The following is a 119,888-nucleotide window of genomic DNA, read 5'->3' on the forward strand; positions in this document are numbered from 1 at the left end:
CAGATGCCTCGTGGGGTTTCTTCGCTGTTTATCTTAGCGAGGTCCCCTGTGTCTTGCATGTTCTCTGGGCATCATCTTAGGCTGAGTTTGAGTGTCTAAAAGGGGTCACTTGACTTGTTGTCTGTCGCTTTGAAGGTCCCCAAGGAACAACCCAGGAGTCATAGGGCCTTCAGTTCAACCCCCCTCACTTCAGCACCCTGGGGACCCGAAAGCAGCACCTCTAGGGGCAGGGGAGGGGGTGGGGTGTGCTCGGGAAGCCCTTTGGCCTCAGTTTCCCCTTTTTAAAATGGAGTGAATGTTGATTGTGAGCAATTTGAATTTGTTTGAAGAATATTGAGCATTTACCATGTGCCTGACCCTGTGCTTAGCACTTTATAACCAGAAAGGGGCAAAGCTAGAATTCTACCCTGCATCTGAAAGCCTCCAGGGCCTTCTACCTATTACCCTAGACCCTGCTACCCCCTATGGTACCCCAACCGGCCCACTCCCCTAAATGACTGGCAGAATATCCAAGAGACATGAAAAGAGATGCCAGACCCCTCCAAATATCTCTTTTCTGTATTTTTATGAAAAGTATTTCTTGCCAAAAGTCTACTTTTTTAATGTTTGTGAAAATGATATTATCATCAATGACAAATTCATTGTCTTAGGCATTTATTTGTCTCCCAATCATAATGATAACGTTGAATTACTTTGGAAGAAATCTCACTCACTTTGGGTTTATTTTCTTTCTTAGTTCACATAGCCAGAGTGTTCCTGTGGCTTGCTTTAATTTTCTGTGCATGTGTGTTTGGGGATTTACTAAGACAGGCAGCAGGACTACCATCTCTCATGGGGATGGCATGATCTGCTTTTCTACTGGCCTCTCTGGGTTCCCTAATAGCCCAGACATTCCAACTTCATGCCTCCGTGTACAGGAAACCCTCTGCCTGGAAAGCTCTTCCCTCCAACTCTGAACTGCACACGGGCTTCAGGGCCCACATTAAATTCCCCCTTCCCTGTGAAGGCTTCCATGGCGGGCCCTCCAAGGAGACGACCCCTCTGTCTTCTGAATGCTCCGCCCACGGAGCACACCCAACCTCCCGCTATCACTGTGAGGCTCAGGGCTGCCTCTCCACCAGACCCTGACTATCCTTCTCTGTCTCCTCTTCAGCCTCCGCCCAGGGCCTGGCACATAGTAGGCCCCCAGAGAGACATCTGTTGACACACACAGGTGATGCCCGAGACTCATCTTCTTCACCATCAATCATGTCTCCTATTCCCTGCTCGGCTCCTTGCTCCTTCTCAATTTTAGTTCACTCTTCACTTGATATCACATATTTTGGTAATCTATTTAGCTGACATAACAAAGCACTCTAAGATTCTGTGGCTCAAAATAGCAGCCTCTGTGTTTGCCTGTGACTGGCATCTGGGCCGGGCTCAGCTGGGCAGGTCTGCTGGTCTTGCCAGTGATTGCTCATGAGGCTGCATTCAGTTGGCGAATTGGCTGGGACACCTGGGATTCTCTGTGTCTCCAGTTAGTCATGGAGCCACGGCCTTTGCACGCGGCCCCTCTGTGTGTTCTCTGCAGCAGGGTAGCCAGAGTTTTTATGTGGCACCACGGGTCTCCAGGAGGCAAAAGCAAAAACCCCAGTCCTTAAGATTTAGGTCCCAACTGGCACAGTGTCATCTCCCCCATGTTATGTTGGCAAGAAAGTCACGGACGCAGCCCAAATTCAAGGGCAGAGGATATCAAAACATCATGAATACCAGGAGACATGGTTCATTGGGGCCACCAGTGTCACAGACCACCATGCCACACAGCAGGGCTATCTGACTCTGTGTCAGTGCCCCTCCCATGAGCGGAGCTCCTTGAGGACAGGGCTGTGTCCCCAGAGCCAGCACTGTGTCCAACACAGAGTGAGGACTTAGAGGAGAAGAAAGACACAAAAGTTCCCAAATAGAGGCCTGGCGATCTCGGCTCTGGACCAATTTTACCATGGCATGACCTTGGGCTAGTCCCTGCTCCTCTCTGGACCTCGTCTCCCCCTCTATACCACGAGAGGCTAAATAGACCTTCCAGATCTTTCAGAAGCAACTGGCACTGTGTTCCACCAGATCCAGTGCTGACCACAGAGCCACGCCCCAGTCAGGCTCCACCCCTCGCTGTTCCCTGAATAGACCACTCACAGGCATCTTCCCCTTCTCACACGCTACTCTCTCTGCTGGGACTGCCACATTCTTTTCCCACTCGTCCTTTTAGGACATGAGGTATACTTTTTTTAACCTTGTTTGCGGAGGTTGAGTTTTAACCACTTCCTCAGCTTGATACACATTCATCATCCATCATTCCATGCATTGCCCTTCTCTTGTTTTCATTTCCCCCTCATCCCTAACCCCCAGTCCTCCCCAATCCCCAACACGGTCACTCCTCCAATGTACCTGAAGCACGTTATATGTTATCTATTCTTGTAAAACATCCATCCGTTCCTCTGGCAACTCGGGCCCATGCTCCGTCCCCTTCGTTTTCACCAACACCACTCAGCAGATGTCCTTGTACCGCCCTCCTGAGACACCTGCCAGCGAGTCCCTCTGAGGTATATATTGGCACTAAGGTACATACCTAGGATTGGGGCTGATGGATCACTGTGGCCAAGAAACAGGAACTGCTTGAGTATTTAAAACAGAGGGCCTTGAATGCAGGGAAACGTTACTTAGAGAATGAAAGGGCTGAGAAGCTACTTGGTGATGTGGAGGTGGTCAGAAACTAGCAGCAGTGGTCAACTGCTACCCTTGCTGGCAGGGCGTAGCGGGGAGGCGGGCAGAGAGAGGAAGGGTTACCTGTAAGGCTGAAATCATAATTGACCTGTCCCGCCAGAACTGAGCCCCTGGGGTGGGGCAGCTGCCCCTTGGAGATGCCCCCTGAGGCTGAGAGGGAGGAAAAGAAATGCGCTGGCTCCCCACTTCCTCTCACCCTCCAACTTCCTGCTAGTGCCTCTCAGCAGAGGTCAGCTGACAAGAGGCTTGGGGAACACACCCTGACAGTCCCAGACCCCCGTGACACAGGGCAGAGCAGGAGAGGCACAAGGAGTGGATCTCAGGGCACAGCGGCCTGTAGCTAGCCCCTCAGCTGGCACATGCCACCTCACCCAATCTGCCAGACCGCTTTCCAGAGGGCTGTGCCGGTTTAACGTGGCCCATGTGTTGCCAACACTTGGCATGATCCAACTTTCTAATTTTTTTGACTGATAGGTATAAAATTGACTCTTGCGTTTTTCTCAGTTACTGGTGAAGCTGAGCGTTTCTTCGTAGATTGGTCACCATTCAAGTTTCTGGGAAGACAGAGAGATTCCACGGTGCAGAGAGATGAAGCCAGTTCCCAGATTTAAACAGCTAGGATTTCTACACTCCTGCCTTTAGCTGGACCGGAAACACGGAGCTATTTGGCGTGGGCACCTGGGCTCTTTCCATCTGGTGTTTCTCAAGTTCTTTCAGACTGAGACACTAACTCCCGAGACGTGCGAAAGACCCCATTTTCCTGTCCTGGAAACGAGGTTGGAAAGAAAACGCCGATGGTTCTGTCCAGGTCTTCCCACAGCTCAAGCGCTCTCACAGCCCTGGCAGGCCCAGGGCTCCCCGGACCTGCTGCCAAGGCTTGAGGGCTCCCTTGAGATAGCAACAAAGTGGTTTCTACAGCTCTGAGCACATGGAAAAGGGATGGGAGGACCCTGCCTACCCGGGGGGACCGAAGGTGAATGACAGCCCCTAGGAGAGGCAGCGTCCCATCAACACAACGGGACCCAGAGACAGCCTGGGTCTTCCCCCCAGAGCAGGGCTTCCCCTTAGCCCTGTGGGGCCAGGAGAGTTCTCCAGGTCTCCACCGCCCCACCGCACTCCCAGAAGGCGAACCTGCCTGCAACCCAGTGGGTGGAAACAGGACCCCGGAGCCTGAGGGCAGAGTCTGGTGTCCAAGGGTGTGGTGGGCCAGCTGAGGTAAACTCCCATGGGTGGGTGCTGTCATTGCTACCCTTGGGTGCCACCTGACAGCTCAGGCTAAGGGTCCTGGAGCTGTGACTGGAAACAATGGTCTCAAATCCCCCCTTCACTTGACACTGAACAGAGACTGTTTTCCTCTAAGCGGCATTCACAGGAAACTCGTGGGACCCAGCCCGCACGAAGCTGAAGAGCCAGTGCTGATGCTTCTCTACTCGGGTGTGTGTCGGCTGTCACATAGGCATGTGTCAACAAGGCATCAGGGTGACTCTAGGAGCAGTGGATGTCCTTTTCTTTCTTAGAAAATGGCTATCAAGTCACAAACTGTGAGAGCTAGGTCACATCAAACCTGCCTTATGGTGCACGTGAGGAAAAGCGCTCAGAGAGGGCAAGCCAAGCTGCACAGCCCCGGGCAGCCACTCTGGGCCTGCAACCCCAGCGGTGCTCCCTGCTCAGATGATTTCTGGCAGCCCTCGCAATGCAAGTCCCCATCCCCAGGAGACCGCTGCTGGATCTGAGGGCAGCGGGAGGCCAGGATATTCCTCCTGATTTTGAAAACTCAAAGGCATAGCCTTTGTTTTTACAATGTCACCTTGCTTCGTTTGGGCTCATGGAGTTTACAGAAATCTTGTTTCTCGTATGGAAACAACAAAGAAATGATGGCTTTCTGTGTCAAATCCCTGGGAGCTGCAGGACTTGAGAAAGATTCTGCTTCTCTACTCGCAGAGCCCAGAGGGAACCAAAGGAGTCCCAAGCCTGATGTTTCCCGGGGAGCAACACTACGATGCCGGAACAAATATCAAAGGAAGACGTGATTGGTGAAGAGGCGACACAGTGACTTCAGAGTTGGGAGATTTAGGTGCAAGTTTCAGTTTTTTCACTGATCTGCTGTGTGACCTTGAGCAGGCACTGTCCCATTCTGGATCCATTTTATCACCCATAATTAGGACGAAAGATGGCGAGGCACTCTCTAAATGCCCTTCCCATGTCAACTCTGACCGAGGTCCCAGGCCTCCCTCGTACTGTGCCTGGATGCCACCTCCAGCCATCCCTCTCTGCCTGAGAGGGGGTCTCTCCGCCATGGTTTTCCTTCCATTTAAACTCAGACCATTTACTAAGTGACTTGTCCACATTTCTCTGGAAGCGGCAGCTGGTGGATATGGAGTACGTGAGGTGCTTTGTCCAGGTTAGACCAGAGAAATCAAGGGAAAGGCAATCTCCAGATTGCTCGGGGCTGACATTGCTGCTACAAGATGATGTGAATTCTGCTGTTTACAGAAATAAGTCCAGTGTGAGTCGAGGCTTTTTGATGTTTAAAACCAGATGGTATTTCCTGCCTTGATTAGCCTCAGAGCTTTGGTTCCCATGACAACCCCGAAGTTCCACCTACTGCAACTTCCCTGTTCTCTGAGCTCCTTCCTCTTCCATCATTTTGCCAAGGCCCCCGGAGAATAAACGCACTAACCAGCATGTGCACAGCACTTTACAGTTTACAACACGCTCCAGCATTGATTACCTCCCTTATTCCTCACCACGGCCTTGCCAAACAGCACTTGCTATTCCCTCCATTTTTCAGATGGGAAAACCAAAGCCTCGGAGGTGAGGCGATCTCCCCTCTCGGCCTTCAGTGCTGTCGGCAGGACGCAAACCCAGGTTTTGTGATGCTGGACCTCACGAGGGGCCCACTACACTGAGATGATTACGGATGCCCTGCTCTGTAGGCCGTCTACTTGCTTACGATTCCCAAGTGGTCAATTCTATACCTGTACTGGGTCTGGACCACGGTGTGGCATCTTAAGGTGAGTTGCCTCTGTGTGCCTTACTTTCATCATCCGTGTCATGGGTAGTGACGATGGTGCCTCCAGATGGGCGACACAACTAAATGAGCACACGTGTAAAACCACAGCGAGTGCTCACTGCATTGCAAGGGAGAAGTCAGAAGCCTGGGTGGGCCATATTGTCTGTCTCGGTCTGTTCCTCCCTCTGTGTGAGAGCATCATGGGACTCAGGTGCATGTTGTGAGTGATGAGATGAATGCTGGGAATGTCCCAGGAGAGCACCCTCGCTCACAATGCAGCATGCACACACGTCCCCTGGCGACATCGGGAAGACGCAGATTCTGGCTCAGTAAGATGGGCATGTTGGCACTTCTTACAGGCATCCAGGGAACGCCACGCTGCTGGTCCGTGGACGACGCTCTGAGTACCCAGACTGTGGACGGGAAAGCATCACTCGAGTGTTATCAACCATCAGTCTTGACGAGTGCCATGCCCACGGGCGCCCAGGTACAAGCTCAGTCAAAAGCTGAAGAAACTCGGAAGGCTCACTGGCGATGTTGACAGGAGCCTATTTGAAGGGTTTTTCCAGGTGGTAGATTTCTGTCAGGAGAAGGAATCCTTAGGCACCCTGTTCTGAGCTCCGGGCATCCTGGACCCCGAGCCCTGGTGAAAGTAAACCTGATGTCGGGGTTCTCAACACAGGATGTAAAAACACCAATGTGTAACATCAGAGTGCACTCACTGATAGTGACTTCTGCAATTCTTTAAAAATAAAAATAAACGTTTTAGGTTGAAAACTGTGGCTGTGACCCAGGAATGCTAAGTGGTCTATCATATGTCCAAGTGCGTGATAGGAAGTGGATCAAAGCAGAGCTACTACACGGTCTGAAGAGCACAGCCTGCACCTTGTGCTTCTTCCCTTGCTCTCCGTCCTTCCTTCGTATGGTGTGGGCTGTAAACTGACTTGTGTGTGTTAAGTTCATGGCTACGCCATAAGCAGATATTTCCCACTCACTCTTGCGATTCATTTGGCTGGGTCATCCCTGCCCTGGTCTCAGGTCCGCAACCCAGCTCCTCGGACTGCTACCAGCTCAGGTTCGTTAATGAAGCTGTGCACCTGGCAGAGCACAAGGTTCCCTCCAGGGAGGCAGGTGACAGAGAGCTCATGTGGCTCTGACCCCCAAGGAATAGGGAGAGCAAATGAGCTATTAAAAGCAGCTATGCCCTGTGCGTACCTACTCTGGTCAAGCAGTGTGCTGAGCACTTGACTTGCTCTCTTAGCAAACGCTCAGACTACCGTGTGTGTGGGAGGGGGACCGTCATCTCCCCAGCAGGGTCAGAGCTCCTGGAAGGCAGGGGCTCCACTTTACTCCCTGGTGCATCCCTAGTGCCTACCACAGCGGCCCACCAGCACCTACTGCATGAGTGCATGGGCTCCTCTGATGAGGAGGAAACTGAGGTGTGTTTACCTGAGGAAGAATCACCACCACTCCCGAGAGCCTGTGGCTCCAGGTGGCCCAATCGACATTCCCCCAGAGGATTCCATGTGACTCAGACTCTTGACCACTGCTGACTGTGAGGAGTTAGTAAAAGCGGCTTGCCATGAGGCCACCTCGCTGACGAGGCCAAACTACAGAAGCTGCAGCCACGCTGATGTGCAGCCTCCAGTTCTAGATCCTTCTTTATGGGCAGAATCCCCCTTCACACACTCGAAGGCCCTGCTCACAGCCGGGGCTCCCAGGGAACATGCTGAATGGAGATCAGCCTGCAGCCTGCAGTGTAGTCATGGAGCCGGGACCAGGTGGCCTGCCTCACCCACGAAGTGCTTTCTGGGAGGAGATCTGAAGACACACAGGCCTGAAACCCTCCTGAGATGCAGGGGACAGAAAGGTGTGTGTACCACCTGAGTGTGCAAGAGTGCAAGGAAGACGGTGGGGGGGGGTAGGTTTCATCCTTCCCACTGGAGGACAGGGAACAGGCTGACACAGGGGTGGAAGACTAGCCAGGTCGGGAGCTCCCCTTTTCTTTCTTCTTCTTGTAAAGCTCTGATAGAATATGTGTTATATATATTCTATACATAATGTATGTTATACTAAACGTGCTGTTTGAACTATTTTAAAGTGTGCAATTCAGTGGCATTAAGTATATCCACAATGTTGTACAACCATCACCATTAACTAGTTCTAGAACTTTCCTTCGCCCAAAAAAGAAATGTACCCATTAAGCAATGGCTCCCCACTTCCCCACCACTGGGCTTTCTGTCTTCGTATTTGCCTATTCTGTACATTTCAGATCAATGGAGTCATGTAATGTGTGGGCCTTTGTGTCTGGCTTCTTTCCTTTACCATGATGTTCTCAAAGTTCATCCATGTGATAGCATGGATCAGAACTTCATTCCTTTTTGTGTCTGAATAACATTGTGGGTACATACCACATCCTTTTTATCCATTCATCTGTTAATGGTCATCTAAACTGTTTCTACCTTTTTTTAAAAGATTTATTTATTTCTTTTAGAGAGATGGGGAAGGGAGGGAGAAAGAGAGGGAGCAAAACATCAATGTGTGGTTGTCTCTAGCACACCCCATACTGGGGACTTGGCCTGCCACCCAGGCATGTGCCCTGACTGGGAATCAAACCAGCGATGGTTTGGTTTGCAGGTCTGCACTCAGTCCACTGAACTACACCAGCCAGGGCTTCTACGTTTTGTTTTTTTTTTTAAATAGTTGTAGGATTTCCATTCAGCTCAAAGTTTCTGCCTTTTCACTACTGTCAATAGTGCTGCTATGAATATTTGAATACAAATTTTCATTTGACTACCCATTTTTAATTCTTTTGGGCACATATCTAGGAGCAGAATTGCTGGGCTAGATGGTGATTCCATTTAACTTATTGAGGAACCACACCCCCTTCCTTTTATAGATGTTCACAGACTCTCAGGACTCGAAGGGACTTCGAGAGTGACTTTGAACAGTGTTTCTCAGACTTTTGGATTTCACACACCAGTAAACTAAGACTGCCTTCATCACCACCCCCCCCCCCCCCCACAAAAGTAGTAGTAGCGACTTCTGTCAAGATCAAGGTCAACCCTGTAAAATGAGTATGTTTAGTGTCAGGTAAATGCATTGCCTTATACTTGTTTTTTCGTATCACCTCCACCTTTGGGTCATTTGGGAAGCACTTACCTGGTCCAGTCCTTACCCGAAGTCTGACTTCCCCTTCTCCAGCTGCCCCGGGCTTGACCAGCCTCTGGGTTGCTCCCCTTTCCAGGTAACCCTGGTTCCCAGGGTCTCCCCAGTATTCCTGCTGCACCCTCTGGGGCTCCACAGGCCTCAGCCTCATTTCCCCTTCTTCAGAACTATGACCCACCCACCCTTGTTCCCCAAATGTTCTACAAGGATGAGCGCACCAAAGTGAAATCCTGATGCCAGGGGAGGTAGACGTGAGGCATTCCTCCAATTTGTAAAGATTCTCAGAAGAAATCTCCCAGCTATTTATAGTATGAGTGCCTCTCCCCATCGAAAACAAAAAACTGTGAACAAGCTATACAGACTAACAAGGCATTGTTTTTTTGTTGTTGTTATTGGCTGAGCTTACACCCGTTCAACATTTCTCTGCGTGCCGGGTAGGAGCAAGACAGCATGGAGATGTGGACTCTTCAACGAGACCTGCATTCAAACTGACTGTCCCTTGTTAATAAGGTGACCTTGGTGAGGTTCACTGATATCTGGGTACCGCCATCACCAAATTGGTAGAAAGAGGACTTTAAAACTTCAAAGGGTTATTATGAAGGAGGCAAGGCCACTTCTAGAAGCACCCGGCACACCAGGGGTGCTTGCTCCAGAACAATGATCACTGGGAGGAATCTGAGGAGGGTTTTATACCTTCCACGGGCAAAATCAAAGTGAGAAGATTCATCATTATTTAATATACACTGGGCAAACAGAAAATCCTTCAAGGAATCAATTCCCTGTTTGGAAATTATAATAAAATAGTATGAAAGTGTGGTGGTAAGGAACATGGAACCCACCCTGCAGAACTGAAATGAAATGGCATCCTGGTCTCTTACCAAAGGATACTGTGGCCCTGCCGAGGCCTTAGGGTGAGGCCAAACCCTCCCCTAGGCACCTGAAGGGTGCAGCCGGACTCCCTGGAGAGGACAGCCATGCTGGGTCTGTGAGCCCTGAGGAGGCGGCTCTGACGGGAACTGGGAACCCGGGAGGGATCTTCCACTGATGGGAGCTGGTTCACCCCACCAGGCAAGATCCTGTGGAGGGAGCCCTGGGTGGTGGGGAGGTGGGGTCTCTGCTTTGGAAGGAAGTCGAAGACAAGTTCCACAGGGCTTTCTGCTCTCTCCCACTACTGGTGACTGCGTTTATTTCCCCTCTGTCATCCTCAAGCTTTGGTGACTCACTGCCTACAAAGACTGGCTTCTCAGCTGAGCAGATGAAATGTAAGGCAGGGTCTAATCCCCTATTAGGCCGAGTATTAGAGGAGAGGAGCCCCCTCAGGCCATCAGGGAGCCTGGCAAGCCCTCCAGAACTATTCAAGGAGAACCCCACCCCAGGGGCGGGGACTTGCAGTCTATCCCCTGGGGAACAGATTCACTATCCCTGGCTAGTCCTGAAGAATTCGGTACTGACTTTATCAGGAACAGCATCAGCATTCGCATGTTTTACAGGACCTGTTTCTTAACAATACATGGTTACTTGCTTGAAATGGACAAGGACAGATGGGCATGGATGGTGCTGCACAACACCTTGAGTCTGGGCTGCCGAATTCCCAGAATGGGACCTCAGTCTGCAGGAGGTACCTTCTTGGCACCTGAGGTCAGTGTGGATGTTGCAGTTGTCCAGCCTTGGCCGGGCCTGCACGGCAGTGTCTCAGGCAGCTCTGAGGCAAGGGCAAACTAGAAGGCTTTGCTGCTTCCTCTGTACCTGCTGCACCAGCTCCTGCAACTGGCTGGAAAGCCTTCCTGCTTCTTCCTGTCCACTTCGCTGGGAGTGCCAGTGACACAGATACCCAGTCAGGCACAGCTGGAGGGCAGCCATCCACTGCCAATCCTGGCATTCTCAGGGCCTTGATGCCAGCAAAGCCATCTAAGCTGCCACTCCCTCTGGCTGGAGGCTGCTGCTTCTGGCCTCACCCACCAGCCATGGTTATATTGGAGCAGGTGAGAGAGGGGATTCCTTAATAGGCAACCTCTATAGAGATTTCTCATATCTGCACAATCCCACACAGTGTGAAAGGGCTTTCTCACCTTTACCTGATCCTTGGCGCCTTGGGGAGGGGGGTGCTATCCCCAAGATAAACCAAGGCTCCACGAGTGAAACATTCCTGCTCTTACCCCATAAAGAGTGGCTGAGCCAACCCCCTCTGCTAGGGCCGACTCTACAATCAGTGCCTTTCCAGGGCTACACGGGGCTTTTATGCATTTCAAAGAATCAGAAATTGGAAAAACAGGTATCTAACTTACCCCCGATGATATTTAGCCCACAAATATGATCTGCCACCTGCCTTCAAACACACTGTCCCCCATCCAGGGGGCCTTGTCTCTTCCCTCCCTGCCTGCTCTAGTCTCTCTCTCTCAGACTGGCTCCAGCTCTGTCCTCTTCTGTCCGGGCTGCCACTGACAGCAGCGTCCAAGCCGCAGACCTAGCACACACCCTTACGACAAGACTCTTCACATGGCACTGCAATGCGTCATTGATGTGCCTGTCTCCTCTGAGTTGCTCTGGGTTCCCTGAGGGCAGCGATGAATTTTTTCATCTCTGGACTCCAAGTACCAGCATGGACAGGCATAGGGTAGATGCTCAGTAAACGTTCACTGAATAAAAAAGTAAACATTTTCCTTGCACAACTAGCCAGCTTCCACATAATGGGCTGGCATTAAACCAAAAAGGTGGGAGCCTTGCCCTGGCCATTGGGAAGCAGGGCTTGAACACCCAGCACGCAGCAGGCAGGACACTGCCCAGCCGCTGGGAAACGGTGCCTTCTCCCCTGCAGGATGGAGAGCCCTCTGAGCAGGGGCCCAGCCATCTCCAAGTCAGGGGCCCCTTAGCCTTAATGTCTCACTGCCAAGTAGGCCGCCTCTGCAGACAGCTGCTGGGGAGAGAGGGGGCCATTACCAAAGACAATGAGGCCCTTGGATACACCCTCGGCCCACTGCTAGGAGCTGGGGAGCTTCGTGGCTGCCACTGTCCTAGACAAAGCAGGGTCTCCATGCCTGTGCCCAAGGCATCCGTCTTGCAAGGGCACCATGAAGGCGCATGCTGTGATCAGATGTGTGGGAAATGGCACAAGCTACCTGGCCCCTTCATGAGGCCCAACAAACATTTCTGTACTCAAGGTTCTGAAATGCCCTATACAGCAGGTTGTATAATTGAGCTGTGACCCAGTGTCTGCCAAACTTGTCTGATCAGAGCCTCACCCCATTTTCACATATATACCCTTTTTTAAAAATGAAAAGCCTATTAACATCCTGTGAAACTAGTCACAAGGCTAGACAGCTGTGACATCCACACTGATCTGTGTTCCTGAGAAGGTACCTCCTGCAGGCTGGGGGCCCATCCTGGGAAGATTCTGCAGCCCAGGCTGAACACACTTGGGGCAAAGCGGTGAAGGCCATCCATCAAGGGAAATACTGGGTGAGGGGGTGAACTGCTTCCTGGGGGAAGGAATCCATGGGGTGGGAAGGGTCGTCAGAAAAGTGGTCATGGCCCAGAGTGGGTGCCAGGGATCTCTTACCAACCAGCATACAGACTTCCTGGGAGAAAAGGCCTTAGAACCACTTGAGTCCAGGTAAAAATACAAGGGAAGCATCCGTCTGCGCCTTAGTTTTCCCATCTGCAAAATGGGAATAATCAGCCCTTCTGTGGGGTCATTAGGTGAGGTCGTGCAGGTGTGCACTCGTGGAAGGCAGATTCCCAGCACAGCTCTTGCATATGGTGGGTGTTCGATCAAACTTACCTGAGTAGAAGCTGCACTAATAATGGGCTTATGAAAAGAACAGACAACAGTGAAAAGCTGGCACAGAACCTCAAGGCACATAACTCAGAGGCCGTGTATTTCATGGGCAAACAGCTCGAGGCCTGTCCATAAACCCTGGAGATATGAGTACGTTAAGTCAGCAAGGATCCCCGGTACTTCTAGCTCCAGAAGCCCGTGCGAGTCCTCAGAAGATGCACAGGCTCGGCAGCCCTCCAGTCCAGTTCTAAGCCGGTCTGCTCCAGCCAGTGTGTAATTGGCTTGCAGCTTCACCCCGCCAGGCCCGCTTCCCCAACGTGCAGGACGGGGTTAAACCATGTCCGCCCTCAGAGCGGCAGTGAGGGCAGATGAGGCTGAGGTCAAGCTGCTGCACGCACTGGTAGGTGCCCAATGGCGGTGTCTCCTTAGAGAAGGCTGGGACATGAGGGACAATTATAAAGATGTCTGTCAGTGGTGGCTAAAAATGAAACCTTTCCTCTCCAGTCGTGTGGAAAGTTGGCTTCAGCAGGTGGGAGGATGAAGAAAGAGGGACACCCACTGAACTGACAGGCAGAGGGAGAACACGGTCGGGCTCTGGACGAAGCAGTAATGACCGCCTCTAGAAGCCAGCAGAGCAGAAATGGGTGTTCACATCTGGGGGTGGGAGAGATGAGAGACTCCCCCACCCCCACCCCCAGGGAGCCAGCATGCGGCCTGCAGAGCTCACGGTAAAAATCAGAATTCTGTGAAGGCTGCCATCTGTTGGGTATATTCTGCAGACCACGTACATAGGCACTCCGGCTCTGAGCTCCAATTAAGAGGCGAAGTAACCCACCCCTGGCTACCCAGCTGGCCACCCGCAGGGCTGGATCTGAACTCTGAGCCTTAGTCCAAGGCACAGGCTCTTCACCCCCGCCCCCCCGCCCCGTGCTGCCTGTACGGTCGGGGTCAGATCATCCCTTCACCTTGCCTGCTGAGGTCCTCAGGGGTGGGGACTGGCTGTGGCTCATCTCTGTCCTCCCAGCACCAAGACAGCAGTGCAGCGAGCATTGGCCGAGCAAATCACTCACTTGAAAACACCCCAGAAAGCTCTGGGTTTAAAAGTCGGAGGCCTTCTCATGTAATAGAACATGGCAGAAAACTACATGAACCGATGCCCTTCTGAGGAACAGAGCATTAACCGAGTCTAGAAAAAAAATTCCCAATCCTCTGCTGCTTTGCCTAGAAAACGTGAGCACCGAAGTCCTTCCGCAATGTGATATACTGGGGTCTTCTGCTCCCACTGGAAGTGCAGAAAGCCCTAGCGCGATCTGGGAGGAGCGGCGTAGAGTGTGGGTGTGTCGCCTTGTCCGACCACGGGCCAGGAAACTGACAGCCAGAAAGAAGGGATCCTGCAAGATCACACAGGGAGCCTCCTCCCCCTTTTCCTACACAGAGGGCTGCCTCTGCAGTGAAGGAGAGTGCACCCGACACACACGTCCTGTTGCGTGTTGTGTGCAGTAGGCACGTGACGGGCCAAGGCAGAGGGATACACAAAGCAGTGATCCCAGTGGCCGGACAGGTTAGTTCTATGTAAGGGAGTCATGAAAAGGCTTTGCTTGATAGGTGACTCAGACTACGAGGGACAAGCTAGAAGTTTTAAGGGAAGACGTGCAGAAAATATGCACTTCCCCACCGAAGGACAGAGCTGTTGCTGTGAGGCCACTACCTGGGCAAAGACTACATCTTCCAGTGTCCTTTGTACCAGGGGTGGCCACGTGACTGCCGGTGACTGCGAGCCGGAGGAGCCGTGGGCTGTGAGCATTCAGGAGCAAGGCAGTAAGAAGCGGCTGTGCCTTCTTCGCCATCCTCATCCCCTTCTGGCAGCCAGAAGCAAAAACTCTGAAGCCCTTGGGAATGGCAGAGCCACAGATAAAAGGAGCGGGGCCCCTGAATCACTGGATGAAACCACATGCTAAGCAAGCGGCAGCCGTACCGGACTTTATGTGAGATGAAGTGTCTAGTGTGTTGGAGTTTGTTACAGCCATGAGCATCACCACCACTACAGCGGAGAAGGGGAGATGGGTGTTCCAGGCAGAGGGAACAACATGACTGAGGCACAGCGGCGTGACAGAGCACGGTGTGTCTTGGGGGACGGCAAAGAGCTGAGGGCGGCTGGCGCACTGGCTGTGTGGAGGCAGCACCGAGATCCAGAAAGCTCACGCTGGTGACCACAGGAAAGAGGATCATGTACAGGGATTATTTCCAGGGGCCCTGGTGTTGCTGGCACTGCTCTCAAAGGAGGAATGGAAGTTGTGAATGGTTTCCTGTAAAATTTGTCTCTCCCGTCCCTGTGGAGGAAATTGAAAACAGACACAGAAAGCCTTGTTAAATCTTTTAACCATTAATTCAATTGACACAGTGTTGTCAATGCTCAACTCACACTTGAAAAGCCCATGGGCGTCTTGGGGGAAATGAATTACCTAATTGACAGAGTACCACGTTTAATAAAAACACTCTGAGTCAGCTTCTTCCCCAGCACCCACAATCACAGCCTGCCAGAGACAAGAGGGCCCGAGATACAGGCGTCCAACCCCTGTGACGAGGGTGGACAGCGGAGCCCAGGAAGCAGGACTGACAGGCCCGAGGGTCACACAGCATGGAACGGGGGTGTCCTCCCCTGCTCTGTGCTGTGCCTCCGTCCAGCCCTCGGATTTCCAGGAACTCAGTGGGAGCCAAACTTCCTGCTGCGACAGTGTGAGAGTTCGAACAGTCTCACTCGTCCCTGCCCAGAAGATGTCAGATTCCTCCTCACAGTGATTCACTTCTCGCCCTATCCCTGCGAGATCTCCCCCTCCTGTCCCCTCGCACACACGTTTTGAGATAGAAAGAGGGGGGATGTGAATGTTTCTTTAAGCCTAGAGAGCATCTTCACGGAATAACTGCCCAAGAGGCAGCAATACACAGAGGTTAAGACTACAGACTCAATCAAACAGCCTGAGTTCAAATCCCGTGTCTCCATTTACTAGCTGAGTGACCTTGAGCAGAGAGCCTTGGTTTCCTCACTTATAAGACGGGGACAAGGACAGCACCTCGGACAGTTGCTGCTGACACAGGGCCCTGTGTTAGCAGCAGCAGGCCTACCGTCCCTGTCCTCAGAAGGCAGCAGCACGGCTTACACGTGGATTTTTAAAAGCAACAAACAAATGTGGCCAAAATGTAAAGCACATTAAAAATGCATAATCTCTGGCAGATTATTCTCTGCGAAGAATAAAAAGGAAGAAACACCCATGGACCTGGACGTCAAACTTTCTCTTGCTTCATTTCATGAACTCCCCACACGCTGAGGGGCCCCTCTGAGGACCCCAGGGCTGAAGTGGCCTCCCAGGCTCCTGAGGGGGCAGTGAGAGCCCCCCTTCGGTTGGTTCTGGGGATCAACGCAAACCTGGCACTGTGGGCAGGAGACAGAGAAGCGACTGTGGGCTCAGAGGTCCATGAGTCCCCATTCCACCACTCACTAGTGGAGGCATCCCAGGCATGACCCCCTGCTGCCGAGCATCCACACCTGGAAGATGGGAAGAATGCCACATGCTGGGGCTGTGACGAGGTTCGCCCGGAGATAATGAATGGGCCGACACTGTGCGAACTGCAGAGGGCAAAAACATAACCAGGAGGGGCGATGGCGCCGCCGTCGTTAACCACTACCTTGGCCGTAATTGCCTGAGAAATGAGGTCAGGGCGAGCCAGGGTTCCAGCAGTCTCTGCCTCTGAACCTTGGGAGGGAGCCGTGGATGATGAAAACCACAGTCGCTCCTGCATCCACTCTGACTCCAGACGATAATGATAATTGCCCTTTAAAAACCCCTGAGTTTCAAAGGACTGGCCTGGTAATTCTCAAAAGGAAAAGGCAAATGGTCACCGAAAGTAGAAAAAAGTGTTTAGTTTATCTAGTAGTTAAAGAAATGCAAAGTAAAACAAGGCACATTTTTTTTTAGCCTATCAAATTAATGACACAATTTAAAAAAAAATACCCAACTCTCATACCCACAGCTGGTGGGGATGTTCACTGGCTCTTTCTGGGAAGTAACTCAAGGAAAGGGACCATGTAGCTTGAATCAGATGCTTTGGCCCTGCAATTCCACTTTTACACGTCTCTTCTGAGCAGGCGATTAGAAGGCCTTACACACAAAGTTGCCCATGGCAATGCTATTTAAAGTTCGGGTATCTACATATCCAGTAAGTAGGAATTAAAAAAAAGTAATTTTAGTACATCCATACAAATGTATTATATTAAAAAGAGCTCTTAATGACATGGATAAGTACATATATTTAGTATTAAATGAAGAAAGTAGAATGTAAAATTATAGATCCAAGTGTATCTCAGCCACGTAAAGAACAACATTTGGCCCTGGCCCGTGTGGGTCAGTGGGTTGGAGCATCGTCCAGTAAACGGAAAGGCCGCGGGCTAGATTCCCAGTCAGAGCACACACCTAGGTTGCGGGTTCGGTCCCCAGTCAGGGTGCACATGAAAAGTAACCAATGTTTCTCACATCGATGTTTCTCTCCTCTCTCTCTCTCCCTTGCCCTCTCTCTAAAATCAATGAGCACGTCCTCAGGAGAGGATTAAAATGAAAAAACATTTAGCACAAAACACTGCAGAGTGACCTTCCCAAATGTGAACCTCTTATTGGCCTCTGGGTGGACGGACTGTGATTTCTTTAAAAAACATCTTTTTCATACAGTGCAAATTTAGTAAAAAGAGGATGCCTGCTTTGATAACCACAACAAAGTGGGAATGAAGAAAGTAATCAACGGCTTAGGACCCACCAGAGGTGAACCCCGGGCCTTCGAGTCCGGGCGCCATTCCCCCACACGGGCTGTCGGGCTGTCGGAAATGGACAAGCCCGCCCGCAGACCCACGTACATGTCACAGCGCGAACACCAGAGGGGCTTCCCCACCAGGCACACAGCCTGCAGCTGAGGGTCCACCGTGCTCTGCTGATTTTTTGTTAAGGCTGGGCCAGTTTTTAGTTAACACTCATTTTTTAAAATTTAGGCTAACATGTTTAAAGGGGTTTTTTTGACTCCATAAGAAATATATTTATATCACAATCCTATTACATGTAAATATATACAACGGAAACAAATTTTACCCTTCCTACCTGCAAAGCATGTTGATAATTCCTACTCTAGTCTGTTTTTAAAAATGCTGCTTAAGAACCACTGAATTGGTTCCACGAGGCTCCGGTGTGCCATGGGCCGCAGCTGGAAAGAGGCCTGCGGTCAAGGAGAGCTGGGCCTCCCTTCTCACAGGTCCTGGTCTGGGTGGACAAATGCACACAGGACACCTGAGCCACATGGGTGTTCTCTCGGCCAAGGCCGGGTTGCAGAGGAACGAGTATGGGTGTTACAAGGGGAAGCTCGTGCCTTGTAGCAATCAAGAAATAGGCAGGAGCCCCTAAAGTCGGGATCGGGCAGGTCCAACCCAGAAGAGCTGAGACCCAGGGCATCCGAAAGGCTCCTGGGAGCCCCGCTTGGCATGAGGACCTCTTAGCTCTTTCTAAGAACCAGGATAGAGCTGCAGTGGTAACCTGGGAGAGCGATGATAACCTGCCTTTGGAGTATTAAACTGGCACTATGATATACAGTCCTCACTTCCACGACTTTGTCTGCTTCTAATCACCCTGGAATCAGAGGGTCTTTCTTTCTCCAACAATTAGTTCAGACCCACTCCTTCCCTGCACACCTGCCTCCGTGTGGAATCACCTGACTTTGCACCGTGGGTGCCGCCTGCAGGAAGGATGTGGGTGGGATTCAGTGGTTCCCATGGCCCAATATGTCAGAAGCGCCTGGCTCTCTGTGCTGGAAGCTGGTCAGTGAGGGACCCCAAGGAAGACCACTGTTATGGGCTGAATGTTTGGGGCCTCCCCTAAAATCCACATGCAGAAACCCTGCCTCGATGTGATGGTGTCTGGGGAGTAATTATGCTTCCATGAGGCCATGAGGGGCAGGCCCCCGTGATGGGGTCTGTGCTGCTATAGGAAGAGACAGGGGAGAGTGTGCTCTTCTCCTGTCTCCACCACGTGAGGATGCACCACCATGTGCAGATGTACCACCAGGTGAGGGTGCAGTCTGCAGCTGGGAAGGGGACCCACACCCTGCTGGCACCCTGAGCTTGGGCCTCCAGCCTCCACACTCTGAGAAATGGATTTCTGTTGTTGACAAGCCACCAGTCTGTGGTGCTCTGTTAGGGAGCCCAGAGTGACCGAGACGACCACTAACAGCTGTCATTTCTGCATCTCTAGATGGGCCCCTGCTTAGTGCAGGATACAGGCTGTTACAGAAATAGAGCAGGGGGCTGATTTTGAGAGAACGTGAACGAAAGGCTCCAGTCCGCACAGACTTCAAAAAAAAGTGTTCTCCTTTGGAGCGGACTTACAATGTCACATCGTCCCTCTGATGATGCCGTGAAGCTCCTAAGGTTTTCAAACCATCCCTGTCTGTCCTCCTTATGTGACCACAGGCCAAGGAGGCCACGGCCCGGAGGGCAGAGGGCAGGTCTGGAAGCATCAGAGGTTACCATCCACCATGCCCAGGCCAGGCTCTGGGGCACCCAGCTCCTCCCCCTCCTCCCAAAGTGCTTCCACCATCCTCACTGGCTCTACATTTGGAACTTTTTCTGTCCTTCTCCCTTAACTGGCCTAAGCATGGCTTCCCCCCACCCCCATCCTCTCCCTGGCTCATGTATCCGGCCTCTGAAGACCAGAGGAGGAGGGTCCTTAAGCTCCTGGTCCACAGGGTAACTGAGCCGAATGTATGCAAAGTGGCTCATGAATGATAAAGTGGCACCTGAATATTTCTTTGCTGCTGGCGCTACAAGCCTGTTTGGCAGTTCTGTGCGTACCTGGCACTACACAGAAAGAACAAATCACGCTCGCTGACACAACGTCGTGTGGTGGAACAGAGCCTGAGGAGCCTCGGGAAGCTTTCTTTCCCGAGAAGGGAAAGGAAAGAGGCAGCGATGTCCACGACCGTGGTATTTACAACGGTAAAATCCCAGGCGAGGCGCTACAGTTCAACGAGTGGGGAGCTGTGAGGCCAAGTGGGAAGAGCCACGGAGAGGCAAGTAGCACACACCGTTGTCCGAGGGAGGGACAGGAAACCCCGCCCGCCCTGGGGGAGATGCAGAGGGCAAAGGACAGTGAGTAGCCTGTGTGATGTGGCTAAGATGTGACTCAATGACTGTTTGCAAAGTGGATGCGATGCTCTTCATGTTTTTTTTTGTTTGCTTGTTTGTGTGTTGCACAGGTGTGGGTGGGGGACATTGCTAATCTTTAGCTTTAAAGCCAATAAAATAGAAATTTCTCATTAGGCAAAAAGGCAGGACGCCAATAATACCAACGCTGACTGATGGGTCTCTGTGCACCAGGGGCTCTGCTTAGCATTTTCATCCTGGTGGCAGTGCCACCGCCCCCACCTTCTGGATGGGGAGAGCCTGACTTGCCCAGGGAAATGCAGGGAGTGCGTGGAGGTGCCATGACTCAACCGGCAGGCCCACCCGACCCCAGGGCGCGTCTTTCCCAGCATCTCTGCTTCCCCTGCGCTCTGGAGCCGATCCCAGCCCCGCGGGCTGGAATGACTGGAGGGAATCTTTTAGTGGAATCTGACTTTATGGGAAGAGAGATTTGGAAGACGAACAGGCCACACTGGGAGGCAGCGAGAAGCGTGCACGTGGGGCCAGCCTCTGCCAGCTATGCCAGAGATAAAATTAGACCCCTGAAGGCCCTTTAATCTCTGAGCTGTTTGAAACAGGGAAACAGAGAGAGAGTGAGAGAGAGAGAGAGAGAGAGAGAGAGAGAGAGAGAGAGAGAGCGATACCTTGCCTGCGTTCAGTTCGGAAATCGCTGCCAGAATCTGCTGCCTGGACCCGTCTGTCTTAATCCCCAGCTCCTTTAAGTCGCCATCGGTGAGGGTGAGGAACGCCTCCATGTCTACCTGGGAAGGAAGAGGGGGGATTCGCCGCCGGCTGCTTGGTGCCGGAGCTCTCTTTCCCAACCACAGCAGAAACAGCATGATTATGAGCTATTAGTACTTATTAGCAGTGAAATTAATTACGACTCACTATTTCCAATTCCTGACTGAACGCTGAAAGTTGAGTGGAAAATATCAGTGAGAACTAACTCTCCTGAGCGCTAGCCCTGGGATTTCCAGGAGAGCATACTTTGGAAAGAACCTGGAAAAGAACAAGTAAAAAAAAGCCCCCGAGGCAGTAATCTGGGCAGCTAAGGTGGTAAAAACACCCGAGTCCCGCTATGAGGAAGTACGTTCCAGTTTTGCGGGACTTTGAACAATGCTGGCTACTGCACAGAAAATGTGGGCGTATGGAGATACTCACCACGTTTCCCCCCCGAGGACAAGAGGGACGCAGACTGTGGAAAGACAGAGTGAGAAAATGAGCCAGCAGAAGCAACAGGGAAAGAAGCGCTGCGGAGAATGGAGGTGGAGAAGAGCTCAGAGCAAGGGCGTCCCAAAGCCGCACAACCCCTGGTTTCCACTGGAGAAATCCTAACGTTCCTGTCCTCCCTGCCCATGCCTCAGCTCCAGGAGAAACAGCTTCCACCCCAGCTTTCCTTCTCTTTTTTAACAGGCACTTGACTTTCCTGGGTTAAAAAAAAATCTTGACCCAGCTTTGCGGCACCGGGACAGGGTCCGCTCCCCCAGCCCATCCCGAGCTCTCTGTGAGATGCCAGAGTCTCCCTCCTCTCTGACAACCAGCTCCTCTGGGACTTTCCAGCGCACCAGGTGCTGAGGGGCTGAGCGAGAGAGTGGTGTGGCTTTGGCTGAAACCAACTGGCCCCCGGCCCTGCAGGACACTCCCATCTCCCCACCACCCCACACCTGTGGCAGGGAACCCACGTCCAGTCCCCACGGCCAGCTCTTCGGAAGGATGGTATATAGCAAACAAGAGGAGACAGCCACCACAAACAGGAAAGGTTTTCTTGGTGAGAAGAATCACTGCTCTGCTTTACAGCTCCAGAGAGGCAGGTGGACAGGCTGGGTGGGGCAGAAAAGCAAACCGAGGAAGAAAGCCACAGCAGGCCAGTCTGTGTTTCTTGAAGCAGAATTCAAGCTCCTCGATTACATCTCAAGCTTGTTGGGGGGCAGTGACTGGTCCTCGAGATTGCGACTGCACGTGCCACGGTTTCAGGTGCTACTAAACCGGGCACCAGAGTGTCCTTGACCAGTGATTACACCCTGGTGGCTTGTGGGCCGAAGAGAAATTTTATTCGGCCAAAACGGGAAATTTTTTAACAGCGCACTAAGTATAATTTACCTGCCCTACAATTCTCCCATTTAAAGAGTGCGACTCAAAGACTTTTGGGGCAGAGTTGTGTAACTGTCTCCACGCTCAATTTCACAGCATTTCCATCCCTGTTAGAAATCCCTCCCCACTCTCCTCGCCCCGCCCCGCATCCCCTGGCCACCACTGATCTTTCTGTCTGTACTGTCTGCCTGTGCTGGACATTTCACGTAAACGGAACTGTGGGCGTGTGGCCTTTTGTGACCAGCTCCTGTCACTCGGCACCACACTTCCAGGGTTCACCCGTGTCGGGACACATGGCAGAGCTTCATTCCTTTCTGAGGACCACGTTCTACTCCATCGGGGAGAGAGGGCACATTCTGTTTATCCGTCATCAATTAACAGGCACTGGGTTGTCTCCACTTTTTGGTGACTACGAACAGATGCTGCTGTGGACTCGTGTATACAAGTTTTCGTGTGGAGCCACGTTTTCATCTCTCGTGGGTGTATACCTAGGGGTGGGCTTGCTGGGTCTTACGGTTCCTCTTATGTTTAATGTTTTGAGAAACTGCTAAACTGCAAAACAGCACTATTTTAAATCTGTGATTGTGAGAGCTTTTAAGTAAATAGGAATTCTCTCAGATTAACACAGACTCTGCATCCAGACACTTAGCACAGAGTCACTGGGATCTGCAAACCTGAGACCCTGTCGGTCAGTCCCTGTGGACAAGCCAGTGGAGGACAGACGCACGCTCAGAGAGACAGAGCCATGCTCGATGTTATAAAATTCTATTATAGTGCAACAAGCCGTGAGGGCCCCAGAATTTCACTGTAACTAAACAGTGAAATTGGACTGAACTAAACGTGCTGAACACGGATTCTAGTCCCTCAGCCGTCACAGTGAAAACGACCAGTCGCGGCTGGCAGAAGGAAAACAAGCAGAAGCGATGAGGAAAGACATTCTTCAGACAACTTTTTAACCAACGAGGTTTAAACTGAGATTCAAAAAGAACATCCTTACCTCTTGCTCCTCAAAAATGGGCTGATATTTCTCAAGTGACAATTTCTTAAGGATTCCAGTCAGTTCGTCTTCAGGAGAGAAAGACGTGAAAAACAAAACACAACACCATTTTAGAATCTGATGAAATGTATCAAAAGAGTGGCCTTCCGACTTTCAGAAAGCACAGAAAGCAGATGTAAGCTGCACCCCTGGGGGTGGGGCTGGAGGCCCCAGCCCCCGCCAAGGGCAGGCCAGGGGCACTGGCCGAAGCCCCTAATGAGGCTGTGATGAGAGAAGACAGGGGTGTTCATGGCCAGGCCAGCTCTCCAACGGCTGCAGCCACCAAGGTCCTGGAGTCCCAGCTGCTGGGACTGGAACTCTGCCTCCTGTCCAAGACCCGTTTGTAATGATGAGGTGTTGGCTGCTGGTCTCTGCACCTGCAGTAAATGCATTTAATGCCAGCGAACCCTCAGCTGGTCAGGGAAAGAACTTAGAACGGGCAGGTGGGCTTGAGCCCAGAGTCGGAGTTTGGATCGAGTGTGCGGAGGCTGTGAGCTTCCGGAAGGAAGATCAAGTCTCAGCGGGGCAGAGGGGCAGGTGCCAGAGGAAAACAGAGTATTCTGGGTATCAAGGTATCAGAGTAGGCAGCATGAAGAAAGGAAGCAAGACCAGGACCTGAGGGTTTAAAGAAACATTTATTCACACATTCGATAAGCATCTACCAGACTGGGCACTGGGGACTCAACAGAGACCAAAACAGACCACGAGCAGGCTGACGAGGAAGAACAGAGCAGTGTGGGCGAGGCTGACATGGGACGGGAGGATGCTGCTTCACAGGGGGTGGTCAGGGAGGGCTTCTTGTGTGAGGCATCGCTGGAGCACTAGGTGAGGAAGCAGGATGTGTAGATACGAAGGCGAAGAGCACCAGGCCTCGGGAACAGTAAGTGCAAAGGTCTCGGGACAGTGGGTACAGTTCACAGAAGAGGGGTCTGGAGGTTAGAAGGCCTGAGTCACTCAACGGTGGCCACCAGTGTGCCCACGATATGCTGGGCATGCCAGCGTGGAAAGGTTCCTGCTGGGAGGAGCTCAGTGTGGCGGGGAAGACACAACAAAGAGGTGACAGCTGATACACATCACTCGCCACCAGGCACCTGTACATGGATGAGCCCTTCGCTCTCTACAACAGCCCCCTGAGGTGGACCCTATTACTGTCCCCATTTACCGATGAGAAACTGAGGCACAGAAAGATCAGGTGCCGTATTGTGTGTGGGTCACACTGCTGGCCTGCGGCACGGCAGGGATGCAAACCCAAGGTCTAGCTACCAGGCCTGCACCCCACACCCCACTCGGCCACTGCTCCCACTGGTGGTGAGTGAAGGGCACAAGCAAGGGGACCTGGGACTGAGATCCAGCCAGAGGGACTGGGGAGCTCTTCAGAGAAGAGCGGCTACTGAGCGAGGACGTGTGAGATGAACCAAGTCACAGCCGAGACACAACCCAGCGTTGTTTCAAGATGCCAAACCTTCACTCTCACTGCTCCCCAGGCATGCAGTCTCGCCCCACAGCAGCGTGCTGGCAAATGGTTAACCACGGGGCTCGGGGGGAGTGCACTCATGTATGTAGGTACACGAGTTTACTGCAGATTTTACTGATGTAAAGAATGTGCAGCACAGAGTGTACATGTCGTAACAAACTAGACAAAACTCCTCACTATAAATCCATATAGCGAATGTTTCCATTGCATTTCAGGCATCCCACGGAATTCCTGCACTGATTTTTGCCCTACTCTTGCACCAATGGCCCAGGAGGGCAGTTCCAGTGTGAAGGCTGGCTGTTCCTTTCATGTGAACTTGGAGGATGGAAGGAAACAATGAAGACGTATGTTCTAACGCCACTCGAGCAACTTCGCTGAATTAGATAACGGTTCTCAAATCCTAGGAGAACATTTTCTCAGTTGTTCATGCTGTTCACAATGTAACAGCACCAGACATGACACTTTCAGGTCTAACCCGCATGACTGACATTGTCTCCAACACTGCCTAGATTACATCCAGATGATCCACAGAACAATAAATCAAGCCCTGACTGGTGGTGGTTGCTGATTTCCACAGTTGAAAATACCCCCATCACGGCCGACCAAGGTACTGCTCCTGAAAGTAGAACTGGACAGAGATGCCCAGGAGTGACCGTGGTCATGTGCTGTTCCCACCACACAGACGAGAGATGTAAATAATCTCAAGAGCATAGATATTTGTGAATGCACAAAAAAAAACCCCAGCACATAGTTGAGTTTTAAATACCACACACCCTTACACTTAATATAATTTAATATTACATTCATATGATTTGTTTTTGTTTTTCCTTTTTTGTCTCCTTTCACATACATTTTGTTGTTGTAATTTTACTTTTTAAAGCTGTGTTTAGTCACCAGCTGGTACATCCCCTATACATTTAATGCTCAGCTCAGGGCCACCAGGGCCTCGTCTCTCCCCAGCCCCGGGGGCCTGGCCAAGGGCCTGCTCCTGGGAGGCCCGCCCGGCGCTCCGCGCTCAGCTGACCACGTCTTGCGTTGCAGTCATTTCACGTGATTCTGTCGAATGCATCTGACTCCCCAGCCTGACTGTGAGCTTTCCTACCACCCAGCACAGGTCGTGGGACCCAGTGGCTGCCCCAGAAGCCCTCCTGGGACAAACGTGAGGCTGAGGTGGCGACTTTGTCACAGGCCGCACTGCTTCCAACGGGAGCCCACAGAGAGAGGGATGCAGGTTGGAGGATGGGCGGGGCATCATCACGGGGGGCCACACATTTCCCACAAGAACAGAAAAAGTATCTGTTCGAGGCTGGAGCTCGGCCACTCTTCTGTGACAATCTAATGCCCCACGGGTCCTCCTCTTCTTTCACCCCACCAAGGGGTCTGCAAACTTTTTAAATGATGGATGAGAGGAGCAGGCATGGACCATGCACAGAACTATGCACCGTCTCAACTCTCTTCTGGAAAAGGTGAGGCACAAGCACCTAACAGAGCCTTCAGGCATTTTGACTCCCGGAAGCCGCAAGCTGGGAGAATTCATGAGTGGGGGGCCGGGGGGGGCTTAAAGACTCCACAGAGAAAACACGGCTAGTGAGGAACGGGGTTGCTAGTGAATCTCTGAAGCTTTCATAAATGATTACACCACATACCACAAAACAGTACAGCAGCCCCCATGTAACTCGAATGCCAATGGCAGCACGCATGTATCAACTGAGGATTCCAACTCCTCCCACGCTGGGCAGAACCCGCTCCGCATGCCCTCCCAGCAGCTGCGGCAAGGCGCCTGCAAACGCTGGTGAGGGCCACATGCACAGTGACATTCCCTGTGCTTCCTCTCTGATTTATACTCCTGGACTGCCCTGCCTGGGCCCCACCTCTCATGGAGGCTCCGCCCCCTCTCTCCCCCATCCCTACTCCCAGGGGCCACCAGAGGATGGTTTTAAGACATGACTTTCTTCTTTTCATCTCCCTTCACCTTTCCTGGGGCCTCACTGCGAGGCCTCCACTTGGCCCTGCCATCCTCTCCGTCTCCCTTTCCTCAGTGTCCCCCAGGAGAGGCCTGTCACTCACACCCAGGTTCTGAAGTCCTGCTGGGTGCAGCGGACACCTGCTGCTTGTGCTTGCCCAGCACCCAGTCTCCTCTTCCTCTCTGAAGAGAGCACTTCAGTTTCCCTCTGAGAAGCCACTTCCCTCTCACTTCCAATCCACACTGTGTGGGCTAGGCAGACCCCAATCCTGGCTCCAAAGATAGACATGTGACCTGGGCCTGGCCAATCAGCACACTCCACCCCCATGGACACAGAGAGAGTTCAGTATTGGCAAATGACTGAAGTTGTTATAAATCAGCAAAGGCAGGCCAGTGACCTCTACCCCTGGGATTTTGCTGGACCTACTGAGCGTTCAGCTCTCCCTCTGCTGGGGTTAAGTCAGTAGGAAGAAGCAGTAAGTTTAACACTGGCGGGGCACATCTCTGCCACCACCCCGAGGCAGCCCACCTGAGATACGGACAGAAACACTCCCGAAGCACCTGGACCCAGACGAAGCACAGCCTAGACATGTCCACCATGTGAACCAGCAAACGATCTGCGTTTTGTTTTGGTTTAAACCAGTGTGACTTCTAGCTGAGGAGGCATAGATAGATACACTTTGCTCCCTCATACAACCAAAAGCAGGAAAACAACAAATTTAAAAACAAAAACCAACTAGAACTGCCAGAAAATCAAACTGTAGGGAAGTCTAACAACCAAGGAGTTAAAGAAGGAACATTCACCCAGACTGGCAGGAGGGGCAGAGGCGGGCAGCTGGGGCAGAGAAGACTCTTGGCGAGGTGGCGGCTGGGGGAGCCGAAGGCCCCACATTCAAGTGCAGATAAACCGGAAGGAACAACTGGGGAGCGAGACAGACTGAGCAACCCAAGGTTCCAGCACGGGAAAATAAAGCCTCTAAACCTCTGACTGTAAGAACCTGTGGGGGTAGCAGCAATGGCAGGAAAAACTCCCAGCCTCACAGGAGAGTTCATTGGAGAGACCCACAGGGTCCTGGAATGTACACAAACCCACTCACTCAGGAATCAGCACCAGAAGGGCCCAGTGTGCTTGTGGGTAGTGGGGGAAGTGACTGAAACTGGCAGAGAGTGGAGTAAATGTGTTCCCTCTCCGACCCCTCCCCCACATACAGCACCACAATGCAGTGATGTGAGTTGCCCCGTCCTGGCAAATACCTAAGGCTCTGCCCCTTACTATGTAACAGATGTGCCAAGACAAAGAAATATGGCCCAAATCTTTGAAAGAACAGATGGAAGCTCCAAAAATAGAACTAAGTGATGAAGAGATAGCCAACTTATCGATGCATAGTTCAAAACACTGGTAATCAGAAAGTTCACAGAAATGGTTGAGTATGGTCGCAAAACAGAGGCAAAAGTGAAGGCTATGCAAAGTGAAATGAAGAGAAATGTACAGGGAACCAACAGTGAAGGGAAGGAAATAGGGACTCAAATCAGGAATTTGGAGCAGAAGGAAGAAATAAACATTTAACCAGAACAGAATGAAGAAACAAGAATTCAAAAAAATGAGGAAAGGCTTAGAAACCTCCAGGACAACTTTAAACATTCCAACATCTGAATCATAGGGGTGCCAGAAGGAGAAGAGGGAGAGCAAGAAATTGAAAACTTATTTGAAAAAATAATGAAGGAGAGCTTCCCCAATCTGGCAAAGGAAACAGACTTCCAGGAAATCCAGGAAGCTCAGAGAGTCCCAAAGAAGTTGGATCCAACGAAGTACCCACCAAGGCACATCATAATTACATTAGCCAAGATTAAAGATAAGGAGAGAATCTTAAAAAGCACCAGCAAGAGAAAAGGAGAAAGTTACCTACAAAGGTGTTTCCATCAGACTGTCAGCTGATTTCTCAAAAGAAACCTTACAGACAAAGGGCTGGAAAGAAGTATTTGAAGTCATGAAAGGCAAGGACCTACTTCCAAGATGACTCTATCCAGCAAAGCTATCATTTAGAATGGAAGGGCAGATAAAGTGCTTCCCAGATAAGGTCAAGTTAAAGGAGTTTATCAGCACCAAGCTCTTATTATATGAAATGTTAAAGGGACTTATCTAAGAAAAAGATAATCAAAACTGTGAACAGTAAAATGATAACAAACTCACAACTATTAACAACTGAACCTAAAAAAAAAAACAAAAACAAAAATAAACTAAGCAAACAACTAGAACAGGAAAAGAATCACAGAAATGGAGCTCATATGGAGGGCTATCAGCAGGCAGGGGGAGGGGGAAAATGGGGGAAAAGGTACAGGGAATAAGAAACATAAATGGTTGGTACAGAATAGACTGGGGGAGGTTAAGAATAGTATAGGAAATGGAGAAGCCAAAGAACTTACATGTACGACCCATGACCATAAACTAAGGCAGGGGAATGCTGGTGGGATGGGGGGGAGGGTACAGGGCAGGGGTGAATAAAGTGGAGAAAAAAATGGGACAACTGTAATAGCATAATCAATAAAATACATTAAAAAAACAAACAAGTTTCAGTGAAGATTCCATCACTTGCAACTGAATGGATCCTGATTTACACGAGGTTCAGGAGGAGGTGCTTAACTGCCATTGAGGAAACACTCCCACAGGTGTGTGTTTGTGGGTATAAACGAAATTGACCTACATCCAACAGCTCACCACATATTAATCACAGTGAAGACGACAGTACAAGGTGGCATCAGGGAAGGGGAGGGGCCAGTGTTGTTGTTTGTTTGTAACAGATAAACAAGACCCAGGATGGTTATAGCAATTAAAGGCACCTGCCAGGTCACCGTGGCGAAGAGGAAAGGGTGGGGTTTCCAGACCTCAGGGGACTCACCCTCGTCAGTGATGGTGCCACTGCTGGAGCCCCCACTGCTCTTGGACTGCCGGTGGGAGGAGGAGGAGGACACCGAGGACTCCGCGGCGTGGCCTTTGGGTGAAGGGGAGGGTGTGAGGGTGGGGGAGGTGCTTTTGGAGGTAGTGGATGTTCCAGAAGGAGGCCTTTTGCTTGTCTCCAGTTTCTGCACAAAAGAGTAAGACAATACACAGCTAGCGCCTGGAAGGTGGAAGTGGTTAAAGCAGACACCCACAACAGGGAACCCTCAACAAGACATCGAACCAGAGGTATGAAATTCTGTTTTAAAAACACACACATGCAAGGCAGAAACAGCTTTATCGGAACAGTTACAGGAGAACCCTCCCCTGGAGCGCAGCAGGGGGTGGGATGGAAACAGCCCACAAAGTCAGGGACTGTGGGCACTAGTCCTGCCCCTGCCAGCACCGTGTCCCTGGCCAAGTCCCCTTACCTCTCAGTTACCCCAGCTTGGAGATGGGAGTGTGGCTCATTATACACCACGTCCCTTTCTGCTCTGGACGTTCCTTCGCCCAAACCAGCTGCTTCCAACCTCTCACCAACGGACACATTTCCTCTTGCGGGGGGGGGGGGGGGGGACTTAATTTTTTTATTTGGAAATACTCTTAGATGTATGGAAGAATGAAAAAGAACAGAGAGTGCTGGTGTATCCCTCAGCCAGCTTTTCCTGATGTTAGTGCATCTTACAGAACCAGAGTACAATGTCCAAAACCGAGAAATTAGCATTGGGACATCCTGTTAGCTAAACTACAGATTGGACTCGGAACTCACTGCTTGTTCCGCTAACACCCCGATTCCGGTTCAGGATCCAGTCCAGGTTCCAGGTGACACCAACTCGTGGTGCCCTCCTCCAATCTGTGCTGGCTCCACAGCCCTGCCTTGTTTCTCATCACCTTAGTGTTTCTGTTCTGAAGAGTCCTGGTCAGGCGTTTGTAGACTGTCCCTCAGATCGGGTTTCTCTCATGTTTTCTCATAACTAGATTTGCTTAGGGTCTTGGGGTCAAGGACCACAGAGGTGAGGCATGGTTTTCTGTCCCTCATCCCAGGAGGCACAAAGACCAGTGTCCTGTCACCGATGTTAACCTTCATCACGCAGGTGAGGTAGTGTCTGTCGGGTGACGTTACTGTTTTTCCCGTTATAATAAAGAAATATTTGGGGGAAGATATTTTGAGCTACATATCTTGTTTTTCCTTAAAGTTTAACCCACTAATTTTTTTTGGTGGCTGTTGTATGGAGCAATTACCAGTGAGATGTTCCAACGGTGATTTGCTATTTCCCTTATTCTTTCCACCTTTACTATCTGGCATTTTTCTGTAAGGAAGAGTTGTTCCTTCTGCCTCATTTATTCGGCTACTTATTCATATCAGGATGGGCTCATGGGTATTTATTTTGATCTTGGGCTATAATACAATACTATCGTTCTTTATAGTCACTCAACTTGTTCCAGCTTTGGCCACTGAGCCCTTCCAGGCTGGCTCCTGTGTCCTTTAAACATGCCCGTCTTTTTTCTTCTTTCTTTTCAAAAGCATTCCCTTACTTTCTGACACCACGGAATGCTTCAGGCTCAGCCCGTATTCTCACTGACCCACTACTGGAATAAACCACTTCTCTGAGGCCCTGGTCCTTTTTGTTGGAGAATGGAGTTTAGAAAACAAAATCTGGGAACTAGACTGCTCGTTGCTACTGGGATGTCACTGCTTCTAGGTCCTGTCAGTAGACAGAGCAAGGAAATCTATGAAGCACACTGGCCCGCACATACACACATAGCCACGTTTCTTCATCCACCCGTGTGTACGTATGTACCTGTGTGTATTTATATGTCTAAGCATATGTTCATAATGACTCAACACTGCTATTCCTGACTGCAATCCGATATCCACAGGGTTTGCTCTAGCATTTCCCCTTTACCTCAATCTCTGACAGTTAAAACCTGGGCTTATTATATTTACTTTGTTCAACCTTATATTCATGTAGAGTACATAGATAAGCAAAAAGTATATATATGTAAAGTGAGTTTGGAATTTAAGCTACATCCCTGTAAGAAAAAAAACTTTTCACGTAGAATTCAGTGCTTATGTACGGCCCTTTTTGTCTTTACCTTAGCCTGACCAAATCCACTTGACATGTTCTTTTTCCCCGACTTCCTACAGTGTGGTTATGTCATTCATTCATAATACAGTTAGATCTGCTGTCACAGTCCGAATTTCATCTTATCTTTGGTTCCTGGTTGATATTTTAAAAATTTGCACACAGTAGAAATGACCCTGTTGTGTAGAATTCTACAGGTTTTTATAAGTGCACAGAGTTGTGTACCCACCAACAGAATACCACACCGAACAGTCCGTCACCCCCAAATTCCCTGTGCTGTCCCTGATTAGTCAGTCCTTCCCCCCACCCCAACCCACAAAAACAAATGATCTGTTTTCCATCCCTACAGTTTTGTCTTTTCCAGAATGTCATATGAATGGAATGATACAATATGTAGACTTTTGGGTCTAGATCAATACAATGCCTTTTACAACTCATTCAAGTCACTGCATGCTGTCGGCAGCGTGTTCCTTCCCATTGCTGAGAAGTATTCCCTGCATGGGCGTACCACAGTTAGTTTACCCATGCATCGGATGATGAGGTGTTTCCCGTTTGGGGTGATCATGAAAAAACTCCTATAAACACTCACCAACAGATTTTTACACAAACAGAAGTTTTTTAAAAATTCACTTGGGTAAATGCCTACGAGTGAGATAGCCAGCTCGTACGCTAAGTATATGTTTAGTTTTATAAGAAACTGCCAAACTTCTCCAAGCTGGCTGTATCACTTTGCACCCCTACCAGCAATGAATGAAAGTTTCAGTAGCTCCCCATTCTCATCAACGCTTGCGTCTTTAATTTTTTGTTTAACTTTAGCCATTCTAATAGGTGTATAGTTCTGCCTCCCTGTGACTTTAATTTGCATTTCCCTAATACCTAATGATGTTCAACAGTTTTTTCATATGTTTATTGCCATTTGCATGTCTTTGATGAAGTGCCTACTCAGACACTTGGCCCATTTTTTAAATTTGCTGTTAATTTCTTATTGCTGAGTTTCGAGAGTCGTTTACTTTGTAGTTTACATGATGTGAACAGCTGTATTCATTTTGACATTTGTCTTATTTAGTGTTTTCTGAACTTCCTAGATCTGTGCTTTGGCATCTATCATCGATTTGGGGGAATTCTCAGCCATTACTAAAACACTCCTTCCGCCCCACCATTCTCTCTCTCCCTTTTCCTTCAGGGATCCCACTCATCCGTGTGGGAGAGCGTCTGATGTTATCCCACCCCTTCTGGATGCTCTGTTTTCGTTGTTGTTGTTCTTGGGTTTGCTTTCACTTCTCTTTGTGTTTCAGTTTGGGTGATTTCTATTGCCTTATCTTCAATCTCACCGACTCTTTCCTGGACTCCACCAGGTCTTCTCGGAGTCCATCAAAGGCACTCCTCGCCTCTGTGACATTCCATGGACTTCTGGCATTTCCACTTGCTTCTTTCTTGTCGTTTCCACCTCTCCACTGAAATAGTTACTCATATAATTTGCATGTGGTTCAAATTTTCCATGAGAACCTTTAACACATTAATGGTAGTTTTTTAAACGCCCTGTCAGATAATTCCAACACCTGAGTCATATCTAAGTGAGAGTCTTCTGATGATTGCTTTGCTTCTTGGGAGTATAGTTTTTCTTGCCTTTTCATATGTCTTGTAATTTTTGCTAAAAATTGAACACCTTAAAAGTATGGCAGGCCCTGACTTGTGTGGCTCAGTTGGTTGGGTATTATCTACAAAGTGAAAGGTCACGAGTTTGATCCCTGGTCAGGGAACGCGCCTAGGTTGTGGGCCCCGTCCCCGCTTGGGGGCAAGTGCGGGAGGCCACCAACTGATGTTTCACTCATGCACCAATGTTTCTCCCCTTCTCTTTCTCCCTCCCTTCCCCTCTTTCTCTCTCTAAAAAATAAAAAGAAAAAAAAAAGGTATGATAGTGGAAGCTAAGGTTATGCCTGGAAATGGGCACATCTCTCCTGCTAAGCCCCTCCTTCTAACTAAACCAGAGTGGGGAAAAAAGTCCCTTTCTTAGGTTTTAAAAGACTGTATCAATTAGCTGCCTATGTTATTAATAAATTTATCCCTCTTCTTTCCCACAGAGACATTCAATAATGAAAGTTCTGGTTAAGCAGAAAATAATTAGTATATCCCTGTAAAACAGATCTCCCCAGCCAAAAGGATAAGAAAGCGATACTCTGAACCTGTGGGCAGCATTACTGGGAAGGGGCAGGTGGATGTAGGATTCGGGGTGCTCTGAGATACCTGGACTGTCCTCCATGTCCTCAGCATGGGAGACTCACTGCATGAGCAGCCACATCTCCACTCCTCCCTGGACTCACACCCTTTGCCACGTCCCTCTATGTTCTCCGACGCTGGGTATGTTTATTTGCTTATACAACTTGATGGTTTTTCAATGCATGGCTTCAGCCATTGCTATGAGAACACGTCCAGGCTTGTGGACACACATGGACTTGTTATCCCAGTCACTACGGCCAAGAGCCAGACATGCAAGTGATCCCCCCAGACCAGAGGAGCTGCCTAGTTAAGTCCAGACTCCATGGCCGACCCACAGATTCATGAGCTGAAGACATGTTTTTTGTGTTTAACCACTGAGCTTTGGGGGTGGGAACAGAAAGCTGAGAGACTCCTGGAGGCTTTCCGAGGTCTGGGAAGTGTAGAAAAACGCTCTGACCGCCCGTGCCACTCCCTGCCTCCCAAGGCTCACTTCACGCTGATCCACAAACATGCTGGCAGTCACGCCTCGTGAACACGCCACTATCACAGTACAGCTTGTTTTAAGCAAAGTACAAAAACCAGATTCAGGAGGCTCATATTTTGAATACTAATTTCTAACTCTTCCTAAGGGAGTCTTTGGAAAGTACTTCGTGTCTCCATTCTCTGGAGCCATTGACAGAAAGCCCACTCCTGGTGTCCTCTGATGGAGGCAGTGGTTTCTGAAAGCCCTGAGCTGGGCTGGCTGCAGCCCTCTCGGGGGGGGGGGGGGGGGGGGGGGGGGGGCGGGAAGCAGGTTCCTCAGACCCTGCCTTGAGAGTTTCATTCAGTTACCCTGGGTGGTGCCCAGAAACCGGAAGGTTACAGCATGTCATTGTGTCAAGAATGTTAGTCGATCATTGAACTGGATCATTCCCCCAGTTTCTTGTTTCCTAAATGCATCTTTTGATGCAATTTGCTTTCATCAGAATATACTCTTTATAGGTTATATGTGGCAGATGCATTCAAGTGAGATAATAATTAATATAGTTTATAACTTAGATGTCTACCTTTGTCCAACACCAATTAAAGGAAGCTAATAATCTCTAATGCATCTGATAAGATCATCAAAATAGAAACAGAAAATTTTAGGCAACAGAGGATGACTACATCAAAGCCCAGATTGGCAAATTTACTTTAACGAGTAGCTCTGAGCTTCCTAGCAGCAAAGGCAAAAAGAAAAATACAATGGCCCCTCAAATAGTAAGATTTATATAATCTTACTATTTGAGGGGAAAAAATGCATCCAAGTATCAGTAGAGACACTTTTCCCAGAGCCAAATTCTAAAAGGAACTCAATTGCACAGATCCATATCACTTTACACAAGTAATTTGCAATATAATGGAAAATATGCTAATGCACACAGAGTGAGACACTTTCTCTGGGGCTATATTGTAAAAGGAACCTAATTACATAGGTCCGATCACAAAGGGACTTTGAACAACAAAAAGTTGATAGCCAAGGGTGGTTGGGCAGAAAATAAAGACTATTTCTCATTCATCATTAAAACATCACCCTCTGGAGGCCCTCCTGGGCAAAGGTCCACGGGTGAGGCTCTCAGGTGATCTAACTGTTCTCAGGGAAAGAGATGAGACCTAGAAAGTATGATAAAGAATGGGGTTGCACCCGGGCTTGGGGTCCTCTCAGAGGAGGCAATGGGCTTCACTGTGCTGCCGAGGGGCGGGGCACACGGAGGGCCCCTCAGGAGGAGCCAGTTCACGCCCACACTCTGCAGGCTCCCTCCGTGGATCAGCCCAGGAGGTGGAAGGGGCATTGTGAAGACATGAAAAGACTTCCCATTCCAGGGAGGTAGTTAGGGTTTCCCGTCCCTCACAAACTCCACAGGCACCAACAGTGTGGTGGCGGCTCTGGGGCTGCCTTACTGGAGGGATGGAGTCACACCAGGGAGCTGAGGCCCTGGCTCTTGTCCTGCCCGCCGACCTTCCGTCCGCTCCTCCCCTCTGCCATGCCCTGGCCTCTGGAGGGCTGCGAATGCGGTCCCTTCATCCCAGAAGAGCCCCACACCCAGCTCCTTCCCTCTGACTCCTTGCCCTTCAGGTCCCTGTTTAGATGTCGCTGGTGCCCCAAAGCGTGGCAGGGCATCCTCTCTTCTCCACGACAGCCCCTGCCACACTGAGGCGAGACTGTCTGTGCCATAAGGACACAGTGGTCACGAAACCCCAACTCACTGCAGGACCCTCACTGCCGGCAGGGCCAGGCTCAGAGCAGAAGCTCCAAAGATGTGTGCAAGGAAGGAACAAGGTTAGCGCTAGTCACGTCAACACAGCTGGCACTCACACAGGCTCACCAGGGGCCAGGGCCCCCTCCTAAATGCTAAAGTGTGCAGCTGAGCGTTGAATTCTGGCAGTCTGCCCCTGAACCCACACCCTGAACCCTTTTGCTCTAATCAGTAAGCAAACGTGTGCAACGTGGGGCTGGATGAGGCACCTGCTGGTGCCCCGAGGTCAGGCGGGAGGTGACCATGTGTGCCGGAGACCATGTGATATGGGCGGCTGCCCGCACCACCCAGCCCTTCTCAGGAAGCCCAGGAGCAGCTACTGAAAGGGGCCTGTTCCACGCCCGTGGCACCACGCCCGTGGCACCACCCCCGTGCCCGGCTGTCAGGAAGGAAGCTGTGTGACAGGAGGAGACAGACACAGAACGAGCACCTTGCTGCCAGGACCACCACCACCTGTGGGGGAGACTGGATGCTCAGAAGGGCTGGACCCAGGTGCTGGCCCAACAGGACTTGACCGATGGCCGGGCTTCTGCTCAGACAGCCCGGCTGCTTTCTTCCTCTGGGCGGCGATCTGGGACAGGACACTGTCTATGCTGCCACCTGGGGAGAGAGGAACGGAATGCCGGCCACAGGCCCAGGGACTGCAGCCCGAGTGCGATGGGCTTCCTGTGCCGACCTGAACTCGCCAGAACCACTCTGCCCATGACGCCTCCCCATGGGGTTCTGGGTCAGGGCTGACCATGAGAGGACTCTGCACGAGAACTGGAAGGTGGCAGGGACACAGTGGCCATCATGTGATGAAGGCATCATGGTACGAGGTGGTGAAAGACGCAGTGCTGGCAAGGTCAGCTTGTCCTCACTTTTCCCAGCACCACGGCCAGCTCAGCCAGCCTCCAGCCGGCGCAGACGCCCACTGCCCTGTCCTGAATTCCTGCTGTGGCCCCTATGCAGTGCCTTCCACCTGTCCAGCCACACCAGGGCTCCTCCTGCGACCTCTGTCTGCCCCCATCGACGGTTACATCCCCAGCTCCTCCCACAGGCATGTCAATAGTAACTCCTCATTCGGTAGCACTTGGAGATGCCGGCTTCCTTGACTGAGCCCTGACTGGCACGTTCCCTCTCCCCGTCCCCCCAAATCCACAGGCAACCTTGAATTATTACGAAAGAAAGGGACAAGAACACTGGTAACTAACACTTCCAGGGCATTCACCAGGTGCCAGGCACTGCAGTGAATATTTCACGTGGATAAACAGAGCCATTCTAGAAGGCAAAATGTATCAGAAGCCTTAAAAACAGGCAAACCCACTGACCTCACCACCCTGATCTGAGGGAACTTATGTACAGCAAATCACTGACTGAATGCGCAGATAGGGGTATGGAGTCATTCCTTAGAGGGGTTATCATCTAGGAGAGCCTCAGGGTTCAGGAAGAGGGAGCCGGTTGCATCAAAGTGTGACTCCTCACATGAACTTTGGTTGTTAAAAAGATGCTGTAGGCACAGGGTTACGGACACGAAAGGGCGTTCCCAACTTGGCGATGCATGCAGAGAGGAAAAAGGCTGCAGAGCAGTCTGTACTCGGAAGTCAGTCCATACTGGGTCCTGGCTCTGCTACTTCACCACTGTGTGACCTTGACCGAGCTATGTAACTTCCCTGAGCCCCAGTGCCCTCACCTGTAACATGAAGAACACACCCTTGCAGGCTGTTGGGGCCTGAAGGAGACAGTCCATGTAATGGGTTTGATGCGAGGCCTCGCACATACTAGTTCTATAAATTATTCCACTTAAATAATACAATATGCATAAAAGGACTTTGCACAGACATATACCAAAGTGTTAATTATGATCTCTAGTGGGTGAGATTATACCTTATTAGTATTGCTATTATTATCATCTTTTGGTTCATCTGGTCTTACAGCTTTTCTACAAGACACAGGCGCTCTGCGTGCAATGGCACAGAGCAGGGTGCTCTTCCAAAGCTGGCTTTGGTTAGTCCTGGGTGTCCTTGGAGAGGACAGAGAACTATGCTGCAGGTCAGAACAAACGTTTTGGGGCCTAACTATCACCAACTTGCTCTATGTCCCTGGGCCAGTCTCTTGCCCACTCTGAGCTTCGGTTTCCTCGCCTGTTCAATGAAAAGGCGGGATGAGAGGCTAAGGTTTTACCTTCAAGGATTTTAAACACCATGAAAACACCATGCATTTCTCCTAATTTCTTGTAAAGGTTTTCTAAGAAAATAAAGCATTATAGACTTTATTTCCTCTGTCTCTACTCCTACCCTCCAAAAAAGGCAGAGAAGAAACTCAGAATTGTGACTTCACTGAAAAATCACATCAGGAAGACAAGGTGTGTGCAGTTGTGTCTGGGACTATCTGCACGGTGGGCCTAGGGCCGGTTCACACCCTCAGTGCCCGGGGGCCTCCCCACCTCCCCTAAGCAGCCGTGCCCGGGCACCCACCTGAGCGGCTGTGCAGCTCCCCGCCGTGCCTGCTCACGCCCCCTACCCCACTGGAGCCACCTGAGGAATGAGGCGAGTGGTTGAAGTTTCCAGAATTGGCCGGAGAGACTGGACTTCTGGAGAGAGATGGAAATTTAACCGGCCTGACAGGAGTCTGCAAGAACAAGGCAGGTGTCATGGTGATGGTGTGCGGGAAGGGACCTGGAATTCCGAGGGCCCACCGCAGCCAACACCCGCATCCACCCTACACATTCTGGCCTCCTGCTAGGAGCCGCCTAAGGGATGGGAGCTCCCTTCCGGCTGCTGACAACCTGGCCATTAGCTCAGGCTGAGCCCCTGCGATGTCAGTTCCCACAGTTCGCCCTGTGTCCAGGGTCACACAACTCTTCCTGTGCACGGCTGGCCGGAGGTCCTGCCCATTCAGAGCACCTCCAGGGGCCGGGATCTTGGCCTCCCTGTAGAGATTCCACACTGCGATGGCCCAGGGAGGCAGCAGCAAGCGCAGTGGCCAGCCCCACTGTATCCCAGAGACGAGGCACTGAGCTCCTCTCATCACTGGGAGCACAGCAGCATGTCATGTCCGAATTCCCTGTCTCGGGTTTGCCCATTTACGGTACCCAGGGCGCAGGCAGTCCACACACGTGGAGATAACTTCCCGCCTCGAGAAGGATGCCTCAGTATGTTCCAGAGCCACCAAGGGCCACAAAGACGAAAACCACAGCGGTCCAAAGGACAGAAGTAACACGCCTTCTGGGTTCAGGAAAACTCCAGTAGCGTACCTAGTTGCCTCCTACTGTTGCTCTTGGCCCTGGACCTGAGCAATCAGGTAGCGTGGAACTTGATTAAAAACCAAGAATCTAATTTTTGGTCTCAGGCCTGCCCCACCTGGGTGATCTTCAGCAAATTACTTCCTCTCTCCGGGCCCCGGGTCCTAATCTACTAAAGGGAAGGCTGAATTAGCGCTGGCCTTCAAACTGGTCCTCGGAGCCCCAGGGTTCCAGAGAGAGGACAGAGAAGAGAGCGCTCCTGCCTTCATTCCCCTCCTGCCCACACTGTGATCTGCTTACAGATTAAGTTCCTTATTGAATTTCATTAGACAAAAGGTATCACTCATGAGACAAAAGTAAAAAAAGCTTTAACCCTTCTGGACCAGCGGGTCTGAGGACCTTCTGGCTGCGACACATGGTGACTGCAGTAAGCGGTGAATGACGCATCTGAGTGTCAGCCGGGTGACTTACGGTGTCTGTGCCCCCGCCACCCAGGGGGTGGCTCCTGCTGGCTCTCTGGGGCAGCACAGTCTTCATGGGGTCGGCCTTCCCATCGTGGCATGTCCGGGACCGGTCGGAGCTCCACAGCTCAAAGCTGGAGGGGGGTAGGAAAGGGGGAATGACGGCCTTCAGCTTGTCACTCGGGAGTCTGGTGAAGGGGGCTCCGTTTCGAAGCTGAAAAAGACAGGCCTCGGGTTAGTCAAAGGCCTTGGAGCGGCCCCAGCTCTGAGAGAAAGACTCCAGGCTTTTTCTGCTTCTCCGAGAATGGCACTCTGCACCCCTCCCCCAAGCCAGAAATCCACACGGTGCCCTCCGCTCTCCCCCCAGCAAGCAATACCCACATCTGCTCTGCGCCAGCTCCTGGCTTCCCCTGGATCCATCCCCGGCAGCGAGATCAGAACAGGGCCAGGGGGACAGAGAGCCGAGGTGAAGCCAAGTGGTGGCGGGGGGTGCAACCAGGGGGGCAGGGGAGCAGGAAGAGCACAGGGGAGGCTCTCCTTGCTGCAGGGGAAGAGGGCATCTTAGAGGAGGGGCACCTGAGCTGAGCCCGAGGGCCAAAGCACACTGGCCGGTGAGGACGGGGAGAAGGACACTGCAGGTGGCGGGAACAGAATGTGGAAAGGCCTGGAGAGAAGCAGGACACACACACAGAACTGCAAGGGGACCTCTGTGACCATGGCTGGGAGTTTCCGGTGGAAGGGGCAGGGGGGTGAGGGGCAGGGAGACTCAGGCCAGCTCTCCATGAGCCCAGCCAACACTCATTCTCCATCCCCAACACCCATCCTCCCCGCCAGCCACACCTCCCACTGCTGACATTTTTAACTGTCACTGAATTCTAAACTTTGAAAATGTGATTTGGGGTCAGTACAAAATCCGCACAAACGAGGACTGGTGGACTGTCCAGGAAAAGCATTCGCACAGTCCACACTAACTTTAATTAAGAAAAGACACTGAACTTAGCGCCAGATGGTACTTTGCAGGGAAGGGCATCCCACAGCTAAACCTGCCTTGGAGCTGGGCATCTCCGCAAGGATGGCTGCAAACGCCCACTCAGCAGGGCTCCCTGGCCAGCTTCCATCTGCCCGGGGCAGGCGGGCACACTGCTGCCCTCTACAGGGCATGAGGAGGCAGGACAGCAGAGCTCGCAGGCAGAAAGATGGTGGGCATCCGGGGATCCCACCACGGCTGCCCTGTGCTTTTCTGAGAGCCTGTGAACACATGCTGCTCCCTCTGGACCTCAGCCGCTGCTCCCAGCAGTGGGGGCTGGTACTGGAAGACGACTGAGGGCACTCGCAGCTCAAACCCACCACAGACGGGCATTTTCGCTCCTTCAGGGGAGTTTCTGAACCGTTGCACACTTTCTGGAGGGCAGTGACCTTCCTGCGCTTTGACCCAGGAAGGCCTAGATATTTACCCTGAGGGAACAATCAGGCTGGGGTGGGGGAAAATGAGGCATAAGCACATTCATCGGAGCTGTTAAAAAAACAAAGCTAGAACCCCCAGAGTCCGGAGGAGATGTCACTCACTGCCACTCGGGCACATTTCCACGATGGGATATTGTGTCACAGCCGATAAATGGGCCGGGGTCGGACAGTGCTCAGCGACGCACAGAAGATGGTCATGAAAACTGCTAATAAATCGGCTCAGCACAACACGGGGACGAGAGCAGTGCCCACCCTGCATGGCTGTCGCAGAAGTTAAGGGAGTGGGAGTGTAAGGTGCAGCAAGCAGTGGCCGGTGCTTAGTAAGTGCTGAGTTAAGTACCGGCTATCATCACACAGAGCACTGTGTCGCAGTCACGGATGCAAGAAATGGCAGGGAAAATGCTCGAACCACAGATGCAACAAAATGTCAATCAGGAGCACACGTGTGATCAAGGGCGATTCTATTTTTCTTTATATTTTACTGCACCTTCCAGAATTTCAATAACAGTCTTTCTGTCATCCTACTGACAGTTCTCATTGCTATTTAACATTATCAAGTATCAGGCGGTACAAGCTCCCAGGTCACCCTGTGAGAGACCCCAATTCACACTTCGCGTAAGGTGGGCAGGAGCAGGCAGATCTGTCAGGCTCCGCCCCTGTGGGGCGGGTCCTGGGCCCCCCCCCCCCCATCAGGGCTTCTAAGGGAGCTTCTCCGCTCCCTTCTCCGTTCCAATACTGCCCTCTCCTGGCCACACACCAGACCAGGGTCTCAGAGGGACGTGGACTTGCATCTCACACCCACCAGGAGGCTCTCAGTTCAGAGCAGGGGCACCTGAAGCTCGGAGAGGCGAGGAAACACAGACAAGGCCCGTGGCAGACAGTGGAGCTCACAGTGAGCCAGGCACTGTGCTGAGATCTTCCCGTGGGCGACTACATTTAAGAACCACTGCCATGAGACACAGCAGCCCTAAGCCAGGGACTACTGGCTGTCCCCTGGTATCCATCCTCCACGTCCTGCTCAGGAGACACCCCTGCTATTCAACAGGGCACCCAACCCCCTGGAGCAAAGACTTCACTTCCTAACCCCCTGTGCAGTGTGATGTGGCCATGTGACTCAATTCTGGCCAATTCGATGTAAACAGAAATGCGTGTTTCCGGGAAAATTCTTGCAAGACACCAAGCATGTACCCATGGCCATCTCTTCTCTTCTGCTGGCTGGAAGGAGGCAATCATGCCCAGGGGTCTGGAAGTCATCTTGGACCCGGAGGTGACCTTGGGAACAGAAGCCATGCCTAGGAGACCAGCAGGTAGAAGGAACCTGGGTCCCTAACTCCATGGAACAATGCAGCAGCCCTGAACTTCACTCACTTGAGAGAAACGAGCTGCCACCTTACTTGTGCTCCTGTTGGCTGCACACTTTTTATTACTTACAGCTGAGCTTATCCTGACTCGTCCCTAAGTGAGGACACTGAGGCCTCTCTCTCTCCCTGCCTCTCCATAACCAAATGTCCAACATCGCCCATCAACTGCCACCCCCTCAGTGCCCTGTCCTCAGGGCTGCCCCCCGAGACTGTGACCAAGGCTTACGCCAGGTCACCAAGTACCGGCACAGCCATACCCATGCTCCGGGCTGGCATCTCTTCCGGTCCCTCCATGCCAGAGCTGTACCCACTGCTACACACTTTCTACCAGATTTTACTTATTCATTTTTAGAGAAGGGAGAAGGGAAGGCAAAAGAGAGGAAGAGAAACATTGATGTGAGAAAGAACATCAACTGGTGGCTTCTTGTACGCACCCCAATGGGGGGCCAAACCTGCAACCCAGGCACGTGCCCTGACTGGGAATCGAACCGGCAACCTTGTGCTTTGTGGGCTGATGCCCAACCCACTGAGCCGCACCAGTCAGGGCCCCACTGTTACACACTTTCATAGCAGCCCCATCTGTGACACCACAAAGAAAGACAAATGCCTACGTTGCTCCTTGTGCATCAATAAACTAATGATTGGTAGAGACTAAAACACTCTCAGAAAAGCCCCACACTCACCATGGTTGTCAATAACGCGTCTTCCTTCTCTCCCCTCGTGCTCCCAGGACCTGCGGGACAAACAGGAGTTTCCTGAAGTGACCCCCACCCCCCGAGTGCGTGGCTGGAGGCTGAGTGACCAGGCTGGCCTTCATCCTGGTAAACCAGCTCTCCTGGGAGATTAAATATTTAATAATAATTGGTGTTCAATATTTGAACAGAGGGAAAGCACTACAAATGTATCTCAGAGCGTGTTTTCAGCTTTTCCGTAAACCGAGACCATGCAGGGTCAGACAGCGGGGCACCCGGCTCAACGGTCTGTCTCGGCAACGGTGCCCAAGGAGCGGGTCTGGGGTGGGGGTCTGCCAGAAGGGGAACGGTCCAGCCGACTCTCCTCTCAGTGGGGCAGTCTCCCCCAGCACCCAGTCAAGTCGCCCGAGCTCCTGAATACCTCCAGTGCGGGGGAGCTCACTACCCTTCCTCCCCCCAGGAAACTCGTTCCATTTCAAACCACTTGCAGTGCCAGAGACCCATCACATTTGACAGGTGGGGAAAATCGCCTATCAATGGCTTCGGGCCCCTCAGCAGGGTGTGTGTGCAGGACAGGAGCTCAGGACTCTTGCCACTAGCTTCCCCGTCCTCCCACGCTGACAGCGTCTGGGTCCCCGCCCGAGTCTCTTCTCCCCCAGAGCAGCCACCCTGCTCCACCGCCACACTCCAACATCACCTCACCTCTGCCGTCAGCCTAGGAGGGCGGACAAAGGGCAGAGGACTGGGGTCTGACCACTGGAAACGCCACGCCTGCGGCCTTTTCTTACCACTGTCTTTCACTGAGGGGGCCACGTCAGGGAGCCCAGAGCGGCTTAGCTTGTCCTGGGGGACTGCCCGCATGGTGGAGTCCAGCACAGGCTCTGGCTCATCACAGAAAGGCAGCGGCTGGTTGCTGGACAGCCCACGGGGCAGAGTCTGCATCAGCTTGAGCTTCCGAAACCGATTGGACATCCGGCTCCACCAGGACTGCAGAGGGAATGCAGAGCGGAGGTCACGCCCCGGGAACGCCCTGCCCAGGGATGGTGACTGTGCTTCCCCTCCCCTCTCGGAGGCCATGGCAGGCAGCGCTGATCAGCCACACTGCACCCTTCCCCAGTAAGCCCCGGTTCTCTAAATCCTCCCTGACTCTGCTCTTAGAAGCATTTCCAATAGGCTGCAGGCGGCTGTGAACCCTAACTGCCACCCTTCAGTCTCCTCACGGCACAGACTGAGACACGGAGACCCAGACAGGGCCGACCCCAAACACCTTAGTGCTTATCACTGCATGGCTTCTCCCCCAGCCCAGTACAGTGTGAGCAGTGGCAGGGTGTCCATACAAGGCCTGGCACCTGCCCTGCCTAGAAAGAGGACAATTGCCACCTCTCAGGATGTCCTCATAACCCTGGGATAGCTCAGAGGCCCCTGGCTCAGCCCAAAGGAAGGCTGTAAGGGCCTGACCTACGGAGGGACATGGCAGTGAGGACAGGGATGGAGGGACCTCTGCAAGCAGCACTGTGCAGAGGCCTCTGGGGCCTGGGGGCAGCCACTGACATGAAAGGAACACCGAATCCGCAGGCCTGCGGAGGTCCGGCACCTCAGACAGGATGGGGGGAATGGACTTCCAACTTGACACAAGTAGAGCAGATGGGGATGGTGAGAAAGCCAAAGAAAAATACTAGGCTTGCAGTTAGAAATAAGCAACCGGGGCATGTTTTGGCATTCCCAGGAAGAAGCTGAGGGGGCCTGTGGACCGCGGGGCGATCCCAGAACAGCGCCATCAGCAGATACTCTGTACACTAAAGCAGAAGCTGCCGACAGATGGCCTGGGAGGGAGCAGAGGTGTTCGGTTTTTCCAGCTCGGGACTACCTCGTGCAGAGATCTTAAATATTTCCTACACTTATAAATTGAGTTTCCACACCAAAACCTGGATTTCTAGTTTCTTCTTAAAAAAAAAAAAAAAGGAAGATCTGCTAACATGAACCCACATTCTTACAAAGCAGCCACGGAAGCCACTAAGTGGTTACAGTCACTGCACTTTTCCCCAGGCCCTGCCAGTCCCTGCTGCTCACCCCCACCTCACTTCCCGCCCCTGCCTGCCGGCACCTCCTCGCCCCCACCTAAACCCGCCCTGGGCCAACACGAAGCGGCAGGCATCCCCCAGCCCCTGGACCCAGCTCTCTGAAGCGCTCTGAGACAGGAAGAGGCACACCTTAAGCCCGCCTTTGTCATCGGGCAGCACTGGGACACTCCAGGGCTGTCGGACCTTCGAGCAGGGCGGGGGTGACGGGTGGCTGGGCCGGCCCTTGTCTTTATTCACCTGCATGCAGACAGATGCCAGCAGTCGAACAAGTTCCGTGTCTATGGGCACAAAAGGCAGCGTTTTACCTGCAAAGATGTCTGCTGGGCTGCGGGGAGCGGCTCCGAGCTGAGCCCCGTCAGCCTCGGAATGCGAGCTGCTGTCCCAGACGCAACTTGCCAGAAGGTGGCAAAAAGGCCAGCAGCACTGAACCAGAAAGGAGAAACAGCTCTCTTCCCACAGGAGGGCCGGGGTGTGCTGTGTTTAACACGTGCAGGCTCTGCAGCCAGATGGCAGAGGTTCAAATTCGGCCTCTGTCCCCCTCTGGCTGTGTGACTGCAGGTTCTGAGTGACGTCTCCCAGCCCGGGGTGGCAGAGACTGGTTCTCAACGACTGGACTTGGGCAGCAGGCCCCTCCTCCTCCTCTCCAGCTGGCTCAGTCACTTCCCCCGGTCTCCATCACCTCTGCTCCACACGACGATGTGAAGCTCTGCTTCCCTCACACTCCAGGCGGAGGAAATGGACCAAGCACCTGGATGGTGTATGGGGAGGGGTGGGCAGGGTGGCAATGCTGGCGATAAGGAAGGACACTCTACTTGCTGCCCCTGCAGCTAAGACGGCAACAAGAGTAACCCCACCTGGGACTGAGGAGGTCAAAGTCCTCTCCCCATGGCCAGCCCAGCACGTAGGCTCAGGGTTCAAAGCCTATGGGTCAGGAGAGCCTCTTAACCTCTCTCTCTGGGCTGGAACTCCTGGATCCTAAACAGAGAGGCCCTCCCCTAGAGCCAGCTAACTAGAAGCCCCAGGACACAGAGGAGGGCCTGTCACACTTTGGGGGGTGGGGCAAGGAGAGCAGCAGAACCAGCTGGAGACAGGAGAGGCAGGGCCAGTAACGGTAACACCTCCTGCACGGTGCCTCCAGCTACACACTGCTCCATCTCTGATTCTGCGCATCACGGGGCCCTTTCACTTCCTCCTAAGTCACTCAGGATGTTGGCCCACGAAGCGCAGACACCACCCTAGGATTTGTGTGGACTGCCGCGGCAGGCACGCGCCTTGTAGGCTTTCCCTCCTCAGACTCCCAGAGTGGGGGGCCTCAGGGACTACCTGGCTCCAGCGCAGCCCTCAGGGAGGAGAACGACTTGCCTAGGGCCATGAGGCGAGCTCCTGGGGCTGGAGACTGGCCTCCCCCAACAAGCAAGTGCTCCAAACCCAGGTGCTTATCTGATTCCCAGCCAGAGCAAGGCCACGCAGGGCCAAGGCCCTTCTCCTGCAACAACCCACCGGGATCACTCAGCAGCATCACCAGGTCAAAGGCCGTGTACCCGTTTTTCGCTCGAAGAGTGACATCAGCGCCCTGGTTTAGCAGATATTTGACAATCTCCTTATTCCTGGGAAGGAAAGAAAGAGCCAGGTCAGACCCACTGAAAGCAAAAGCATGGCTTTCCTCCTGACATGATATTAGCTACAGCGCCCCAGCTCTGAGTGTGTGCGAAGGGTGTGGGAAGCAGCAAATCATCTCACACACCCCGCTGCCTACCCCTTGGGTGGGTCAGACGCGAATGCCACAGCAATCAAAGCTTAGGTGCTCCTTCCATTAACAGAATGGACCCTGAAGGCTCTGCCCCAAAACCTCCTCACCCCCACCACCCAGACCAGGCCCCCCACACCGAGTCTGAGGCTCATCGAGGCAGAAAACAAACCACTTGCAGGGGATACAGGAAAATGCTATGATCACCTGAAACAGAGGGCAAGGAAGGGGCCCCTAATTTGGAATCAGACCCCTAGCAGCTGTGAGACTGTGCGGACCCCTGCCTCTCTGTCAGCCCCCCTCACCCCCACCCCTAGAAGCAGGCCTCCTGCAGGGCAATAGGATGCCGGTGAGAGGGGACTCCCGAGCACCAGTCAGCGCCGGCATCTGTCCAAAGGAGAAGGTCAGAGCAAGCGTCGGTACCGACGTCTCTGAGAAGCCCACGGTGTGAGTGGCCTGTGTTCGTTTCCACCAGGGGCAGCTCAAGGAGGCCACTGCGCATCAACGAGAAAACGCCAAACGAACCATCCACCCCGTTCCACTGAAAGCAGCCTGCAGAAATGTGTCTTTCTGCCAAAACACTTCCGCTGCTTGGTTCCTCGTGGCCACTGTGATGAGATCACAGGCAACCTGGACATAGATGGGCTCCCACAGGAAAGAATGAGCCTGTACTTCTTTAATCTTTTTTCTTTTTTTTCCGCATGCTTCAACGTCTTCACAGCCCCGGGGTTTACCTGTAGGTCTCAGGACCAGAAAGCCCCACCACAAACCCTATCTCAGCCTGAGCATCTGATCAGCCCTGTGGCTGCAGGAGTGGGGCTGGCACTGACCCATGGTAGGTGGCCTGCATGAGGGCCGTCCAGCCATGCACGCTGTCCTGCTTGTCCACTTCGGCGTGCCTCTCCACCAGCAGCTGCACCAGGGGCAGCTGCCCCATGACAGCTGCCAGCATCAGGGGGGTGGCCCCGTCCCCGTTGACCAGGTTCACGTGATTAGGGTCTTCGTCGGCAATCTCCTTGACCAGCTGGAAGTTTCCTAGGAGCAGAAGCAGGAGTCCTGAGGATCCAGGGGCCTGGCGCCCAGTAGGCTCACTTAACAAGCACTTGCTGGGCCTGCCTCTGCGCTGGGCTGCGGAGGGGAGTCGGAGGCGGCCCCCACTCTGCACCCCTCGGCCTGCACAGTACAGAGGTGGCTACACAAGTATCTTTGCTAACAGAGAGAAGCGCTGGTGTCATAAAAGTGCAGAGGAAGGAAACAGAGGGAGGACGATGCCCATGCAGAGGAGACCTCGTGCCTGGCTAAGGGCTGAGGACTGGGACCAAAAATGGCTTCCAGGAGGCGGGGTCTGGATCAGAAGAGGACATTTCAGGCTAAGGAGTCCTTCGTCACAAAGAGACTGAAGCGGGTAGGTGGGCAGCCAGGTATTTCACAGGCAGGGAAGAGCCAGGACCTAACCACAGGGCTTGTCTGCAGAGGTGGAGGGGCCTGGGAGGGCAGGCTGCAATCTGCTTGTAAAGCGCGGTGAGAACTACCAGGCCCCAGGGTCGGAGCCTTCCTGGGGGAAACTACAGTGTCAAGAAACAACAAAATGCCTGTGTTTCTCTCAAGTGCCCTGGGCAGCCTTGAAGAGGACTACAGGCATTAGGTTGGGAGACTGTGGCACTGAACGCTTAGGTATCGAAAAAGATTTTCTAAAGTGCTTACCCATTTTCAGTGCGTGGAAAATATCAGGTCGCCTTTTCTCCTCATCTAGGTAAACAAAGATTTTAGAAGTTATGCATGCATGGAAAGGTTTCACATAACAGAAAAGTCAGAAGGGCGCGACAACACAGCCTAGCTTTTAAAATTACCACCTTTCGAAAGCAATCTAATTGGAGGCCTGAGTAACAGACGAACCCAGCAGCCCTTCCAGAAGGGTTATGAGCAAAGAGTGTCCGAAATGCTCCAGAGACAGGCACTGGGAGGTCACTCGGCCAAAGTCACATGAATGAGCAGTGGGCTATTTCCCGATTCCACACTCACAGAGTTTTTAAGCAATCCAAACTTTGGGGTGTCCTGTTTTAGATACAATAGAAAAGCATAGTCTTGGAAACACCTGAACTCCTGTGGAAACGTTAAAAAGAGCCAATGAGTCCTGGCCAGGTGGCTCGCTTGGCTGGAGCATCGTCTCATACACCAGCAGGCTTGCAGGTTTGCTCCCCGGGGAGACAGCTGATTGATGTTTCCCTCTCACCAGTGTTAATGTTGCTCTCTCCCTCTCCCCCTCTCCCTCCAGGCTCCCCCTTCCCTAAAACCAATAAAGACATCCTCTGGTGAGGATTTGAAAAAAAAGAAACAATGATTCTTTTCTCCTAAAAACAAAATGGACAACCATGAGATACTGTCAAAACAGATGCCCTGAGAGGCTAAGCTGCTACGCCCAGAGGAAGGTGAAGGTCGTACATGTGGCCTCCAGAAGAGCCGGTTAATTTTTGCTTCCCTTCCTAACAGGAGCAGCCTGCACGTGACTCTGAGAGACATCCCCGCCCCAGACCTGCAGGCCCGGCTCCCTGCGGGCGGGCGAGGGCCCACCTGATGGGCTCACATGCTGGTTCCTGCAGCCCTGCTGCTCAGCAGGTGCTGATGTCCCACTGAAGACGGCCACCTGACCTCCAGCCTGCATCGCCCCCACTCTGCCACACCCCACACCCTCCACCTTGGCTGGTGCACCCCTGCCTACCCCCAAAGCCGGGCCTTACTGCACCCACCCAGTGCCAGCCCCTCCTTCCCTCCCACATCGGCTCATCCATCATCCTCCCCCAAGCCTGACCAGTGTGGACCCTGCTCCTGTCAGGAAGCAGACATCGTCAGGACCGTCCCCTCACTGGTGATAAAAGGCAGGACTTCCTGCCGCCTTTCACTAGCTCCAGGTATGGAGCGGTCAAACCCGGGGCTCTGGCTAAACCTCTGGCCCAGATCAGTGCCCGCCCCCCAGGAAAGCTGGGAGGAAGCTGCGGCCGACTCAGGGAGCACTGGGCCTAGAGTCAGGGTACCGGGATGAGCAGACGTTTCCAGAGCTCTGTCTCCTCGCCGCTAAAACAGGGACAACATGCAAACATAGGGGCCACTGGGTGGTCGCAGGGGTCAATAAAATAGACAGGAAAGGCGTCAGAAATGGCTAGGTCCTACTCCAAGAGCGATTCTTGTTATCTTTGCTAGTCACTGGCGCCTACGCCAGCAGGAGTAACCATTAACTCAGAGCTGTTAAAGCAAGTACAGACACAGAACCACGAGTCGGATTTCGCCTGTAAAATACAATTATGGAGCAACTCTGCATCTTAGCTCTAATAAGTAGGTTATGCTCCCTTAAGTGTTTCAGCAGAGTTTGCTATGGGCTGGCACCCTCTCAGGCCAAGACCCTTTGACAGAAAAGAGCAGTGTCACCTGCTTCAGTGCTGGTTGCTAAGCAATTGTCTGGTACAAATGAATCACTGACAGTCTAGCCTGGCTCCAGGACACTGGGTCAGCTGGGTCCCTGCTGTCAAGTGACCCTGGGCCGGTCCCTTCCTCACGCTGGGCTCCAGTTTGTGCACTGATGTCAGTGGACCTGGGGACCCAGCCCAAGAAACAACCACAGTGGGGGTGGAGAGTGTCCCAAGGACAGTTGCAGCCTCCGAGGCGACCTGCTACAGGTAAGGGGGAGACCCAGGGCCCCTAAGTCCCCCATGGGGTGAACTTCCTGGCAACTCACAAAAAGAGCTGAGGTCTGTTATTTATTTAATAACCTGCCATAATTAATAACACGGTGTGGCCCTTGCTGATGTCCCACCTGAAGATGGCCACCTGGCCTCCAGCCTGCATTGCCCCCTGCTCTGCCACACTCCGCACCCTCTACCTTGCCCCCCACAGCACTCACCGCCTACTGTGCTATGTGACTTATTTTATTTAATAAGCTATTTCCTGTTTATTGCCAGGGTTTTCCAGGGCAGGGGCTGGATCTGATTTGCTGACTGACAGACGGGTCCCATGTACTGAGAGAAGGGCCTGGTACAGTGTAGGCACTCAATAACTATTTGCAGAATAAAAGGATGAAGAGTCAGTAAAAACCATTATAATAGCTTCCACTTACTGAGGGCTACTAGCTACGTGCCAGGCGGTGGATGCGCAATTCCCAGGCACTCTCTGACAGTGGCTCCCAGAACCTCACAAGGCGAGTGCATTTATCAGGATGGCTTCATGGAAGAGGGCACTGAAGCCCTGAAGGGACAGTGAATGTGCCCAAGGCCACCCAGCCACAGAGCGAAGAGCTAGCTTCAACCCGGAGTCCACTCCACGGGGGAGTCTGTGCTCATAGCCCCACCCTGTCAAACACGACGACAGTGACAGGAGTGACGGCAGCTGCCAGTGCCTCTCAGGCACTCCCTCCGGGCCAGGGTGCCCTCACTCAGTCCTCATGGGAGTCCTGTGACGTGGCACCGCTCCTGTCCCCATGTGTGGACAACAACACAGGAGCTTGGAGAACCCAGGCTGCCCACTGTCCGGGGGCCGTCAACTGGCCCTTCCTCCAGACTTCCACCTTTCAGTCCTACACGCTCATACACTGCCGCTCAATTATTTTTTAAAGAGCACAATTCTTTTTTTTTTTTTTGCAATCCTTACCCGAGGATACATTTATTTCTTTTAGAGAGAGAAAAGAGAGGGGGAGAGAGAGAGAAACATCTATTGGTTGCCTCTTATATGCAACCCCGACCAGGGATTGAACCCGCAACCTTTTAGTGTACGGAACAACGCTCCAACTAACTGAGCCACCTGGCCAGGGCTGCAGCCCATCTTCATAGCTTAAGCTGTGTGTCACTCAAGTCGGGCCCATCACAGAAAGAGGGCACTGGGGCTGGGTGTGGCATTGCATTTCATGGTTCTACTGCACATGATGAACTAGAAGATTTGAAATACAACGTGTCCTGGGGCAGATTTGCTAAGGATTGTCTAGACAGCCCTTCAAATGCCAGAAAGATGGCAAAAGGAAAAGAGGCAGGACACTTTGCTAGGTGCTGAAGAACTTCAAAAGTGTGCTGAATTTTATGTGAACTAGTCCTTGGGGACTGATCCCAGATGAGGTCGAGCAGATTGTTCGAGAGCAGGGTTGGCAAACCACCGTCCATGGGCCAGACCTGACGTGTAGCCTGCGTTGGTAATGACGGTTTCATTGGGACAGAGCCACACCCACTCATTTACATATCACAATGGCTGCTTTTACCCTAGTAGAATTGAGTGGAAAGAATGACAAGAGACTATATGGCCCACGAGGTCTAAAATATTTATCATCTGAACCTTTACTAGAAAGAGGTTGCCGACCCTGTTCTTAAAGGATCCCAGAACCACCTGCATCAGAATCGCCTGGTTAGGGAGCAGAGACCTTGCTGTGCAGGCATCCAGGCTCTTCTCAGGGCCATCAAACCTCTCTCTGGAGGGTGGGCCGGAAAGGCTGCATGCAACAGGCACTCCCCACTGGATTTTACACTCAGCACGTCCTAAGTGCCACTGCTCTGCGGGCTGCCCACTGAGTGCTGCATGCCCTTCGGCGATCCTCAGCTTGAGCCATTTAAACACAATTTGGGGTCCTCTGTGAAGCCAAAGGGGCGGGGGTAGGGGTGAGGAGAAGTGGCCTGACCTGTCTTGGGTCTGACGGTGGTCAGTGGGTCCAGGTAATCTGCAAGGTCCCTGTGCTTGCGGTCAAGTGCGACCTCGAAGGCAGTCTTCTCCAGCGCGCTGAGGTGGTCAGGGTTGGCCCCCTTCTCTACCAGCTGCTGGGCCGTGCCAAGCCTCCCAATGAGCGCCGCCAGCATCAGCGGACTCCAGCCCACGGTCCGTGCTGCGTGGTTGGGGTCGGCCCCCCACTCCAGCAGCAGACGCACCACGGCCTCGTGCCCGTGCTGGATGGCCGCCATCAGGGCTGTGATGTCCAGCAGCTCGTCCCTGCTGTCCCCGGCCCCCGGCTGCTCGCCTGAGGGGTTGGGATGGTCCACCAAGGCACCGGCTTCCAGGAGCAGCTTCACCACACCCAGGTGGCCACCCCGAGAAGCCACAGTGAGCACGCTGGCCCCCAGCCGGTTCTGGGCATTGACATCAGCCCCGTGGTCCAAGAGCAGGTGCGCCACGCTCACGTGCCCAAACCTGCCAGGAAGATGGAGAATCGGTGATGCTAAACATGGAGCCTCATGAGGAGACACTTATTTAATGCTCATCTGCCACTCAGTCATAGGGCTGCCTAGAATAAAAGGCCTTCTTGCGGCGCCAGGCACTTCTGGTGCCAGCCCTGGGCCTGCACCACCAGGAGGTGAGCACTGCCCTGCCAGAGCCTGCACCCAGTTCTGCCACCCACTAACTGCACGACCCTGAGAAAGAACTTCAACTTCTTTGTGCCTCTATTTCCTCATCTGTAAAATGGGGCACAATTGTATTGTCTTCAAGGGAATGTCAAGGATTGAGTTAATATACCTAAATATATAACAAATACATAATTACTGGATCACCTGGAACAGTGCTTGGCTAAAGGAAGCACTGCATCAGTGTTAGCTGTTACCACGGCGGTCACTTTACATTCCACAACATGCCAAGTCCATCCAGCCGGTGAGGGCCGCCCAGCTGGTGAAGGCTGCATCAGGGCCAGAACCCGGTCTGTCTGAACCCTGCTGCCCTCCCTGCACCACACTGCCTCCCACATCTTGGAAAGGTCATTTTATGCTGTTTTGTAGCCCGGCAAATCTCTCTCGCTGCCCACGCTGATCTCCTCATGGGAAGGGCCCACCTATGAGTCACGTCTACCCTACCCCTCCCTAAATGCAGACATAAAGAAGGTCCTTCTAGAGGAGAGGCGCGGGACCCCATGCCAAGAGGTGTGGCAAGGCTGCCGTCAGGAGAAATAGGCTCTAGGGTCTCGCCAGAGGCCTGCTGCCACCTGTTGGCAGGAATGTCCACTGCCAGAGGCTTAGACCTGGGCCTTGGGCCAGACCCCCCTCAGGGAAGCTTGAGCCAAGGCCCTGCTGGGACAGTGGGGAGACAAGCACGTTCCCACCACCTCGGTAACACCAGGAAGAGGAAAACAGATGGCCCTGCCCAGCAAAATCCCTGCCTTCTTTTGCCGCCAGAGGGCGGAAAAGTCCTGTTTTATAGCGCTGTTGGTTGGCGCGCTCTCTCTGGGCGTAGAGCCAGTGTGTCAGAGCTGGAAGAGGCCGGGACCAAGAAGGAAAGAATGACAAGGAGAGAGGGCCAGCTCTGCCAGCTCGCAAGACCACAAAGCCTGCGTAACGTCTGCCTCAGGGAGGCAGCGTTCTGAATCTCCGGCTGTGCGCTCCCACTTCCCGAAAGCGGGCTTGGTGGCTCCACTAAACCTAGGGCCTCCCTCCTCCCTGTGGGGGCAGAGCCGAGGCGGAGCTCTGGTCTGAACTCACAAATACCTTCTGGGACGTGAACCTTAACAGCACCAGGTCACCGCAGAGCCTACGGAGCGCTGCCCGTGGAGGGAGAGCTGGGTGAGCTGGCCCCTCCAGCCACTGGGGGACTGGGCCAGTCCGCCTCTTCTCCAAGAGCCGAGAGGGGGCAAGTCAGGCTGAAATACACTGGAAGGCAGAAGGCTGCAACCCCAACCTGTCTCCCCACTACCCCGTGGTGTTCCCTTCTGCCCATCCTCAATGACATTCCCAAAACCTAAGGTGATATTCCCACACCCTAAATTTGATAGTCACTGCACACTGCCCAACAGCCTGCCAACTCTGGCAACCTCATCTCCTCCCAACGCCCCCAGGGCACCCTCCAGCCACGCTCATCTGTGCTCACCGATGGCTGGGCTGGCCAGCAAGTTCATTTCGTCCCCCCCCCCCCCATGATGGCTCTAGTGATGCTTAGCGGTCTTTAATGTCATTCAAAAAGGTTTTGTTAGATTGTCTTGTGACAGCTGTCATATCAATGTGCGTTTTTTAAAAAAAGTATCAAAAATGGTGAATTTTTGTGCAGCCATTTTAACACTGAAAATGGAAGAAAATAGTCAATGACTTTTGGTGTATTATGCTTTATTTGTCACGAAAGGTAAAAATGCAACTGAAATGCAAAAAAAAAAGATTGGTGCAGTGTATGAAGAAGGGGCTGTGACAGATCAAACGTGTCAAAAGTGGTTTGCAAAGTTTCTTGGTACTACTGACATTTTGGCCAAGTAACTCTTTGCTGTGAGGCTGTCCTATGCACTGGAAGATGTTTAGCAGCACCCCTGGCCTCGATCACACTGGAAGCCAATAGCGGGAGATAACTGACGTACTCAAAATATCCAAATCAATAAAGTTATTGGTGAAAATGAACAATGTGTCTTTTACTTTATGGAAAAAACTAAATGGACGTTTTGGCCAACCCAGTACTAGACTCTCTGAAGACAGGCCTGGGTGGCTGCCCCCCAGGGTGCGGAGCTCGGCAGAGTCTGTCAGCAAACGGGTGAGTGAGCAAGTGACGCCTCACTGCACAGGGAGGGTCCGGAGACGGCAGTGGGAACCACTACAGAGCTGGCACGCCCTCCGCTGCAGCAGGGAATTTAAAAGGTTACCCTCTGTATTTATCGAGCCTGAGATAAAATCTAGCATAATTCCTAAAATCAGATTATAAGGTGCTACCACATTTCTATCTCATTTGATCTTAACAAACCCTGAGCTAAACTGTCCATTTCACAGATGAAAAAAACCAAGATGAGAATGGAGAGTAAGAATCTGGAAATTTGAACGTGACAGAGTCAAAACTTGAACTCGGACCCTAAAACCCCAAACCCACTCTTCTGGTATAACACGTGTTCACAGAGGAAGACGAGGGCTGAATTTCAGCAGAAACGCTGGCATTTCAAATGCTTTCTGGACTTGTGGGGTAGCCCAAGAGGTCATTCAGTGAGGCTGCAAATATAAAAGGGCTCAATAAAGGCTGAGATAATTTTATGGATGCTGAATTTCTAATAGGTAATTACCAAAGGTAGGGAAGCTGGGGCTTTCTAAACAGATGCTATGATTACCCAATTAATTTCTGCAATTAACACCTGTGTTTAAAGACCTGGCACATGCACCTACCACTCAAAGCTCTGGGCGGAGAGACCAGTTCTGCCACACGGGCAGGAGGAGAAATGAAGGGCAGGAGAAAGAAAGGAAAGAGGCCAACCTTTCTTTTTAGCATCAGGTAAGTTGGGCGGGTAGCTTCCTGCGGCCAACACCAGGAAGAGAATGGTCAGTTATAGGACTCATAGCCAGGAGCGGAGGCCAGGAACACCTGGGGGGCGGGGGGTTGTGCACCTGACCCTGCCACCGATGAGCTGTGTTGTCTTGGGCAAGTTACTTCACTTCTCTGAGCCTCAATTCCTCATCTGTGAAATGGGGAAGACAGTATCTACTTCCTAAAGGTTTATATAGATTGAATGAATTAATTCACTGAAAGCACTTAGCACAGTTCCTAACATGATGTAAGTGCTCAACACAGGTTATAATTTGAAAAATGGAGAAAAATAGGGAAAACGTGAACAGAACCATTTCTGACACCAAAGCGTCCACAAGACACCAAACTGCAGCCCAGGTGCAGAGCCTCCGACAGGCCGGCCTGATCCGATGATGAGCTTCGGGAGATACCGAGCAGGGAGGATAAACAGGCGCTCTCCTCCACCGAGAGTGGCAGCTGCCGGGGATACTGTCTCCGGGCACTCTGAGAGGTAGCTAGGTCCAGGGAAGAAGGGCACAGCCTGGAACATGCTGGCATATGGCCATGCAGCTGCCCGTCCTGCTCCGAGGGACGGACAGACTGTACATCCTTCAGAAAGTCTCCCCTACGTGTCAGTCCTCGGCATATAGTGCAGGCAGCAGAAAGCTAGAGCACAACCCAACCTGGACGGAGGTGACCCCTGAGTACAGGCAGTCCGTTTCACCAGCTGAGGGACAACACATTTTAAAGTACCCAGGCCCTGTCTAGGTCAATGCTAATCCGTTGCAATGCTAACACGTTGTAGAGAAGAAGGAACGTTCTCTAAAAATGTTAAATTACTAGTTAACAGAGTTTAGGTTAATTCTTCTGAGTCTCCTGCTCCACCGAGATTAATAGAAATTAATCAGATGACCGCCCATCCTGCAGCACTTGGTTTACAGCAAGAACTGGTGGCCAGGGGTTTTGGAGGCACCCTGCGGTCACAGATTGTGCTCAGCAAGGTCCCCCAGGGCTCACCAAGGGCCCCGCTGCACTGGCTGGGGGATCACGGGTGAGGCCTGGATCAGTGGCTCCCAAACCTACCACGTGACAGAATCGCTAGGGAGCCTCTTCTCACACAGAGTTCCTGTCCTTCCCCTTAACTCCCCACCAGGTCTCCTGAATCACAGTCCCCAGAAAGGGAACTCAGGGATCTAATTTGGAAAAGCTTCCCGGTAACCCTGATGTGTGGCAGGTGGCGGTGCCCCTAAGGGGACCAGCTATAACATGGGGTGGTGGGCACCACTGCAGGGCCCTCCTGGTGCTGAGCGAACAGACAACTGGAGGAGTATCAAGGCAGGCTTTCCAGAAGAAGCCAGGCGGGGAGGAAGAAGGGGCTCCATTGAGGGCAGAAGGGGCTTCCTCTGTGTGGTATGGGGACAGGTCTGGAGTCAGATTCCCCACATCTGCTGGCTAGCTAGCCATGTGCTCGTGAGCAAATTTGTCATCTCAGCTTCTCACCTTTAAAGGAGAGATAATATTCTTGGCACAGAGTAAACGCTCAATAAATGTTAACAGCCCCCCCCCCCAACAACAACAACAAAACACAACACAGAGAGAGACACAGAAAAAATCTGGATGAAATCACCTTGGCCTGATTTTAGCTTTAATTTTGTCAGTTTAGTTTAGATACTAAACCGAGCTTAGTTTAGGAAGCTGGGGGAAAGCAGGAGAGAGGGTTTGGGGAGGGGTCTGGGAGTCTCACCTCCAGATGCCGGCATGCCAAGGGCTCTCACCCGGGGGGGAGGCACAGCCAAGTGTCTATTTGAGAAAGACCTGGAAGCTCTGTGGAGGAGGGACGGAGGAAGGTATGCAGGAGAAGGCCACTGCAGGGTGTTGGCCTGGGCTAAAGCAGAGGGGACGGAGAGGGTGTGGATTCCAGAGAGGGTACAGCAGCGACAGATGAGCAGGCTTGGCTGTGGCACAGACGGGTACCAAGGCCTAGGACTTACCTGACACTTTAAAGCCTGGAAGAGTGGAAGGCACTGAGAGAGACGGGGAATGTGGAAGAAAGATGGACAGCCCCAAAGGCTTTATGGTCGCCTCAGATGGCTCCAGGTAAGAAATTGGGGGTCATAAGACAAAGGGCCCCCACACGCAGGTAAGAGCAAGAAACACTGACTTGCCCGTGCGGACAGGCACGCACTCCCTGCCCGGGCTGTGTCCCCACAGCGTGTTTACAGACCGACTGGGATAAATGCCCAGGGGCTGGGGAGTGGTTAAGCAAATCACAGTTCTGTGCCATCAACAGAATTCTACGCGGCAGTTGAAAACCATACATTTGAAAATAATGCGGAATACAAATTTTCCAGCAATACAAATTAATTCAAACAAGTGTGTAACACTTGGAAAATAACTCAAAGAAATATCATCGGCATTATGGCTAAGAACGTGTTTTCAATTTTCAATGCCTTTGAGAAAAAATAAATGGCTCATATGTATGGACACATGCTTTACTTCACTCAATTTAACAAATGCAAATCACAGCTACACTGAAGTTGATTTTTCGCCCATCAGACACAAAAACCCAAAAGTTTGCTAACACACCATCAGCCAGGCTGTAGAAAAACCAGCATTCACACACACTGCTGCTGGAGGGCAGACTGGTGCAGCTGCTGTGGCGGGCAGGACAACAGGCTCCCAAGGATGGCCACATCCCCATCCCCAGAACCTGCGTCAGGTTTCACAGCAAAGGGGAAATTAAGGTTGCAGATACAATTACTCATCTCCGAGGTTGCTAATCGGCTGATCTCCAGATGGGGGGCATTCTAGGCCAGGGGTGTCAAACTCATTTTCACCGGGGGCCACATCAGCCTTGTGGTTGCCCTCAAAGGGCAGAAATAATTTTAGGACTGCATCAATGTAACTACTCCTTAACTGTTAAGGAGTTGAAATTACATTTGGCCCTTTGAAGGCAACCACGAGGCTGATGTGGCCCCCAGTGAAAATGAGTTTGACACCCCTGTTCTAGATGATCTAGGTGAGCCCAACAGAATCACCAGGGTCCTTTAAATGTGGAAGAGGGGGCGGAGGAGTCAGAGTCGGAAGCTGTGAGGACAGAAGCTGCTGACTTCGGGGAAAGCCCTTACAGCAAACCTAGGAAACTAACGCACCTGTACAGGAAGCAATGTGGCCATCTCCATCACAATTACAACTGATCTGTGTTCCCTTCTTGGGAAGAAACTTCTGCAAGAAACTGCGGGGTGGTGGGACCTAAGCAGACAGCTGACAGGGGTCAGAGATCTCACGGTAAACGGAGTTTCTTTATCCTGTACCAGGGTTTCAAGTCCCGTTCATCCTGCTTCCTGAGTCCATCTCACACTCATCTCTCAGCTCTCCCACAGACGTCTTGCTCTGTTCCGGGCCAACATCACCTCTTCCTAGGCCACTGAAATTTTTCCTAACTAGCCTTTATGGCTCTAGCCCACCCCTTCCATCCATCCTCACAATGCTGTGAAAGTGACTTTCCCAAACAATCTGATTCTGTCACTCACGCTGCCTAGAACCTTCCATTACTCCCCAGTGCCCCTAGGAGAGTTAACTTTTCTCAGCCCTGCCATCTGCCATCTGCCACCTTCTCTCCCGCCTCCCCCAACCCTTCCCAGCCATAACATCTTTCCAACACTCCTACCATTGCTTTATGTTCACTCTTGCTTCCAAACCATTGCAGGAGTCTCCTATCACCCCGCTCCCACCTCCCACTTCTTCCGTCCTGGTTAATTCCTAGGCATCCTCAGGTCTCCACTTGAATATATGCATCATCCTTACCAGAAACCTTCTCCCACTTCCCTAAACCGGGTCTGCTTACTCCCAGAGCTCCTTGAACTTTCCCTGTCAAGCCTGTTCCCTTGTCTGGCCTACCAACTGGCATGTGGGCTGCTCCCAGTGGGGACTTTACCTGGGTCCCGCAGTATCCCCATCACCAAGCTAGGGTGGGTAGGCAGGTTCTCAGGAAACCCTTGTTGCAAGAAGGAATAAATGAACACCACTAAGACTGAGTTTCTAAGATTCCACTCGCAGTGTAAAGATTATGTTTTCAAAGGCCAGTATTTCTAGCTTCCACTTCTCAGAGTTGAATCCCAAAGCGGCTAAAAGTTTACCATTCCAACTCTCTCGCACGAGTCCTTGACTCTTTACCTCCCGGGGCGTCTGCGGGGGTTCCGCGGGCAAGTTTGGCCCCCTGACCCCGGGGACCACTGGACACCACCCCCCGCGCCCCCGACCCCTCACCTGGCCGCCTGCATGAGCGCGCTCCAGCCGTAGTGGTTGCGGCTGTTGACCGAGGCGCCGCGGCGCAGCAGGAAACGCACCAGCGGCTCGTGGCCCCCAGCCGCGGCGAACTGCAGCGCCGTGTTGCCTGCCTCGTCGGAGCAGTCCACGGGCACCGGCGCTCCGGCCGCCGCCGCCGCCCCGGGCCCGGCCGCCTCGGCCCCCGCCGGCTCTGCGCCTGTCTCGGGCTCCGCGCCGCGCTCCGCTGGTTCCGCCGCCCCCGGCTCCAGCAGCCGCCGCGCCGTCTCCGTGTCGCCTTGGTCACAGGCGCGCAGCAGCAGCTGGAAGGCCGGGGGCAGCCCGCCTTCGCCCATCGCGGCCCGCGGCCCGCCGCCGGCCACCCGCGCCCTTCTGCCCGGCCGGCTGCACCGGCTCCGCCCCCGGATACCGCGCGCTGGCGCCCCCTTCCGCCCGCCTGCGCGCCTACTGTGTGCGGGACTCGCGCGCGCCGGGGGCGAGGTCGCGTCTCCGCCGCCTCCGCGGGCGGACCCCGGGTTCCGGGAAGCCCTGGGCAGCGTCGGAGGCCCTGGCTCGCAGGTCCACCTTCGCTTTCTCTGCGCCGGCTCGCGGCCCTCCCCGCGGCTCCGGAGACTTCCTGCCCCGTGCGGAGATCGGGGCGGCTGTCCAGCCTTCCTGGCGCCGCGAGCGCCGGACCGCTGGGCCCCGGTCTGAGTCGAGTGCTGCGCTGGCGTGGCCCGCGGTGCTTCCAAAATAGTTGTTGACCAAATTAGAGAACGGATGGGTCCAGTCTTTCCCCACAGAATGTCCTGCGGACCTTTATCTGGGCCAAGTCATTAGGGCTGCAAGTGCCTTCTGTACCTTTCTCTTAATCAGTGTCTCTAGAATCAACAACATCGGGGACATATTACAAATGCAAATTTGCTGACTTCAACGCAGACCTACTGAACTAAAAGCTGAGTGTGGAACCCCTTCCCCACCGTGTTTTAACAAGCCCTTCAGGTACTTTTGACGCATGCTGAAGTCTTACACCCTGTACGATCTAGTTCTGTACACGGTAATGTCGTCATGGTGGTCCTGTCAGCCACCAGAAGGTCACCCTCAATTTACAGAGGAGGCAGCTGAGGCTTAAAGAGGTTGTACCTTGATAAAGGCCTCATGACTCTCCTGTGGGAGAGCTGTGATTAGAACCCAGGTCTTCTGATATCTAGTCCAGTTCTCTTTCTATTCTCAACAAGTATTGCTCAAGTCCCTATTACATGCCAGGTACTGTTCTAGGTGCTGGAAAAATTGTCAGAAATGCAATAAATTCCCCTCCTTCCTGGACCTGACAATGGAGGGAGGCTGTAAATACATGAACAGAACAAGTAAGGAATGGGTATGAGTGATGAGTGCTATTCAAACAAGAAGCAGAACATAACAAATCCAAGTGAATAGGACAGATGGATGGGAGCTATTTTATAAAAGAGTGGGTGGAGAAAGGTCACATTTGCACAGAGATCTGAAGGAATTTCGAAGTTGAGCCTTGTTGACATTTGGGGAGAGTGTGGTCCAGGCAGAGGGAAAGAGGAAGATTCTAACAAGAGTAGCCCCGCCTGCAAATTGTGGATGCCATCTGCTCATCATCGGAACGTTAATGTTCCAAGAGGGTGGTTGGTTTCCACAGATTGTGAGCTGTGGCCCCAAAGCCTAGCAAAAGGCCAGACATACAGTAGGTGCTTAGAAAATGACTGTTGGATGCTAAGTCTCATATATGTAGAGTTATAACGCAGAACAAAACTTGGTGAGGGTGTGAGGAAGGAATAAGGGTCATGGCGTTGGCAGACCAAAGATGGTAATACCCTTAGAGTCTGGGCCAGTAGGGCTGGAAGAAAAGGTCTAGGCAAGTGTAAAGATAGGGAAAATCCTCAAAAGTACGTGAGATTCAGATTGCAAAATGTTTCAGTGCCAGGATAAAGACAGTGGAATTTATTCTGTGAGCAATGGGGAGCCATGGTACATGTGTGAGCGGGTGAGTTACAGGGATAAAGCATATCACTTAGACCCAGTGTTGGAGGTGATACCCTATCACTCATTTCCAGATTTGGATCCATTTGCCACCATAGAGGTGAAGACCACTTCCCTTTGAAGGTCTAATGAATGGGTTTACACCCTGCATGCTGTTCTGAATCTTAGAGGGTTTTTTTTTTTCATTTAACAAATGGTTTGAGCATCTTTCCATGTAAATGAATATAGATCTACTACTTCCTTTTCAATGGTTTTATGTAACACCATTAAGCAGCTGTGCCATAATTTCATCATTTTAAATGATGCATAGGTTTTTTCCAGTTTTCCCCTATTATAAAAATCCTACATTGAACAATGTTTGTAGCAGTCAAGGTCCCAGCAGGACACAGATGACAACTTGGCTGCAGAAATGAGGGACATTTACTGAAGGACTAATTCCACAAGCGTGGGCCAGGTTTGAGCCACAAGGGTTGGTGCCACACTCCAAGGCTTGTAACAATAGGGAGCTATTGTCACCCCAGGCCCAAAGAAGGGAAGGGAGAGAGAAGTTACTGGAATTCTGCAAGAGAGGAAACTGGAGAGATCTCTCTGATAGGAGCTAAGACTTTGGGTAGAGGTTCACAGCCAACCCACAGCAACCCAGTTGGGGGCAATTCCCAGAGGAATAAAAACCTGTGGCCTCACCTTCCTCCTGTCCTCTGATCTCTTCCCTGTGCTCCTTGGCCAAACCCAGCTTTTAACCAGAGGTTCGGAGCCTGCCGATGGAGTCCTCGCAGTGGGCCTCCCAGGGTTCAGAGCAGGGAGGAGAGAAGCTTGGCAGGCGAACGCCAGCATCTTGCTGCTCAAAGTGGTGTCTTCACCAACAACACTGGTAGCACCAGGGAGCTTCTTAGAAAGACAGTATCTTGGGGCCGCCCCAGACCTACTGAACCAGAACCTGCATTTCAGTACGATCCCAGGATCATTCACGTGCACAGAGTTTAAAGCATGAATCCAGCACATCTTTGTACATAACTTCTTTGTGAACTATCTTTCAGTCTTTTCTTTTTAAAGATGTTATTTATTTATTTTTAGAGAGAGGGGAAGGAAGGGAGAAAGCAAGGGAGAGAATCATCAATGTGTGGATGCCTCTTGCACGCCCCCTACTGGGGACCCAGCTTACAACCCAGGCATGTGCCCTGACTCGGAATCAGACTGGTGACTCTTTGGTTTGCAGGCCGGTCCTCAATCCACTGAGCCACGCTAGCCAGGGCTATATTTCAGTCTTTTTTTTTTTTTTCATTGATTCCTGTGTTGGTCTGTATCCTCTGAGAATCAAAAAAGATGGTGTTTTTCTGGGAGAAATGCTTGTGTAGGATAAAGTGGGGGAGGGGGAAAAGGGAAGGAGAGCCCTCAGACTATGATGCAGGTCTGACCACTGGGAAAGGAGAATGGGAAGGGAGGAGACTTGGGTAGAAAGAATTTTAGACTGCCATGCAGTTCTGCTGTGCAGCCACGCCAACCAGGGTGACACCAAGCAGAGGGAGCCTGCTGAGCCGTACTGCATCGGGCAGGAATGGCCGGGTCCTGGTATCCCCACCATGTTCAGTCACTGACTGGGAGAAACCAGGAGAAGCAGGGCCTCTCCAGGGAGGATCTGAAGACGTAAACGCTGGAGCCTCTCAGTCAGCCGTACTCCCCATCAGGTTCTCTTGTGTGGCGATCTGAGCAATGCGCCTCCATTGCCGACACAATCCCCATTCAACCAGCATTTATTGTCGTCCCAGGGTCAGGCATTACATGTGTTGGATGGCAGGGTCACAGCCCCCTGGTTCCTAGGGAATCACACACAGTTGCAGAGCAGGGTGGTCTGTGTACTTTCATTGTTAATGAATTCAAAAGCATGTCCACAGTTTGGTGGGGGGTGGCTCATGGCTTCATGGGAGAGCTTGGCCACAGGCTGGGCCCAGAGACTGGGTGGGGTCTGGGTAGTTACAGGAAAAGAGAGGAAACAGATTAGAAAGTGAGAGCAGGGGGACAGAGAGACCACAGACTGGTGCAGTGGATTAGAAGGCAGGTAAGGAGGGCTGGTCGGAAAGGAAAATAATCTATTTATATGTAATTGTCTAACCTTTTTTTCCTAATAAGAAAATCATGCCTGTTGTAAAGAGTCCCAGTATTGTGAAAATACACAATGCTAGCTCCTTGAGATCAGTGGCTTTGGGTGTCTACCCCCCATGGTGCCCACCACCACGTCCCCGGAATCTAGCACACTGCCTGCCACGTGGTAGGTGACCAATAAATACTGGTTGGAAAAATGAACAAACTGAATGAAAATGAAAAGGCCACCAAATCTCATTTGTCAGAAGTTCGTATTAAACAGTTGATGGTTTGGTGAATATTTCTGTAGAACTTTTCCTTTTACATATGTTAAGTATGTTTTACCAAAATAGAATCATACTATCCATACAGCTCTACAACTTGCTTTTCTTAACAATGCACCTTAAGCACACTTGTGTGTTAAGCACCTATAGTTAGTACGATCTTGTTAATAACACTGTGGTATATTAGTGTATGGATGTACAATACTTTATGTTATAATCTATTAATGGACAGTTGGGTTATTTCCAACTTTTTGCTTTTTAAAAACCATCCTCAGTAAGCTTCCTGTGTGTTCATCTTTTGAACACTTGTCAACCTATTTCTGTTGGGTAAATTCTTAGATATGGGGTTGCAGGATCAAAAGGATGTGAATATTAACATTTCTAATAAATGTTACCTGATTGCTTTCCAAAAGGTTATACTAGTTTGCATTCCTTCCAACAGTGTATGAGAGTGTCTGTCTGTTCACACCCTTGCTGACACTGGAGTTAACAATCTTTTTCATCTTTGCCAATCTGATAGGTAGAACAATGTTTCAGAGAAAGTTTAATTTGCATGCATTTTAAATAGAGATTCTATTATCTCTTTTGTGGGGGGTGGCTCTCTATTCAAATCCTCTGGCCATCTTTATTTCTGTTTGTTCTTTTTATTTCCCTGTTAATTCACATACTGGGTAAATGTCATCTGAAAATATCTCTTTCTGATCTGTCTTTTGTTTTTTGAGTTTACCTTATTTTGGGTCTTATAAAATTTAAAAAAAAATATATAGTAGTCAGCTTTATATAAATATTTTCCATAATGGTCTTCGGGGTTTTTTATCTAGTACTTTAATTGTTGTTTTTTTTTTTTACTTTGATATGTTTTTACTATTTAGAATTTATTTTAGTGAGAAGATGGGATTTAACTTTATTTTTTCCAAATGGTTATCAAGTTATCCCACTCACTGACTGAATCATCCATCTTTTTCCCACTAATGTTTGAAACACCACGTCTAAAAGAGATGTAATGACCCCTAGGAAGGGAGGTAATACAGCAAATCAAAAGTGCCCTCCAGAGAAATCTAGTTGTTCATCAAGATGAGATGGGATGATGTGGTCATAGAACAAATATGCCACCCCATCAAACTAATAACAAACCCGTGGGAAGGGCAAGGCACTCGATTTGAGGAGAGGTGTAAAAAGAATGAAGGATCCGATTAGATTTGCCCTCGGTGGATGCCAGCTCACCGTCACTAACATCTGTATAGTGCTCTGCCTGGGCAGGGGCCGTTCTCAGGGTTCGACCTGTATTGACAAGCTGTTGTGTTTCTCATAGCCCACAGGTGGGACCAGTGCCGTGGGTCCAAGGGCCACGCGTCGAGCAGCAGACCACTGGGCATCTTTCATTTGCCCTTGCAGACACTCCACCCTGCTTTGTGCCCAGAGGAGCTGCCTGTGTGGACCACATCACTCAACCCCCTCCCCCCCCACCCCCCCACCGAGAACCCTACTCGGGAGACACTCATTGTCACCACCATTTTACAGATGAGCAGACTGAGTTGAGAGCAGTGAAGTGACTCACCTAAGACCACACCGCAGTCTGCTGGGGCTGGGGTGTGAGCGCGAGCAAGTGGGCTCCAAGGCTGCACTCCCACCCACTAAGCAAACTGTCTTTGGGGGTCACAGCAGCCTGCCAGGAATGCGTGTGGTGGGAAACCCTGAACCAGCGTACCTGGGCTCAAATTCTTGCTCTGCCATTCCCATGTTCTGTGACCCTGGAGAAGTCACTTCGCTCTCTGAGCCTGTTTTCTCATGTGTCTGCCCTGCAAAGGTGTCGTGAGGGTGAAACACAATGGTATGGGAAAAGTAAAGTGTAGCAGTTTCTGGCACATATAGGTTCTCCATAAATGACAACTTTTATTCATTACCTGGGACTTGAACCCACGTCTTGTAAGGCCTAATTCCATCACTCTTTTCTCTGCAACTAAGCTTCTATCGGGAAGCATTTCAGTTTGGTAAGCTGATCCAAGACACTATAAGTTGTAATCCTTACTTGTTTTCTAATCTGACCGCAGATCTTAAATGTGTTGGGTGTCTGGACAGAGGCCAAAATGCACAGCTCCAGGCCCTTCCTATCACTCCTGTCTTCTGGCACCAATTAGCGGACTGTGTTCTGTGGGCGGAGTCACTCCAACTAGTCTGGTAGCAGCGGCAGGTTGTCCTAAGTGGGAGCTGCTCTGCCTGGTTCACCCCAATCCTCCCTCCCTCCCTCCCTCTTGGAAACTGTGGGAGAGCTCACCGAAGTCCCCTTCCCTCCAGAGGGCTCAGCGACCAGAGGCTGTGAGTGGATGAGGACGGCAAGTCAGATGCTGACTCAACTTCAGCCGCCGCCTTAGTCAGACTCTCTGCCCGCTCTGGGACTCAGGCAGGCATTCCCATCTGTAAAACCAGAGAATGAGACCAAATTTGTGCTTCTTAACCTTTTTGACTCTGGTCCCTATGAGCATAGAGAATATCGGATAAAAAGCTTTATATAAACACAAAAACAAAAAACCCCAGCTTGCATACTCCGTGCTACAGAAGCTGTAAAGCCAGCCACCACCACCCCACCGACCCCAGCACTGGGCACCAGTAGAAGGAGTTCCAGATTAACCTAAAATGTGATTTCAAATCTGATACCACTTCAGCATTCATGTATTGTGTAAACATTACTTTGTCACAGAGCCTTCCTTTACCCCTAACTGGACCAAGCGCTATTATCAAAGGTGCTTTTATCTTTTTAACGTCTGCCTTTTCCACTATACTCTAGGCGCTATGATGTCAACAATACCTGTCTTTTGACAAAGATTCTCCCCTTGGCCAAACCTGCCAGGCTCCTCTGAGTTGTCTTCTCCCCTGGGCTTCAACCTTGGTGCATAAAAACTGCAGACTCTTCAACACTAATGATTCTGTCCACCCACCTCCGCTCACCTGAAAAGACTTAAACACTAACGTACTTCCCAAGAGCTCAAGGCGGCGTCTCCAGGGTGGCCCTAGCCCTGCTCGTGTGCCGGTCCGAGAAAGCTGGAAGCTCCCCAAAGAATTCACAGTTCTAGCTGACACCTGACCAGAAGCCCCTCACGGCCCTCGCTCACAGCACTTACTGAAGGGGGTTTACAGTTGTGAACCCTTTCTCCACCTCTCTGGGAGGTGTGTGTTTCTCCTACAACTCAGGACCTGAGAGCCATTCCCTTAAAATACACTCATCAGGAAGGAAAGGCCCTCTGTCCCCCAGTCTCGGTGGGAGGGCAGGAGCCTCGCTGGGATTACTGCCAGCTGACAGACACGGCTGGCCTCGGCGGTATTTACACTGTCCAGCCCTTTGTCATTTTTCACTTCCCTGACTACATGAAACGCCCAGTCACCCTGTAAAAATCAAAGGTGAATCAGTTCATGCCAGAACCTTTTTCTTATTGTAGCTATATATTCCTGATTAAAATCTATCCTCACCACTTTAACTGGTATCCAAATTTATCATTGGCGCTTGCTCATTACAGTGTGTCTAATCCCTAGCATGGGGCCTGGCACGAAGTAGATGCTCAATAGGTATTTCCTGTTGAAATTTGTTGATCGAAATCATCCATTTGCTGCAGTTTTCAACTGCTGCATGACAGACCATCCCAAAACTTCATAGTTTCTTTTTATAGAATCCTTCAATATGTTCAAGGATTCTTGGGCCAGGAATTTGGAAAGGGCACCTTTCTTCTCTGTCCCATGATATCTGAGCCACCACTGAGATGACTTGAGTGGCTGGGGTGACCCAAACAGCTAGGGAAGGGCCACTTCCAAGATGGCTTTGTCACTATCTGTCCAATGCATTGGGCTGGCCGGGCTGGCGGAAGCTTGGGCTCAGCTGGCACTCGTGACAGGGTGTCTACCTGTGGTCTCTCCAGCACGAAGGTCCCAGTAGGTTCGAATTTCTTCCCTGGCAGCTCTAAGAACAGTGATGCCATGAACAAGGCAGAAGCTTCTGGCCTTTTACATCTAGCCTGAGAGGTCACAGAGCTCTCCTGGTTGAGGTAGTTATACATCTGCTGTGATCCAAGAGGAGGGAGTATTAAGGAATTTGCACACTTATTTTCAAACCACCACACAATCTGATCCAGATTTGGGGAGACTTCTCTTTGTATCATTGAGGGTTAAATTTGGTGGCATAGGACAGAAAACCCATAGAAACAGTGGCTTAAATGAGACAGAAGTTTCTCTCTCACACATAAACGCAGCCTAGAGACAGGATGTCAGGATTGGTTCAGTGTTACACAGTGTCAGGGAACTGGGCTCCACCTGCCGTGTTGTTTCACCATCCTCCGTGCGTGACTTCTGCCTCGTGACATAAGGTGGTTGCTGGAGCTCCAGACTTCACATCTAAATCCAGCCAGCAGGAAGAAGGAAGGGTAAGGAAGTTTCTTTTGAGCACATTACTCAGAAGCTCCCTCTGACACCACCACTTCTAGCCCATTGATAGCATGCTTAGTACATGGCCCTCAATGTCTAGCTTCAGGGGAGGCTGGGAAATACAGTCTTTATTGTGGAAGACCATGGGCCCAGACAAACAAGCACACGACAAAAATCAAGGGTTCTGCTGTTAAGAAAGAAAAGGAGAATGGATACTGGCAAACATCCCACAGTTTCTGCCACACCTTTCTATTCCGTTCCATTTCCTATTCTGTCACTGACCAGCTGTGGGCCTGTTCAACATTCTTCCTTTGTTCTTGTTACCAGCTCCTCTGGCAATTAGGGAGGAGGGCGCTGCGATCCAAATAAGAAGTCCAAAGTGCTAAGCAGATAAACAGGTCAACGCTCTGGTTTCAGGAAAAACTGGAGCCCCACCCAGTACGCCTCCTTTCCGCTTTCCTGGGTGGTCCCCTGGAACTGCTGGGAGCAGGCGTGGAAAACTCCCCGATTAGGTTATCACGGAGGCCCTCCCAGCAAGGAGACTTGAGGCGCTCATGTTTGTTCCACGTGGGGAGTAACCTCTCTCTGCCCTTAACCAGATACCTGCCCACTGAGTTCAAGCAGATGCATACAAAAGTGAGTGTGAGATGCAAAGCCTGCCGTCAATTGGCCACTCACTGTGTGTCCCTTACATTTTTTTTATCGTTGTTGTGGTTGCAAGGCCAGGGTTGATTTCAACACAATCCAAGGCACCAAATGCTGTAACAAAGTATGCTGGTGGTATGGACTGACCTGTGTCCCCTGCAAAGATACGTTAAAATCCTAATCTTTGGGACCCATGAATGTGACCTCTTGTGGAAACAGGGTCTTTCCAGATGTAATCAAGTTACGATGAGGCCATTAGAGTACACCCAAATCCAACACGACCGTTCCCTTGGAAGAAGGGCGGCGGGGCACAGAAACACACGCATCAGAAGAGCACCACGTAATGATGGAGGCAGAGACTGGAGGGAGGCATCTACAAACCAAGGGATGCTAAGGATTGCCAGCAACCTCAGTAACTCAAGGGAAAGGCATGGAACAGGTTCTCCCGCCGGAGCATTTGGAGAGAACATGACCTTGCAGACAGGGCTGATTAATTTTGGACTCCAGGACTGTGAAAGATTAAATTGCTGTTGTTTTTCAGCCACCCGGTGTGTGGTAGTTCGTTTCGACAGCCCTAGGAAACGGAGGTAGTCAGTTTGATGTGTCAGCTTGCTAGGTGTTAGTTCCCGGTCATTCAAACAAACACTAAAATTGCTGTAGAGCTATTTTGTGGATATAATGAATGTTTATAATCAGTTGACTTTAAGTGAAGTTGGGCCTGTTGAATCAGTCAAAAAGTCTTAAGAGCGGAAACGAGGCTGTCGTAGAACGTAAGAGGTTCGGCCTGTGGACTATGACGTCAGCTCACACTAGAGGGCTTCAGCCTGCCCTTTCTGATGGCCTGCCTTACAGATTTTGGATTTGCTTCACCAGCCCCCACGAATAACATAAGCCAATTCCTTGCAATAAATCTTAATCTATCTCCTACAGATTCTATTTCTCCAGTGGAACCCTGACTAATACACAAAAGGCTGAGGCAGTCTTGAAATGCATTTGCCTAAATGTGGATGATACCGTCCAGCAGTATCCATCTTGGCTGCAGATGCTTGTCAAAACATGAGAAAAACATACACAGAGACGACCAGGTCCTATGGGGAAATAGGGACAGAAGGGTCACTCTCTAGTGGAGAGCGCCATGGCCACTCTCTTTAGTGGGGAGTGCCTTTGGCTACCCTCTCTCCTGGAGGGTGCCTAGTATCCATTCCCAAGCAGATTTTTATTGAGAATACAGACTTAGTTTGTGGATTCACAGTCTGCCAGAAAAGATCAAAAGAAGTAGGTGACTTACAAAGGTGCAGACAGAACCCCTGCTGTGATTCTGGGCAAAGATTGGAGTTTTAACATATTGCTTAAAGGGCCAGTTTCCTGTCTGTGCCTTCAAATTCTAATCTAATAACATCCTCCAGCAAACAGATCTCACAGGATCTTGCATATTCTATGTCCCAGGTCTGATTACTCCGGGGGTCCACTGTTTCTGGTCTGGGCTGCACTGCCCCTGCTATTTTCGCAGGCCTGAGTTAACAGAGACAAAGGCAGCCAGGAGACTTGGATTTCTCACGTCTAAGAATAAGGATTCAGACTTTGACAAAGCCAAGGGGGCAGGGGTTGATGTCCATCACCCCTTCATATCCACAGCCCCGAGTCTCTTCCCTTAGGGCATTCCCACATGATCAAGTCTGTCTTAGATTCATTCTCTTTCTTAGAGAATTGTTACCCGTCATTGATTGCTGATCATGCAATGAGAGCCAGGCATTAGAACAGGCAGCGTTCATTCCAGGGAAATTAGTTTTGTCTCCTTAGTGGCTTCTGGTCCGGAGGTCTTTTACTCAGCCTAAGTCACAGGGTGGTTATAGCTCCCTGAGACCAGGCAGGGCAGTCCCCAACACCTAAAAGGCTGTATTGTTGCTGAAGGCTTCACAAAGGAAGTAGCTTTTGGCAGGGCCTTCAAGGATGGGTAGGGCTTTGCCAGGTGGGGAAGGGCATTTCAAACAGAGGGAACAGCATGTGCAAAGACCTAGAGTGGTGAAGCTCTGCATCTCCTCCCTGGGTGGCTGGGGATGGGCTTTGCAGAATTTGGAGTCACATTCTGTGGTCTTCTCCTGTCAAGCTAAGGACTTCAACACTTGTCCTGGAAGCCAGGGGTTCTCCTTTTTTTTTTTTTTAATTTTCTTCATTGTTTTTATTTATTTTTGATTTTTAATTGAGGTATAACTTTCATGAATTCATAGGTTTTAAAGAAGAACTTGATGAATTTTTACATATATAGGGGAGACCCTCTCCAAAATGCCTCTGGAATTATCTTCTGGAGGGCAGGGCCCTTGTAGCACAGGATTCCCTCGCAGTTGAGTGTTCTAGGAACCCAACTGTACCAGTGTATACCAGCTGGTGTTGTTGTGAGAGGCTGCATTTGGCTTCAGTGTCTTCACTATAATGTGTCTGCCCATTTCATGATCAGTGACTTACAAGCACACCTGCCCACACTGAGTTGAGTGTGCAGTAGTTTTTGACCAAAACTGACATGACCCCCTCTTCCCCACCCTCCCTATTCACCCCATCTTACCCTCAGTGACTTTTTTTTGTTTCCCGGCATGAAAAAAGTCCTCAAAGGAAACTGTTTTGCTGATGTGGGAGTGGCGAAACAAAAAAATGGCAGAAGCACTAAAAGGCATCAAAATTGACCAGTTCAAAAACCATTCTGAGCAGTGGAAAAAATGCCTCTATAGGTGTATTGCATCAAATGGAGAGTACTTGGAGGGTGACTGAAGTTTAAACATGTAAAAATAAATACACAATTTTCATAAATAAAGTCTGTTTTATTGGGGTCCCCCTCTCCTATATATCCATTTGATCCCCATTGAAATCAGGATATAGAAATCAGGGCTGGGATTAGGGTGAGTGAGGTGAGTCAGGTGAACTACATAAGCAGAGGATCAGAGTCTGTCTTTACAGAAGATTTTGGTATTTTGTTTCATCATGGATTTTTGAAATCATTTTGATTTTTACAATATTAATAATTTTGACAACTGAGTTTCTTTTGGCCCACTCTTACATTTTGTACCTCAGAGAGATCCTCATGTCTCATTCTCGTCTTGACCAATTAAATATTCCCAGCACCCCAGTGGCTCCTTCATCCCCTCAATGCCCCCAAAGGAAACCTGGAGCTGAGGCCTGGGGTGTTGAGCATGAATGAATGGCCTGGGGTGTGTGTGACAATATTATGGGTGCTTATGTGTGTTTTTCTAAGGGAACAGTTCATCGCATTGATCAGCTTCTTAGAGGGATCTGTAAGGTGAAGATAAGAAACACAAATATCCACTAGCAGGGCACCAGAGGAGGGTTTGTTATTCAAGGGATCTAAATAGCATATCTTAGGTAGGGCCTGCAGGCCTCAGTGGACAGCCTGGTGTCCCTGAGCCTCCCTGTGCGCGTTTTCCCTTCTGTAAAAAAGAGTTTATAGGCTTAGTACCCCTCTTACGAGACTATACAAGTCAGATATTGGAGATAATGTCAGTCAAATTCTTAGCACTCTGCAGCCCACAATTACTGAACGCTTACAATGTGCCAGTCACTGAGCTAAAGGTTTTAAGCTGTTACTTACAAAAAGAAAACTGATTCTAGAGAGAGGATAAGGGAGAAGAAAGGGAGAGAAATATCCATGTGAGAGAGCAACGTCAATTGGTTGCCTCTTGTGTGCCCCGGGCGTGGGGGGGGGGGGGCGGTGAGAGGTGGGGTGTAGGGGGTGTTGGACCAAACACGCAACCCAGCTATGAGGTCTGTACCTTGACCGGAATGGAACCCGGCGACCTCAAGGGTTGCTGGACAACGCCTAACCAACTGAACCAAACTGGCCGGGACTACGCCGTTACCTTTTAAAGAATGCACATAGCCCAGCCAGCTAGGTGCTAGCCTCAGCAAGTCCGAGCCGGGACGCGGTAAACACAGCCTTCCTACCCGGGTTTGGGCGGCGCTCCCGCAGTCGGCGGGCGGGCTGGGAGGGAAGGGGGCGGTGCGCAGGTGGGGCGGGCCGGGGGCGGGGCGGGGCTGCGCGGGGCTGCGGTTCCGGGATCCGGGTCCCCGGCTGCGCCGCCGCCTCGGGGCGCGCCGAGCACTAGCAGTTGCTGGTGGGCGCATGTGGGGGCGCGCGGCGTGGCGGCGCTGCCCACGGGGGCTGCGGCGCGGCCGGGAGGCGCTGCTGGTGCTGGTGGCGTTACTGGCCCTGGTCGGGCTGCTCTCGGTGCTGCGGACGCACCGCGGGGCCAGGGCGGCGGAGCCGGGACTCCCACGAACCCCGCGCTCTGGCCGGCGCGACCCGGTCCTGCCACGGCCACCGGTGCCCGAGGACGCTCTGGGTGCGCGGGGCGAGGCGGTGCGGCTGCAGCTGGAGGGCGAGGAGCTGAAGCTGCAAGAGGAGAGCGTGCGGCTGCATCAGATCAACACCTACCTTAGCGACCGCATCTCGCTGCATCGCCGCCTACCGGAGCGCTGGAACCCGCTGTGAGTCCTCAGGTGGCGGGAGGAGCCCTGCCCAAGGAGTTCCGAGGCCTCAGTTTTTGCATCTGTAAAGTGGTGGGGTGTCAAAATACCTGGGGATCGCGCACCTTATTGAGTCTTTCTTGGGAGTTGGCAGCGGAAGGGTTATATGGGGGGAGGGGCACAAGAAAGTTTTAAAAAAAGAAAATAGAAAAATGTCAGAAATTGAGAAATCTGTTCCTAGGTGGTCTTTTGGCTCCTTTCCCGTTGAGAAGGGCTGTCACTCGGTTCTGGGTGCAGTGGGAGTCTGGGCTAAGTAGACAGGTTTAAGATGAGAACTGTTTTTGGGTGCCCTTTCCGGCTCCCACTGCACCCTCAATCCGGCTCTGCCAGTATCATCCACTCCGTTCACTTAAGTGTGCACCTGTGTCCGCGAGTGAACCGGTGGGGTGTGCACCCGGGGCAGGTGAGGTGAAAGGTGGCTAGAAGGCCACGTCAGAGGCAGTAAGCTACCTTCTTTCTCACCTGAGCTTTGGGAGGAGGGAGGCAGGAAGGAGTGGCTGGTGGGAAGGGCTCCTTCTGGCTGTGGCCTAGCCCACTTCACTCCTGTGGGTGGTGCAGGCCCAGAGCCTAGTTGTCAAATGCCTAGTTCCTGTCGGAGCTGCTGCTGGGCTCGTTGTACCCACTGCCCAAGTTTCAAGAAAAGAAGAAGTTGGCAGGAGGATGAAGGCCCTTCTGGCCTTCTCTCTCCTTTCCTTCATTGGTGGGAATCTTCCATGTCCCTGTTTGAGCAAGCCCCTCCTTGAAGACCCTGAGGAAAAGAGGACTCCATAGAGGGGGTCCCTGGGAGCATCTAGTTGGGCAGCCTGCTCTGTGCACCGGGCACCTGCCTGCCGTCCCTCCCTGGTCCTTGTCTTTCCTAATTTACAAGTGTGGAAACAGGCTCAGAGAGGACAGGTGACAGCTAGAGAGCAGTAGAACTTGGGGGACTGTGATCCTCCTGGTCCCCTTCGCACTGTGCTGATTTCCAGATTTAAGGGACCTGCTCTGTGGATCCTTGGCCAGAGAGCAAGAGTGTCTGCGTGAGGTGGCCCTACCTCTGCAAAGTTTGGAGGGACTCGCTCCTGCATTTTTTTTTCCTTACACCTGCTCATCTCTAGCCTGGTGCTTTTGCCCGAAGCATTTTCCCTGTGAATCTTTTTGAGAAGTTTGTTTGCTGGGGTTGGTAGCAGTTTCCCCGACTTCAGCCAAAATGGCTGAATGCACGTTTATCTCTTTAAAACTCCGAGGGTGCTTACTGAGTGACCGTTGAGGGGAAGCTTTCAGGTCAGACCCAGGGTTCAGGCCCAGCCCATGTGAGATAAAATTCTGACTCTTTTGCTTATAAGCTCGGTGACCTTGAGCCAACTATCTAGTATCTTTGAGCCTGTTTCTTTATCTGCAAAATAAGGAATGAGTAGAAATAACACAACCTAGGAATGTAATGAAGCACCTAACACCTGGGAACACACTGCCTATTCAATTCTTGTTGGTTTTCCTTGTCTTTCCTGTTGCTAACAATATACACAGGAGGTCACTTTTTAGTTATCCGGGGATTGGTTATAAAGTTTTTCTTTTCTGGGTTCCAACTTCCTTTATTGTCCCAGGTTGTGAAATCTCTTTCAAACACTGCGGATGACCTATGGGGCTTATGGTATCCAGTCTCCATGGTGACCCAGCGGAACTGTGGCCTATCAGGATTTGCTTATAGATCCTGCTGTGGTATTGACCCTGGGGCATTGATCCAAACCCAGCGTGATAAGGAGTATGAATGCCTCCTGCCTTTAATTCCTGCAGCAAGGCCTGTTGGGTTATTCTTGCTTAGCTGGAGAGAAAGGCAAGCTGATCTGAGTTGGGCTCCGCCAGGCTAGGGCTTGAGGCAGCGCTTCAGTGTGGCCAGTAGTGGCAGGGCCTTTCGGGGAGACTCACTTTTATTATAGTCCATACAGTGGTGGGGACCCTTTCAGGCTCTTGAGACTTAGCCTGAGGATTGGCAGATTTGAGTTCAGGGTGAGGATGGGAGGGATGGTCGCCTGGGCATCTAATTAGTAAACCGAGGGGTGTTGAGGATCCTTGAATGGCACAGCAGGAAAGGTCCCCACACAGCATCCAGTCTCAACTAGGAGAAAAAGCCACAGGAACAGGCTGATGTGGGCAGGGCTGATCTGGCACCCAGATCTTTTATTCCCTCCTCCCTTTTAGGGTGGAGACATTTCTTTCTCTATTTTAATTATGAAAACAGTACATGTGCACTCTAGACATTTTAGCATATGCAGAGAAGCAAAAAGTAAGAATAAAAACCACCCATAAACCTACCACCCCGGGGAGAACCACGGGTAACATTCTGCTGTGTATCCTCCTAGACTTTTCCAGATATAGAAGTAGATTTAGAAAAATATGCATATGGGTATGTGGGTGAGAACGTATTCAGATACAAGCATTTTGTAGGCCCACACACGTTTTTAACCAGTGTTTACACTACAGCAGGTCCTCAAATAGCACCGTTTCATTCAAAGTTGTTTTGTTCTAACACCGATGAGATGCCACAGGGACTCAACTTCTATTTATATCGATTAACCTATGGTAAAGTTGGTTTCTTCATACGTTGTTTTGCTTAAAGTCAAAGAATCTATGGATGTTAAGTGAAGACTTGCTGTATAGTGGATAACCCTGTTACCACAGCCAGGGAGTTGGGGACTCCCAGGGGACTATTTGGCTCAGCTCTTCCTGGCGTCTGCCAGCCTTGGTACCGTGTCTGCTGCCTTGGACAGAGCCAGGCTGGTAGAGAAACTTAGGAGAGTTGGTTCTCATTTCTTAAGACTTGGTGTAGCCCCCAACCCTTCTGAGTCTAATACTTTGCAGGCCAGTGCATTAGAGCACAGCTTTCCTTCTGTTAGCTATGGTACTGAATCAAGGAGTTGGGGGGAGGCTGACGAGGAATCCTTGCATGGTGATGCCGTAAGTACAGGGTTTGCAATACTCTTTAACCAGCACCATCTCATGTGAGGCTAGGAGGGAACTTTCACACTGAGATGACAGCAGGCCAAAGCAGGGAGCCAGATAGCTGCATTTGTGGCCTTTGGAAACTTCTAAAAATGTTGATGCCAAGGACCTTCCCCAGAACAAGTAAATAGAGTTTCTGTGGGTAGAGCCTGGGCTAAGGCTGAAGTCAGCTAGGGTTGAAAGCTGCTGGCTGAGAGCCGGAAGATTTCTCACTGGGAAGATTAAGGGCGGGAGCTTTTCAGGGTGTGGGAGAACACCAGAATTAGACAAAGCGGGGATTAAGTTCAGACCAAGTGCAGTTCAAGTTAGTGGTGACATCACAGGGAGTTGTGTAAGGTGTGTCACAAGTAAGAGGTTGCTAACAGTTTTGTAGTAATATTTGCAAAGGGTTTTGGCTTTCACAGATCAGAGAAGCCTCAAGATAATTACTAGAATGCCATTCTCATTTGCATTCTGACTTATGTAGCCGGAGATCTAGGCGAAGTGAGAGTGTGTTTCCAGGGGCACCTGGACGAGGATCCCGGATGAGGATCCACCCATGCGAACAGCAGCCACTCCCTGCCGTAGCAGAGGGGTCGTGCAGCCCGGTTGGGGAGTGAGTGATTACACACAGACATTTGCGTTTCTGAAAGGCTTGCTCTGGTTTTAGTCTCATTCATGCTGCAACTGCCGATGGGTTTAAGTTCGGGAATCAGGACGTGCAGGCTGGGGTGGTAGTGTGGAAGAAATGGCTCTAAAGAGGTAGTTTAGCAAAAGTGTTTGGCATCTTCTGAGGGTTGACAAGAGGGAGTTGGTGAGGTAGGATTTCTCTTTTTGCAGAGAGGTAGCTTGCTTGTCTGTTCTGATAACATTATCTTTGGAAAAACATAACGTGGTGTGGAGATTAGAGTGATGTTTCTTTTGCTTCTCCAAAAGGCTGTAAACAGCAAGATAGTTTATTAATTCTCATTAGACTCGTCTTGTGGCCGTCCATGTGGCACTCTTTCTTTGAACCAGTTCTTTAAGTTTAGAACATGTTTAGTTGTGTTAGTATTTTCATGGTACCTGTTCTCACTCACTCCAATGTCCTTGTGTTGTAGGTGTGTCTCTAGCATGTTGCTGGATTTGTGTTTCTTTTAAATCCAGACTGATAGTCTTTGACTTTAACTAGATAGTTATGTTCACTTATATTCATTGTGCTGACTGATACTTTAGGATTTAATGATGCCATCTTATTTTATGCTTTCTATTTGTTAAGCTTTTTTCTTTCTTAGTCACAGTTCTTTGGGTTGAAAGTGACTGAAAACCCAATGGAAACTGACTTAAATATGAAAGAAAATATATGTTCTTCTATCACAGAAAATTCTGGGGTGAGAGTGGGTTCAGATTTTGAGCCCTGGATTCGGGGATTCGACTGATGTTGTCAGGAAGAGGTTGACTGGTGAGGCCTGGGCATTTGGCCTTCCCAGAGGGCCGTGTGTATGTAAATATACATGTGTGTGTATCCACGGGTGTGTGTATCTACGTGTGTGAGTATCCATGTGTGTGTGTGTGTGTGTGTTTAACCCTGCACACAGACGAGAGGTGTCTGAGAGAGAAACCCCAGTGCAGTAAGGTGAGAAAGGGGAAGGGAACATGGACAGGTAAAACACACGAATGGAGGTTGTGACCTCCCTGGCCTGTTCTACAAAGGATATGAATTTTCATTTATTTTAAAGATTTCATTTATTTATTTTTAGAGAGGGGAAGGGAAGGAGAAAGAGAGAGAGAGAAACACCAGTGTGTGGTTGCCTCTGATATGGCCCCCACTGGGGACCTGGCCCGCAACCCAGGCATGTGCCCTGACTGGGGATCAAACCTGTGACCCTTTGGTTTATAACCCATGCTCAATCCATTGAGCTACGCCAGCCAGGGCGAATTTTCATTTTTTAAAGACATTTATGTGATAACCTGAATACAAAGATAAGAGACTGGAGGCATTTGCTGCAGCCATTTCATTCACATCCATGGACTACCCAGACATGTACTGTGCCAGCAGGGATTGGAGTGGTCCCCACCCAACAGGGCATTGTGACGGTTAAACAACAATGCGGGTGAAGTGCTCAGCGCACTGCCCAGCATATAGTCACCACCAATGAATGTTCCTGGTATTACCAGGTGCAGTACAGGCATGCTGAATGGCCAGAGGAAAACACAGTTCAGCCCCTGCCCTCCGAACGCACATGGATTATACGGGAGCGTTAAGGAAAGGATGGCTGGCTACCGTTTAGCAGTCAGTTTGGCTCTGAGCTTTCTGCCGTGCCCCAGGCAGGAGTGGAGCCCTGAGTGATGCAGAGTGGGCCTCTTCTGATGGAAGGATGCACAGCTTTTTTTACCAGTCAGGAAAAGGGGAGAGTGTTTTTCGTGGAAACATTCCCGAAGGGGACATCCCACAGTCATGAAGGAGAATGCCCTTAAGGGATGTGTTAGAGAAAGAGGGAGAAACTCCCAGGCCAAGAAGGAAAGGAGAGGTCAGGATATTACATTGTTGTTCAATGAAGGAATTTGCTGTGGAGAGCTAAAGAAATATGATCCCGCTTTTAAAAAATAATCTTCCTTTGTGATTATAAAAACAATGCATATTCACTGTAGAACAATTTTAGAGCGCAGGAAAATATAAAGACCTAAATAAGACTCCGCAATAATCCACTGCTGAGAGGTCACTGTTGTGAACATATTGGCATGTTTCTCTGTATTGTGTACTGTGTATGTGTGAGCGCGTGCACACCCGCATCATTGTGCAAGAACTGGCATTGTGCCGCACAGATTTGAACCCTGCTTTTTTGACTTAACATTGTGCTGTGGTCATTGTCTTTTACTGTTAAATATCCTCTGAAATGTGTGATTTGGATAGCCATGCAGCCATGCTGTACTTTAACTCCTCCTTGTTGGATATTGAAGTCGTTGCCAGATTTTTGTTATTATAAATAACATTACGAAGAAAAATTTTTACCACAAGATTCCTTCAGGGTATCTCTGATCATTGCCTTAGGTGAGGACTTCCTAGGAATAGTAGGAGTTCAAAGAGAAGAGGAACATTTGAAAGCTCTGAGTGAGTGTTGCCAAGGTGGTACCCAGCTTCTGGGTGATCTAAGCGGGCATGAACAGAGAAGCCACCCGGATACCTGGACACCTGAGGAAAGTGGCCTCGGGCTTGGGGCTGCCATGGACCAGCGGGGACGCAGGAACACCGGGCAGGGGCTGCCCCGCCGACCCGACTCTGCCCGGCCAGGCGGAGCGTTGTCTTCCCTCCTGCCTGCTATCGTGAGGAGAAACGAGCCTTAACCCCAAACCACAGAGATGTGGTTTCAGACGAAAGGGCAGTTATTTAAGTTGAATAAACTTCAGTTTTGAAGACCTCACTTCATTGTCCTTATTTCCGTTCATTTGTGTATATTTGAAAATAAATTTTAACTTTACCTTTCTTTTTAAAAGGTAAAAAAACTATTTTTAAGTGTAAACAATTCTTTATGATGCTCCTAGCAGGCAAAAATAGCTTTTCTATGCACCCTGTCTAGTACGCAGAGGCTTATTAAGCCCAGACGTACTTCTTCACATTTCTGTACACGTACATGTCTCCCATGTGCTAGCACATCTGTTTGGAGGAGGGCAGCTGCTTTGGTGGAAGTGGAAAAGGAGGAGAGGGGATGGGGCTTTTGTCGTGCCCACTGAGATTGAGGTGCAGTTCTGCAGGGCAGAGTTCGCTCGGTCCACCCCGGGCATCATTGCACTTTTCCTTTTTGCAGTAAACATTTAATTTTGGAAGATTGAAACCTAAAGGAAATTTGCAAGAATAGCACAACAAACTCCTGTATACCCCTTACCTAGATCCACTCATAACGTACTTTGCTCCGTGTAACTTAATTTTCCTCTTTCTACTAGTGTGTTATCATGTTATATGCTTCTGAGAACAAGTTACAGAGATAACAATCCTTTGTCCTCTGTTACTTCCGGGTGTATTTTCTAAGAACCAGGACATTTTCTCATGGTGCCGTGGTGTAGTCACCGAATTCAGGAAATGTGTACAACACTGGGATGCCCCACCTGTCTTGGCGTTTTTCTTTCTGACCTGGTGTCTAGTCGGAAATCAAGGAAGACGCTTCCTTGTTGTGTCTCTTTAGTCTGCATCGGTCCAAAACGGTTCCTTGGCCTTTCATTGCCTCTCGGGACATTGACACTTTCAGGGGTGCGGGCCTGCAGGTGTGTATAGCATGTCTCAGTCTGGGCCTGCCTGGGAGCTCCCTTGTGATTTATTGCACGTGTGTACGGCCACACACCTTAATGACATAAAGCAATAGTGAAGGTTTTTCTCTTACATTATGTCTGTGGGTCAGGAACTCGGGTGTGGCTTCGCTGGTGGTTCTGGTTTGGGAGGTTTCCTAAGATCCCAGTCAGAATGTCATCTGGGGCCCTGGCTGGGGCAGCTCCATTGGTTGGAGTATCGTCCCATAAACCTAAAGGCTGTGGGTTCGATTCCCAGTCAGGGCACATGCCTGGGTTGTAGGTTTGGTCCCCCTTTCAGAGCATGTATGAAAAGCAACCAATCAATGTTCCTCTCTCACACTGATGTTTTTCTCCCCCTTTCTCTTCCTCCCCTCCCCTCTGCAAACAATAAGCATGCCTTTGGGTGAGGATAAAAAGTCATCTGTGGCTTCCATCATCTCAAGGATTGACTGGGGAGGGGCTGGAGGGCCTACTTGCAAGAAGGCACATCCCAAACTGGAAGGTTTGTTGTAGGAGGGTGGCCTCAGCCCCTCACCCTGTAAGGCTCTCCTCAGGCCACTTGAGTATCCCCACTGCACAGCAGCTGGCTTTCCTCAGAGGGGATGGACCATGACCCGGTCTTAGAAGTCACATCTTGTCACTTCTGCTGCATTCTGGTCACGTGTGGTGGTTTTAAAGTATAGTCCCAAATTCTTTGATATCCTTCCCTTCAAAAGAGGGAACCTAGTTCTCCTCTCCTCGTGGGCGGGCCGGACGCCCCTCTGTGGAGCACAGCGCTGAGTCACTGCTGCTGTGGATTTAGGTCCTGCTGGTGAGGCCGGTGGGAATGCCCTGTGGCTCCGGGGCACCAGAGCCGACTTGCTTTCAGCCCCTGCTGGCCTTTCCTCGAGTGCCCACAGTGGGCCTCCAGGCGTAGCAAGGATGGGAATATAAAGGTGGCTGAGAAGAGCCAGCCCTTGTCAGAGACAGTTCACTTGGAAAAGCCACCCTGGTGACAGCAGAGCCTGGGCTGCTGCAGAAGCTCTTGTGTCATTTATGAAGAGGGACCTGGAACTGCTTGGAGCACCGAGAGAGGGGGGGGGGGGTGGGGAGGAGAGGAGGAGTCGCCCACGTGGGGCAGGAGGGAGGGCCTGGTGGGGAGACGCGATTGTAGAACCTTTCTTCAGATTCTAGGGGCCCCTCTGAGCCTCCTGGGGGTGGGGGGTGGAAGCAGAAGGATGACAAGACCTGTGACAAGATCCCCGACACAGGGATCTCAGCCAAGTTCACTCTCATGGGCACTCTGTGACCTGCCCGCGTCACTCACCTTGCTGAGCCTTGCCTTGACAATGAGAACTGTAAGTACTCACCTAGGAATCGGTTGTGAGAGTGCAATAAAGCACTGCAGCCCAAGGCACTTTCTTATTTTTAAACGTCTCTGAAATGAGGATGTGTATTAAAATCCACGTACCCTACAGTCATCTACCTTAGTGTCATATTGTCTGATCATCAGGTTCTTCACTTGGAAGAAAAATTGTAGACCAGAGATATGCTAGCACGAAGGAATCACTGATTTTTAAGGTGTTGCAGTGACACTGTGTTTATTATAAAAAAGTCCTGCTTTCTCGGAGATGTGTGTTGGAATGTGGTGGACATGGTGTTACGCTGAAGATTGCTTCAAGTCGTCTGGGACGCGGGGAGCAGGTGGAGACACAGGGGAGGCAAGACTGACCAGGCCCGGTGAAAGGTACACCAGAGTTTCTGACAGTATCTCTCTGCTTTTTGTATGTTTGAAATTTTTAATAACAAGATAAAAGAAAAAAATGGCATACATAAAGGGCTCTTCCTTGGCTTTTTGTGGAACTGGGTCCCTCATCATTCAGGTCTCATCCCCAGTGTCGCCTCCTCTCAGAGGCCCTCCTTGATTACCCGTCCTGCGGTTGCTCGCCTTCTCCCTCCCCTCTCCCCTCTGTGCTGGCTCTGGGTCATCGCCCTTCTTTTGGTCATTGTTTGGTCACTTTCAGAAACTGTTGTTATGTTCACTTTCTTTATATGGCCCCCCTGAAGGTAAGCTTCGTGAGAGCAGGGGTTTTGCCTATCTGGCACGTAGTAGGCCATCAGGAAATACTTGATGACTGGCCCATTGACACAGTGCCTGGCAGGTGGCAGATTGTCAGCAGATGTTGGCTGCACCCCTCATCCTGCTTGGTTCCCTGTCTCTCCGATCTGCCCCTCAGCCTGTCGTCAAGGCCCCCCCTCTCTGCCTGTGGCCTGGCTGGTCGTGGGCACTCACCCCGTTCCAGAGCTCCCAGCCCAGCATCCAGTCCGCATGCAAACCTCGGTCCTTCTGGTGTCCCTCCTAGGTTTCTGTCCCTCCCCTGTCTTGCTGTCAGCCATGGCCTGCTGATGATTTCCAGGCACTGCCCAGTCCCTGGGGTAACACTGAGAGTTTGTCATTGGTCACTCTGAGGAGAGCATTTTGTTTCAGCCAGTACCCTCCTTGCACAGGAGTGGCAAACCCTACTAAATGAAGAGGGAGCCTACTGGTTCCTGTCACTGCCAGTCAAGGCCCCCACCCCCAGAGAGGGCGGGCTCAGCTCCCCCACCACCAAGAAGCTGCCACAGAATAAGCAGGGATGGCATGGGGACAGTGCGGGCTGGGGGGAGGGGGGGGGCAGTCACTGTCCTCTCTGGAGCCCTCCCTGGAGCATTCCTACGTCCTGGCCCTGGTTCTGGCTGACGCACTGGGCAGGACACCTTCCTTAAGCACAGACAAACACTGCTGGGACAGAGTGTGGAGACGATGCCGGGAACAGGCGGAGGGAGACGCAGGTGGGGCGTGAGCAACCAGAGTGCTGCGAGTGACACACGGAGACAGAGGCGTGGGTAGAGTGGGGGGGTTCCGGACAGAGGGCACAGTCTAAGCAAGGGTCTGGCAGGGGGTGGGAAGGAGTGGACAGAAGGGAGAGCTGCGGGGCAGGGAGAAGGGACAGTCTCCCTGCCTTCTGTGATTCTGCTTAGTTTGTACATCTCGGAAGCCTGAAAACTGCTTTAAAGTTTAGAACCAGCGTCCCACAGTTCAAGTCTGTGGGGTGTCATTTTAGAACCTTTCTTAGAGTCTGTTCGGGCTCCTAGGGGAACGTGGGGGGCTCTGCAAGACCCCTGGAGATTATTCCCCACTCCCCAGACGGAGGCTTGAGACGGTCACCTGTGTTGCGTGCATGGCCCCGTCCCCGGCACCGGCCTGGGCTGGGGTCATGTCCGGCCAACGGCAGGTCCTTCATTCCTGAAGCTCTGTTGTATTTGCAGGTGCAAAGAAAAGAAATACGATTACGATCTTTTGCCCACGACATCTGTTGTCATAGCATTTTATAATGAAGCCTGGTCAACGCTCCTTCGGACAGTCTACAGTGTCCTCGAGACGTCCCCGGACATCCTGCTGGAAGAGGTGATCCTGGTGGATGACTACAGTGACAGAGGTAAGCCCCTGACACGGCCTCATGGGGGAGCCCGGCCTTCCGTGGCCGTGGCTGGGAGGTGACAGTGTGACACAAAATGTGGGGGATAGGCCTGGTGAGGACGGGCTTCCCGCGCGCCCCTGTGTCCCCCAGAGCCTGGTGGAGGGACGCACACGTCACGGCAGAGGGCTCCACTGTGTGGCCCGCTATGGGGAGCGGGAGAGGGACCCACTCTGCCTGGGTGCCCAGGATCGGGGGGTCAGCCTCAGTCTTGAAGGTCGAAGAGTTTGTGGACAGCAAAGGAGGAAAGAGGGCGTTTCATGTGGAGGGCACCGTTGTGGGAAGGCATGGAGGGGCGGTGCTGCATGGGTTGTGCAGGATCTGCCAGTGGTTCAGGAAGGACGGAGGGCCGGCTGTTGCGGGGGAAGGGGAGCAGTCGGAAGAGGGCAGGGAGTGGGGCTGGAGACGGGGGCAGGCGTCAGACCCGAGGCCGAGGAGCTGGGACTTTGTTGGAAGGGCAGGGAGAGCCAGGCAGGGTTTAGAGCAGGAGGGCTGTCTGGGAGAATCCCTGTGGCTGGAGCGAGGAGAGGAGTGTATGGAGGAGATTGGTGAGGAGGCCAGGGGACTGTGGTGCAGGGGGGGCCCAGGTGAGAGATGGAGACTGGGAGTCCAGTGGTGGCAGAGGGAGGGGCGAGGGCAGCATCCATGGGGACGGAGACTGGCCGAGGTGCAGGGAGGACCCATGGGCTTCTGGCCTGGGCCCCTGGGTGGATGTCAGTGTCATCTGAGGGCCGGAGGAGCCACCCAGGACAGGGGCAGTGGTCTGGGAGAGGAAAGTGGGTGTTTGGTTTTCGGATGTGTTGAGTTTGAGATGAGACCGAAGGGGCGGCCCAGACAGAGGAGCTGAAGCCAGGGAGAGGCGATCCGATGAGAGGGTGGCTGCGTGCCTGCCGGCCTGGCCAGTGACGGGGCCCTCGAGTCACACGCAGTCCGGGGTGGCCCTCTGTTATTCAGTGAACGGTCTTTGGGTTTTAACGTGTGTGGTGTGCTGGTCTGGGCCCTGGGGACCTCCTGGGGACCTCCTGGGGGGCGAGGAAAATCCCTGTTCCTTCACCTTCTCGCCCGTGAGTGGGTATGTCCGCACCTGTCCCACGCAGAGCATGTGGTGAGGGACAACTGAGATCATGTGCACACAGACACATGCACAGGATGGAGCCTCGTGGCCCCAGCGCACAGTAGGTGCTCACTTCCGTTCCCTTTGTCCTTTCCTCCCAGGGTTGTTTCAGCCCTGTCTGTGTGGACGCTGGCTCTGGGTCAGACCGCACGGGCTTGGCTCCAGCGGCAGCTCCTCACAGCCAAGCGTGCGGCCTCGGGCAAGGGGTGTGGCCTGTTTCAACCTCAGCGCCAGCCCCTGTTTTATAACAGATTAATATAATCAGTTAGCATAAATTAAATAATAACAGTTCCTTCCTTGTGGGGTCCTTGTGAGGATGAAATGAGGTAAAGCAAGGCCAGTGCCTAGCATATTGTTAGCACTTGTTAAATGATAACTTCTACTTTTATGAAACATTATACTATAAAATCCTGAAAATATCAGAAATGTCTTCATTCAGAAGCAAGTATTAGATTTAAAGTTTTATCTTTAGGGAATTAAGCAGGATTCTCGGGATCCCGTGGCTGGGGGCAACATGGTCTGGACCCCTCCAGCTCAGCTCGGTGTCCAGCTCAGCTTGGTTCCCTCATAAATGTGCGGCAGGGCCATGGTCCGCCCCCCTCACCCCTGCCCCTGGAGTAACCTGTGAAGCAGGCGCGTGCCCTCCCAGCCTGTCCTGGAGGTGAGAGTCCTGCCTGCCTCCTCCTGCCCTTTCTGCGCTGCCAGTCTGAGCTCCAGGCTGGGGAGTCAGTCCCTCCCCGGGGTGGGAAGACAGTCCAGGCAGATGGGAGGTGCAGGCCGACCGCATCCCTGCTGCGGGAGGGGAGGCCACAGGTGCACCTGTGTGGGCGTTCACTGAGCACCGCGGCCCCACCTGTGTGTGGGGCGTGGCTGGTCTGGCTCCTGCCGTCAGCTTATTTACAGTGATGCTTAGGATTGAAACAAACCAACTGATGTGATGAATCGTTCCTTTTCTTTTCTTTTTTTTTTTTTTTGAGTGGTGAGAATATTTAGGGAAACATTTTCACAAACTGGGAAGCAACCTGGAGCAGTTTATAAACTTTTCCCCTCCCTGTTGAGCAAAGACTTGGAGACAAAGCCCATGCGGATATGGGGAAATTCTCTCCTTCTCCCTCTGCCTGAGGGGCGCCCACTCACCTGACTCACGGGGGGCTGTGAGTGGGGGCTTCCAGCGTGGGGCCTGCGTGTGGGGTCGGGAGTCCTGGGCCAGCCCTCGCTGTGGGCCCTCCCTTTGAACTTGGAAGGACTTGTTTCCTTTTCTGCAAAATTGGATGTTCTCCCGACAAGTTTTGGGTTTGTTTAACAAGGATGAGAAGGAGCATGCTCTGTGGACTCCAGGAGGCAGGGTCCTTAGGTTTAAATCACAGGTCCTCAGCACACTTGCTCTGTGACCTTGACCCTGACAAGTTACTTGCCTCTTTGGCCTTAGTGTGCTCCTCTGTAAAATGGGGATAATAGTGGCACCTACCTCACAGGATCGCTGTGAGAACGACCACATGAACTGTGTGCGGCTCACTCAGGTAGCGATGAGCACGGTGGGCCCTCTTAGGTCAGCTGCTGTGGTCACCTCTCAGGTCAGCTGTCACGGTGCCTCCTGAGGTGTGCTCCCAAGAAAAGGCATATTAGCATAAGTGTGATCACATGCTATTGTCAGATTTGCACTAGCACAGCTGTAGTGGAGCGACTATAATGACATAAAGTTTGTGTTAACAGAATTCCGTGCACATTAAAAATTCGTAGCATCTGGTATCATTGATTGACATAATTTATGCTAACACACTTTTTCAGAAAGATGGTGGTTGGGTGAGTCTTGTGCTTTTTATTTTTGAGTGTTCACAAGTCAATATATAGTGTATTCTGGAGGCTCATACCTCTATTTATGGAGATATATACATAGACTGTGTCACGCATGTCAGACATCCCGTGGTTCCGGAATTCCTCCACCCCAGCTCCCAGGCTGCAGGCGCTGCCAGCCTGGGCTCTCGCTGAGGCCAGCATGTCCCAGGTGGCAGAGCAAAGGAGGATTGTGTCTATTTGACCTCCTTTTTGGGACAGGAAGGCCCTGGAAGGACCTGGCTTGGGATATGTGGGGGTGACCCTCGTTGTCCCGCTTGCCTCCCCAGAGCACCTGAAGGAACGCCTGGCCGAGGAGCTGTCGGGGCTGCCCAAGGTGCGCCTGATCCGCGCCAATAAGAGAGAGGGCCTGGTGCGAGCCCGGCTGCTGGGGGCGTCCATGGCCAAGGGCCACGTGCTGACCTTCCTGGACTGCCACTGCGAGTGCCACGAGGGCTGGCTGGAGCCGCTGCTGCAGAGGTGTGTGAGCCATCGGCGTGGGGCGGGGCCTGCACCTTCCGTGACCGTGATCCAGTGTCCTCTCCTCCTGTGCCGGCTCCCAGTTTTCCCTTTCTTGTAAAAATTAGGCTACCCATGCTTCCAGGCAGCTCGTTACATGTCACACGTTCTTGGGGTCTTTGCCAGGGGCCACACAGTACCTTCGAACCTGCCAGGCTGCTCTGCTGTTGTCCCTCTCACCCCTTTTAATAACGTCCTTTATTTATCTGAAGACCTGGGCGTTGGCAGAGACTGAAGGCAACTTCCCCAGTTTAGTGAGCTCACAGTTTTCATTCTCTGGCTCACAGAGTCTGTCCTGAACAGTGCAGTTTCCCCTAAAACTGTAATTCTGACCTCGGGGTCATATTCATCACGCCCCCGTAACTTTCTGGTGTTATGCTAAAAACACATGTAGCTCAAGTTTGGCTGGTCTCTGTTTCTTCACACCATTTTGTGTGTGTGTGTGTGACTCCTATGATTTTTTAGGGTCAAATTCTAGATAAAAGCCCCTAAAACATAACCTGGAGAAACCTCGTGTTTACCCACGGTCCAGTCTCAGTTCATCTTTCCTGGTGTGCTGTCGGATGCAAGAAAACAGTCGGAAGGCGTACCGGAGGATGGCTGGGCTCTGGTAGTTGCTGTGGAGGGGCTGGCGAAAGCATGCACACCGGCTGGCGCCTGTTGCAGAAACCCGTGGTGTTTCCCTGTGTGCGAGATAGTTCAAGATGGCAGAGATTAAAGGACAAGGATAGCAATAGTCCAGGTTCTCTGCTAGCCGTCTCCCATGTACCTGCTCTGGGAGTCTTCATCGTACCCCTGTGGGAGTGTACAGGGTGGGGCAGAAGCAGGCTTACAGTTTATTTCGCATTGCTGTTTATTAAGTATTATGTTCCCTGCGAACAACTGTAAACCTGCTCTTGCCCGAGCCTGCTCCAGTGTTGCCCACGAGGCAACTGGCCCCGAGCGGTGAGGTGACTCGGCTAAGGTCACACGTCGAATAAGGGGCAGGAGTGGCATTTGTGCTCTAACTCCAAAGCTGACCCCTTGGGTAGGGGACATCTCTGTACGGGGATATGATTATTTCTTGACTTTTTATGACTCGTTGTGATAAAACGAAGGAACCTTCTGCAATCTTGAGAAGGTGAAAATCTGCTTTCTGTTTTAAAAGTCACCTTTATTTTTCACATCTTGACTTCCGTAGAGGGAGGCACGTTGAGCCGGAACATCCACAGGTCCGATCAGAATATCAGAGCTGTGGGGCATTTCATAATAAGGTCGGGATCCTTGCTCCCCACTTTCCCCCAAGAGAGTCCCCCAAGATGCTTACCTGCCCGACACAGCTGCAGACCCGGAAAAGGGAAGCAGGTCTTCCTCACACACGCAGGTGCTCCTCCCTCCTAGTGGAAGGGTGAGGAGAGTTCGTCCCCAGATTTCTGCATTGTCCTCCTGCGCCCGTCCACGTGGAGAGACCGGTGTCCGGGTGTTTGCAGGATCCACGAAGAAGAGTCGGCGGTGGTGTGCCCGGTGATCGATGTGATCGACTGGAACACCTTCGAGTACATGGGCAACTCCGGGGAGCCCCAGATTGGCGGTTTCGACTGGAGGCTGGTGTTCACCTGGCACGTGGTCCCCCCGAGAGAGCGGGTGCGGATGCGATCCCCCATCGATGTCATCAGGTCAGGAGGGATTATTTGTCGTTCTGCGTATTTATGCATCTTGGGTTGATTCTGTGAGTGAGCCTCTTTGCATCCGGCTAACGTGTCGGTGAAGGCCGTCGGCAGGGACAGTTAGCTGTTGGGCCCCCACCGTCCTCCAGGGTATTTGTTTATTGTTTTTATTAAAAATCTTCTCTACATACATGGATTTTATATTGGGGGGGTGTATTTTAAAAATCATGGTAAAATATACATAGCCCAAAATTTACCATTGTAACCATTTTTAAGCATACGATTGAGTGATAACAAGCACATCCACAATATTGAGTGGCCATTGCCTCTGCATATTTCTGGAGCTTTTTCATCACCCTGTCCAGAGACTCTGCCCTTGAAGCAGTGACTCCCCTCCTTCCCTTCTCCAGACCCTCGTAACTTCTCTTCTCCTTTCTGTTCCTATGAATCTCCCTGTTCTAGTTACCTCGTATAAGTGCGATCATACAGTATTTGTGTTTTTGGTTTTTTTTTTAGATGGGGGAGAGAGAGAGAGATCAGCTTGTTATTCTGCTTATTTATGCATTCATTGGTTGATTCTTGTATGTGCCCTGACTGGGGATTGAACCTGCGACCTTGGTGGATTGGGACGATGCTCTAACCAACTGAGTTACCTGACTAGGGCCCAACTTCATTCTTTTTTTATGGCTAAAGGGTATTCCATCGTCTATACGTCCACAGTTTGCTTATTCATCCATCCGTTGACAGACACTTGGGTTGTTTCCGCCGTCTGGTTATCATAAATAATGCTGTTGTGGACATGGTGCACTGTTACTTCTTTTGAGCCCCTGCTTTCAGTTGTTTGGGGTGCACACCTAGGAGGGAATTGCTGGGTTCATGGTAAGTCCATGTTGAACATTCTGAGGACATCCTGTCAGGCACCTGTTGAACTGGGGACGTGAGTGGACCTGGGGGTGGCAGAGCTGCTTTGGCCAGTGGGTGAGCCAGGGTCTGAGGAGAGTGGGCTCATGGGAGGCTCAGCGCTCATTCTTTTTAAGATTTCATTTATTTATTTTTTATAGAGAAGGGAAGGGAAGGAGAGAGAGGGAGAGAAACATCAATGTGTGGTTGCCTCTCACGTGGCCCCAACGGGGGACCTGTCTCGAAACCCAGGCATGTGTCCTGACTGGGAGTCGAACTGCTGGTGACCCTTTGGCTTGCAGGCCCGCACTCAATCCACTGAGCCACACCAGCCAGGGTTCAGTGCTCATTCTTGAGGTGCTGAAGGAATAGTCTGGCTTGTGCCTTCCCTTCCAAGTTCAGGACCCGTTAGGAGACAGAGGTGAGAGTCAGGCAGGTGGAGATTGGGCTTCAGCTTTATTGCTGGTGTTTTGAGCCAGAAATGGCCTCTGCACCCACGTTTGGCATTTGGGTTTCTGAATCCCTCCGCTTGAGTTCTGACCTTGAGATGACCCACTGCTGCTGTCTGAAGTGGAATGAGTATGGAGAGCGTATTGAGAGGTGGGGCTGGAGAGTTCAGTGGGGTCAAGTCCAGTCCAGCCTCGAAGGCCAAGGAATGGGTGTGGGCCCTACCCTGAGAGGATAGCAGCGACAAAGGGATTTTAGGTGGAAGTGACTTTTGCCTGATGAATTCTTTCAGGATCGTGCTGGGTGCCATGTGGTGAGGGGCCTGGGGGGGGGCAGGGTGCAGGCGGGGACAGCAGTAGGAGGCATTGCAGTCTCCCAGGGCGGGAGCAGATGGTGCAGGAGAAGGCGGGGGTGGGGTGGGGGAGTGGTGGACTCAGAGTTGTTGTGGCGGGACAGCTGGGAGAGACTGAATGGGGGTGGGGCACAGCAGAATCAAAGGTACCTCCCAGGCTTCTGGAGGATCCCTTAGGGAGCATCCTGCCTGACCTTTCATTGAACAGGTTTGGAAACTGAGGCACAGAGTAAGAAGGATCTTATCCAGGGTCACACATCCAGCCTGTGATGCCAGCATAAACTCCCGTTGCCTGCTCCCCCACCGCCACCCCACACACATGCTGAGGGATGCTGTGGCCAGCTACCCCCACCCCCGTAATACCCTAGGCCTCAGTTTCCTCACCTGTGCAATAGGTACGAGCATATCCACCCTGTCTGTTTCCTAGACTTTGAGGATGAACACACGTGAAAGTGTTTTGTACTCTAGAACCTTCCTTTCCTCGGGGAACCTTGCTGTGCTTTTCTCAGCTGGCCTAGAGCTTGGAGCGCGGGGAACATCAGTACTTGGTCAAGGCCCGGATGTGCGGCTGGAGGATCGGAAAGTTAAACTTGGGTTCTTGGTATTACGTAGTTCCCCATTTCTGAATGTGTTCTTTTCATCTGGTTGTCTGCGGTGTGCTTACAGCTTTCCGCTGTGGTGAGGTGGAAGCCTTGGGCCATTTCTGAGGAATCTTCCCGAGGAACCTGGTAGCGAGAAAACGGGGCCAGCGGAGGATGCAGGCCAAAGCTGGTGTCCAGGTCCTGGAGGGGCGAGTCCTCCAGCTGGAGAGGAACAGGCCCTCGGGGAGCCTTTAGAGGCTGGTGCCTGTTACGATCTTCTCACCAGCTGCCTGGGGGCCTCTGTGAGTGCTGGCACTGTGACTGGGTGCCCCAGGTCACCAGCCCCCACCCCCACCCCCCGTACCTGCCATTCACTGGGGGACTGTGGCCTTCTCTCCTGGTCCTCTGTGCTTCTGAAAGTATAGGGTTTCTCTGTCTTATGCCTTTGCTCCTGATGGCATCTTCTTGGAGAATCACCCGTTTCTTCTCTTGGCTAACTCTCCTTTGTTGTTCTGCATACCCTGCCTCTTCTAGGAAACTGAGCTCCCTGCTTCCGGCCGCCCCCTATGACCTCTTCTGTGTTCACACAGGCTCAGGGCGACCTAGTGAACACATTTGTCCCACACCCAGGTCTGCCCTTGCCTGTGGAGCTGCCTGTGCCCCCAGGCCTAGCTCAGTGCTGGGCGGAGCGTGAGCTCAGGGTACTCTTTAGAGACGGATGACTGGACTGAAGGGCTTGTGGTGGGCGGGGAGTCCAGCTAACCGGTGGTTTCCTGCTGCTTGCCCTGCAATGTGGATCTCGTACGCTTCCAGGTCTCCGACAATGGCTGGCGGGCTGTTTGCTGTGAGTAAGAAATACTTTGAATATCTGGGGTCTTATGACACAGGAATGGAAGTCTGGGGCGGAGAAAACCTTGAATTCTCCTTCAGGGTAAGTATTCCAGCTTTCTCTTCGGACTCATTCTTAACCTGTTCCTCTCTCTCTCTCTGCCTCTCTCTCTGTCTTTGGGAAGGATGGGATTTTATGAGAGCCTAGTAGATTCTTCCTCCATATTGTCAACTTGCCCAGCAATGCTGAAAGATGGCAGTGGCATGCTCATCCTGTAAACACGTCTGCCTGCTTGTTTGAACTTTTAAAAAATACCTACTTTTAAATAGACTCAGGGTAGGAAAAGGCCTCACCCAGTTCTTTCCTCTCACTGGGGGGTGGGGGGTGGGGGGAAGGTCTGAGGCCCGAGAGGGGCCGTGGCTTGCTCAAGGAGTGGGTGTCAGGGACTAGACTGAGGTCTAAAGTGAGGTCCCTGCCTGCTGGTCCCATCCTTTGGAGACTTGTTTATGAAGTGGCCACCTTATTTAGTGGGCTGACTTCCAAACTTTGACCCACCTAGAATTGTTGGGCAACTTCTTAAAAAGGCAGATTTACAGGCACCGTCCCCAGAGAGCCAGGCCCGGCGGGTTTACGGCAGGGACCAGCAATCTGCCTTCTGTGACCGGCCCACCCAGCGATCCCTCTGGATGTGACTCACTGCTGACGCCCCTTGGAGAAGCCCTGAGCATCTCCGTGGGGTTCCCAGTGACCCAAACCTGGCATTTCAAGTATCAGAAGACCCTTAGGTCAATGTTAGTGCTTTTCAACAGAAAATTTAAAATTTTCATAGTATTTTATATGGTTTCCTGCTTAAACAGCATTATTTAATAAACAAGAATTTGGCCTTTGGCCCCAGCGTGAAGCCACCCTGACGCCTCAGCCCGCTGAGTTTCAGAGTGTGCTCCTAACGGTCTTTCTGCCTTCTCCCCAGGTGTCAGGCCGCTCTGCCTGCCTCTGGAAGCTCTTCTTTTTCCCCTTCCCAACTTCTCTTCCTACTTGCTGCTTTCCTATCTTCTGTGGCTAGGACACCAGGTAATCAGCCTGTATTTTACATACTGAGTAGTTGGGTTCCCAGCGAGGTCAGCTCTGGGTACAGCCAGGAGTCAAGTGCGCGAGCTTTAGTGCATGGACTTGGGGTCTTGGTTCCAGGGCTCGTGCGTCTTTGGGGCTGCCTTCCTACTCCAGCTGCGTTCCGTGTTCTGCGTGTGCTGGGGAAGTGGCCTGCTGCCCCACGGAGGGGGAGGGCTTGGCGGTGCCCGTCATGATGCCTGAGTCCGGCCGCCTGGCTGCGGGCACTGCGGGCCAGCACCTCATTCCCCGCCCGCCCACCCACCCGGCCTCTTCTCTGCTCTGTGTGCAGATCTGGCAGTGCGGTGGGACCCTGGAGATACACCCGTGTTCTCACGTGGGCCACGTTTTCCCCAAGCAAGCTCCCTACTCCCGCAGAAAGGCTCTGGCCAACAGTGTGCGTGCAGCCGAAGTGTGGATGGATGAATACAAAGAGCTGTACTACCATCGCAACCCGCATGCCCGCGTGGTGAGTCCCCGGGCCCCCGCACTCGGCCTGGCCTCCTCCGAACAGGGGCAGCCGACTCTGGCCCCGGTGCCATGGCAGACCTGGTTCCAGAAATAGAAAATTAGCTGGGTGCTCTTGATAGAGTATGGGAAAATGTTATTCCTTTATAATTTACAGTTGATTGTTAGTATCTGCAGTAGCTCTGTCCTGTACAGTCACCGCAAACACTGAATTTGGGAGTCCTGACCCACCGCTCTCAGGGGAAATAAATTCAGGGTTAGGTCCCCAGAAGCCTCTGGCAGGTCGACATTTTTGTCAGCCGATCAATACGTAACCTCGTTTTACGTGTTTCTGCTTAAAGACACCTTATTTACTACATGTTGTTGGTTCATTACATTGGGCTTGCGGCCACCAGGGCTGCCACTCATGCCTGAAAGAAGCCTATCAAACACACTCTTTCTCCATCAGGCACGTCACAGCCTTCTCCCTCCGAGGCCGCGCCTCAGCACTCCGCTGGGGGGCCATTTCACACGGTGGAATCTCCATCGTGAAGCACAAAAATCTGAAAAATGTGGCACTAAACAGACCACAGAAAGGGTTCTTGTTTACAGTGTGAGAGTGGCACATTGGGTGACTCAAGTTTTTTGCCACCCTGTGCGTGTCCTCACATGACAGAAAGCATGAGAACATCCCAAGTGTTGATTTGAGGGTTACAAACACATTTTTTCCTTATTTTTAAAAAAGATTTTATGTACTTATTTTTAGAGAGAGGGGAAGGGAGGGAGAAAGAGAGGGAGAGAAACATCAATGTGTGGTTGTCTCTGATGCGCCTCCTACTGGGGACCTGGCCCGCAACCCAGGCATGTGCCCTGACTGGGGATGGAACCAGCGACCCTCTGATTCGCAGGCCAGCACTCAGGCCACTGAGCCTCACCAGCCGGGGCCAATTACAAACAAATTTTAACAAATAGGTCCACTGCCCCTGCACAGGCCAGCTCTTCGTGCCCCAGGACACGGGCCCCCAACCTTGCATTTCCGTAGCTAAGAGGGCTACTTGGCAAGACCAGGTCTGCCCCAAGATTTCCTGGCCCCTTGATGAAACTCTCTTCTGATTCCTAGTAGCAGCCCTTCCTTCAGGCCCCCTCTGAAATTTTCATTTTAGAGACGAGAAAACTGGTGTGGCAGAACTGGGCCGGGGGTGTGCACACTGTGCAGAGCCCTGGTGACCCTGCCCCTGGCCTCCCTCCTGGCCTCTGTCTGCCTCTGGGCTCTAGAGTCACTGCTTCCTCTGCCTCACCCCAGGCTGTGGGGTGGAAACACCTCCTCTCCCCGGCCCTGCCCCCCCAGTCTCAAACCCCCAGCTCCTTCTCCCCAAGAACTCCCAAACAACAGGGTTGTGAGAGGGGCACTATGCACACCTTTTGCCCGAGTGCCCCGTGGCCTTGAAATGGACATTGGGTTGCAGGCGAGGGTACAATGACTCTCATCAAACATGAACTTCTGGAAAATACGCAGACATCTCAAATTCTAGGCAAACGTTTTTGTGTATTGTTACCGTTTTGTTAAACATGTAACTTCTCAAACTTTATTAGTCGAACGTCACAGTGCAGGGACAGCAGTGTCTCCACACTCAGCACCGCTCATGCGGCTGCCATGCTGAACAGGTGCGTCCTTCATTGAACCATCCCGGAAGTTCGAACCCAAATTCTGTCCAGAGCACTGAACGTCCACTAGTCTTCGCTAATGCAGCATTTTGCTCTCACCATTGTCAGTATACATTTAGACTTCAGTACATGGAGCATATTAGGTTTTCATGCACCAGCGTGTCTAGAAAACTTACCTGTGTTTGCAAGTGAGTGTCAGACATCAGTAGGAAATCAGGATGTCATTGTGCACGTGCGCTGCTGACATTTGCTGGCCTGTGGTCGTGTGTGCATCCATGGTGCGAGGGTCCGCGGGTCCAGTGCAGCCCCGGCATCTGGTTCCCTCATTCCATCAGCAGGCGCCCCGCGCCCTTCCCTCGTGCACCTGCTTAAAAGTGCCTGGGAATGTAATTGTGGGACAGTCTCACCTGCCCGAGCACTGCCACTGTGTCTGAGGCTGTTGTTCGCACTCTGGGTCCTGCCCAGGGCCCGGGACACATTCGGTGCTCCATAAAAGCTTATTGCAAGAGTGAGCACCAGTGGGGAGAGGGGCCTCGACAGGAAGCACCATGACCTGCAGGGGCTTCACTGTTGTGTTGTTTTGTCAGGAGCCCTACGGGGATGTGACGGAGAGGAGGCAGCTCCGTGCCAAGCTTCAGTGTAAGGACTTCAAGTGGTTCTTGGAGACCGTGTACCCAGAACTGCACGTGCCTGAAGATAGGCCCGGCTTCTTCGGGATGGTGAGTCAGGTGGGCCCGAGGTGGGCAGGGAGTTCTTGGCCCTCAGGCCTGGTCAGCAAACCCTGGGCATGGAAGACCCCTCGGTGGGGACCCCGGGCCTCCCCAATCCCAAACTCCTCTCCCTTTTCATCCACTGGTCGTCCTTCTCCCCGCTCGGGTCCAGAATGTCGGCCCTGGAAGCCATCTGGAAATCAGCGAGTGTAAACTAGGACTTTGGTGTTTCCATGTCCTGGTTTTTACTATCGCCTCGCAACATTACCTCAAATCTCAGTGGCCAGACAGGCTCATTTCCAACTCAGGGATCCTCAAAGCCAGCAGTGGGGAAAGGAGAGTCACTTCTGTTATTTCAAAAAACCTAAAAGGAATGTTTTTGGAATGAGGCCAGCTCCTGGCTGTTGTCTGGAATTGTACCAGGTTGGCAGGTGTTCGTTAGAGGTGCTGGTGTTTCCTGGGATGTCTTTGGTGAGCACCAAGCAGGAGGGAAATGCATTAAATTCCTTGTCACTGTGAGAGTGTTCAGGTGTACAGAAAGCCAGCGAGAACGGTGTAAAGAACCCTGTCCCCGAGGTTCTAGAATTATCAAGCTTTTGCCTCTCTTGCTTTCCCTCTCCTGTGCTCCCCTCTCCCCCATGTTTCTTTCTTCCAGCAAACCCCAGGCGCTGTGTCATTTTACTCCTGTGCATGTCAGCGTGCATCGCAGTAAAATTCAGACATCCTCCCACAAAACCACAGGCCATTGTCACTCCTGGTCAAATGAACGATGATTTCTCCATGTCGTTTACTATGCAGCCCCTATTCAGAGTCCCCCAGATTTTCAGATATCTCTCGGGTTGTCTGGTGCGCTCCCTTGGGGTCCCAGCAAGGTCTGCACGGTGCGTGTGGTCAGCGCCTCCCCTCCCCTCCCCTCCCCCCCCTCCCCTCCCCTCCCCCTCGCTGATCGAAGGCTGTCCCGTTCCTCCTTTGCTCCCCGCCCCCCTTTGCTAGCACAGTCGTTGCCCGGGTAGAGTGCCTCACTCTCGGAATCATCTGATTGTTTCTTTGTGATGACTTTTAAATGGTGCCTCTCTGCCCCCATATTCTTTGCGACGGAAGTGAGGTCTAGAGGTTTGATGGGAGTCGGCGTAACCTTTTCGGCCAGGACACTTCGCGGGTGTGCTTTGTATTTACGTCATGTCGTAAAGGACGCACGAAATGCCTGGTCCTCCCGCTTTTAGCGATGAGGTCGGTCAGTGGGTTCATGGAGGGTCCCTGGGACGTGCCCTGCTCCCAGGTTGCTTCACAAAGCAAAGAGACCTCGGGGACCTGGAGGGCTGTGCTTTATGAGCTGGTGGGTGGTGGAATCCTTCCTGTACGGCTGAGTCTTGTCATCAGAGCCAGGCTGGTGAGGAGTGGACAGGGCAGGGCAGCAGTCGGCTTCAGGAGGACTATTGAGGGCACTTCGGACGCTCTAGGAAGGAATGCGGGAAGTACAGTACTCGAGTGTTCCCCTGGAGGCGTTGGAAGGGAGGAGGGAGCATGGAGCTTCCTGTGGTGTTTTGCTCTGGCGGCTATTAAAGAGTTTTAGAGCCAAGAGATACCTTGGAGATGACATTGATTAGATGGCGTGGAGTGACAGAGAGAGCACCAGGCTTGGAGTCAAGCCCTGGATCCAAGACTCAGGCATCTCCACTTGTCTTGGTCCCTTGGGCAAGTCATTGGCGCTCTGCACTGTGCTGTTGCTGTTCTAGTCTGAAGGGTGGGCTGGTGACCTGGGGAGTGCTGAGTCCCTAGATCGGGTGCCCTCTGCTGATGCGTAATGCTGTAGGGGGCGCTCCGTGGCATGCCTGTGAGGCGACAGCCCAGCTGTGTTTTTTGGCCGGCACAGTAATAAGGCTGCACTAATGGGCGGCGAGGAGGCTTGGGCTCTCAGGCCCTAACCGGCCAGTCTCAGCGATGCCCAAGTTTCCAGGCTGAGAGCAGGGGTTGCGGTCCCCACCCACAGGGTAGAGTGGGAAGGCACTTCACTTCTAAAGCTGGAGATGTGCAGGGCCCCGCTCTGCTCCGGGAGCTCAGGCCCCAAGGCAGGCCCCGCCCTCACCCTTTCTCCCTCCCGAGGAGCCTTGGGTAGCCTCTGTCGTTGTGTGTAAATCTGGACCAAACGCCTCCTTGTGTTTTGTTCAGCTCCAGAACAAAGGACTGAAAGGTTACTGCTTCGACTACAACCCTCCCAGCGAGCAGGACCTCACGGGGCACCAGGTCATCCTGTACCAGTGTCACGGGATGGGTCAGAACCAGGTGCGTGCGTGCTGTTCCCCGGGCCTGGCAGGCGCAGGGGGGGGTGGGGGTGGGGCTGCTGGGGGTTCTCTGCTCCGGGGGTTATGGGTGCAGGCCTCTAGAGAGGAAAATGAGGGCCGATCTATGTGTTTTTTAAAAAATAAATGTTTGCTTTTTTTTTTCATTATAAAAGTAACATATGCTCATTCCAGAACATTCGGGAAATCTAAAAAACAGAAGCGAATAGCGAATGACAGGACCCAAAGTAGCCACCGTTACAGTTAAGACACACTTACTCCCACATTTGTTCCCACGCACGGCCTTCGGATGTGCGTTTTAAGTTCTCGTTATCCGACATCTGTGTGTTTTCTCTTCCACATTTCCACTTACCTCGTCCGGCTTCCCTTGTATCACTAGACATCCTTTGAGAGCATCCTTCCCAACGGCCCCTCCTACCTTTAAGTGGCTACATTACTGTTCAGTGACCGAGTCCCTGCTTCCCGGTTTCTGTGAATGTAAATAACCCTGCCACTAATACCTTAGGTTAGGGGGGAAAAAAGTAAGAGAACAAACAACAGATCCGAAGTTTGGATGACCTTCTTAGAACTGACTCTTACACGCAGTTCCAGGTGTTGAAGGAGAGTGCCACACTGCAGAGCAGGGGTCAGGCTGGCCACCTCGGCTGGGGGCCTGGCGGGTTTGATAAGTGCCGTCCTGCAGGCTGGCTGGCCAGGGGGCAAGTCCTGGACGGTCTGAGGGCCAGAGTGGGACCCGGCCTAGGAAAGCAGATGGACCCATTGGGGCGGGGCCGGTGGGGTGGGGCCGGTGGAGGGGTCAGGAGAGGAGGGAAGCGTTGGTTCCGGACCTTCCGAGCCTGACTGCCCCGGGAGGTGTCCAGCATGGGAGACGGAGACGTGGGGGTTCGAGTTTTCTTCCGGCCCGAGATTCCCACAATTTCATTTTTTTTAAAAGATGTTATTTATTTATTTATTTTTAGAGAGGGAAGGGAGGGAGAAAGAGAGAGAGAGAGAAACATCAATGTGCAGTTGCTGGGGGCAGTGGCCTGCAACCCAGGCATGTGCCCTGACTGGGAATCGAACCTGCGACACTTTGGTTCGCAGCCTGCGCTCAATCCACTGAGCTACGCCAGCCAGGGCTCCACAATTCCATTTGAGTGCGAAGCGCCATGGGGTCAGCAGCCAACTTTCACAGCTCAGACCTCCACAGCCTTATGTTACTCAGGTTCTCCGGCGCTTTTTAGAACGGTGCTCCTCAATAGTGGTCCTCCCAAAGGTAACAGCAGCATCACCCGAGAGCTTAGAAGTGCAGTCTCAGGCCTGCCCCGGAGCCCCAGTCTCTGGTGTCAGCCAGCTCTGGGAGAGTCCTTTGAGAGGAGCTGCCCCACGCGACTGAAGAAGAGCCAGCCACCTGTGTGGGAACCTCCTAGAAGGGAGGGAGTGGGGCAGTGTGGGTGGGTAGCTGAGTGTCTTGCTAAAAATGTGAAAACACAGCCCCCTCGGGTCTCAGATGGAAGGAATCCACATTCCCCCCGGGTGGGGCCGGAATCAGCGTTTTTCCTGGTCACACTGGAGGAGGAACCCATTGCCCTGGAAAGACCCAGCCCTCCCGTCAGCAGCCCTGTTGTCTGCTTGCACACAGCTCTGCGCAGTTTCCAGGGCCCGGTTGCACTCGTTCTTCCGAGGGAGGAGGGCGAAAGGACTGAAGAAAGGAGAGGAAATGGCTGGGAGGCTGCAGCGCCCCCAGGTGCCGGCACTGGGCACCCGTGCATCTTCTTTCTTGCCTGTCCGCACCCGGCACAGGGTGGGCTTGGGCTCTGTGGGCGTCAGGAGCTCAGCCACCCACAAGGCAGACCTGAGGAAGGGCCCCTCCATCCCTACTTGCTGAGCGCCACACCGGGCTGGGCTGTGTGGAGTGCCGGAGGGACATGCAGGAGGCTGACCGGTCAGACAGGCACGAGTCCGTGGGTGAGGGGAGAGTGGGGGACCCTGACTCCCACACTCTCATGGCCCCCAGCTCTCACCCAGCAGTTCCCCACTTGCCCTGTCAGAGGGTGAACCGACACTTGTTGTCTTCTCTGATTCTAGTTTTTCGAGTATACGTCCCAGAATGAAATTCGCTACAACACCCGCCAGCCGGAGGCCTGCGTGGCTGTGGAGGCGGAAACAGATGCTCTGGTCGTGCATCTCTGCGAGGAGAGGGCCCCGGAGGACCAGAAGTTCATCCTGCAGGAGGTGAGCGAGCTGTCTTGTCCGTCCCTGCTGCCGTCTGTGGGCGGCAGAGGGGAGCGTGGAGGTAAAGTCTGCCCTCCGGTGCAGTCCTGGCGAGTCTCAGGGCTGCCACCCTGTATGGGAGCCTGGGAAGGTCACAGTACCCCTGAGCCCGTGGCTCCACCGTTAGAGTCCCGGTGTCCAGTGTCAGCTGCCCTTTTTCCCTCCCTTCACTGTGGACTCAGTCCCCTCAGTCTCTCCGTCTGCCTCTACCTTGAGCTGCAGCGGCTGGAATGGGAAGAGGACCTGCCACAGACGTGTTCTGAGATGAAATGGGGTTTAAACAAGCGAAACCAGTCGCTGGCGTGTAAGGAAGGCAGGTTAGATCCAGGTAGAAGTCCCTGCACTTCTCTCAGCCTCCTTTTTCCCTCAAGCTCTACACCAGGGGCGGGCAGAGCAGCCCCATGTTAACTCTAGTGAGGATTGGATACATGGCCAGGAACACATGTGTTCGTTGGAAACTGGGAAGCTCTATGGAGATTATTTGTGACTTGCGGTGGAATCACCGAGGTCTCTCGGAGGGAGGTGGCTCTGCATCAAAGTGGGCGCTGAGGAGGAGCCGGGTGTTATTTCAGGCACGACGGGCGAGAGCTCTACCGTATTTGCGGTGAGCCTGGGGTGCGACTCATAAATCGGTCATATCCTTTGACTCACGAAAAAGCACTTCAAGGAATAAAACCAAAGAAAATAATCCAAAAGAAAAAAATTAGTTCTCTTTTATCTCCACGGGAAGCTGTCATTCCCAGCCTGGCCCCAGGGGTGGAAAGATTTATCTAGACTGCTTATAAATAGGTTAATTCCAAGAATGAATAGAAGTTGGAGTATGGTTTCCTGTAGAAAATGTTATGACTAGCAACGTAATTTGCAGGCTCCTTGGAAAAGCCAAGTGCTGTAGTATTGTCTGTTTCGTGTAAAAAATGAGGGAAATATTTCTGTGAACCCCAGAGTCTGTGACCTTCTGTCTGACCTCTCCCTCCTCTTCTTTCTCTCTACTGGAAACCGTTGTAAGTCCTCAAAGAAGAGTGATGCAAGATAGAGACTATAAAATTGGTTTGAAGTGTCATTAAAATTTTACCTTAAATTTCAGTGACCATTTAAGGAAAAACCCGTCTCTTCAGAAGGCTGGGAGGAGGGCTGCTTTATTTAATTACAGGCATATCTCAGAGACTTTGCAGGTCCTGTTCCAGACCACTGCGATAAAGCAAGTTTTGCAATGTGTAGAGAGTCATGTTAATTTTTTGGTTTCTCAATGCATATAAAAATGATGTTTATACTGTAGTCTATTAAGTGTGCAGTAGCCTTATGTCTAAAAAACAATGTACATACCATAGTTAAAAAATACTTCATTGCTAAAAGATGCCAACTATCATCTGAGCCTTCAGCAAGTCGTAATATTTTGCTGGTGGAGGATCTTACCTTCAATTTGTAAAAATACATTACCTGCAAAGCGAGATAAAGTGAAGCGTAAGAAGATGAGGCAGGCCTGGATTTGCCTTCACGTTATTCTGAAGGCGACTCGTGAGCACTTTTTAGGGTTCTCAGGGTTAACACTTTGGAGATCATTTTGCAGCGAATTCTACTCCTCAGGTCTCTCTCACCCTGGAATAGGGATGCCGCTGGCCGTGGGCCACAATTGAGTTCCTTGGGGGTGCGTGCACCTACAGTGTTCAGCAGAGAGAAGTGGGAGAGGAGCCAGAGAAACTCCAGGACTGGGGGCGGGGTTTGCTGTGTTAACTCAGCTCAGTTTGGGGAAAGAAGGTGGGGGGGGCCTTAAAGAGGATCCTCGTCGCCTTTCAGAGTTTGGGAATTGGCACGGTCTTAGAACCCACATCCTCTCTGGTGACTTGCTGGTCTGTAGCTGAGCTGGGACTGAAGCCAAGTTTCCTGACTCTCCATTTCAATACATCAGAGACAGGTCCCCAGGGATGGAATTAGTTGACCTAAGTGGAAGAGATTCATAAAGGCTCTTTGGTCTTGACTTCCCTGGAGCAAAAGCAGTAGGGATGAGACACAGTGTCTGACAGATCCCCAGAGCAGCCAGCAGGTGGCACCATTGGCCCTGCCTGTGGAGCCGGGACCCCGTGAGCAGCTCCTGTGAAAGGCTGGCAGGACGCCTCTGCCTGCACATGGCTGGCCCCCTCTGTGCCCCCGACAGCCCTGGATGGCCTTCGTACATGCAGACCCTGCTCAGCCAATAATTTCCGAAATGATAGAGTCACCCTGAGCACTTAGGAACACAGGTTAAGGAGAAGGAGACTGGCTGAAGGGTGGCCTGTCATTCTCTTGACCGAGCTGTGTCTGTTATCTTCTGCAGGATGGCGCACTGTTTCACGTGCAATCCGGGAAATGCATTCAGGCTGAGAGGACGGCCGCCGGCGACGGTTTTGTGCCACTCCTACGGGACTGCACCAGCTCGGACCACCAGAAATGGTTCTTTAAAGAACGCGTGTCATGAAGTGTCACCGTCCCCAGGAGACCAGCAGAGGAGGTGGGGGGCCCCTGGACATGGCACAGCAGAGACTCAGCGGAGTCCAGCGGCAGACCCGCCCCAACCCGGGCTGCCCCGTTTTTCTAAGGAAATCACTGTGCAACGTGCGAAAGTGGCGTGGGGTGTGGGAAGGGTGTACGCGAGCTTTGTGCTAATTCCGAAAACTTTAAAATTGTTCCCAGATACTCTATTTTTCACAGGATAATCACAAAACGTTAACACTTGGTTGTCAGAGAATTAAAAGCCTTTAAATATTTTTCTATCAAGAAGGTCCTCTTCTACTGCCGTATCTTTTTAGTCTCCCTAGCAAAAAAGTAAACGTTTTATTTTGGTAACTGCAAGGCTTTCCAGGCACAGAGGCGTTTGCACGTGTGGAGCTTAGACTCATGGGCACTCATCTGGATTGACCTGGTGATGCTTCAGACGCGGGGTCCTTCAGACGCGGGGTCCGACTCTTCTCCCCGTGGACTGATGGACGGCGGGACGGCCGTGCTGATCCCTTCAGGTCACCGAGATGACTGAGGTTTATTTAATAAGGAGTGCGATTTGATTCCATGTTGCTGCATGGTCGAACCTCCAGTTAAAATCTGTGTTGGCCAGAGAAGACTCACCGAAGTGCAGATCTGAAAGGAGCGGCTTGGCGTCCAGGTGTACACCGACACAGACGTCTGCCACGCGGGGCCGGCTTTCACGCCGCCTCTCGGGGGTGCAGTCAGCAGCTTTCAGTAGTTGCCACGGGAGCTTGAAAACATTTTCGTGTCATTTTTAGTGTTTATCACACATTCACGTCAGGGAGAAATGTAATGGTCTCTGCAAAGCTCAGGTCTCAAGTTTGTTCATTAATAACATCTGGTCATTTAAATCGTTTTGTGCCGCAGTAGCAGCTGCTGCTCGGGTTTCTCGGTGATTCTGGCTAGCAGGAGACCCCACGTCCTCTCCTGAGATCTCATCAGTGTGATGGAGTCAGTGTGAATGATTTAAACAAGTGGTGGGGGGTCATTGCACGTCTTCGTTTTTACAGCCAGCCAGGTGTGAGCAATGGAGACACACGCGCAGCCGATTAAAAGTCTCAGCTTGTGTCTCAGGCTCTCGGGCTCCTCTTCATGCGTATTCTCCTCTCGGAGGGTTCCAGTTAATAGTCACCCAGGAAAAACCCCAGGTGACCTGGTTTGGGGCCATCTGATGTGTTTTCACCGGTTTGAACTTCAGTTTCTTCATCTGTAGAACGGGAATAATGGAACCAAGCTTATTGGATAGGTGCCGTGTTCTGCCGGGTACAGTGTGCTCCTGTGCATAGTGTACATCCATGGTTTTGACTCTAAGGAAAAAAACTTTGGTTTTAATTTTTTAAATTCAATTATTTATTGATTTAGATTTAGATACTTGTTTTTTATATTATAAAGGAATTTTAGCATTTATTTTTGAACATGTTATGGTACAAGAAGTTTTATGTAACAAATAATTACAAAGCACAAGAACAGATACAAGTTATCTCCGGCACTACCCATGTATAATGCGCATCCTTATTTTTCTCTCAAAAATTTGGGCAGAAAAATGTGCATTATACATGGCAAAATACGGTATTAGGATAAACTAACAGAGCAAGATGACAGCTTAGCTTGGTTCCTGGCATACAGTGTGGGTTCATTAAACTTGTTTTCATAAATGCACTTTATAAAATACGGCACTGCTAACTTCAGTAGGTGTTTATTCAAAAACAAATATTAAATAATTTGGTTATTTTGTGTTTATGGGATTAAGTAGTTCCTGAGCAGACAGGCACACAGTCTGGACCCCTCCAGCACAGCTCGGTTCCCTCATAAACGTGCGGCAGGGCCATGGCCCCCCCCATCGCCCCCCTGGGGTAACCTGTACAGCAGGTGCGGTGCCCTCCCAGCCCGTCCTGGAGGTGAGAGTCCCGCCTGCCTCCTCCCACTCTTTCTGCGCTGCCAGTCCAAGCTCCAGGATGGGGCTCAGCCCCTCCCCGAGGTAGGAAGACAGTCCAGGTAGACGGGAGGTGCAGGCCAACTGCATCCCTGCTGCGTGTGGGGGGGGGGTGCAGGTGTGCTTCTGTGGGCGTTCGCAGAGCACTGCGGCCACCCCTGTGCGTGGGGAGTGGCCGGTCTGACTCCTGCCGTCAGCATACTGTATTTGCAATAATTTTTGGGTAGAAATAATAAAAATAATACTTGGGAGGTGTCAAGGGAAATATCTTCAGAGACTGGGAGGCAATTTGCAATATTTTGAAGAAGATTTCCCCTCACTGGTGGGTGAGGGGTCCGAGCCTGGCAGGTCCCCGCCTGCCCCACTGGAAGGTGTGAACTGGCCCCAGTTCTGGTCGTCAGTGTGATTGTTACGACAATAACAATGCAGACAACACAGGTGCCTTTGAAACTCAGGGTCAGGGATGCTCATTGCTGTCATCAGACGCCCACTTACCATTTGAGAGGGTTCCTTTTTGAAAACGTGTAAAGCTTCCTGTGTGTTAGTTGGGGATGATCTGCTTTATTTATGTGGCTCAATTCCGGATTTCTTTATGGCTCAAGTGCATGTTAAAACTTAAATTTCCTGCAGCAACTAGCTTCCTTTTTCTCATACTGGGGCAGTGCTTTTCACACTTTCACGTGTGTGGAATCACCTGGCATTTTGTTTAAAAGGCGGATTCGGCTTCAGGAGGCCCAGGATGGGGCCCGAGACCCTGCGTGTCTCACAAGCTCCCGTCTGGCACCATTGCTGCCGTCTTCGGACTGTATTTTGAGTAGCGAGATGTTCAGGGGACACAAGAAAGCTTCTGCTTGGCCGGCTGTTAGTGTCTTGCTGTCTGTTGCACACGCACGCCAGAGGGTGTCGTCCCCTCAGGAGACACGACAGTGCTGCAGCTGAGGCCAAGTCTGTGGGTCCAAAGGGGTCTCCCAACCTTGGGCCCCCAGGGCACAGGCCCGAAGTTCCTGGAGATCCTTCTCTGCCCAGTGTGCAGCCGACGGGAACTGAAGCAGTGGGGGGAGGTGGGGGTGGCCGGCCATCCCACAGCGAGTCAGGGACGTCTTCTCCCACGATAGCCGGTCACTCCACTTGGTGACCAGTGTTCTGAATTTGGCCTGGGTGTGCTCTTTTTCTTAAAGTGTTCCACGGGTGCTCTTTTTAAAAAAATTGCATCTCCAGCCATTGACTTTGTTTTATTATGTTAAATTATACAATAAAATAAGTTACTTAACAAAAAGTTCTGAAGACCGTGCCCTGTGGCGGCTGCGTCACAGCCACAAGGGTAACTGAACGGGCCGGCGGGCAGCGCTGGCCTCGTGGGTGGGGTTGGAAGTGCTGCCCGCCAGATTCCTCCCGCTTACCCTCGACTTGGGAGTTTTGCTGTGGGGGGTATTGTTCGACCTTATAAAGCCAGGGTGTCAAACTCATTTTCACCGGGGCCACATCAGCCTCGAGTTTGCCTTCAAAGGGCCGAATGTAATTTTCAGACTGTGTAAATGTAACTACTCTTTAACTGGGGGCAAGGGGCTGGGCACTGCCGCCGGGTAGAAACAAGGTGGGGGGCTGGATTTGGCCGGCGGGCCACGTGCTTGCTGCCCGTGTTCCAAGGTCAGCTGGGGGAGGGGCGCTGGGTCCTGTTTGCAGTTGCTGATAATCTTAATCCTAATCATTCCATAAACCAGGCACTGCTCTGAGCAGTGCCGTCAGGTAAATAAGCTAATTTAAGTCTCAGCGGCAGCGATTTGATTCTCAAAGGCGAAGACACTGACCCTTGGAGAGGGCAGGGTCACCCACTCATCAGGGGCAGTGCTGGGATTTGAACCCAGAGAGCCTCTCTCCAGAGCTCACTGGTAACTGCTCTGTCCTCCTGCCTCCAGGAAGGGAGGGGGGTGACTAGCCCAAGTCACGCGGCTAGCACCACATGACCTTGGGCCTTCCTCTCACCCTCGGCCCAGTTACGCCACACTGCCAGTTACGCAGGAGAACTGGTGAGCCTGCCCTGCTCGGAGAGCATGGGAGGTCCCAGCAGACTCACAGCTCTGGGCAAGCACATCTCTTGCAAAAGTGCCGAGGCTGGGAGCAGTGTGGGGACAGCCCTGGGGGCTCCGACCTGCTCCTTGAGGTGCCCGTGTTCGGGTGCCAATTGGTGTCGCTCATGCCCACACTCTACCCTCTTTCTGTTTCACATGGGGCAGGAGGGGGAAGGCAGGATTGGGAGGGCGTTTCTTCAGGTTCCTTTCAAGATTCTTGCCGGAAAGCCAGGGAGGCTCCCGATTGGCGGCCAGTCGGCTGCAGTTGCTCGTCCAGCACATACGCGTCCTCAGAGTGCTTCGGCCCCTTGGGACCTGCCGTGCTGGCCCATCAGCCGGCCGGCCGTGTCAGGATTCCTCTGTGCATCTCAAACCTTCTTTTCCAAGGCAAGGGTCAGTGGGACTGATTGCTCATCAGAACTAGAGCTGGTTATTTCGGCATCCTAAAAAGAAATTGCCAGATGGGTGTGTCTACGGGGCAGCTCCCGTCATGAACTCCAGGGTGATTGCAAAGCACCACCGGATCCCAATTGCCAACTGTTATAAAAGGAAGCAAATTATCGGGTTCCAGGATGTTAAGGGACTATACAGTCATGGACTCAGCTCCCTCCTCATGCAGGAATCCCTCCTCGTCCCCAACACGGGGTCAGCTGCCCCTGGCTTGTCTGTTGCTGGTCAGGGCTACTGCTCCCTTTCGGGCCATCCTGTCCTGTCCTCTTCTTGGATGGCTTTGTACGAAGCTCAGCTCCCCCGACCTGGAGCCTCCCTCCCCGCTCCGGGTCCCCCTCGCAGGCTGCCCGGCAGGCTGTTCTCCCTGCCGCGCAGAGAGCCTGTGAGGGGGCTTCTGCACCCGAACCCGCTCTGCCCCAGGCTAGCCAGCCCAGGTTCTTCACACCATCCGTACAGGAGGCGGTTTTCACCTGCGTTCTGGGAGGGCGGGTGAGATAGATGTTTGCATTCAACCCGCTGTGTTTAACCAAAGGCCAAGACTCTCTGATTTCCACCCTGCAGGGACCCCAGGCTCGCTCCGGTTAGCCCAGGGCGGTGAGGTGAAACAGCCTCAGTAGGCTGCCTGGTGGGAAGGGTGGTGTGTGTGTGTGTGAGCGTGTGCGTGCGTGCGCACCCAGAAGAGAGAAAAGGTGTAAGAGAACCTTCATTTTCCATAGTAGGAAGTCAGTAATAATGGCCCAAAACTGAAAGATCACAAGAAAGCAGGGCTAATGACATTAGAAATACGGAGGCAAATGCTGGGAGACCAGCTGGAGATGGTGCAAGTGGAGGCCTCTTGGGAGCCAGACAGAGAGGGGTGGGGAGGGGTGGGGGTGGGGAAGGGACTGCTGCTTTTAGCACAAACCTTGAGTATCACTAGGCTCTTTGAGCTAAGTATGTGTCCTTAAGCTAAAGTACATTTGGTAAAAATCATCTTTTAAAATTCTCCTAAATGGAGTCTTGAGTCCAAACTCTTGTTAGTAGGGAAATAATTAAGGGCCTGGGTTTGGCTTAATTTGTTAGGATACATTGAAAATGGGTTGGGTTTTGTAGGAGGGCAGACCTGGGTATAAATTCTCTTTGGTCACTTGCTAGCTGTGTGACTTTGGGCAAGTTCCTTAACCCCTCTGAGCCACGATTCCTTATCTGTAAAGCAGAGACCATGCTGGTACTGACTCCAACAGGGTGGCGAGGACTAAATGAGATGAGGTGGGCAAAGCCTGGAGCACAGAGCGCCAGCCCGAATGGCCGCTCAGGGCCTTTACTGAACAGAGGGACTGAGGTGCTCCGCCCCAGAGAGACCCCGGGGGCCAGAACAGCCTCCGAAACCACAGGGCTACGTCCCGGATTCTGCGCTGTTTGCAGCCTGGGGCAGGACAAGCGAACAAAGAAAGTTCTGGAAGGTTCCCCAGTCTTCCTCTCCTCCCTCTGCAGGGAAGCTAATTTTTTAACTGTTCTCTCAGAAGTAGTTCATCCCTGAGAAAACTTTGAACCCAAGAGCTGCGAGGAGTTTTGAAGGTCATTTTCAGTCCAATGTTTTCTGTGTTGAGTGGGGGGAGGGGGCCTGGGCCCCTTCATCCTCTGTGCCCAGAGGTTGGAGGTCGGACAGGAGAGTGGGAGCTTCGGCTGCCCCGGAAAAACCCCAGTGGCCCCAGGGCCCCAAGGACTCGGGGAGTTTGTCCTGAAGTGGACTGGGCTCGGCTCTCTCCTTTTGGAACCAGAAACTAAAGGGAAATAAACTGCCTTTTCTGGGTAAGATTCTAGACAATTCTGGGAACTTGTGTGCAGAACTAATTGATTTATGGGGACCCAGCTGTGCAGAACTGTACAAAACAGGGATCCGAGAAGATACACTCCAGATGTGGCTTCATTAAAGGCAGGGGTGGAACACTGGGGTTAAAAGGCTTCTGAGGTTCTCTGGGCCACAGAGGCTTTGAGAAAGTGTGGCCAAGGGCCCGTGGCTTCTAGCTGCTGAGTCCGAGCCGGAGAGCAGCTTAGAACTAGGTCCTTCCGCCCAACCTTTTGGAACCACTTGGGACCCTGTGGCTCGGAGAGGGAAGGGGCTCGCCCGGCATCACACAGCCAGGGGAGGAGGCAAGGCTGGGACCAGAATCCACATCTGCTGCCGCCAGGTCCCATCACCTGCCTTGACTGCTCACACCTGCCTTGACTGCTCACTCCTGCCTTTTAGAATCCAACCAAGGCTGTTTTCTTAATTAAAAGTTGAGGGAGACCTGGCTGAAAGACCCCCTTCCCCACCTCATGGGCCCCTGAGACCCTTAGCGACATCTCCCATGGGAGCAGTGGTCCCTGCACTCCCAGAACCGGACTCGGTGGTCCTTCGTCAGGTGCCTGTTCTCTGTCCTCCGAGGGCGAGGGCAGGGGTGGCCCACGAGAGGGCAGGGGGACGCTCTTCAGCTGCATCGCCTCTGTTGGGCACGGATTTCGGTTACCAGAGTTCTAAAACGAGTTTGGTAGGTCTCCGACTACAGTGTTCCTGACACACGCCTTTTTTTTCTTTAACACGTTTTATTTTCCAGATTGCTCAAAATGAGATGCTCCGCTGAAAGTTTAGTTTAGAAAGCACACACGAATATACAGAAATCACTTAAGTTCTCACTACCTGAAGAGACCTCCATTTGGAAGTACAGTTGGCCCTTGAACAGCACAGGTGTGAACTGCGTGAGTCCACTTATGTGGGGTTTTTTCAATGAATGCAGACCATGGCATACATGTGTTTTCCCTTCCTTATGATTTTCTGAATAACATTTTCTTGTTCTAGCTCAGGCTTTACGGTGAGAACGCAGTACATAACACCTATCACTTGCAAACACGTGTCAGCCGACTGGTATTGGTGAGGCTTCCCGTCAGCAGTAGGCTCTGAGTAGTTAAGTTTGGGGAGTCAAAGTCAGACACAAATTTTGGACTACACGGCATGGGGGTGTTGGCACCCCTAACCCTGTATGGCTCAAGGGTCAGCTGTATTTTCTCTTAAATCTTTTTATGTGGCTGAAATTGGCTCAATACTGGCTTTTGCCAAATGAATGTGGTTCCATCCTTTAGGGAAGTGCATAATAATTCTCCTTCCACCCTGGCTGACATAGCTCAGTGGATTGAGCGTGGGCTGCGAACCAAAGTGTCGCAGGTTGGATTCCCAGTCAGGGCACATGCCTGGGTTGCAGGCCACGGCCCCCAGCAACCACACATTGATGTTTCTCTCTCTCCCCCTTCCCTCTCTAAAAAATAAATAAAATCTTTTAAAAAAATAATAATTCTCCTTCCTTGGCCCACAACGGGGGCTCAGAGGCATGGAGACCACAGGCATCCCTCGATTTTTCCCAGCTCTGAGAGCAGACCTGAGCTCCATTCCAAACGCCGAGGTTTCAACAGCAGTCACTCTCACTGCCATTCGCTAAGAGCGTGCTACTTACGGGCCAGCGAACTAATTAGGTTTTCCTTTGTTACCTTGTTTCATCTTCACACCAGTGTTATGAAAGCGGTATTTTCTAGCTCCAACTTATAGGGGAAGGAACTGGGGCTCAGTGAAAACGGGTCCCACTCAGGCTGACAGGAACTCTGTTCGGTGAGATTATCCCCTTCAACCTGCCCCTTTATTAGTGCAGCCAAGTGACACATGGCTTTCCTGGCTTTCCCGACAGCCTCACTAAGACTGACTCTTGAAGGTCTTTGCATTGTTCCTAGAGAATTCCTCTCCGTCCCTCTGGCCCACAAAACACTTCCCCTACCTTTATGATAATGTCTCTGAGGCAACATGACTCAGGGAGAATTCCCGGCAACAGTATTACTAAAAACAAAAACAAAAACAAAAAAACACCCTTCTAGCACAGCTCCGGGCACATAGCACTCACCCAGTACCTGGTGGCTATTATTATATAAGGTGGGCAACACTGTTTGGTGCCCTGGGTTCCCCTCTGTTCCCCACAGAACACAGCTGAACAATGTGCTAAAAGTAGCATCTTACTTAGGAGGGGCCCGTCTACTGTGGCTGGTCTCTAAGGTAGCTTCCGGAAGCATCCTTCCCCTCCAGCAACTGGCAGAAACAAGAAACCAAGAAGATGCTCCCTGGAATTTGGTTGGGTTCATCAGCCCCATGTCTGGCCCTGCCCTGCCCTTCCCTGGGGTCTCCTCACTCCCCCTCTTTGCTGGAGTGGTGGGTCTGCTGTCTGTCTCTGGTGCGCTCCACCCCCCACCGGCCTCGGAAATCCAGGACAGTGAAGCCGGCCTTGCTGCTGCTTCTGCTCCTGGTGCCTCAGGCACGGTGCTCGGAAGAGACAGTCCTCAAAGCGGGTGGAGCTGTCAAAATGGATTTTAAAATATAGGTTGTATTTTATTTTAATTTTTGGTTGCTTTCTAAATTTGGTCACAACTGCGTCTTGTTCTAAAACAAGAGAAAGGAAGCAGCTGCCCTCCGGGAGTTTCCAGGGAGAAGGGAGGAAAGCCCTCGACTTCTCTGCCGATTGTTCCGCTTCCTTCCTGAGAGCTCGACAGCAGCCCTGTGGACGTGGAAGGGGACAGACGTGGACCCGAAGGTGCCCGGGAGGTCTCCCTGACCTGGGAGCTTCCGGTAGGGTCTGCTGTCACCAGCCTGTGACAACTCACCAAAGCTACTGTCCCCCTATGTGTGCGAGAAACACAGGCACTCCCCACTCCTGTATCCTCACCCTGGCACGTGAAAACCCCTTGCACGCAGATAATTATGACTCAAGGTTGGCACAGGGAGGTGGGAGGAACCCCCAAAAAGGGCCGATCTCATCACCATAGAGAAGTGCCTTCTGCGCCATCTGGAAAGGCTGAGCAGGCTGTGGGTAGGCAGAGGGAGGGCGGTGCAAGGGGCGGGCAGCTGGACCAGGAATGGAGGGTAGGGGTGTGACTGCAATGTGGGAAGGGAGGCTGGGGATAGGAGGCCAGGTCCTAGCTGGTCCACACCTGAGGGGGTTGGGTGCCAAGCTGAGGAGTTTAGACTTCAACTTGGAGGCCAGGAGGAGAATTACAGCTGACCCAGGAGCGGTTTCCTCCCATTGCATCATCCTTCCTTGAGTGTCCATTCCCCATGAGCGAGCTGCAGAGGGCTGGCATTCTATCACACTGTGTGGTTTGGCTTCTGTCCCCAGCCCTGCCAAAGTCAAGGATATCTTATTTGCACAATCCCTTGAAAAGTTTTCTTCCTCATGTTTCTGCATCTGACTACTGCCTTCGGCCTGCTCTGTCCCCGTCTCCTGCTGGCACTCTCTCCTCTGTGGCTCTGGTCTCCACATTTCTCAGTTCCCCACTTGCCGAAGACTCTTCTCAGCCACTCCTGCGGGCTTCCTCTGCCACATGCCTGAGCCACCTTCCCTGGGATGCTGCGGGGTCCTCTCATGGCCTCTCACCTCCCTTCTGGGCGATCTCAGACACAGTCACGGCTTTACTGCCAACGGTTATCCGTGTCTATCAGTTAGGAACTGTGTATCAGAAACCTGAAAAACAGTGGCCTATGGACTTCGAGGCTTTATTTTCCTGATGTCAGAAGGTGTCCAGAGTTAGGCATTTCAGGGCCGGTGGGGTGGCTTCATGGTGCTGCTAGGGATGGAGGTTTCTTCTGTCTTTCCAGTCAGCTATACGTAGCAGGTTCCCGTCACCCTGTGGTGATAAGATGGCACACCCCCTCCAGGCACTGAGTTTGTCTCATTCTAGGAGAAGAGTAAAGAGCAAAGACCTCAGCTGAGTCTATCCCTCATTAGGGACCTTTCCCATCTCCATATCAGTCAGGCATTGCCACAGTAACGCTCAGTAACAAGCACCCCTCACCTCGGTGTAACAGGTCAGTTCAGGCCAGGCTCTGCTGGGCGGTGCTCCAGACTTGGGTCAGCTGTCTCGGCTCCAGGTCAGCTCCCAGTGCACCAGTTCCAGGACAAGGCTGGGCAAGCCACTGTTTCCCTGGGGGGGGGGGGGGGGGGGGAGGTGCTCTTCTAACAGCAAGTCATCGGGGCAAGAAGCAAGCCAAACCGCAAATGAATCTAAGGTCTCTGCTTATTCCCTCTGCTGGCTTTCCATGCTCAGTCACACAGCTAAGCCCATCAGTGGGTAGGTCCTCACACTCGGTCCATGGTAGGAGAAGAGGAGAATGCATATTTGTTGAGTAAAAATCCACATGAAATGATCTCACTGTTCAGTTTGGGTCATGTCCTCCCTTTGCTGCAAAGGAGCTGAAAAGTGTGTTTTTCTAGTTGGAGCGTTGCCATCCCAGACAAGTCTGGAGGTTCTGATGGGAGGGAAGGAGAGGAGGAAGGAAGTGGGGCAGGCGCACTTTGACGGGAGCCTCCAAGTAGCAAACAATGAGGTTAGAGACCACACTGGTTTGCAGTGACACTAAAGACCTTACCTTTGTGAAACCTCCAGGGCAGAGAGACAGGCCATGTCACAAGACTTAGGTGGCCACCTCGTCCCTTCTCCCACTGTGACATTTCACAAACCACCCTCCCAGTGCTGTCCTAGGCCCCACTGCATGGTGGCACAGAGAGAGCATGATCAGGAGGGTTGGGAGGGTCATCAATACTGTCTCCACTTGGAGTTGCTTGTCCTCTGTCTCCTAGTGACATGTCCGCCAGGTGAGTCCTGGCATGTGCTGGTCAGCCCTGGAGGGCCCAGCTGTGTCCTGTAGTCCGGCACCATGGTCTGGCACCTCCTTTGCAGCATCAATGACTCCGACCACTGTCAAATATACTCAGGTCCTAGTGCCAAATGCTGAAGAGGAAGGTGCAGAATAACGGAAGACAAGAAGAGAGAGTGTGGGAAGGTGGAAGCTGCCCCGCCTCACCCGGAAGAGCACAGGGAGGAGGAGGCTCTCACTAGACCCGACTTGCCGTTCCCGGGGCAGGGAGTCCACAATGGCTCCCGGAGTCCATGGCTCTCTTAAGTCTCTCGCTCACCACTGGCGACTCGCAGATGTCTCTGCACACCGGGTCTCTCCCTAGCCTGCTGCCTGCCGAACACCTCCCTCTGCTTCTCACATCGACTCTGCAGATAACACGTTCTAATCTGGACTGTGAACCCTGACACTAAGAAGGGCTCCTGGTGGCTAGGTGGGCTAAAATTTAAAAACAAAATAAAATAAAGCAAGCTTAGCAGTCATTTCTGTACAGGGGCCTCTCACGCAAGCTGCACTTTACAAAGAAGCCTTTGCACTAACCTGCCTGCCCCCGCGCCATCAAACTACCTGCCAGGTGTGTGCCTTCCAGCTAGCCCTCGTAGAGAAGTTCTTAGAGTCCTATTTCAACCAATAGGAGTGAGATTTTCCCTATCCAATTGGAGCTGCGCAGTTCTGACCAATCAGAGTGGCTCTATTCTGACCAATCAGGGACCAGGGGTAGGGACTTCCGGCTCCATCTGCCAGCTCCTCCCTGGCTCCAGCATCCTTTGCAGTGAAGGCTGAAAGTTACGTGTCCCCTGTTGGGACTGAAACACCAGAGCGGAGTGGAGCTGCCTGGCGAAGATGCTGTTTTCGCGGCTATGATGCAGCACCATTGAGCTGTGTCCGTAGCAGTGCCATTTTCACAGCTGTGCCATGTTATTGTTGAGCTGTTGGCACTAAACAAAGTTTCCTTCTTCACCGCGCCCCAAACTGGGGATTCCTGTTGGCCTTGAATTGGCTCCAATTGCCATCAGTTGACAGGATTCGTTGTCTCATTCTCCCCTAACCTGCTGTTTTCCCTCCCATGCTGTCCACAGAGGTGGAGAGATGTGATTCATCTCCCTGGCTTCTATTTCCCTTTACTCTGGCGAGAGCTCCAGTGTTTCCTCAGGAACTACCCCTTCCCCTCCTAGTCTCCGTGGTTTGTATGGCCCCACCAAAGCTCATGGATCAGGTCCAAGGCAATTTGCACAAGCATAGTGATTGGTTCCAATTAGAGAGAATCTCAGAACTTTTATGGAAATGCTAAGACACAAGCTCTTGTTTATTTCTACTGAATTGAAACCTAGAAGGACATAGTTCAGAGAGGTGCGGGCAGCCATTTTGTGACCATGAGGCTGGCAGTTACCTTGTGCCTTATGGAAAGATCCGTCACGAACAGAGTCAGCACAGGGCACCTGCGTCAGGGATGGAGAGAGAATAAACTGATGGTGCAGTTTGAACCTCTGGATCCAGGTGTGCCGAAAGCGAGTGAGACGGACTCTCATACTCACTGTTCAGTCACAGGAACCAGTACACTCCCTTTTCTGTTTTTTGTTTTTTTTTTTTAAGGGGTCAGTCTGATTAGGTTTTCCACCAGTTGTGACCAAGTGTTTTGCTATACCTCTGGCAGTGAACGGCAGCCCCGTTTATTCAACCAGTGAGGCCAGAAACGTGGAGCTCTCCTCTGGACCCCCACATCCACGGAGCACTGAGAAGCTCTCAGTCCTGGGCCAGTGTTTCAGCCAGCCCCCTCCCTGCTGTCCCCACCATCTTGCCTCAGTTCCAACCCATGTCCTCTCTTTCCGGAGCCATGGAATGACCAATAAAGTGGCCTCCAGGCCAGACTGGCTGTCTCAACTTCTCCTTCCCCCTGCTCCACAGTGTAGTCTTTCTAAAAGAGAACCTGGCCACGGCACGGCAATCAATCACCCCGCACACTCTCACGGTTTATGTCAGGAACAACCTGGCTCTAAGGGCCACTCGGGCCTGGGCAGAATGGGTGTGCAATGGTTGTCAGAACCTGTCTTTGGGGGCTCCTTCCCCCTTCTGGGCACTGTCTCCCACCCCTGCTGAGCATGGCACAGAGCTGCCCAGATGGGCTGGGCCCACAGATCCAGAGGGCCATGCAGTTCTGGAAAAGCAGCCAGGAGGTCAGGTTTCCCTTGCCTGGAAGGAGCCGGCCAGGCCCTCGCCTCCCTCCGCTCCCCTCCCCTGGCCTTCTGCTGCCTGGCTGTGGCTTGATCTCCAGTCAACCAAACTCAGCAGGTAAGAGTGAGGTAGGGGCATGTGATAGGAAGGGGACCAGGTGGGGCTTGGGCTTGATGTTTGTAGGCTGTTCAGCCTGCCTGGAGCTTCCCATGTGCTGAGGGACCATCTCTGAATTGGTAGGACCACCTTCAGGGGCAGTTAGCCTGTTCACTGGGCCCCCCACCCAGATGGGCCCACACTTGGTTCAATGCTCTACCATGACCATCTTCAAGTCTTTAATACTTTTGAGCAAGGGGCTCTGTGTTTTCAGTTGGCACTGAGTCCCACAAGCTATGTCCCTGTCTTGGTCTTGGTCTCCCCACCTGTGTAAGGAGGTGCTGGACAAAGGGACCAGAGGAGCTCAGAGGTCCCTTCCAACTGATGGCAGAAGCAGGCGGTCCTCCAGAGGGGCTGTTCTGGGGCCTGCACATGGCGATTTCCCCTCAGGGGGTCACCTATGAGCTGCCAGATGTTAATACCTCCCGCCGAAGCAACCTGTCCTCTGAGGTGGCCTGTGCCCAGCACTTAGGGGACACCAGACTTTACCTCTTCACTCACCCATGCAGCTTTACCACCTGTTTGTCCCTTTGCTATTCAATGTGTGGGCCATGGATCAGCAGCCGGGGCATCGCCTGGGAACGCGTTAGAAATGCAGACTCTCAGGCCTCACTAGGGAACCATGACCTAGGGAACCATGTGCATTTTCACAGGCGCTCGGGGTGATTCTCAGGCACGTTAAAGTCTAAGAAGCTCTGTGGAATGCTCATTAAGACTCCCCGGGTCATGCCCGGGGCCCAGGCCTGGGACAGAACAGCCAAGAGGTGTAGACAAAGGCACGAAGCTGGAGAAATCGGTGTGGATTCATTGGCTTGGTCTGCCACACAAAAGACCACAGACATTTTTTCTCACAACCCCGAGGTTACAAGTCTAAGATCAAGGTGTTGGCAGGGTAGGCTTGTTCTGAGGCCTCTCTCCTTGGCTTGTAGGTGGATGTCTTCTGTCTTTGCGCTCATGTGGCCTTCCCTCTCTACTACTCTGTGCCCTCGTAGCTTCTTATCAGGACACTGGTCATCAGATTAGGACCCATCCCAATGAACTCAGCCTTAAGGACCTCCCACAGAGCTGTCTCCACACAGTCACATTCTGACATTCTGGGCATGAGGGCTTCAACTCATGAATTCCAGGGATACAACTGAGCCCGTACACAGCGGGGACCCAGGAGGGTTGGGGAACAGGAGCCGCCAAGTGCCTAGTCTGTGCCAGGCTTGGAGCAGGGGGCTCTGCGTGGCTTTCTCACTGAAATCCCCAAACAGCTCTGGGAGGCACCCAGTGAGCCACGAGCCCTGCCCATATTCTTGTGGTGTCAACACCAGGCCAGGCACATTCCATGCCATCCCCCTGAGTCCCCATAGCTACTCTCCTTCTCACACTCACACAGTGGAAACTGAGGACCAGAGAGGAGAGGGGACGCGCTCAAGGTCACTCAGGGCATTGGTGCCAGAGCTAGGACTGGGACCCAGTGTCTGTTCTCCGTCCTCGCCCCTCCCTTTCCACTGTGCTGCACGATTCCTTGGGGACAGTCACTTTACAAGTCACTTTACACCGATGTTATATCCAATATAAAGGGGAGGGCCTCTTACTGTGGAAGACAAAAAGAAGTAAGAAACGTAAAAAGAAATCGAGGCTGGCTGCTGGGGTGCCTCGGAGAAGGGGCAGCAACTGTCTGGCAATGGGTCTGGATTATGACAAGCAGGGGCTCCCGGACTCTTTGCAGTTGGGGTGCCGGGACACTCCAACCTCAGGGAGGGGAGGCGCGTCAGCTTTGAGCTGGCCAAGGGCGAGGTCGGTGCAGTTGGATTTCATGGCCCTCACAGTGCCCTTCAGCCCCAGACAGCCCTCTCTTCCTTCTGTCACTCCCCTGTACTTGGTCCCGCTGGTGACAGAGGGTGCAGATGAGAAATCACATCCCCAGATTTTGCCTTTCTCCTCGGTGTTCAGCTGCGCTCCTCTCCCCACCGGGGAGGGTATCCAGACCTTTCCCAGCTGTCTCAGCCCCAGACATCCTTTCGTTTCCCAGCTGCTCAGCGTCCCCACTGAGGCTGCCCCC

General features: G+C 52.0%; 2 protein-coding genes across 3 annotated transcripts; one reads left to right on the forward strand and one right to left on the reverse strand.

The window, feature by feature from the left end:
- Positions 1 to 14,669: 14,669 nt before the first annotated feature.
- Positions 14,670 to 60,908, reverse strand: ANKS6 (ankyrin repeat and sterile alpha motif domain containing 6). 2 transcript variants are annotated; one of them, XM_036021965.1, is made up of 16 exons: positions 60,499 to 60,908; positions 52,685 to 53,187; positions 48,739 to 48,783; positions 47,865 to 48,069; positions 46,788 to 46,894; positions 45,417 to 45,565; positions 43,995 to 44,193; positions 43,198 to 43,247; positions 39,700 to 39,903; positions 38,770 to 38,772; positions 38,462 to 38,615; positions 36,436 to 36,605; positions 29,388 to 29,571; positions 23,015 to 23,082; positions 20,571 to 20,687; positions 14,670 to 15,043 (listed from the first exon to the last, which is right to left on the reverse strand). In XM_036021965.1, the coding sequence occupies exons 1-16, from the start codon at positions 60,849 to 60,851 to the stop codon at positions 14,939 to 14,941; spliced, it is 2,616 nt and encodes an 871-aa protein (XP_035877858.1). In that variant the 5' UTR covers positions 60,852 to 60,908; the 3' UTR covers positions 14,670 to 14,938. The 2 variants fall into 2 exon arrangements, with proteins under 2 accessions (XP_035877858.1, XP_028386721.1); XM_028530920.2 differs by lacking the exon at positions 38,770 to 38,772 and having other exon boundaries at positions 60,499 to 60,851.
- A 13,063-nt stretch (positions 60,909 to 73,971) lies between these two features.
- GALNT12 (polypeptide N-acetylgalactosaminyltransferase 12) lies at positions 73,972 to 104,628 on the forward strand. Its single transcript, XM_028503520.2, has 10 exons — positions 73,972 to 74,414; positions 84,963 to 85,132; positions 88,409 to 88,598; positions 90,107 to 90,292; positions 93,377 to 93,494; positions 94,792 to 94,968; positions 97,199 to 97,330; positions 99,491 to 99,604; positions 101,689 to 101,835; positions 104,186 to 104,628. Exons 1-10 carry the CDS (start codon positions 74,050 to 74,052, stop codon positions 104,324 to 104,326), a joined length of 1,740 nt encoding a protein of 579 aa, XP_028359321.1. The 5' UTR covers positions 73,972 to 74,049; the 3' UTR covers positions 104,327 to 104,628.
- The last annotated feature ends 15,260 nt before the right edge of the window (positions 104,629 to 119,888 follow it).

Source organism: Phyllostomus discolor, chromosome 3 (assembly GCF_004126475.2).
Source record: "Phyllostomus discolor isolate MPI-MPIP mPhyDis1 chromosome 3, mPhyDis1.pri.v3, whole genome shotgun sequence".
Taxonomy (NCBI): Eukaryota; Metazoa; Chordata; class Mammalia; order Chiroptera; family Phyllostomidae; genus Phyllostomus; species Phyllostomus discolor.

What these genes read in the sequence shown, in the direction of transcription:
- ANKS6 (XM_036021965.1), bottom strand. Translation starts at nt 60,851, where the DNA reads ATGGGCGAAGGCGGGCTGCCCCCGGCCTTCCAGCTGCTGCTGCGCGCC. An exon ending in CCCCTCAGTGAAAGACAGTG is followed by an intron (nt 43,248 to 43,994) that starts GTAAGAAAAGGC and finishes TTTGTCCCGCAG; the next exon opens with GTCCTGGGAGCACGAGGGGA. An exon ending in GTGGTGGTCCTGGCAGCAAG is followed by an intron (nt 29,572 to 36,435) that starts GTGCTCGTTCTG and finishes TCTTTTGTGCAG; the next exon opens with AAACTGGAGACAAGCAAAAG.
- GALNT12 (XM_028503520.2), top strand. Translation starts at nt 74,050, where the DNA reads ATGTGGGGGCGCGCGGCGTGGCGGCGCTGCCCACGGGGGCTGCGGCGC. An exon ending in GGATGACTACAGTGACAGAG is followed by an intron (nt 85,133 to 88,408) that starts GTAAGCCCCTGA and finishes TTGCCTCCCCAG; the next exon opens with AGCACCTGAAGGAACGCCTG. An exon ending in AGAAGTTCATCCTGCAGGAG is followed by an intron (nt 101,836 to 104,185) that starts GTGAGCGAGCTG and finishes TATCTTCTGCAG; the next exon opens with GATGGCGCACTGTTTCACGT.